The sequence below is a fragment of the Adiantum capillus-veneris genome, chromosome 25 (assembly GCF_014529385.1).
Source record: "Adiantum capillus-veneris isolate H3 chromosome 25, ASM1452938v2, whole genome shotgun sequence".
NCBI lineage: Eukaryota > Viridiplantae > Streptophyta > Polypodiopsida > Polypodiales > Pteridaceae > Adiantum > Adiantum capillus-veneris.
The window spans coordinates 100,430,986-100,575,164 of record NC_140955.1 but is presented as its reverse complement, the minus strand read 5'-3'; the positions used below and the strand labels follow the sequence as shown (position 1 = coordinate 100,575,164).

Sequence of the window (144,179 nt, the reverse complement as noted above, 5' to 3'; positions counted from 1 at the left end):
AATCTCTGATCTCGTTTTCTTTTTCTTCTTTTAATCATGTTTTCCTTTCTTGGGGTGCCACCAAAACTGCTCTAAGAAGCAAACTAATTAGCACAAGCGTGCACCAATTCATGAGAAAAAATTTGGAGTTTATAACCGTTGGTGTCTCTAGTTCATCAAGGTGAGCCTTCACCTTCTTCCTGCATTGTAGAAGCTTGAGCTGCTTGTAAAAACATAATAGTCTTTTCCTCATCGTTCATTACCGGATGCTCAGAAGTCATTGGCCGACAGCAACTAGTTGATGAGCAATTGCAGACGGGGATCGGAGAAGATGCGCATGAGCAATCAAAGGAAGAGTACGGCCCACCTCGGCCTACTCAGTTCGAGATTGAAGAGATGGAACGTCGACAATTGGTTGACGAGGCAACAAAGCAGATGATTAAAATTGTGAAGGATACAAAATTTGCAAAATTTTGACTCAGCAATCCCTCGCCGAAGTACACACCCAGTTTTGCAGAAGGCCACAGAACCACCCATCAAGAAACCTCCTTCTCCTAGGATGTTTACAGAGCAAGAATTACAAGAGGTGGTTCAGACACAGATCACCCGTCTTTTTTGGACGCAAACAATAAATCCAAAAAGCATGAGAAAAAGCATAAGAAAGGAACTGACTTCCCGGGTTATTTGGGTCTTCAATCTTCCTTTGCATCGGCGAGAAAGCAGAAGAAGCGTGTATGATTTGAAGGATTTCCCAGTTCTTCTTCTTCTTTTGACAGTTCTTCTAGCTCCTCTGACTCGAGCGAAGAAGGCAGAAAAGGCAAAACCAGAAGCAAAAAGCAAAGCTTCAAAAAGGGCAAGAAAAAAGGCAAAGAAGCCTAAATTTCTCTCAGTTTCTGACAGTTCTACGGAGGACTCATCCTTAGACAGTTCAGACTCCGACGATCACATGCTTTATGCAAAGAAGAAGCATTTTTATAAAGCCAACCAATGTGACTTCCTCGAAGATAAAAGCAAGAAAGTAAGAGAATTCAAAGAAGGTAGGTTTTTCCGGATTTCGAGATGCTTTGAGGGCTTTGGCCTTTATACAGCAGTTTGACATAGCTTTCTCTAGAGGGCAACACTCAGAGAACTCCAAGATTCGGAAGGCTACATCTTTTTCCAAGGGAAATGCTCGAACATGGTGGTCCATCCTTCTATCGAGAAAGGAAGCTCCAGTTAAATGATTGAAGTTTAAGAGGCTTTTTATTTCTTCTTGGCTGACTCGAGAGTATGAACGAGATATATGGACTGCTTGGAATCATCTTTGGATGACCAAGGGAGATTCTCTAGATGCTTATTGCAAGAGATTTTAGAGCTCTTTTCTGCCAGCCTCTTCATTTAAGAAGGTCTCGTTTAAAGAACAGATTGAGCGGTTTTGCTGCGGACTTCCTATAGAATCCGAGACTACTGCTTAGAACAAAAATCAAATTCTACTCAAGAATTGATGGGTCATGCGAAACGGGGTTTTGCCATACATACGGGCAATCTGACTTACCTCACTGATGAGATCTTGACTCAGAGAATCCAACAGACTTCTAATAATGAAAGTAGAAAGAGAAAGAGTTCCCAAGAAAAGAAAGACAAGGATTCACGACCCGGCTCACTCTTCGAGAGAGGGCCAACTACATCAAAGAGGGGAAGTGTTTTGAATGCGGGGAACATGGGCACGTCTCCGGGAAGTGCCCTAAAAAGGCACAGCAAGAACAGAATGAAGACATGCTAGAGAGTTCGAGAGCAGCTTAGGAACGTGGCAGAAAAGGTAAGATGAAAGTAGGACTCGTTCTAGATTGCTTGGGTACTGACCCAAGCACGATTGATAAAAGTACAGAACTTTGTCGAGCGTGGGGCAAAGTGAAAGATGAAAGAAGCCCTGATTTTCTTTGATGGAGGAGCCAAGGCCAACTTCATTTCACCTGAATTGGCGGTTCGGCTCGAGATTACACCCGATCGGATGGGACCACAAGCAGAGGCAGTTCTAGTGGCACCCGAACGGGACGTAGCCATTACACCTGTCATTGGCAAACTTCAGCTTTATTATCAGGGTATTTGGGGCACGAGGACTTCTACATAATTCCCTTGGAAGGTTGTGATGTCCTCCTTGGAGTCCCTTGGTACCATAAGAACAACGCCGTGGTCGATTATCGGGCAAAGAAAGCGACATTGACAAATGAGAAGGGCAGAAAAATTGTACTTGATGTGAAATTGAAGGGCGAGTCTGTCCCTATTGTATCGGCTTCGGCCATTTCGAAATTAATGAAATCCAGTCTGTTTGTTTACTTGATCTTTTTGAAAGAGTTAAATGATGAACACAGGACAAATATGTCTGAACTTGATAAAGAACGCCAAGATTTTCTCCACACTCATGCCGATTGCTTTTCTGAGGGCCTGCCAGGCGAGTTGCCATCATCTCGTCCTGAGGATCATACTATTGATCTGATACCTGGAAGCACACCACCGAACCGGCTACCTTACCGTGTGAGCCGAGCACAGAATAAGAGATTATGAACCAAGTGAAAGACCTCTTGGAAAAGGGTCTTATCCGGCCGAGTACTTCTGTCACAAGACGGGCAACACGTGCCAATAGAAAAGAACAGACTTGAACAGACTTTTAGCACTTCAATAACAACTGAACTGAGAGAGAGAGACGACATGCGACATGGAGTGGCGGAATTCCACCCCAGAGAGTATTGGCCCCAAACCTTGGCGCCCCTTTCGGTATTTCTTTATATTGCACCAACATAGTACAAGCAGGTACTCCAGACTCTGCACCTTCTCCAAGAAGCATGCCAAAGAATGAGTCCTAACCTCATATTTAAAGGCCCTAGGCCCCATATGCAATTTACAGTAAAAAGCCTTCAAACTCAAAAGCTTCTGGTCCAAAAGCAAAGCCAAAAAGCTGCCAGCATAATTTATGGAAATCCGTACAGCCTACCACGTCATCATGCCAGTGTAATTTTCAAAAATCTGCCACGTTATCAGTTTTTGCGTGTGTGTGTGGGTCTTGCTTTATTTTAATCCTTTATGTCACTTGGGGCCCCATCGAACGGGGTCCCCATAAGTTGGTAGGACTTTTTCTTCTGTTACTTATTCTTCTTAGGGTTTAGGCCCCTCGGCCAACATCTGCAAGTTACCCCCCCCCCCCCCCCCCCCTTCTTCAGGGCTTTGACACGTCAGCAGTTTGTTACAACTTCACCCTTCTGCTCTCCGGTGTTGTTGGTTTTAAAGAACGACGGATCTTGGAGAATGTGCATTGATTATAGAGCTCTCAATAAAATCACCATCAAGAACAGATTTTCGATTCCGAGGATCGATGATATTCTTGACAGACTACAAGGATCCTCTTGTTTCAGCAGGATCGATTTGAAAAGTGGATATCATCAGATCCGAATCGCGCCGGGGGATGTCTTCAAGACAGCTTTTCGGACGAGCTTCCGTTTATATGAATTTTTGGTGATGCCTTTTGGCCTTACCAATGCTCCAACGACTTTTAACCAATTAATGGACAGGATTTTCAGAGAGTACAGATCTTTTGTTGGCACTTTCTCTGATGACATTATAGTCTTCTCCAAGGATGAGACAGAACATAGACAACTTCTGCTCTACAGGTCTTTCAAGCATTGCTAGATCACAAGTTGGTGATCAATGCCAAGAAGAGTGAATTTTTCTTACCGGAGATACACTTTTTGGGACATATCGTCTCAACAGCAGGAGTACTGATGGACCCGGCCAAGATTGAGACTATACGTGATTGGCCCGAGTTGGCCCGAGTTGAAGAATGTCCATGAAGTTAGAAGCTTCTTGGGCTTATGTTCTTACTACCGGCGGTTCATTTGAAAGTTTGCGGACGTTGCTTTCCCTTTGCGTATCTTGACACAGAAAGAAGTCCCTTTCTCGTGGGGATCCACAGAGGTGTCTGCCTTTAAGACTTTGAAAGAGAAATTGACTACACAACCAGTTTCGACTTTGCCGGATTTGCTAAGTCATTCGAAGTATATCGTGATGCTTGTGGTCATAGTCTGGGTGCGGTCGTAATGCAAGAAGGCCATGTCATTGCCTATGAGAACCGATTGTTTTCAAGGCCGGAATTGACAGCACAGATTTATGAGAAAGAGCTTTTGGCGGTTATTCATGCTGTTACTCCAGTGGCGACATTACCTACTCGGAGTCGATTTTACGATGTTCACTGATCATTAGAGTTTATGCTACTTCTTGTCACAGAAGCAACTTCCGAAAAAGCAGATGCAGAGGGCTAACATCTTGTCACAGTTTCACTTCCAGATTGTCCATGTGCAAGGACAGAAGAACTTGGTGGCAGATGCTTTGTCCCAGAAGCCATTAGTCTTGGCTATTTCCGCGATTCATCATAGAAGCTTCGAGGACATGGTCGATCAGTACACCACAAATCCAGATTTTCAGATGTATTCGGTCGAATACAGAATGGGGAGGTAGTAGCGGGATACTCTATTCGGGATAGCTACTTGATGAAGAAAACGATGTTGTGCATTACACGCCGTTGAGGGAAAAGATTCTAACCGAATGCCACTATCCACCATTTACGGGTCACCGCGGCATGGATACCACCTTGAAAGATGTGGAACATTATTTCTGTTGGCCGAGACTCAAGAAGGAAGTTGACGATTTTGTATGCAGTTGCTTGGTATGCCAGAAAGTCAAGTTTGAGAGGCATAAAGCACAGGGATTGTTACAGCCTTTGCCCATTCCCACCCGACCTTGGGAAAGTATTGCTATGGACTCATTTTTTATCTCCCGAAGACACAGAGTGGACACGATAGTATTTGGACTGTTATTGACAGATTTAGCAAGCAGGCTCATTTCATTCAGTGAAGAAGATAGTCAAGCCGGATCATTTAGCGAGACTATTCATTGCCCAAATATTTAGATTAGATGGCATGCCCGAGACGATAGTCTTTGACAGAGATCCCCGATTCACGAGTTTGTTTTGGAAGGCTATTTGGGAGAACATTGACACACGGTTGCAATTCTCATCATCTTTCCACCCGCAGACAGATGGGCAATCTAAGATTGCAAATTCAATCGTATTGGATTTATTGAAGCCTTACATTTCTGATCAGAAGACTCAATGGGAAAAGTTTTGGCCCTTGGTGGAATTTGCCTATAATAACACGATCCACTCTTCGATGGGGAAGGCACCATTGAGATTATTGAAGGTGCGACGAAGGTTCCACCCTTCCTAAGCACGAAAGATAAGATTTTTGAATCCGAACAGTACACGAGGGACTTGGACACTGCTTTGCCAAGGTCCGGGAGGCTTTAGCAAAATCTCAGGAAAGACACAAGAAGGCAGCAGATCGACACCGTCGCGATTTGAAATTAAAGGAAGACGATTGGGTGCTTTTAAGATTTGAGAAGGCACGCCTGAGAAAGAAAAAGGAAAAGGAGTGGCTTTTTCCAAAGCTTAGCATGAGATACTATGGACCTTTCAAGATCAAAGAAAAGATAAATAATGTCTCCTTTAGATTAAAGCTGCCCCTTGGAGAATTCACAATGCTTTTCATGCGAGTCTCTTAAAGCCTTTTAAAGGCGATGTGCTCGATGATGGGGAGCCAGATGAGCAGCCCGAAGTGGAGAAAAGCGAGGAGATACTCGTTCCAAAACAGATACTGGCACATAAAGATAGAAAGATTAAAGGTAAAGTGATTAGGCGGTTCTTGGTTAAATTCAAGAACTATCCTGCATTGGATGTGAAGTGGATGGAGGAGGAGTACCTAGCAGATACTCCTCAGATTGTGGAACTTTACCTTGAAGCATTCGGTTTAGCATAGTCTACTCCGATAGAACCCCGATTTCAGCATGGGTGAATCTAGTGCAGCAGGCATGCACAAGAGGGGAGTCACTCCGCTCCTGTGTCATCAGATTATCCCGATTTTTGATACGGTCACTAATGGCCCTTTGGGTTTCAGGGATACTGCTGTGTTGACAGTATTCTCTTGTATGACTTTATGAACCGGAATTCTTGAAAATGATTATGATATTGATTGATTTGTACTTGACTTGTTTGAGTGCAGGAACTGATAGACGAAATGACTGTAGCATTTCGGTCTCATAAATCTCTATAGACATGATTGCAATATGGATTAGTTAATCGGGCATCTGTGAGGTCCCGACTGGATCTAGATGCGATTGCTAAATACGTTGCCAATTAATCATGGTCTGAGATTTGGAACGATTTTGAATGTGATTTGTCATGTGATGTCAAGTGATGTGACTGTCGATTGGTACATACGCTAGATGTGTTGTGCCTAGTGTGTCCGTACTAACAGTCAGCGTCTGCTCAGACAATTTATGGCCTATGTCTGTTTTGCAGGCGTAATCGAGGGCGATTACAATGCTTTCAAGAGGGGTGTATGTCACAAACTGATGATGTGGCTTGCCACTGACACGTGGCCGAACCTCTGGAGATTGCGTTGATTGTTTGATACGTGGTAACACGGAAAGAGCGGCGCAGAAAACGCTGACATGCTAATGTGGCAGCGCACGGATTTTTCCTGAATTTACACTGGCTGATTATAGCAGCTTTTGGGCCTATTGCTTTTAAGATTCAAAACTTTTGAGTTTAATTTCTTTTGGGGCTCTGCTTTTGGACATCCCTTGTATCTTTAAATAAGTGGGCAAGGCTTCACTTCTCAGAGCATTTGGACATAGAGTCTGAGAGTGAGCACCCACCCTCTCTCTTGTACTTCGCAGATTAATACAAAAAGAAATACTGAAAGGGGCGCCAGTCTTTGGGGCCAATACCTCTTGGCATGGAACTCCGCCCGGGCCGTGTCAACCTAATGGTGAATTGTGAATTGTTTTGAAGTTAATCTTTGCTGTGTCGCGGTAGAATCTTGACTTGGGGTGTCCAAGTTTGTTACATGGTTCTCTGTATTTGTCTCTAGCTTGGAGAAGCGTCGAGACTGATGGTCTTTGGAAAGAATCAACACAGGCATAATTTTTTTTTTTCGCCTACAGATATTGAAGGCGAGGAATTTGGGTTTTTTTTTCAAGAAAAAGATTCTTCCATTAGTTACTGAAACTGCCCATAGGGCTACAACCACCTCTACTAGAGAGGGCTACATCAAAGACAAGGGGAGACTCTCTTAGTGAGAAAACAAAATATGTACAATGGAGCCTAAATGATGGGAGGAGGGAAGAGCCACGTAGGTGGATGGTAGTGCCATTTGGGTGCACACCCTGGACCCTGGTGAAGAAGGGCCTGGGCGCTAGAGTCGTAGGAAAGCCTCTTTGCGCTCCTGAATACGGTCGGAGCTGCCCTGAAATCTCTCGAACTGAGCCTTGAGAGTATGGATCAACTCCAGCCAAAAGTCACGAACAGTCTCCGCCGGTGGGACAGGCGAGCCTCGAAGATGGGAAGCAACGGGCCCGCCAAATGAACCAGAGTGTCAGGCCACAGACGAGCTCCCAACACACCTCTCTCTCACTGCACCACTCTTGGGGGGTAACATAGTTACCCGGAATGGGAACGGGAGGGTGCGGAACGAGAGGGAGGAGGGGGGATTGGAACGGTAGACCAACGAAACTATATGTATTATAGGCTCATAAGCTAAGGTTTTGAATTCAACCTTGAGAGAGAGAGAGAGGGGGGGGGAGGGGGGATGGAGCTTGAGAAAGAGAGGTAGAAGCCACATTTGTTATTTGAGGGTGTTGTGCTTTCCGCCAAAATAGAACAGGGAGAAGCTAGAGCTCCATGTTCAAGCTTAAAGCTTTAGCAAGGAGAGTAGCTCAGTAGAGATGTTGAGAGCTTGAGGAGGAGGTGAGATGAGCCTCCAAACAGCCCCAAATCAGCCCTCCAAATAGCCCCGAACCTGTCCCCAAATAGCCCCAAATCTACCCCCAAATAGCGCCAAACATACCCCCAAATGGCTGGTTGAAAAAAACATGGACTTTTTTCGTTGACCGTTCCAGATTCGGTTCCGGGTGCCGTTCTGTCCGTCCCCCCCTCCCCCCCGTTTTGGGTCAGCGTTCCGGTTACACCCCGTTCCAGAATGGCATTTCGTTCCCGACTACATTTCGGAAGCCGGACCCGTCCGGAACGCCGTTTTGGAACGTTTAGGTGCGTTCCACCCGTTCCCTGTTACTATGGGGGGTAAGCTCTGTAGCAGGCTGAAGTGTAGGTCGACCCCCCTGGATCACTATCATCTTGTTGGTGGATGATAGCTCAAACTGTAGTGCCGGGCCCGTGAGGGTGGACTAGGCAGCAACACCCGAAGTGTATTGTCGCGTTGTGGAAAGAGCTGGCATCAGCCAAAGAACCCGAAGCCAAACCTGCTGTGCCATGGGGCAGTCCCACGAACAGTGACACTGACTCTCCGAAGGATGGTCGCAAGCTGCACAGGCTGCCGAGAGGCCACTATGTACCAGCTAGCTCCCCACTGATGTAGCTCTGTGTGCAACTAGCCATTGGAACAAAGTGACTCGCCTCGACTGTCTAGAAGTCCCACAACTTGCTCCCAAAAGATTGACCAGAACTCGGTTGTGAGACCCTCCTCTTGCCAATGAAGTGCTGCAGTAGGACGAGCCTCTCTATGTGCTGCCAGTATGTGACGCCCCAGTCGAACAGTGTACTGAAAGAAAGGGATTCCAGGGTGGTCAGCTGAAGAGAAGGGGTCTCTCCAAAACCCCTCCCCAGGGTCCCACTACACTCGTGACAGAGGGCAGCTCTCCCAAGCCCAAAGCCTCTAGTGGCCTGCCTTAAGGACTGTTGGGTCAGGATTTGTGACACAGGTCCTCCCACAGATGCCCACTACTCGTATCCTCTGAAAGTGGCACTCTGCAACCTGTGGAGCCTCTATTGAGACTCTATTCGTCGAGCCTCTCCCTGGATCTCGAAGAACATGGGGGGTACGAACTCCAAGCAAGAACAAACTGCGATGAGGACCTCTAGTCGCATGAAGGTCCCCATCCATGTGGGAACTTCTGTCTCTAGTGGGGTGAGCCACTCAGCTGGTAGAGCCTCTGTAATGTCTTGGCACATGCTCTACACCTCTCTCGTACCCCATAGCTGGGTGCTCTGTACCTCCTCTGGCAAACCTGAAAACTGAAGCCAGTCGCCTAGAGTGCGGGCTGGGCCCTCTGCCATGGGACCCCAAGAAACATGAGGCCTACTACTAACCAAGTGGCCTCTTTGAGTACTAACCAGGGGGTTCCAAACAAGGGGCTATCTCAAGCGCTCCTCCGTGCAAGTGGGCTGGTTCTGCTCCAGGCCACTCCGTAGCTGCTTCCAAGAGCAAAGCAAGCTCGCAGCAAATCGATCCTCTAGCCTCTTGCTCAGACCAACTCTGCGCATCTCTGTAAAAATCCACATGATGGAAGTGAGGTACTCTGAGCTCTAAGCCGCCAAAGTAGCAACTCCTTTCAAGGCTCCTCCCCTGAAAGCAATCAACTAACAACAAACTTCCAAGAAGGGCTCTGCTCTGCTGTGCTGGGTCTATGATCCCCAGCTCCCCCTGAGAACATGGTAGAGGGATGACATGCTAGGCTACTTTGCCCCGAGCTAACTGCTACTTTGCCCCGAGCTAACTGAGTGTCTCACCCTAACCAAAGAAAGTTCCTGATCATCCTCTCTAACTGGGTAATACAGGAGCTCGAGAAGATCCAACGAGATGTGATGTACCACATAGTAGCCAACAGTACCTGGTTGGCCACTACAACTCTGCCTGCCAAGGAGAGCCGTGCCGAACTCTAATGTAGCAGCTTCCTCTTGATGGACAGGAGGAGGGGAGCAGTTTGCTGCTCAAGGGACAAGTGCAGGCCAACCTGACAACCCAAGTAGCAAACAACAGTCACTGGGGGAATCCATTTGAAACCCTCGCCTGGAGACCAATCAAGTGTAGGAGCACTTCTGTCTCACGGGGACGTGGCAGCTCTTAACTATGTCAGGAGGACGTGGCAACTACTAACTTTAATTGTTGGTTTCTTTTCAATGATTTTTGTTTTATTTTTGAGACTCTCTTTTTGAAGTTGCAAATGGTCGGACATTGTATGGCCAATGTGAACGGTAGTTACACCCGCAGACAGGAAGTTGGTGGGCACTGGAATTCGTATAGTAAGAGGATGTCTAGGCTCAGTGCAAGATCATGTAGGTCCCCCGTTGCACTTAGCAAGTTGTGGATACTAGGAAGTGAACTCAATAAAGGCATAAAGTCAAGGTGGGATCACCAACAGAAAGTATCCGACAGTTGGGCCACATTGCACTTTTGGATGCGGTCCCAATGAGGATAGATGGTCAGATGACCAGTGGGAGCCCAACGGAAGCATCTCCTAAAAATTAGGGAATTGCTATTTTGGGCCATGAAATGTGTTCGTTTATTAATGACCTTCGGTATGACTATGGGAACACTTTACAACTCTGCCACGAAGTCAACTGGGCAACCAGTCGGGAGATTTTTAGGCGGCAACCGGAAACGGGCAAATGCTTGTAAATGTGCCAAGTGCCACTTTCCGGTGTACTTGCCTCATTTAGAAAAATGGGCGCTAAATTTTAAGCTGGGAGAGGCCTCATTTTGCAATTGTCATAGGTTAAGAGCTATAGAGTGCTTTCTTTCCACTCTATGTACAATGTGGTGCTGGGAGTGATGCCCTACACACTACATTGCTCTCTCTCTCCCCTACGTGCAGTTATGTGATGCCCCACAAGAGGACTCTTCATTTGACTGATGTACTGCTGTGTGGTTTCATGCTTTTTTTCTGAGGCAAGAGCCTCCTTGAGCAGGAACAGGGGTAGCTAACTGCTACTCCAAAGCAGGCACCAGTGAGGGTTTATAACCTCACCGTATAGGTGCGTTTTCAACGTTGTGTATGTGCTGTAAATTGACTGTTTTTCAGCGATACGGACGCCAGAACCATTGGGAATAGTGCCCCATTGGCAGAGGACAGTTAGGGGACTGTTTGGGGTTGAAAACAGGGCAAAAACCAGTATACAATGTGCTAAATTTATTGTTTTTGGGTAGGAATCATAGGGTTTATGCCAATGGAAGTGAGTTCTAGCAAGGGAATTAGTTTCGTGCAAGTTTTGGGGCTATTATGTTGCCGAAATTTGGCCATAACAGGTGGTATCTAGCTCGATACAGATAAAGGATTCCCAGGACTCTTCTTTGTAATTTTCCCTCCTAAAGAAAAAAGAAATACCGAAAGGGGCGCCAATTTTGGGGCCTACAGGTTATCGGCGTCTGCTCGGAGCATTCTAGCTTCCGAGCCGTGTGTGTGCTTAAGTGTTAATTCCCGTCACAGGTTTATTGTTTTTGGGTAGGAATCATAGGGTTTATGCCAATGGAAGTGAGTTCTAGCAGGGGAATTAGTTTCGTGCATGTTTTGGGGCTATTATGTTGCCGAAATTTGGCCATAACAGGTGGTATCTAGCTCGATACAGATAAAGGATTCCCAGGACTCTTCTTTGTAATTTACCCTCCTAAAGAAAAAAGAAATACTGAAAGGGGCGCCAATTTTGGGGCCTACAGGTTATCGGCGTCTGCTCGGAGCATTCTAGCTTCCGAGCCGTGTGTGTGCTTAAGTGTTAATTCCCGTCACAGGGTTCCTTTGCACGTTCTCTTTGTGTGTGTCTAAAGTAAAAAATTTCGGGTGAAAGCCAAAGCCTACCATCCCACGGGCCGGTTTCTCAAAGAGTGAGCCTCGGTTGTTTTGGGTCAAGACACTGAGTACAAGAACGTGGGATTACACTATGCCCGACAGAGGGAAGGGCATTATGGAAGAGGGTTCCTCTTCGAAGGACAGACAAGAAACTGCTATGGTGTTCGAGATTGACGAGAGCTCACGGCCACGTCAGTCTGTACCTCCTGTTGATGTGAATGTCCCTCCAGTAGTACAGGGCTTTATGACTGGGAAACTTGAGGATGATGCGTTCATGACTGAGTTAGTTCCCGCGGTGAATGTCTTTTCGTAACTGGTGCAGAACCCAAGGTTTATGGAGTTCTTGCAAGCGCCACCAGTCCAACAACAAAATAGGCAGAGCTTGTTGAGGCTCAAGCCCAAGTACTTCATGCGACTCAGCAGGATAGGGAACACTCGCATGCGTGTACAGAGCTTGTTGAGGCTCAAGCCCAAGTACTTCATGCGACTCAGCAAGATAGGGAACACTCGCATGTTGCGAGTCAAGGGCTCCAAAACAGGTTCCTCCCGTGCTTGAACAGGTGGCTAGAACGCCTATTCCACAGGTTATACCAGTTCAGCCCGCCACCTTTCAGAGCCCGTAGGCTGTCTTGAATGGACAGGGAACTAGTTACCATGCAATGCACCCAGTTTTTCCACCACCACAGAACGCCTATTCCACAGGTTATGCCAGTTCAGCCCGCCACCTTTCAGAGCCCGTAGGCTGTCTTGAATGGACAGGGAACTAGTTACTATGCAATGCACCCAGTTTTTCCACCACCCACGATACATCCTGGGTATTTCGGGATATGCGCCTGGAAGTCGGCCGTACAGCCAGGAACAAGTGTTTGGGGGTATGCAAGGCATGATGTCAAACCGCATGTATGGTAGCATCGGCATACAATAGGGTTTTTAGTGCAACCAGGGGGTGCCACAGGGTCTTTTTTTTTTGGCATGGCTCGTTTTTCTGGACATCAGCCAGATATCGCACCTCTGACGCAAAATGTTAATGGCCAAGATGTGCCGATCATGCCTACTACAGTGCCCATGTTGCAGACTACTCCTGATGACAATTTGGGGCAACTGGAGAAGCCGAAAGCTTACAAAGAAGGTGGTACAGCTGTGAAGTTCAGCACCTTTAGTGGCTTCGAGGACAAAGCAAAGGCTCTCACTTTCCTCCAGCAGTTTGATATAGCTTATGCAGGAGGAAATTTTACAGAGGCCTCTAAGGTCAGGAAAGCTGCCACTTTCTTAAAGGACAATGCACTTACATGGTGGACGACATTGTTAATGCAAGGACAGGCACCTGCCACTTGGGTTTACTTCAAGCAAATGTTTGCATTTGCTTGGCTGTCAAATGAATTTGAAGCCGATGTCATGATAGATTGGCACAAGCTTACTTCGGCTACATGCAAGAGCTTGCTTGAGTACAATCGCAGGTTTTGTAAAGCGTTACTCTCAGTGATCTCCTACAGATTTGTGCCATTGACAGAGCAGATAGAGAAGTATTGTTGTGGGCTTCCTAAAGGGCTTCGCAATTATTGTACCAAGAACAAAGTGGCTACCCTCACTCAACTTACGGAAGTTGCTAACATTGGTCTTGCTTTGCTGAAAGGAGAGGATAGTGGATTTTCGAGCAGCAAAAAAGGAGGGCAGTAGAAGAAAAATTCAGCGAAGAAGCCCTTTGTAAAAACGGCTCCTAAAGCGTCACAGGGGTTAGAAAAGGCCACCAAAGACAAGGATTCAGCCGGGACTTCTGGAGCGCATGCAAAGAAACAAAAAAGGAAGCCTTTTGTGCGCAAGTCGGTCGAGGAAAAGAAGGTCCTAATGGCTAAAAACAAATGCTTCATATGCGAGCAGCCTGGTCACTTTGCTACCAATTGTCCACAAAGGGAAAGACCAGTTGACTCAGATGATAAAGAGGACCAGAAAGGCAAGAAGCCTAAACCCACGGTAGGTTTAGTGCCAGATATGGTGGGTGATAGGCCCAGTACAGATGCCAGTGAGTTATGCAGGGCATGGGGTAAAGTTAGGGCCAGGTGAAGAGATGGGATACACAACAGAGGCAGGGTTGGCATGTCCTGGCTACTCAGAGTGTGTTACTCCCATTATTGGAAAGCTGCGTCTGCATATTCAATCGTATGTGGACACAGAAGAGTTCTATATCATGCGATTGGAAGGGTGCGATGCGCTACTCGGAATTCTCTGGATGTTCAGAGTGCATGGCGTGCTGGATGCCTTGGCAAGACAATCACCCTTCAGCATAGGGGCAAAACTCATGTTTTGGATGTAAAGCTCAAAGGGGCGTCTGTCCCTACTGCTTCTGCTATCACTTCTGTAATAAAGAATCATCTTTCTGTGTACTTGATTTTTGCACTGATGTCTCAGATGACATGGTACAAGAAGTTTGACCGCTTCATACTCAAACATGGTTACAAAAGAAGCCATGCAGACCATTGCTTGTATATCAAACGTGTGGCAGCCCTATCATTCTTGTGCTCTATGTGGATGATATGTTAATAGTTGCAAAGAAAAGAAGCATTGTTGATGCTCTTAAAGAGGAGCTGAAATCTGCATTTTCAATGAAAGACCTTGGGGCAGCTGAACATATACTTGGAGTGAGGGTTAGAAGGCAAAGGGACCAACGCATATTGTATTTGTCGCAAGAAAAGTACATTGAAAAGGTGGTGGACAGATTTAACATGGCTGAAGCAAAGCCTCTTGGCGTGCCATTACAGCCATATGTCAAAATCTCCAAGGATGATTGCCTCAAGTCAAAGGAAGAAGCCAACGACATGCAAAGTGCCTTATGCTTCAGCTTGTGGTTCACTTATGTATGCTATGGTTGCTACTAGGCCTGAAATAGCCCATGCAGTGGGAGTTGTGAGCCGGTTTATGGCTAATCCAGGCAGGTTGCATTGGGATGCAGTGAAGTCCATTATGAGGTACATGAAAGGGATAAAAAACAAATGCCTCTGCTATGGTAAAGGACCATTGGAGTTGAAGGGATTTTGTGACTCTGACATGGCTGGTGATGTGGATACACGGAAATCCACAAGTGGTTATGTGTTTACTCTTGCAGGAGGTGCTGTTTCATGGTGTTCTAGATTGCAAAAGATCGTTGCATTGTCTACTACAGAGGCTGAATATATTTCAGCCACTGAGGCTTCCAAAGAAGCCATTTGGTTAGCACGTCTATGCAGTGATTTTGGTTTGCCTGACAAGGCACCTATGCTTGGTTGTGATAGCCAGAATGCCATATGTCTAGCAAAGAATGCCATGTTTCATGCACGCACAAAGCATATTGATGTGCGGTATCACTTCATTCGAGAAGTGCTTGAGGATGGCCTTATTACATTGGTTAAGGTCCATACATCACAAAATCCAGCAGATGCTCTCACTAATTGCTTACTCAAAGCACAACATCAGCTATGCATACACAGATGGTGGGAGTCACGTAGCTTAAAGGCGCCATTTATGCCTTTAAGTGGGAGGTTGTTGGGTTAAAGGCCCAAATGACCCCTTATGTATATTTTTAAAGGTTACTAACCTTTGGCCAAGTTCACATTGAACTTGGCCACTAACTTAAAATTGGTTCTATACTTTAATAAAGGGAATGAGAGCCCAATCTGCTCTCAACAATTTTCCCTCACAAAATCGTGCCCTCTCTCTCTCTCTCCCCTTCTTCGATTCCTAGCGCCCCACCTCTGCAGAACATCGCCTCCTCTCCAAGCTTCAAGCCTTGCACATCTTCTCGTGCTCTATCACTTGCACACACTGTTGTGCACTCATCAAAGAACGTGGATGAAATGTATAGGAAAATTAAAGTTGCCTTAGAGAAGACTCAGGCAAAGAAGAAAAAGGCTACTGATCGTCACCGTCGTGAATTGCTATTATCACCTGGTGATTGGGTTCTGTCAAGGTTCGAAAAGGCCAGGTTAAAGAAGATGAAGGGCAAGGAACGGCTGTTTCTTAAGCTCAATATACGTTACTATGGACCTTTTCAAGTGCTTGACAAGATCAACATTGTGGCTTACAAGCTGAAATTGCCTGATGCGTGGAAGATTCATAATGCGTTTCACGTGAGTCTTTTAAGACCCTTCGTGGGTGATGTGCCAGAAGATATGCCAGATAAGGATCAGCCAGAAGTTGAGGAACTTGATGAGATCCGGGTACCCGAGGAAGTTTTGGCACATAAGGACAAAAAAGTTAAAGGACAAGTTGCAAGACGCTACTTGGTGAAGTTCAAGAACTATCCGCCTATGGTAGCAAAGTGGATGGAAGAGCATGAACTGTTAGAATCACCAAATGTATGTAGCTTTACCTTGAAGCCTTTGGGTTACAACCTACTTATGTCCCAACCCAACATGTGCAAAGGAGGGGTAATGATAGGGCCAGCACATCAAATGTACATATGAATTCAGTGTAATAGATGGAAATGACAGAAGTATAAAGGTCTCATTAAGTCATTTGTATCTATGTGTTACGACCTTTCTTGCGGATACATGCGATGATAAAAGATTGCTAACAACACAAGATCATCAGTGGCGTGTATTTATGGTATGCGATCGAGGACGTTTGCGACTTCAAGAGGGGGGCATGTCACGAGGACGTGGCAGCTCTTAACTATGTCAGGACGACGTGGCAATTGCTAACTTTAGTTGTTGGTTTCTTTCTAATGATTTTTGTTTTATTTTTGAGACCCTCTTTTTGAAGTTGCAAATGGTCAGACATTGTTTGGCCAATGTGAACGGTAGTTTCACCCATAGACGGGAAGTTGGTCGGCACTGGAATTCGCATAGTAAGAGAATGTCTAGGCTCAGTGCAAGATCATGTAGGTCCCCCCGTTGCACTTAGCAAGTTGGTGGATACTAGGAAGTGAACTCAATAAAGGCATAAAGTCAAGGTGGGATCACCAACAGAAAGTATCTGACAGTTAGGCCACATTGCACTTTTGGATGCGGTCCCAATGAGGATAGATGGTCAGATGACCAGTGGGAGCCCAACGGAAGCATCTCCTAAAAATTAGGAAACTGCTATTTTGGGCCGTGAAATGTGTTCGTGTCATTAATGACCTTCGGTATGACTACGGGAACACTTTACAACTCTGTCGCGAAGTCAACTGGGCAACCAGTCGGGAGATTTTTAGGCGGCAACCCCGAAACGGGCAAATGCTTGTAAATGTGCAGTGTGTACTTGCCTCATTCAGAAAAATGGGCGCTGAATTTTAAGCTGGGAGAGGCCTCATTTAAAATTGTCACAGGTTAAGAGCTATAGAGTGCTTTCTTTCCACTCTATCTACAATGTGGTGCTAGGAGTGATGCCCTGCACACTACACACTGCTCTCTCTCTCTCCCCTACGTGCAGTTATGTGATGCCCCACAAGAGGGCTTTTCATTTGACTGATGTACAGCTGTGTGGTTTCATGCTTTTGTGCTGAGGCAAGAGCCTCCTTGAGCAGGAACAGGGGTAGCTAACTGCTACTCCAAAGCAGGCACCGGTGAGGGTCATAACCTCACCGTACAAGTGCGTTTTCAACGCTGCGTATGCATTGTAAATTGACTGTTTTTCAGCCATACGGACGCTAGAACCATTGGGAATAATGCCCCACTGGCAGAGGACAATTAGGGGACTGTTTGGGGCTGAAAACAGGGCAAAAACCAGTAAATACAACGTGCTGAATTTACTGTTTTTGGGCAAGAATCAGAGGGTTTCGCGCAAGTTTTGGGGCTGTTATGATGCCGAAATTTGGCCAAAACAGGTGGTATCTAGTCTCATCAAGTCCCAAGTTGAGCTATTATTGGTGCCTATCAATTTGGTTCTATTCATCTGCTCGTGTTCCATAACAAAACCCGAGGCGACAACAATCACAATGAACTAACCAAGTAACCACCTGTGCTTCAAAATCTATCAGATTATGTACGGCAAAGGCCCACCAACCAAGACTAGGTATAACGACTATAGTCTGACTTTAGGATCACGAAGGACGACGAAGCGTGATGTAGCTAGTCAGTTAGAATTTGAGTGGACCACTAGTGTCCACTTGAAAGCTCGTTGTGCTAGCCAAGCTGAATTTGCTCCAGGAATCAAATCGCCCTAGAGGAGGTACCCTCGAAGCCTTACGTTGCTCCACAGAGAGAGAGAGAGAAATGAAATGAAATAAAATGTTATATCAACGTCTTCAAAAGCCCAAAGTGACCTATGAGACCAGAAAGTTACAATGTGGTGGATCTGATACAAAGTCAAAGTAACAAAATAAGAAAACAAAAATACTATGGGATCCTAAGCTGGTCAATGTGAACTAAGAAAAATGAGCAGCTGGCTGGGATAGCTAAATCACAGGAGATCCAACATCGGTCGTTGGCAGATCTCATCAATCTCCTCCATGGTTAGTAGTCTGACTGGGCGTCGTGCATGCCTGGCCAAAGTGCTTTGAATCTTTTGATGTAGCCTTCGTCGATGCTGTGTAGTCCTCCACGGTCGTGGGCGCCTGGATTTTCCCAGCTCAATTGCTCGGTCGATCGGTGTGCCTCTGGTGTGAGACGAATGTGAGCTCTGTTGTGGAAGTAGCTCCTGCGGCTGTCCAATGTTTGCTCTATAGAAATCTGTGATCCGTCTCTGAGACTGGCTAGCCTCTCCACTCATCAGGCTATCTCTGTGTCTGCGCAGATCGAGCAAGAACAAACCCAGGCATCTCTGATCCTTGTATCCCATGACTCTGGAGAGTGGTCCAAAACCCTCTCTGAACAAGCAATGGAAGCGGCCTCGTATCTCGTAGTAGACGGGGCAGCGGCATGTGTAGTGCAACTCTGTCTCAAGCTCCATGTCACACAAGGGGCATGTCCTGGCCTCTACTGGTACTCTGGTGTATCTCCCAGTCTCAATCCGTAGTTGGTGAGAAGATGTGCGTAACTGGCCAATAGCACATCGTATCCCATGAGACAAGTGGGTGTCCATGTATCTGGGTCTCGTCACAAAACCATCCTCCGTAAGCTGGAGAAGATGCTCTCTGTAGAAAGCCATCTTTGTGCCCAACTCCTATGCTGGTTGTATCCATATCCTCCTGGTGTCTAGCTGAGTCAGGTCTTGACGGATGAGCCTGGTGATCTCGGACTGTGTAAGAGTGAGAGATAGTGCATCCAATGAGTACTAGAAGGGTGGCAACCTGTCTATGCTGAACCCATGCGCCTGAAACCATGATGTCATCTCCCCATACCAGCATGCTGTTATCTCCCTGCATGGCTAACTGTTGAGAGGACTCAAGTGCAAGGCGGGCATATCAGTCTCTAGGAAGTTCCCACATGCGATGTATGAAGGAGAATGATTTGGTGAGCGCCTCAACCACTAGTGGGGGGGCCGCTAGCTCTGCTCGGATAATGGCACGTGGTACTGCGGCCTTGGCTCTAATGAGCCGCGAGATCATAGAGACAAGAGGTTTCTCCATACTCCCTCATCCTGCGACCCGACCTCCCGTGATGATCCAATGAAGGTCCCCATATCTCAGCTCCATAGAGCAATGTAGAAGCCAGCAAGTGTCAAAGAGCCAGAGCTTCGTCCGAGGCTCCTGAAACTGAATCTGCGAACACATCCTCTCCAATCTACCCAATGCTGCATGGGCTCTAGTCAATCTGGTCTCTGCTGCTCTCCTTAGTAAGAATGCAGGTCCGCTAAAAACCACTCCAAGGTAAGTGTAAGCATCTGTATACTCCACAGTCTCCTGGCCGTATGTGAATGTAGGTGCTGACCTCCTGATCCACTGTGGGGTGGTATTAAACACCATAACCTTGGTTTTACCAAGGTTGTCAGACAAACCACTTTCGTGGGCAAACCTATGCAAAGCATCCAAACGTTGCATCCCCTCCGGAGATTCGGAGATCAACACAATATCATCAGCATATAACAAAAGTGGAATCCATGTCCCTGCCAGCTGTGCACCTCTATTACCATCGCTCTCAATGTAGTTGGAAACCTTATCCATATACATACAGAATAGAGTAGGAGAGAGCGGGCAGCCCTGCTTCACCCCAATAGTGGAGTGAACCGGTGTAGATAGTCCCTCAGAGATGCGTACATGCCCTACTACTGATCTGTACAATGCCATGATCCCCCAAATGAGCTCTGTTGGTACTTCCATCTCCTGTAATCTGCGCATCAATCTAGCTTTGGGTACTGTGTCAAAGGCTTTGCGGAAGTCCAGAAAGCTACAATAGATCCGTCTCCCATGAGATCTGCCCTCCTCAATGATGGCCCTGAGTGTCAAGATATGGTTAAGAGTAGAAAAGCCTCTCCTAAACCCTGCCTGCCTAGCTGCACGCATTCCTTCCCTATTTGCCCATCTACTCAACAACTGCTCAAGAATGGATGCGTACAACCGTGCCAGTGTGTGTCCAATCATGATAGTGCGATAATTCCCAGGCTCCATAGGGTCTCCTGACTTGAAGATAGGTACAATCGTAGATAGGCTCCAAGTATCAGGCAAGCCCTCACACATGGCATGGTTAAACATAACTGCTAAAGTTATTAGAATCAAATTCCGTTCTTGTCAATGCATAGGGCTCATAGACAGGATCAACTTTGACTTTTGTTGCATATCCAAATTATCAACCTTTGAAGAGAATTTTAGAGGCCTTTGCAACACTGAAAAACATCAAGAGACAAAGCATTTTAGGGCAAAAACGAACTTATGTTTTTTCTTCTCCTCCTCTTGTTGTTTCTTCTTCATCCAACTGCATAGCTTCTATCTGTAGGTTGCTATAGAACCGGTTTCTCTCCTGAAGAAGAAAAAAAAAATGTAGAGTCTCTATGTTCTCCGTCCATGTTGTTAGGATCATGCTTTGATTTGCAAAGGGCAAGAAAGCAAGTTGAGCTCTGATACTATTGTAATCACTTATGGCGAGTGATCGGATGGAAACACAACTGCAAAACTTAATCACTTCAAAACAACTTGAATAACTGAGAGAGAGAGAGAGAGAGAGAGAGAGAGAGAGAGAGAGAGAGAGAGAGAGAGACGGCACTTGCCCCAAAGACTGGCGCCCCTTTCGTTATTTGTTTATTATTGATTCGCAATGTTACAAAGCTCTGGGCTCTCATATGCTTCTCCACACGGTAGAATTCCAGAGAGAGACTCCTACTTCCATATTTAAAGGCCCTTAGCCAAAATCAAAAGCTGTACATAAAAAGCACTGAAGTCTAAAAGCATCAGCTTTATTTATGGTTTAGGTGCCTGGGCAAAGGTTCTGTAAGTTGGTTGGGGGTTAGGATTATTAATCCTAACCACTCGGCAAGACTTCATAAGTTGGGAATTCTTGTGTTTCTTCTTCTTCTTTGTCTTGGCTTTAGGCCCTCGGCGGGGTTCCACGCCACTGACTTGTCTCAACTACGCCACTTAAGGTTTACAGAGCTCTACTTGGCTGCCTTCACTAGATAGCTTCCGCCTTGGTTGAAAACCTTTACCCCGCAACGCATGTTCTTGTTTGCTGCCAAACATGAGCATTAGGTTGCGTCCTCGGCCTCCCCCCTCCTCTCTGGTCCTGCTTTAGCCAAGCTTGAAGCGAACTCTACAAGCACAGGGCCCTACATTGAGTTGCAGTGGTTGGTATCCGTGGAGGAGTGGAAGTTTCTTGCCATATGGTAAAAGCTGCTAGGCTTGTCTGCTTTCTTTGTGTAATAGACTTGGACACTCCAAGTCAAGAATCTACCACGAGAGCACCAATAACCACTTCAAAACGGTTCACAGTTCACAATTGATTTGACACTGGCCCGGCAGAGTTCCGTGCCTAGAGATATTGGCCCCAAAGACTGGCGCCCCTTTCGGTATTTCTTTTTGTATTAATCTGTGTTCAAAGTACGAGAGTGCGGGCAGGCGCTCACACTCAGACTCTGCTTCCAGATGCTCTGAGTGATGAGAGACCTGCTCACATATTTAAAGGTACAAGGGTTGCTAAAAGAAGTGCCCCAAAAGCTGAAATCAAAAGCTTCAAGTAAAAGCTTTGAAAATAAAGCAAAAGTTCTTCCTCTCTCTTTCTTTTAATAAATAAAGCAGAGAGTCTCTCTCTCTCTCTCTCTCTCTCTCTCTCTCTCTCTCTCTCTCTCTCTCTCTCTCTCTCTCTCTCTCTCTCTCGCGCTAAAATAAAGCAAAGAGGGTTCTCTCTATCTCTTTCTCAGCAATTTGCGTAGAAAAAGCAACGCCAAAAAGCTGCCCAGCTTTCCGTAAATCACATTGATGTCCGTACAGCAAGCCACATGTTAGCTCGCCACGTCAGCAAATCATGGTTAGGGTTAGGGTTAGGATTAGGGTTTCTGATTTTAGGGCTAGGGTTTCAAGCAAAATTAGGCTTTCTGATTTTAGGGTTAGGTTTTGCAGAATTAGGGTTTCTGATTTTAGGGTTAGGGTTTCAAGCAAAATTAGGGTTTTCGGTTTTAGGGTTAGGGTTTCAGCAGAATTAGGGTTTTTGGAAGCCACGTCATCACTTTGTGACATACCCCCCTCTTGAAAGCATTGTAATTGCCCTCGATTATGCCTGCAAAACAGACAGAAGCCATAAACCGTCTTAGCAGACACTGACTGTTAGTACCTACGTACTGGGAACGCACGCGGCACATCTAGCACATGTACCAATCGAGTCACATCACACGACATCACTAGACATCACAGGAGATCACATGACATTTAACATTCATTCGGATCTTAGACCATGATTTCTCGGCAATGCAGTTAGCAATCGCATCTAGATCCCACTCAGGACCTCATAGATGTCCGATTGACTAACCCCTATTGCAACCATGATCATTTAGAACAAAATACTGCAGTCATTTCGTCTATCAGTTCCTGCACTTAAACAAGTCAAGGACAAGTCAGTTTCATATTTTTCCGGAATTCCATTTCATAAAGTCATCCAGCAGAATATTGTCAGTGATCAGTATCCCTGAAGCTCAAAGAGACATCAGTGACTCTAGTATTCAAAAATTCGAGGCATCTGTTGACAAAGGAGCGGAGTAACTCCCCTCTTGTGCAAACCCATTGCACCAGATCTCTGGCGAAGCTGAATTCTGGGTTTCATTTAGAGTAGACTATGCTAAACCAAAAGTTTCAAGGTAAAGATTCACATTCCGAGGAATATCTGCTAGGTCTTGCTCCTCCATTCGCTTCGCGTCCATGTCTTGAATTTAACCAAGAACTGTTAATTCGCTTTACTTTCTTTCTTTCTTTCCGTGCCAATTTCTGTTCTGGAACGAGTATCTGCTTGCTTTTCGTCCAATTCGGGTTGTTCATCAACAGGCACATCGCCTTCAAAAGGCTTTAAGAGACTCACATTAAAAAAAAACATTGTGAATCCTCCAAGTATTCTGGCAGCTTCAGTCCAAAGGAGATATCATTTATCTTTTCGGAAAACCTGGAAAGGTTCACACTATGTCATGCTAAGATTACAAAGAAGCCGCTCCTTTCCCGTTTGTTTTCTTTCTCGGTCGTGCCTTCCCATAATGTAAGAACACCCAATCCTTCTCCTTCAATTTCAAATCTCGACAATGGCGATCTGCTGCCTTTTTCTGTCTTTCCTAAAATTTCTGCAGAGCCTTCCGGACCAAGTCTCTCGTGAACTGGTCGGCTTCAAAGAAAAATCTTATCTTTCGCGCTAAGGAAGGGTAGAACCTTCGTAGCAAATTCAAAAATCTCAAATGGCATCTTCCCATCAAAGAGTCAAACGTGTTTCTGTAGGCATATTCCACCAAAGGTAAAACCTTTCCCAAGTAGTCTTCTTTTGATCCAACCAAGAAGACTTCAACAAATCCAGTACCACTGAATTAGCAATCTCTGATTGCCCGTCAGTTTGCGGATGGAACGAGAACTGCAATCGCGTGCCTATGTTCTCCCAAATAGCCGTCCAAAACAAACTCGTGAACCTGGGCCCTGTTGGAGAAAATTGTCTCAGGCATGCCATGTAATCTGAAGACATGGGCAATAAACAATCGTGCCCACGCTGTGTTCTCGGGAGATGAAATCCATTGCAATACTTTCCTGGGGCGGGTGGGTATGGGTAAAAAGGCTGTAACAATCCCTGTGCTTTATGCCTGTCAAACTTGACCTTCTTGCATACCAAGCAACTGCTCACAAACTCGTCCACATCCTTCTTGAGTCTCGGCCAAAAGACGTATTTCTCTACCCCTTTCAAGGTGGTAGTAATGCCGCAATGACCCGTGAAAGGCGGACAATGACATTCGATTAGAACCTTTTCCCTCAACGGCTGTGTAACGCACAACATGGTTTTCTTCATCAAGTAGCCATCCCAAATGGAATAATCCGCTACTATTTCCCCTTGCTGTATTCAATTGAATACATCTGCAAAATCTGTTATGTGTCTACTGACCGACCATATCCTCGAAGTTTCTATGATGTATCAGGGAAATAGCCAAAACCAATGGCTTTCGGAACAAATTATTTCTTCTGTCCCTGCACATGGACAATCCGGAAGTAAACCGTGACAAGAAGTTTTGCACACCGCATCTACTTTTTCCAATAGCTGCTTCCGTGACAAGAAGTAGCGTAAACTCCCATCATCTGTGCAAACCGTAAAATAGGCTATGAGTAGGTAATGTCGCCACTAAATAAGAGCATGGATAGCCGCCAAAAGCTCTTTCTCACAAATCTGTGCTGTCAATGGTGGCCTTGAGAACAATCGGCTCTCATAGGCAATGACATTGGTCTCTTGCATTAAGACCGCATCCAGACTACGACCACAAGTATCACAATATACTTCAAACAAGTCCGGCAAAGTCAAAACTAGTCCCGTAGTCAATTTCTCTTTCAAAGTCTGAAAGGCAGTCACCTTTGTGGATACCCACGAGAAAGGGACTCCTTTCTGTGTCAAGATATGCAAAGGGGAAGCAACCGCTGTAAACTTTTAAATGAACCGCCTATAGTACAAACACAATCCCAAGAAGCTTCTAACTTCATGGACATTCTTCAAATCGGACAAATCATGGATAGTCTCTATCTTGGCCGGATCCATTTGTACTCCTGCTGTGCTGACACAATGTGTCGCAAAAAGCGTATCTTTGGTAAGAAAAATTCACTTTTCTTCGCATTAATCACTAACTTGTGATCTCGTAATGCTTGAAAGACTTGAAGCAGATGATCTCTATGTTCTGCCTCATTCTTGGAGAAAACAATGATATTGTCAAGGAAAGTGCCAACAAATTGCCTGTACTCTCGAAAAATCGTGTCCATCATCCGGTTAAATGTCGCAGGAGCATTGGTTAAGCCAAAAGGCATCACCAAAAACTCAAATAACCCAAAAGTCGTCCGAAAGGCTGTCTTGTAGACGTCTCCTGGCGCGATTCGGATCTGATGATATCCACTCTTCAAATCAATCCTGCTAAAGCACGAGGATCCCTGTAATCTGTCGAGTATATCATCGATCCTAGGAATCGGAAATCTGTTCTTGATGGTGATTTTGTTGAGAGCTTTATAATCGATGCACATTCTCCAAGATCCGTCTTTCTTCAAAACCAACAACACTGGAGGGCAATACGGTGAAGTACTAGGCTGGACAAGACCCTTTTCCAAGAGGTCTTTCACTTGGTTCATAATCTCTTCGTTCTGCGCTCGGCTCACACGGTAAGGTGGCCGGTTCGGTGGTGTGCTTCCAAGTATCAGATCAATAGTAGGACGAGCGGATGGTAACTCGCCTGGCAGGCCCTCTTCATCCATCGTTCAGTTCTCTTCCAAAAAGAAAATGAGTAAAGAAACTGAAGTTCATCAAGTACAATCTCTGAGCCCTTCATTTGTTAAAGTAGCTTTCTCGGCCCGGTAGTCAAGCACGGCGTTGTTGTTGTGGTACCAAGGGATTTTGAGTAGAACGTCACAACCTTCCAAGGCAAATACGTAAAACTCCTGGTGCCCTAAACACCCCTGTCATTGCAAACGAAGTTTTCCAATGCTCGGTGTAATGGCAACATCCCGTCCGGGTGCCACTCGAACTACCTCCGCCTGTGGCCTCAGCCTATCGAACGTAATTCCAAATCGAGCCGCTAATTTCAAGTGAAAAGAAGTTGGCATTGGCTCCTTCAAAAGAGCTTCCTAATCTTTCATTTTGCCCCAAAAGCGACAAAGTTTGTACTTTCATTCATTTGATTCGGTTCAGGCCCCACGCAATGTGGTACCAGTTCTGCTTTTTATCTGCCTTTTCTACCACGTCTCTCAGCTGCTTTAGAACTTTCTAGCCTTTCTTCATCCTGTTCATTCGGTGCCTTGCTATGGCACTTCGCGGAGATATGCCCAGTTTCCCCGCATTCAAAGCACTTCCCCTCCTTTATGTAGAGAGCCCTCTCTTGAGGAGTAAGCTTGGGTCGTGCATCCTTATCTTTCTATTTTGGGTTGCTATTTCTCTTTCTACTTTCATTTTTCGAAGTCTGTTCGACTCTTTGTGTCATGATCTCATCTGTGGGGTAGGTCAGATTGCCAGAGTGAATGGGAAAACCCCGTTTCGCATGACTCATCAACTCATGAATGGAAGCTGACTTTTGTTCTAAGCAGTGATCTCGGATCTCTGTAGGTAGACCCAAGGTAAACCGCTCAATCTGCTTCTTGAACGAGATCTTCTTAAATGAAGAGGCGGGTAGAAAAGAGCTCGAGAATCTCTCGCAATAAGCGTCCATTGTATCCTTCTTGGTCATCCAAAGATGGTTCCAAGCAGTTCGTATATCGCATTCATACTCTGGAGTTAACCAAGAAGAAATAAAAAGCCTCTTGAATTTCAGCCATTTAACTGGCGCAGCCTTGTTTAATAGAAGCGTGGACCACCAAGTTCGAGCATTCCCGAGTAAGAGGCAGCTCTCCGAATCTTAGAGTGCTCTGAGTAACGTCCTCCCGCGAAAGCGATGTCAAACTACTGTACCAAAGACAAAGCCTTCGAAGCATCTCTATATCCCGAAAACGTGTCAAATTTAATTGACTGTCCACCTTCTTTAAACTCTCGGACTTTCTTGCTTTTGTCTTCGAGAAAGTCATATCGGTTGGCTTTGTAAAAAATTCTTCTTCTTTGCATAATAGTTGCTCTCATCAGAGTCTGAACTGTCTGTAGACGAGTCCTCTGTAGAATTGTCACTCATGGGGCAAGATTTAGACTTCTTTGTCTTTTTCTTGCCCTTTCCGAAGCGTTGCTTCATGCTTCGCATTTTGCCTTTTCGGTCTTCTTCGCTCGAGTCAAATGAGCTAGAAGAACTATCAGAAGAAGAAGAAGAAGAAGAAGAAGAACTAGGAACCTATTCAAATCGAATGCACTTCTTCTGTTTCTTTGCTTTTTCAAAAGTCGTCTGACGACCCAAATAGCCCGGGAAGTCAATGCCTTTCTTCTGCTTTTTGCCGTGCTTTTTAGCTTTGTTCTGCACGTCAAAAAAGCTGAGCAATTCGTGCATCAACCACCTCTTCTAATTCCTTCTCTGTATATTTCTTGTGAGCAAAAGGTTTCTTGAGAGCGGGTTTTGGGGGTTGTGTTGTGGTTTTCTGCCACTGCGCATACACTTCCTGGAAAGAAGTCTTGCTCATATATTTTGCAAAGTTTGGGTCCTTCGCAAAATTGAGCATCATCTTTGTTGCATCGCCAATCAATTGACGACGCTCCATCTCTCGACTCTCCGCTTGAGTAGGCCGAGGCGGGCCGTACTCCTCGCTTGAATCTTCGTTGTGATCCCTTCCCGCTCCGGATGCAAAGGAAGTCGACTGATCTTTGCCTGAAGCCATAGGTGCTGCGGGAAAAAAAATTAGGGATCCGATTTCTCGTAGAAGAGAAATCGGCCGTGCTCTGATACCACTGTAATAGACTTGGACACTCCAAGTCAAGAATCTACCACGACAGCACCAATAACCACTTCAAAACAGTTCGCAGTTCACAATTGATTCGACATTGGCCCGACAGAGTTCCGTGCCTAGGCGCCAAAGACTGGTGCCCCTTTTGGTATTTCTTTTTGTATTAATCTGTGTTCAAAGTACAAGAGTGCGGGCAGACGCTCACACTCAGACTCTGCGTCCAGATGCTCTGAGTTATAAGAGACTTGCTGACATATTTAAAGGTACAAGAGTTGCTAAAAGCAGAGCCCCAAAAGTTGAAATCAAAAGCTTCAAGTAAAAGCTTTGAAAAAAAAGCAAAAGTTCTTCCTCTCTCTTTCTTTTAATAAAGAAAGCAGAGAGTCTCTCTCTCTCTCTCTCTCTCTCTCTCTCTCTCTCTCTCTCTCTCTCTCTCTCTCTCTCTCTCTCTCTCTCTCTCTCGCTCTACGAGGTTTCTACATCAGCTAACCTGTTGTCCTTGAGCCTCCTTCAGTCTTCCCTGAGCCCTTTAGCTCTTGCTTTCAGGAGCCACCATCAACAAGTGGGCTGGTTTCTACCTTGGCTGATAGCTCTTTGTTAGCTCGAGTGCAGAGCTTTGTTACGCATTTTGTGGCATCCTCTTGCATTTTCTTGGTGATGTCGGTTATCTCTTCTCTCATCTTCATGACCTACAACTCTCTTGCCATTGCAGATGTTCCTTGTCCTGTTCACTACTGCTCCCTTTTGATGGTTCCGGTTTTTGATTTGCATTGGAGGAGTTTGCTCTTGGTGGAAGTGCCTATCTTTCAGAGGTTGCTGTCATCCTCACTCCACTTAGCTTGCAAGGGCACTTTTTACTCTCTTTAGGAGAGGTTTTTCCCTTGGTTTTCGGTTTTTACAGTTGCCATGTGTCTAGTTATTTCCAGTCTTTACAATTTCTAGATTATTGCCTATGGGCCTGCTTTGTAATCAATGTACTTGCCCTTGGAATTGGCACCATTTGGAGAGAGAGAGAGAGAGAGAGAGAGAGAGAGAGAGAGAGAGAGGAGCTTAGAAAATCTAGTATGTATATCTTTATATTGTTTTGGGTCATGAATGTGCATTTTTTATTTCTTGCAGCCAATGGAGAGTGTAACGCCCAATGAGATTGCAGGCTTTTGTGTGGGTGCTTTCATTGTGCTTGCAGCGGCTGCTGCTCCACAGGTGGACCTATATATTGCTCAAAGTCAACGGACGTAAGTTTCGGCCTCCCCTCCAAGCTCCCCCCTTTCTCTTTATTTTTTGACATTTCAAAACACAACACGTTGATATGCTTGCGTGCTCGTACGACGTACACACACACACACACACACACACACACACACACACACACACACAGAGAGAGAGAGAGAGAGAGAGAGAGAGAGAGAGAGAGAGAGAGAGAGAGAGAGAGAGAGAGAGAGAGAGAGAGAGAGAGAGAGAAATGAAATGAAATGTTATATTAACGTCTTCAAAAGACCAAAGTGACCTATGAGACCAGAAAGTTACAATGTGGTGGATCTGATACAAAGTCAGAGTAACAAGATGACAAAATGACAAAATAAAATACTATGGAATCCTAAACTACTAGGTGTGGACTAAGCAGCTAAACAGCTAGCTGGGATAGCTAGATCACAGGGGATCCTGCATCGGTCGCTGGCGGATCTCATCAATCTCCTCCATGATCAGTAGTCTGATCGGGCTTCGTGCATGTCTAGCCAAAGTGACCCGAATCCTCTGATGCAGCCTCCGTCGATGCTGTGTAGTCCTCCGCAATCGTGGGCGTTTGGATCTCCCTAGCTCAGTCGCTCGGTCGATCAGTATGCCTCTGGTGTAAAGCGACGGGCTCTACTATGGTAGTAACTTCTCCGGGTGTCCAGTGGCAGCTCTAAAGAAGTCTGTGATCTGTCTCTGAGACTGACTAGCCTCTCCTCTCATCAGGCTCTCTCTGTGTCTGCGTAGCTCGAGCAAAAACAAACCCAGGCATCTCTGATCCTCGTACCGCATGACTCTAGAGAATGGTCCAAAGCCCTCTCTGAACAAGCAGTGGAAGCGGCCTCGTATCTCGTAGTAGACGAGGCAGTGGCATGTGTAGTGCAACTCTGTCTCAGGCTCGATGTCACACAGGGGGCATGTCCTAACCTCTGCTGGTACTCCGTTGTATCTCCCAGTCTCGATCCGCGGTTGGTGTGAAGATGTGCGTATCTGGCCAGTAGCACATCGTATCCCATGAGACAAGTGGGTGTCCATGTATCTGGGCCTCGTCACAAAACCATCCTTCGTAAGCTGGAGGAGATGCTCTCTGTAGAAAGCCATCTTCGTGCCTAGCTCCTGTGCTGGCTGTATCCATGTCCTCTTGGTGTCTAGCTGAGTCAAGTCCTGGCGAATGAGACTGGTGATCTCGGACTGTGTAAGAGTCAGAGGGCGCATCCAATGAGTACTGGAAGGGGGGCAATCTGTCTATGCTGAACCCATGCGCCTAAAACCATGATGTCATCTCCCGTACCAGCATGTTGTATCTCCTTGCATGGCTAACTGTCGAGAGGACTCAAGTGCAAGGCGTGCATATCTGTCTCTAGGAAGTTCCCACATGCGGGGTATGAAGGAGACAGATATGGTGAGCACCTCAACCACCAGTGGGGGGGCAGCTAGCTCTGCTCGTACAATAGCACATGGTACTGAAGCCTTGGCTCTAATGAGCCACGAGATCATAGAGACCAGAGGCTTCTCCATGCCCCCCCATTCATCACGGTGGCTTGTCCTCCCATGATGATCCAGTGAAGGTCCCCAAATCTCAGCTCCATAAAGCAATGCAGAAGCCACCAAGTGTCAAAGAGCCAGAGCTTCGTCCGAGGCTCTTGAAACTGAACCTGTGAACACATTCTTTCCAATCTACCCAACGCTGCATGGGCTCTCGTCAATCTAGTCTCTGCTGCCCTCCTGAATGAAAATGCTGGCCCACTAAAAACCACTCCAAGGTAAGTGTAAACATCTGTATACTCCACCTTCTCCTGAAGGCGGGTGTTGACCTCCTAATCCACTATGGGGTGGTATTAAATACCATGACCTTGGTTTTACCAAGGTTGACGGACAAACCACTTTCCTGGGCAAACCTATGCAAAGAATCCAAGTGACGTTGCATCCCCTTCCGGAGAGTCGGAGATCAACACAATATCATCAGCATATAACAATAGTGGAATCCATGTCCCTGCCAGCTGTGCACCTCTATCACCATATCTCTCAATGCAGTCAGAAACCTCATCTACATACATACCAAATAGAGTAGGAGAGAGCGGGCAGCCCTGCTTCACCCCAATAGTGGAGTAAACCGGTGTGGAGTAAACCGGAGGTCAGTAGTGTGTATAATGCCATGACCCCCCAAATGAGCTCTTTGGGTACTCCCATCTGCTGTAATCTGCGCATCAATCTAGCTCTGGGCAATCTGCCCTCCTCAATGATGGCTCTGAGTGTCAAGATATGGTCAAGAGTAGAAAAACCCCTCTTGAAACCTGCCTGCCCGGCTGCGCATATCCCCTCTCTCTCTGCCCGTCTACTCAGCCGCTGCTCAAGAATAGATGCGTACAACCGTGCCAATGTGTGTCCAATCATGATAGTGCAATAGTTCCCAGGCTCCATAGGGTCTCCGGACTTGAAGATAGGTACAATAGTAGATAGGCTCCAAGTATCAGGCAAGCCCTCACACATGGCACAGTTAAACATAACTGCTAGAAGCTCTGCTAGTAAATCTCTGGCATGCGTGAAATGCTTAGCCGCTAAGCCATCATGATCATATGCTCTCCCAGTCCTCATCCTGTCAATGGCCTTCCTCACCATCTCAACGGTGAAAAAGCACATGTGTGTGGGCATGGATCGGGGGGGTCGGGAAGGGGGGGCTGCTCAAGAACTGTGTACAAAGATGATGCATACTGGCCCCAAGCCTCTGTAGAAGTGATGGCCGGGGGGGGTGCTCATGAAAGAGCCTCCATGCCTCACGTGAGTCCTGACTCGAGAATAGCTGGTATAGATCCTGCTCTAGGTGAGCCAAAAATGCCCTCTTCTTCCGCCGCACTAGGCGTCGGAAGTCCATCTGTGACTGCCTGTGAGTGATGTCCCCCAAAAGCACCTCCCTCTGAAGTCTAGCTCTAGTGTCCTAGCATTCCTCATCATACCAGTTGCTCTAGGGCATGCTCCCCGAACGGAATCTTTCCTCAGGCTGGGTATGTGGGTATGCCTCTACTGCTGCATCATGTAGTGTCTGTGTCAGTATAGTAGTAAGCTCCTCCAGAGGTCGCCCTGGCTCCTTTGTGCACAGGCGTTTGTAGATCCCATCTATGTATACAGAGTCCGTCTCCCGCGTAAAGGTGTAGCGAGTAAGGGCTGTTGTCCATAGCCTGTGTGCTACAATAAACTGAAAAGAAATGGTCAGCGACACAAGAGCATGATCCACTGCCACACCAACAGGTTTGGGTCCAACCGTGAGGTCCTGGATACTAGAGATGCGGCTCAGCTGAGCCATGACATAATCCACTGTGCTGGCTCCATGTCTGTGTGGAAAGCATGGAAAACCCTCGGCAGCGGGAAATCTCTGTAGGCCATTCAAGATGGCCAATCCATGTGCAGTCCCCATGTCTATCAAGTATCGTCCATACTCGGTGTGTTCTCCATCCCGTGATAGTCCAGATAGGCCTGTCTCTGCAACATCCAACTCTCTCAGCATCTCCTTTGAAGTATCATAAAATATTGTCTGCTGATGGACAGTCCTAGCATTGAAATCCTCTAGAATGATGATGTCACCATCTCTAGAGAACTCCCATATGTCATCATCCAGAATAGAGAAGGGGGACTATCCTGTAGGTGGTGCATAAACTGACGTACTCGAGGGAAAGTAGCAAATAGCAATGTAAAGATATCTGCCTGTCTCTTCTCTCAATCTCACCCACATGTACCTAGCTTGCTCATCCCTGCGGGCTATATGTATCAATGGCTGCAACTCCTCCCTGAATAACACTGCCACTCCTCCTGAGCCTCGCCCTCTGTGCTCTGATCGTGTCTCCTGTCTACAGGCTGTCTCCCATCTATATCCACTAATGTGAGGCATAGATTGCCCCGGGGCCTGATGTGTTTGAGAGTAGAAGACGATGTCTCTTCCCGTAAAACTATCCTCGAAAGCATCCACATCAAGGCGCATAGATCCATTACAATTCCAGGTGGCAACTTTGAGTGTGGTCCCATAGGTCTTGCACCGTCATGTGGAGCGCCGCTCTACAATCACCACCCGGCCATCTCTGTAGAAGGCCGTCTTTCCCTTCTCCCTTGCCGCTTGAATCTCTGGCATTACCTCTCTCATATGCGTAAGCTGTGTGAGAGTGAGGTCATCTCCAAGAAATATGCCCGTTTTCTTAGTGTAGGGCGCTTCTTCAAGAAGTCCTTCTTTGCCTCCATGGATGGATGATTAAAGCTCTCCCTTTTGAAGTCTCCCCATTGCCTTGTGTCTTCTTCCCTACCCTCCATGCCTTTGTATGAGTAGCCTCACTACACATCATGCGGAGAAGTTCTTCAACTTCCCCTTCCACATCATCTCGGTCTTTTAGACCGGTTACTCTTATATGCAAGGCTCTAGTTTTCCTTCACTGCTCTTCTTCTAAAGTCATGTTGATGATTGTAGGAGTGGGGACGGATGTGGTTTCTTTCCCTTTCCCTTTCCCTTTCTTAGCGACTCCTATCCATTTCTCGGCCTCATCCACCTTCTTCTGCGTCTTCGTGATCACATCCATCCACGAAGACTTTGTTGGGAAACAAGCAAACCAAAACACCTCTATAGCGATGTCACCCAAGAGCGTTGAAAGAGCACCACAAGAACACCAAAAGCTTTGGAAAATCCCTTTGAAACACCACAAGTCCAACAAGAGTAGTCCCCTTGGGAATTTACTGGCCGTCGCCCACCCAAGAGACTATGTCACACAGAAGCAAAACCCTGCCAAAGCATGGATTTACAGCACACGCCGACCAATGCATATGAAGACAAGGGCCTCCCCTTTCACATTGAACATCACAAACCCAAACTTCAACATCAATCCCACAATTCATAGATACATGCCCTCCCAATCTGCCTGCATACAATTTGCCACTAGTCTGCCATAGCCATAACCCTGCAGTGAATTAGTCATAACCTGAAGAGCACAACTCCAATCGGGACACTTTAAAGCTTTAGAGAAATCTTGAAAAATGATTGGCTAGAAAGCTGAAGATAACCAAATTTGAATCTACACGCCGCTACATGCAAAATTGATGCGAACAGGGAGCTGTCTCTACACGACTACACATAGAGTAAGCAAGGCATGAGCGAAAACTGCAACAGAAACCATCAAGGAGACACAACGAGCTCAAACCTGCAAAATTCTGGAGTTTGGCTGAACTTTTTTAAGTTTGTACATGAGTTTAAGTTATATACAAGTCTCACTTCAAAAAACTCACTCACAGGCAGTTACAGTAGCCCGACAGCTGTCACTAGACTAGCGACTTGCAGTGCATGTACATGTGCTTGCTAAAGCAAGCTAAAAACCCCACAAAAAGAAAGCCCACACACCCTTTTGACATCGGGTGTCACGTCCGTATGTACAAATTTACAAAAAAACGGGGTGTCAGAAATGCGCCCAACATAGTTTGCCAACCCCCCAGTCTGCTAGAGCATTCATGCTTAGCAGTAGCATAACAATCTTGCCCACCTGGAGCAAAAGGCCATACAACATAAGCACAAACTGCATGAAGAAATACTAACCATAACAATTCTCTCACTCCCAATATCAAAGCATAAACCATATGTAGAATCCATATCTTGTTTAGGCATAAAGGACTCTCAACAAATCAACAGAGAAAGACCCTTTCATCATTTTAGCATGCAAGGAAGCCATTAACATCTCATCCAAAAAGTCTTCAACTTCTACCTCAGCCATTTTTATATCCTCATGCATATCCATTTCATTCTCCCCACTCTTTATTAAGCCTCTATCCAATTCAACCATATCATGCTTGATAGGTAAGCCATCTTCCATATATACCTTAGGCTCCTTAACAAGAGGATCAAACAAGGTAGCATCAACCATATTCACATGAGGCATAACAAGAGAATCTCCATCATTTTCCATATCTTCTAAAACCTCAATATTCTCTTCATCAATTAAGGCAGGATCACCCACACCATCATGCACGCCATGAAGCTTCTCATTGATAGGGTCCTCATCAACAACACAAGTAGTATACCTAATTGCTTCATCACCCTTTTGCATACAATCAACCAAAGCATATACTCGAGAGCCCTCATCATACACATCACCCTCTTTGTCATTTTTATCTTCATTGACCTCCATCCTGTGATCCTTGACTACCTCATCTACAAGGGAAGAACTCACAGCAATAACATTCGTATCAGAAGCATACTCATCCTCATTGTAACATATATGAGAAGCATTAGCCATGTGACTTGGATATTCAAAATGATCATCTCTTTGCATTTGAGACTCGTTCATGACCATGGTAGCCTTCTTGCCTACATCCACCTTACTAGCATCATCATCTTTGACATGAAGGTTGACATCAAATCGCTTAAACAACAAAGATGGCATACATTGAGCATTCTTCTTTATCTCATTGTGCATATGGAATTCTTCTTTCACATGCTCAAGAGAATAAGAAACATGGAAGTTTGCATTGCATATGTTGTCCATATTTATGTCTAAAACATAAGATACATTTGGCTTCACATCTTCTTGCAATCCAAGCTGCTTTACTCTCTCTAGCTTCCATTCCTTATGCTTTGCAACCTTTACTACATCCTCAAATGTAAGTGGCCTTTTAAGCTCAACCTTTAACTTTAAATCAGCCCTCAAACTTTGCATAAACATACACTTCTTAAGCATAAGAGGAGGAACATCACTGCCCAAAGCAACACAGCATCTCTTCCATAAATCATTAAATTGCTTCACAAACGCATCTACACTTTGACCATCACATTGCACAAGTCCTTCAATGGAGTGCCATACATCCGTTGGGCCCTCTACCTTACTAAACCTCTCAAGGAAGACCTCCTTGACCTCATGATAAGTCATCACTTGTGAAGGTTGAGATGATTTTCACCAAAACTCATACTCATCATACCATGTTCTTGCATCGTCTTTCAAGCAAAAGAACAAAAACTTGAGCATAATCATTGGATCTTTCTTATTTGCAATCAAACTAGCAAACTCCATCTTCTCGATGAATGCATCAGCATCCTCACCAACATGGCCATAGAACCTTGGAAACTCTATCATCATAGCCATCAAAGTTGTCAATTGAAGGTTACTTGAAGAAGTTCCTCAATGGGGGCACCAAAACACTGTTGGGAAGCAAGCAAACCAAAACACCTCTATAGCGATGTCACCCAAGAGCGTTGAAAGAGCACTACAAGAACACCAAAAGCTTTGGAAAATCCCTTTGAAACACCACAAGTCCAACAAGAGTAGTCCCCTTGGGAATTTACTGGCCGTCGCCCACCCAAGAGACTATGTCACATTGGAGCAAAACCCTGCCAAAGCATGGATTTACAGCACACGCCGACCAATGCATATGAAGACAAGGGCCTCCCCTTTCACATTGAACATCACAAACTCACAACTTCAACATCAATTCCACAATTCATAGATACATACCCTCCCAACCTGCCTGCATACAATTTGCCACTAGCCTGCCATAGCCATAACCCTACAGAGAACTAATCATAACTTGAAGAGCACAACTCCAATTGGGGCACTTTAAAGCTTGAGAGAAAGCTGAAGATGACCAAATTTGAATCTACACACGGCTACATGCAAAATTGATGCGAACAGGGAGCTGTCTCGACACGACTACACGTAGAGTAGGCAAGGCGTGGGCAAAAACTGCAACAGAAACCATCAAGGAGACACAACGAGCTCAAACCTGCAAAATTCTGGAAGTTTAGCTTAACTCTTTTAAGTTTGTACATGAGATTAAGTTATATACAAGTCTCGCTTCAAAAACTCACTCACGGGCAGTTATAGTAGCCCGACAGCTATCACTAGACTAGCGACTTGCAGTGCATGTACATGTGCTTGCTAAAGCAAGCTAAAAACCCCACAAAAAGAAAGCCCACACACCCTTTTGACATCGGGCGTCACGTCCATATGTACAAATTTACAAAAAAACGGGGTGTCAGAAATACGCCCAACAACGTCTTTACCACCTTCTGTTTCTCCTCCTCTGTGATCATCCGTACCTACTCCTTGATGACCTTGATCTCGTCTATTACCGAGGGCTGAAATTCCCCTTCTTCCAGTCCATTGCTTACTCTATCCGCAAGCTCTCGCTTGAGGGTTGTGACCTCTTCTCCAAGTGCTTGTGAATCCGCCTTAAATGCTTGCAGCTCTGCGTGCAAGTCCTCTTTCTTCTTCTTCCATTGCGCGCCTTCATTGAGAAACATTTGAAGAAGGTTGGCCTTCTCTTTCCACCATCCCTCGGTCTCTGCTTTTCATTCTTTCATCTCCCTTTCCATTTGTGTTATCCGCTTGTTTGTAAGCGCAAAAGTTTCCTTCGTATGGGACTTACATACTGGCGAAATGATCATGGCCTCCACCGGCGAAGTGCTCATGGCCTCCATTGGCGATGCAGGTATAGCTCAATGCTCTGGCTCGCCTGAGTCCATGCGGACAAGGCACACTAGAAACCAATCCAAAAACAAGGATAGGCGAGCGAGGGTATATCCTCTTCAGCTCGGCGAGCCCACCACGGCTTACAATACAAAATGGTGAGGGATCGGAGCACGCTGGCTCACCCAACTACTGGCATACAAAGATGTGGGTTCGAGCATAACCTCCAAAACAGCTCAACGCTTTGGCTCGGCAGAGTCCAAACGGAGAAGACAAAATACCACAAACCCGATGCAGGTGTATACATCAACTCTGCCCACTGCGGACGTTAGCAACCGAGGCAGCTCAAATGAAGGCCTTGCGCCTACTGTCTTGTGATGAATCCGTGTTACCTTCCAAACATAAAAACATAAACCTGCGCAATGGCAGAGAAATGCGCCCCCCCCCCCCCCCCCCCAGCAAGGTCAGCTCACGGCTCAGACAAGCCCCTGTTGGCTCAATCTACGCGCAGCCCCCTCTGTGGAAGAAGCTCGCACCCTGCAAGAGAGAGAGACACCTCATTAGCTGAGCCCGAAGATAAGGAATCGCACTCTTCAGCCCTGCGCGCTGAGTCTGCTGCTGCAGCCTCTGCGTGTCCTGCACCTGCATCCCCTTCAGCCCTGCGCGTTGAATCTGCTGCAGCCTCTGCGCGCCTTGCACCTGCTGCGTCATCTGCGTCACCTGCAGAGAGAGCGAGAGCACCTGCGTCACCTGCAGAGAGAGAGAAACTCCCTGCGTGCTGCCTCCTGCTGCCCAAAACCCTAACACACATGCAGAATTGACCTGCGTGCTACCTCTTGCTGCCCGAAACCCTAACACACAGGCAGGATTGCCCAGCGCGCTGCCTCTTGCTGCCGGAAACTCTAACACACAGGCAGGATCGCCCTGCGTGCTGCCTCCTGCTGCCCGGATCCCTAACACACAGGAAGGATCGCCCTACGTGCTGCCTCTTGCTGCGCGAAACCTACAGAGGGAGCACCACCGTCACCTGCACACGCGCGCGCACACACACACACACACACACACACACACACACACACACAGAGAGAGAGAGAGAGAGAGAGAGAGAGAGAGAGAAATGAAATGAAATGTTATATTAGCGTCTTCAAAAAGCCAAAATGACCTATGAGACCAAATTGTTACAAAATTGTGAATCTGGTACCATGTCTGGGTACAAAAAGACTAGAACAAAAATACCACTACTACTAGAATCCATCCTCATCTGCACTCTGTATGTCGAGAGAGTATGGCTCGAACCCTTTGCTGTAGTCTCCGTCGATGCTGTGTAGCCCCTCTCCTCAATCGCGGCCGTCTAGATCTTTGTAGCTCCGGTGCTCGGTCGATGAGAGTGCCGGTAGTGGTTGAATGAGTGTGGGCCGAGCTCTATAATGATGGCTGCTCCTCTGGCTGTCCCATATCTAGTGAAAGTGCAATTTGTCTCTGGGACTGTCTCTCTCTAGCTCTCCCCAGTAAAGTGTCTGTATATTTGTGTAACTCAAGTAGATATAGCCCAAGACATCTCTGATCCTCATAACTCATGACCCTAGAGAAAGGACCAAAACCCTCTCTGAATAAGTAGCGGAAACGGCCCCGAATCTCATAGTACACTATGCAATGACATATGTAATGTAGCTGTGTCTCTGGCTCTAGATGGCATAAGCGGCATATCCTGTTGTCTGTTGGTATCCCTCTAAATCTACCGGTCTCAATCTCCAGCTAATGTGAGGATGTGCGTATCTGACCAATGGCACACCGCAAACCATGAGACATATGTGTATGCATGTAGCTTGGTCGAATCACAAACCCATCTCCTGTGAGGTGGAGAAGATGATCTCTATAGAAAGCCATCTTCATGCCCAACTCCTGTGGCGGCTCTATCCATGTTCTCTTGGTATCCAACTAGATCAGGTCCTGACAAATGAGTCTAGTAATCTCCACCCGTGTAAGAGAAGAACCGCCATGCCTCTCCTGAGTCTCTACTCAAGAACAACGGATACAAGTCTCGCTCCATGTGGGCAAGTAAGCTCGTTTCTTCCGTCGCACAAGGCACCAGGAAGCAATTTGAGACTGTTTGTAAGTGATGACCCCTAAAAGAAGATCTCTCTGGAGCTGAGCTCTCATCTCTTTGCACTCCTCATCATACCAACTATTCTGGGGCATGCTCCCTGAATGTCGTCTCCGACCCTGCTGAGTGTGGGTATGCCTCTGATGCTGCACCATGTAGTGTCTCAGTCAGTAGAGTGGTGCACTCCTCCACTGAGAGACCAGGACTAGCTGTGCTTTGGGTTTACATTCCAATTTTGGGTATGCCATGGAAGGCATAAAAACAAGGGAGGAAAAAACGTACAATTAGCTTCTCACAACTCTTATGACTTATAAGAGGAATGTAGTTACAACAAAATGGCTATATCTTTGAGAGAGAGAGAGAGTCACAAGTTGGTGACGTGGCATGCTCGACTAGAAGGACCTGATTGAGAGGACAAGAACTCCTCAACCTAGGTGTGGCCAAGGGGCCCACATAGAGGGGTTAGGGTCAAAAAAAAAAAAAAACTAACCCAATCTTCTGGCCAAGGGGCTTAAAACCTTGTATACACACAAAAGCATGAGGGCTGATTGCTATTTCAGATTTCTGTAGTTTGCATTGATGTGCTGATGTGGCATGTTCTACGGGTTTTCGCATTTTACATTTGGTTGATTGTTGCCAGCTCTAGTGCATGCTTTATGAAGCAGATGCTTTTGGAAGAGAGCTTTTAGGGCTCTACTTTTGGGCATCCCTTGTAATGCTTATAAGTGCTTGCCCAGAGGGCAAACATGATCCTTAGATGACCTACTATTTTGACGTTGTGATCTCTAGCGCTTCTAGTATTTTTGCTCTAGCTTGACAAATGCCAGCTTTTATCATGGCTGAGTATGTCTATCACCTCCGGAGGGTAAACTCAGCTCGTTGGTTTTATAGAGTACGTTCAAAGCATGAATGACCTCTATACAAACGTGTACCTACTCTTCGGCACTGACGACGAGAGTAGAGATGTCATAGTTGTTGTCCAAGCTATGCATGATAAAGGTAATATTCTCATTCTTCCTATTTGGACAAGCAGCGAAGTTGAGGTCACATATTGTCAAGTTTGGATCTTTGTTCTTCTCTGGTTATTTTCAACCTCTTCGTCGTAGTTTTGTAGTAGTTTACTTTTCAAGTATTTAGCTTACATTAGGACTTGAGAATTTGTTCCTTTAGAAGTTGTTGTGTGGAGTCTGATTTCTAGGAATAAGTCTTTGAGATGTTTTATCCTTTTTAGTTTAAAGTTGAATACTTGTTTCAAGTTTTAGCCAAGTAAGTTGCTTCAATTTATTTTGCATATGCCTTTTCTAAAAACATTTTTAAGTTAATAATATTTTGTTTTATCTAGTTTTGTTTAGTAGCAAATAAAGTGATTTAGTTTTTTTTAGTAGCAAATAAAGTGATTTAGTTTTTTTTTTGTTTTTGGTTTTCTTGTGTCCCTTGCTTTTGTAGTTTTATGCGTGTTTTATCCCCTCTTATAATTTGTGAGTTCATACTATTTTGAACTTATGAACGTACATATATTATAAGTTCAATTATTTGTTTGTGTGTTGCTATTGATTTTTTGGTTGGAGTGGCCAAGCCTATAACAGTGGTATCAGAGCTAAGACGAATCTTCTTTCATGGAGGATCCAATCCTTTCTGCAGCACACATGGGTTCTCGCAAAGAATCCAACAGAGACGACACCCCTTGGATTGTTGGTCTGCGGGGAGATGAAGAAAAGAAAAATCCCAGTAGGGGAACAGAGGAAACCAACATAGATTTTCGCAAATTTTTTGAGTAGTCGGTAGAGTTTGATAAATTTCCGACGGGGAATCTTGACAGAGCGGAGTACATGTCAAGTGTAGGTTGACACTTGCATGAAAAGATTGATCAAGTACTCCATGGACCGAGAATATGTAAATCCACCTCAAGAATTACCAGCTTGACGAGATTCCCTTTGGATGGCGAGAGGTCACCGATTCTCCTCAAGTTGGTAATGAAACAGAAAGAAAAATCTGAATGCAGAAAAGCAAAAACTGTACTCGCAAAAAGAGTTTGACAAAGCTCTTGAAAAGAAGACAAACCAATTGATGAAAAGCTTAAACCACTCTCCAAAGAGGAGAAAATCAGCTGATTTCCTGGTTATTTGGGCCGGAAATCGACTTTTGAGGTGGTTAGCAGATCCAAGAAGCGTATTTGTTTTGAGGATTACCTAAATTTTTCTGTCTTTAGAGAGTTTCGACAATTCGTCGTCCTCTAGCTCTAGTGAGGATGAGAAAAAGTGAAAGCGGATAAAAAGCAAGAAAAGCAGATTCTTGAAAAAGTCTAGGAATCACAAGAAGCAGTATAGCAATTCAGAGGAGGAGATCTCGTCCTCTTCTCACATTTCAGATAGTGAGAAATAGAGAAAGAAGGCTAAGGAGTTCAAGGATGGGGGTCAAGTAGTCAAGTTTGACACGTTTTCAAGCTATAAAGACACCCATCAAGCCCTTGAATTCATACAACAGTTTGACATCTCCTTCTCGGGAGGTTGTTTCTCGGAACGCTCCAAGGTACAGAGGGCAGCGTCTTACTTGAAAGGAAACGCACAAACATGGTGGTCTACTCTGTTGGTGCACAGAGAAGCACCTAAGAAGTGGGTAAAATTCAAGAGAGTTTTCACTTCTGCTTGGATAACGGAAGATTATCAAGATGTCATCACGGCTTGGCATCATCTGAGAATGAAGAAGGAAGACACTTTGGATGATTGTTGCGAGAGGTTTTGGGATACCTTTTTTCCAATGTCTTCGTTTTGAAGGACCAGATTGAGTGTTTTTACAATGGTTTGCCAAAAGAGATTCGACGGTATTGTCTGCAGAAAAAGTCTTGATTCCATTCAGAGGGCTGCAAAGTTACTCCTCTGGCAGTTTTACTCTGTGATTATCAATACAATAAGAAGTACTGAAGGGGGCGCCAGACTTTGGGGCTAGTCCATTTGGACGCAGAACTCTGCGGCTTTATGTCATCTTCTCTCATCTTTTTTAGTTCACGTGGTAAAGTTGTTTCAGTTTTGTTCACCCGTTGTTGAAGATTTCTGACTTGGGTGTCCTAGCTGGTTACAGTGAGAGGATCCAGTCTTTCTGTTGATAGATCTTGGCTACGGATGGTGCACTTTGGCCTTGTTGACAAATACTATACATGCTTTTGAGCCACACCCTTACAAGATCGTTTTCACTGTTGCAATCACTTTGTAGATGATTTGGGCCTGATGCCTCAGTTGGATCCTTCTGGCAGTGGAGCATTGTCATGCTTTCTTCAGTGGCACACACTTCTACGTTCCTTACAATACCACAGGGCAGGATTACCTGGCACTATTCGCCACCACCCTGATTCAATTCGTATGGCTCCTATAGGCCACCATGATCTAGTAGTAATTGTACATTTGTGATGAGTTGTACGCTACTTGAGGACAGGCTGGCCTGAGTATCCTGAATTACCTACAGCTCTCAATAATAAAGCCCTGACTTTTCCCAAAGAGAAAAATAAAGAAATTCTATTAAGATCCTTTGGAGGTGACCTATAGGACCAATGAGATGCATCCCAGATTCACATTCCACTTCGGGTATCATTTGAAAATCAAATGACAAAAACTAAAAAAAGGAAACTTCAAAAGCTTTTATGACTCGTAAGAGATCATTTTTATTGGTAATCCATAGGACTTAAAAGAGAAGAGGTAGGTTTAAGATATCCCCTTTGGGCATGGGGTTCTTGAACTCTCGGATGATCGCCTTTCCTTCTCTGCACACTGTCCACTTTCTTTCTTTTTTTCCTTGCTTCTCCAGAGAGAGAGAGAGAGAGAGAGAGAGAGAAACAAAACAAAACAAAATGTTATATTAAACGTCTTTAAAAGGCCAAAATGACCTATAGTCTATGAGACCAAACTGATACAACCTATGAGAGAGAGAGAGAGAGAGAGAGAGAGAGAGAGAGAGAGAGAGAGTGAAAAGAAATGAAATGTTTATTAACGTCTACAAAAGGCCTAAAAGACCTATGAGACCAATACAACACATCCTCATCAAGTGTGTCCAAGTGTCTAATACAAAAATAAAGTCCTTTTGGGCCTGGTTCTGTCCTCTGTCATCCGATGACCTCTCTCATGGGTCTCTCCGGCATGATATCAATCTCCTGCTCTTTGAAGAACCTTGTAGGCGTCGCTCTGTATCTCTCAATGATAGCCCGAATACGTTGGTGGTATATGGAGCGGCGGCATGACCTACGGGGAAGTTGTGGGCGTCCAGATCTGTTGATCTCTGTGGCTCTCTCAAGCAGAATCCCACGTGGTGTGGGTCGGGCTGTCGTGTAGTCTGCTGCTTGGGGGCGGCCGCTCGGGAAGTAGTCTGTAACTGGCCTCTGGATGGGCCCCCGCCTAGAACACCTCACCCTCTGTAATAGGTCCTCTCTGTGTCACCGTAGTTCGAGCAGGAAGAGCCCAAGGCACCTCTGATCAATGTAATCCATCACCCTAGACAAAGGCCCGAAGCCATCTCTGAAAAGACAGTGGAAGCGTCCCTTGATCTCATAATACACCGGACACCGGCAGATATAGTGCTCCTTTGTCTCTGGCGCTATGTCACATAGCTCACAAATCCACTCCTCTGCAGGAGTCGAAGTATATCGCCCCGTCTCTATATGTAGCTGATGGGAGGAGGTGCGGAGCTAACCTATCACTGAGCGGAGTTCATGTGAGAGGTGTGAATCCATGTATCACGGCCGCAAGACATATCCATCCTCGGATGTGTGAAGAAAATGCTCTCTATAAAAAGCCATCTTCTTTCCCAGTTCTTGAAGGGGGCTCAACCATGTCCTCTGTGTGTCCAGTTGTGTGAGATCCTGTCTGACTATCCTGCTGATCTCCGGGTGAGTCAATACGAGCGATGGTGCATCCAGGGAGTATTGAAAAGGTGGCAGCCTGTCCATCGTGAAACCATGTAGCTGAAACCATGCTGACATCTGTGCATACCAGCATTTGGAGTCACCTCCCAAAGCTAGTTGGCGGAATGATTCAAGGGCCAATCTAGCATATCAGTGAGATGGCAGATCCCACAATCCATGTACACACATAACTGACCTAGTAAGTGCCTCAACCACCATCGGAGTAGCTGCCAGTTCTGCCCTAACAATCTCATGGGGCACTGCTGCCTTGCATCGAATCAGCTTGGAGATCATAGTGACAAGAGGTTTCTCCATCCCTCTCCACCCGTCAGAGGTTTGTCCAGACCGCTTGCGGTGGTCAAGACTCGGTCCCCAAATCTGAACTCCATACAATAGGGTGGATGTCACCAGCGTATCAAACAACCACAGCTTAGTACGGGGCTCTTGGAATTGTACTAGTGAACCCATCTAAAGCTGCATATCCTCGTGTAAGTCTAGAGTTTGCTGCCTCTCTCATGGAGGAGGGTCCAGTGAAAACAACCCCCAAGTAAGTGTAATTCTCAGCCAGCTGCACCTCTTCCTCGCCGAAGAGAAACGTTGGTGTTGATGCCCTCACCCATTGTGCCGTGGTATTAAAAATCATCACCTTGGTCTTGCTGAGGTTCACAAACAAGTCTCTATCATGTGCATATCTCTCCAATGTATCCAGCTGGCTCTGTAATCCTTCTGCTGATTCGGAAATGAGCACGAGATCATCTGCATACAACAACAAGGGTATCCAAGTCCCTGATAACAATGCACCTCTATCTCCATCTCTGTCAATATAATCTGAAACCTCGTCAATATACATGCCAAAAAGAGTGGGAGAAAGTGGACAGCCCTGTTTCACTCCAATGTTAGATTCAATAATCTTTGATAGCCCCTCGGGTGTGGGCACTCTACCTGTCACAGTCTCATATAGTGCAAGGATAGCCCATGTGATCTCACCTTGGACCCCGAGATCATACAATCTACGCATCAATCTTGCTCTAGGAACTGTGTCAAAAGCTTTCCGGAAGTCAACAAAGCAACAAAAGATGTGCTGTCCGTGTGTTCGGCCCTCCTCGATGATGGCTCAAAGAGTAAATATGTGATCAAGGGTAGCAAAGCCTCTTCTGAAACCAGCCTGCCCACGTGCTCTTACACCCTCTTTTTCTGCCCAACTACCGAGCTCGTGTTCAAGCACCGAAGCATAAAGCTTAGCCAACGTATGGCATATCATGATTGTGCGATAGTTACTAGGTAGAGTAGAGTCACCTGACTTGAATATATATATATATATATATATATATATATATATATATAGAGAGAGAGAGAGAGAGAGAGAGAGAGAGCCCTAGCTGTGGCTGAATCTGCTCGGCAGGCTCACCCCTCGCATAGGCTGCTCCGTCGTGACCTTGCGGCCATCTACCCCTGCACCTCCATGCGCTCTTTTCCTATTGCAGCTTGCTCCCATGCGGCCCGGTCCCCTCTCCTCTTCTGCGACCTGGCTCCCCTCTACTCCCCTGCAGGCAGGTTCCCCTTCCCTCTGCCACGGCAACTCTCCATCGCAGATCCGGGCTTCGCGAGCTCTTCAACCGGCAGTGCTGCCCCTACCGTGCCGCCGTTGGCCTCTGCATTGATTCACTTCGTGGCCTCTTCCTCAGCTTCTCCGTCTTCCTGTCCGATTTCCAAGCCACCACCTCACGTTCCTCAACACGAAGCCTGTCATGAAAAATGTCTCTGCCTGGAGAAGGTTACCTCCGCGGCTTTGCTCCCCCACCAGCTTCCTCACCTAGTGCTGCAGACTCCCTGGCACTTGTTCGGGCATTTCTCCCTATGTTGATCTTGCTGGTTTATTGGTGCTCTCAGGTTCGGGTTTGGTCTTTCCTCTTTGGTTCTTGTTTTGTTTTTGCTTTTGTGGTTGTTTTTGCTTTTTGCTGTTGGTCAATGTGTCCCTCTCTTGGCTTGCTTCTGGGTGTGCGTGGGTTTGAGTGCATGTGGGTGTGTGCGTGGAAGCTTGCACTTAGTCTTTGTGTATGTGTGTTGCTTGTTGGCCTCTCAAGGATTGCTTTTGTGTGTGCGTGAATGCATGTCCTTCTAGTTTATTTTGTCTGCTTTTTTGTTGTTTTTTTTGTCTTGTTTTCCTTCCTCTTATTTTGGTGGGCTTGCTTGGGTTGTTGTTTTTGGGGTTTGGTTTTTGTTGTTGCTTGTTGGTTATTGGTTTGTTTAGGGCTGGCTAGCTGCTCTCTCCACCAAGCTTCTTCGGCATTATTTTTCCTGGATGTGTCAAAGCCTCCTACACTTGTCTCCTGGAAGTTCCATCTCCAGCTATGGTCTTGGGATCTTCTGGAAGAAAGCTCCTTGTCAACTCCGGTGTAGTGGTTTGTTACCCACCTTGTGACAACCTCCTAAAGTATATTGGTTATGTCAGTTGCCTCTTCACCTTTGTCTTCATCACCAACTGCTCTTTCCCTTTTGTTCCTCCGTTACGTCTTGTCGTCAGATTCTACCAGTTGGCGGACATCGGTCCAACACTCAGCTTCTCGTAGCTACTCACTATCATCTTCACCGATTGTGGCTTTTGGTGGCTCCGGTCCTCGATTTACAGATGCTTAATGGGCTTTTGGTCGAAGTGCATATCTTTCAGAGGCTACTGACATCCCCTCTCCACTTAGCTTGCCAAGGCACTTTTACTCTCTTTAGGAGAGATTTTTTACCGTGGCCTTCAGACTTATCCGTTGGGCCATGTGCCTAGTTGTATCTCGTTTTACAGTTTTCCATTTGATGCCTACGGGACTGCTACAAGGTGATGTACTTGCTCTCAGAATAGGCACCATTTGGGCGTTCTGGGAGATTTTCAAGTAATAGAGTCAGCCTCATTGCCGTGCGCGCACGCGCACACACACACACACACACACACACAGAGAGAGAGAGAGAGAGAGAGAGAGAGAGAGAGAGAGAGAGAGAGAGAGAGAGAGAGAGTTCTTGTCAATAAGACTTTAATTTGTTTTCTATTTGCATGCAGAAGCCTCAAACTGTGCCTGGTGTGTGGTGGTTTGAGGAGGGTGCACTGTGTCAAATGCAAAGGCCGGGGGCGAGAGCTACCAGATTGGACCTCTAGTCTAATAGCAGCGTGGAATAGAAAAACAATTGCAGAGTCACCATCCTCCCCTTGCATCTTTTGTCAAGGCAAAGGGCACTTTCCTTGCTCCTCATGCTCATAACACAGAAGTCCCAGCAAGATCCGAAGGTCATCTTGATAAATTTTACACATTGTAGTGTAAAAAACAGATGGTCTGGTAAGGTCAAGGGAGAACAAATCCTACGGTGATCGGTCGGAGTTTTGATCGAGTAAATTTCATTTGCTAGCAGACACAATTCCGTTGCTGATAGCTGATTGGTTTGATTGTTGGTCAGGATTTGCAAGACGTCATGTATAAGATATGAAGCCCATCAAGCTATCCATGTTCATTGTTAAAACTATGTATAAACAGATTCAACGATGGTCAAACAATGTATTCAAATAGACTGAACAACCTTTGCCAATGGATTAAAGTGTGAAGGATATGTGGCTTGCATGAGAGTGCGCAAGTGGACGATGTCCTCTTCCACTCTACCAGTATATGGAAGTAGACTAGTGTCATAGCAATGCATGGAATTGACTGGGTTCTCGCTGATGTGACAAATTAGGTATTGTCGGACTCTTTTCTAGGCCATGGTTTCAAAGGAAAAGATGTTATCTGGGGGGTTAAAAAATAATCACATGGCTCACACAAATTGATAATTTTCAACCACTCTCTCCTCCTCAAGCCTTGATCTCTTCACTTTATATGTCATAAACACTTCACATGAAGGATGCACACCTTAGAAGAATCTTGTTTACTTGAAATCTGCCTGTGGAAAAGTTTGATTTTTAGCTAAATAGAATCAATGGAGAGTCCCATATCCTACATATTCAAGGATTGCCCAAGCTCCTACTTACACATGCATCAAATTGGAGCCTTTAGTACATAAATAAAAAGGGTACTATATCATGATAGAATTATAACATAAGCATGACAATTAATTACAAGGACCCATGAATATCCAAGCATTGGCATCCATTGATAGGTTTACAATATTTGGGTGTGCAAAAGTGAATATTGTGTACTCAAAAAAAAATTCATAAATTAATTGGTTGCTTGGTTTCTTATGTAATCTGAAATTCAAAAAAAATCACAACTATACATGGCTTTAGTTTAAATGAGATGAACAAGCACAATCTTAACAAACACTTTGCAATAGAAATTATTTTTTATACCTTTCTTCCACTTGTTTCATTGCATCAAAGCTACACGTTGATTGATGGCCTAATTTGCAACCACACACAATAATTTAAGACTGGACAATGTCCATGTGGTGACATATGAAAAATATAGTACTAGCAAATTGCAAAAATATATATCTCACTAAAGTGCACGGTATCCAAAATGACTACATGGACAATGTTGAAAAATAGCAAATATTCAAAATTGTGTTACTTCCATTCATATAGCATCTTTCACCTTAGATGGTTGACCCAACAAAATGCTAAGGTCTGAGGATGTTAGTGTCGATTGATGTATGACCATGTGTTTCTTGAGATGAAGGCCAAGAATATGCATGTACATGTAAAACATGTGTTTGCATGCAACAAATGTTTTTTGAGTGGTTTCTCTATTTTGAAAATCAAGACGTGCATATAAGCTCTTCGTTGATGTGAACATCATAAGGGTTCTCCGTGAGTAGTCAAAACACAATACATAGCCTTTGTGTTATTGTAACCTCCTCCACGAAGGTCAAAATCATGTTGCTAGCTTCCTCCAATCCTTTTTGTGCTTCTTTTGAAATCCCATGCATCCACTTTCACCTTCTACTACTAGATCCTTCCTCTCCAAATGCATGAGGGTTCATGTTTGCGACTAGTACAGGAGTGGCCAAATGTGCAATCTAGAATCTAGCCTCTTTTAGCATGGAAAACTCTTCCATCAAGATGTTAGTTCCCTTGGCTACGGGCCACAATTCTAGTACAACAAGCATTCTCTGAAACACAAAGGGTTGGTCTTTATATAGCAAGGATGGTGTGCCATGTTGAGAGGTTGCTTGATTGATTTTTGCATATTTTTCTACAGCTTACTTGTGGATACATTAGGTTAAATTCCACTGGGTAAGCTATATTTATTTTTGTATGATTATAGGTTGACCTAAATGTTCCCTATTTGAATGAAATGTACGCTTCAAAGGGCTAATAGTCCCCAAGTGGAACATGCTCTCTACAAGTCTCGTCATTGGTTTCATGAATTTAGCATACAAATTCTTGGCACACTAGGGGCTTTTGGTCACTATGTGCTTGGCCGAGTACATAAGGGAGTTCATCATGGATGCAGTCAAAGTGGGCTATTGTTTTGTGATACCAAGGCATATCAAATTTCCGTGACTAGAGAGGTGGCTTGTCAACCAAGCAAATCTTTCATTTGTGTTAATGTTTTTTGCCTTGATCATTGTGGATAAGTACATTTCTTTGCGAACATAATCGTAGGTGCTCAACCTCACTATTTGCCTATGGCATCATGGTGGCCATGATGTACCCCACCTACAATAGGGAGGTTGGGGAGGCTAATGAGCCAGCTCACATTCCATCCTATTGCAACTACGTACTTGTTGATAGCTCAATTTGTCTGATGAATGTTGATGGTGCTCGTGTCATAGGTGGTGTAGAGAGGTCACATGTATTCTTCAAGTGAGTTACTTCTTATTTATTTTAATGACAATGTTTGATGGTTGATGGTATCAAAAAGCAACGATACATTTTTGGTGGTTTTCTTTGTGTTATGGTTAGGTGGTCATTAGCCACATTTATGGACCATATTGAATATGTTTTGGATGTGTTTGTGGGGTGTGGTGACTTGGGACAAGTTTGTGTTGGGAGACATTGCATGTGTCTAGAGATGGATGATGTGCTCCATGGAGGGTGTTTGTTCAATATTGTGTGTCTACTTGTGTTGTGTAGAGAGAGAGCCTACATATCAAGGAGACTAATTTAACATATGATTATAGATCTACTCTTATGTTTGAATCTACAGTTTGGCATGGAGCTTGGTGCTTACGATTGTCACTCTGGCATGTGGATTTTCCTTTCTCCTGGAGTTTTTCACTATTATTTTGTTGTTTCTACCTGCTTAATACTGGTATTGTGTGGTCGTAGCTTTCTTTGGTGGACAATGGTCTAATTTCTATACATGGTGGATTTTTGTATATCAAGTTGTGAAAGGTGTACTTTTGGGCATTATTCTCTATGTCAATGACATGTTGCTCACAAGAATAAATAATAAAAATATTCCTAATTCAAAGATCAATTTGACTATCTCTTTTGAAATGTTAGATGCGGGATTGTGTGCTATGCTATATGAGTAGCCATCCCCCAAATTTATCCAACAATGAGCAAGTCTTTAGGCTTAACACTTGCAACCATCTTGATTATCTAGGGTTTCACCTATGCCATGCACATGCACCTAAGGCCTACTAGAGATTAAAATTGATTGTATTTGCTAGCAAGAGATTCAGTAGCATTTACCACTTTGGAATCTTAGTGATAAGGTGAATAAGTGCACCGCTCTTTCTAGCCTTTTTCTAGTTCTCCTAGACTTTTTTCTAGCTTCAAGGTAGTTCCCTTAGCTAAGACTTTGAATGTAAAGTCCTCTTTTTCTCTCTCTACCTTTTAGTTTGAAGGTGGGTAGAGCATACCTATCCATTTGCCACAAGCTAAAACGTGGGTGTTGGGGCTCAGAAAATCACTTTTTTGAAACACCCACGTTTTTGCCTCATTGCTCTCTTTTAAAAAACATCCACTATGGATTTGCTCCCCAAAAATATGGGTGAAAGGTGGCCAAAAATAATTATTTTTTGAAATTTAAATAAAGTATTCTCTATCCCGCTCAAAAGTGCTCCCAATATATATCTACTTTAAACAATCAATTTTTCTTCTCTATTTTTCAATTCTTGAACTTATTATTTGTTTTTCTTGAAAGAACTTCATCTCTCTCCAAATCTCCTTTTCATCACGAATCAACCACCCTAATTGTGCTATGCTTCGGCCCAAGTTGAAGAATGAAACCACTAAAATATATCACCAATCTCCCAACCTCATCATGTTCCTTCACAAACCGTTGGCATGCACTTTTGTTTGCTGAAGGAGTATGCACAAAACCACAAAATGGTCAAGGGAAAATCATTTCAGCAAGAGATCATTGAGATGGAGAACAGACCAATGTGAATCTATGGGTGAAAGGTGCTTTGTATCCTAACAATCTTGTTGTTAGCATGCATCTGCCATTTACAAATCTTCCAACATTTTTCCAATATGTTGTAAAGATAGATCATGCATCTGCCATTTACAAATCTTCCAACAGCAAGATTGTATCCTAACAATCTTGTTGTTAGCATGCATCTGCCATTAACAAATCTTCCAACGTTTCTCCAATATGTTGTAAAGATAGATCATGTGCTTCTTGGCTATTGTAAAATGATATCAATGCATGAGATAAGCAAGATAAAAAATTTCATGTGCCATTTTTGAGCAATAAATAGTAGTTTATAGGAGCTCCGTCAAAGTCTCTCACACTCTAAGAGCGACCTTCATCAAGTGACGGCAACGGCTGAAGAGAAAGATGCGGCAATAACAAAGTTACAAGAAGAAATTTCCATATGTTTCTTTGTTGGTTCCATGTGAGGAGCGCATGGGTAGAGAACCTCTTGCCATAGATTTGTGATCCGTCATGGCTGGTCAATATATTCTCTTTTTTGGCATGTCTTCCAAATACAAGCGAACATTTACATTGGTGTCAACTTGTCTGTGTAGGCCCCTAAAGACAAGCAGGATAATTGCTTGTAAAACTGTGAGACCGAGGGAAGGTAGACATGCTCATAACCACCCAACCTGCCTATATATAGGCCCTTGACCCTCTGGCTCTTAGCTACATATAGCCCCTGTACCGCATGTGTATCCGGAGTTGACCCTTATGGCCTTGGCCCATCCTACCTTAGGCCTAACATTACTCCCCCTTTGGAGAAGCGTTTTCGTCCTCGAAAACAAAACTGGTGATACACTAATGATTTCCACAGTGGCATCCTTCATGGATCCAGCTGGTTTCTTGACCGGAACACGGTTCAGTAGGAGGTTCAATGAAACCAAAAGTAAAATCTCGATTTTCCACATTGTTGTCCATTTGCAACTATCTTGTGTTACTGGATCCTATCCAACATAGTGTGTAGACTCCATTTAGAACGCACATGAGCATGCTAAACGAGTTATCACAACAAAGATGTACCCGAAAGAGTGCCTCTTTTCACTTGCCATGAAAGTAACAGACTGACGTAACTTATCAGCAAAATATAAGTCCTTGACTTGTTCTCAATTTTCATTAGTAAACAACCCCACCATAACTAGTGTTGAAGGTTAAGAACATGAATTATACATGAAGAGACTAAACCTAGTCACAAACATGCTTTAACTTATGGTAAGAAAACTCCAACAAGAGTAATAAATGCTTGCTAATTGGATTGCTTGGTGCTAACGTACACACATTGTATATCCTTTAGCACAAGATTACACTTTGTAATCTGCCTATCCCCTTGGATAACGGACAATACTGAGTTGTTTTTTCCCACGGTTTACAGACAGTCTTCGCAAATGACTAGTAAAAGGGGATCACAATGTTGTAAAATATTGCTGAGGAATCAAAATGACATTCATAACCATCTTGGTTAACTAGAAAGATCCACAAGCACCCAAACCGAGCCATGACCTCTATTGGTGATTGGTAGATCCAAACATAACCTCAAAGAGATATTGCACATAGAGTGCAAAATGCTTCATAGCACTGATGTGATGAATATGCATGCCACTCCAAATCAGCCTTTGCTAAACACTAGGGCCCATAACACCTAGTGTGCATGCATTTAGCAAAAAATAGATCCAAACCTGTATATCCATGATCATACTTGCCAATATTGATGGTCAATGTGATGCTCCTAGCACACATTAAAGGGGAATGTGAATAGTTCTGAGAAGAAACTAAATACTTTCTGTTGCAATCATTTGCAAGCCTTGCTAAAACGTTTGAACCATAATAGAAGGTGAAACATTAATCACTTCTAGGGACAAACAACAAAACGTTTTCATTAAAAACTCATAGCTTTGCTATATGCATAAACAACCAACCATTAATGTTGTTTAGTTGTACTTGTAACCTTAGCAAGTTGTTCTGCGTATCCGATAATTTTTTGCCACTGAAATTTTTCTTGAAACGACGTGCTAAAAATGGTCTAGAAAACGGATTCGATTAGCACCTAGGGATATCGTCGTGACACATAATTGAAGTAGCTGTGCCAGTGTCAGTCCCAGAGACTCATACTCTCCACATGTGGAATATCTCTCAGTTAAGGATGTCTGAAAAAAGAACATCCTTCAAGTACAAAAGGTACTTGGGTGTTATTGACGGTCCAACCTTTCAACAACGCTTCCACAAAGATTCCATGAAGATTCCTCAAAGATTCTCTAAAGATTCCATATGAAGATACTGATGAAGTGATGAAGATGTAGATGGATGCTGTAATGTGAAGATACAAGCTCATGGACATCATTGAATATCCTGTTATTATCATTTTGAGCCATTACGGCCACTTTTGTAATGTTTACAGGAACCTCATATTTAAAGTTGAAAATTGTATTTTGGTCGCAGATGCTTGTTGGATGAGCAAAGCCAGCTCACGGTGTTGTAATTAAGCTCTATAGAATCCTAGGGACAAATCAAGTCATTTTGGTCGGACATTAGGTTTTCTAAGGTTTAGTATATAAACCAAAACCTAAAGCTTTGTAAGGAGATTTCTAATAATCTTATCTTCTGTGTCGATTGGGAGACTGCGAGAGAGTGAGAGTGTGTGTGTGTGTGTGTGTGTGTGTGTGTGTGTGTGCGCTACAAGAGCTACGGTGGTCGGAATTGCAAACGGAGAGCAGCAGTGTGTTGCCCATGAGGAGAGCTACGCGTTGATGCTTACATCACGCGCGTTCGTCTGTGTTTTGGCAGATTCACCCGCGAGCTACTTTTGGAGTTTCGGTGAGTAAACATTGTCTGTTTTTGCATTTCAGCATGTCCACACGATCAGAGCCAGCAGAGCTACGCATTAGGCATGTTAGATTTTAAAAACAGTGATCTGTAAAATCCGACCAGACATCCTACGCGTTTTCTGCACGGAGGGTATTGGGTTAGGATTTGTGGTCAGAGACCTTAGGGAGAGTGGCCTATTGGTGCTGATAGGATATCCCTCAAGTTTCGTGAAGTTTCGAGATCGTCTAATGGGCTTTTGGCTTGCGGTAGCATCATAGGAGACTCACATTCACAGAACCGATGGCATGTAGATTTGATATCTCTGTAGGACGTAGTCATTATTCGGTCGAGTAGAGGTTGACACCCTTTGCTTGCTTCCACGCGCCTGCGAGTCGAGCTTCGTCCTCAGTTGACATTCTATGTTAGGTGAGTTCTCGCTATGCTGACGTCCGTCGCGGTGTATCCGCCAACATTGGCGCCGCTGCCGGGGACGAGGGCCCTAAGTAGGTGACCAAGACTAGTCCTTGAGGATAGAGTACTATTTTACATTTAGATAGGATCATATGGTGGTGGACTCTCTAGGTCTTAGGAGGAGTCTAGGGAGCGTGTGTCTAGCCTGGATCTTCCGTCTTAGGTAGTATTAGGTAGTAGTAGGTTGTGGTGTAGAGAGTAGGAGTAAAAGTGGTAGATGTGGTGGTAGATTGACTTGAGAGTCCCTGTGAGGCCAGGAAGCAATCAAAGCAGCAAAATCACCATCTCACATGATGAGTAGGAGTAGGGTAAGTAGGATATCTTGATTGCTGATCTAGAGTACTTTATGCATGTCTTATTTGCTGTTAGGCTCATCAGAGAAGTGGAAAACGCTAAGTAAGAAAGACGATAAATTGTGTTTGGAAGTTGATGTGAAGTCCAAAAGTTTCTGTGATTATTGCTGAGAGCTCTACAGAGCATAGGGAGTACTACTGCCAGAAAAAATTTGCATTTTAAGACAATAGACATCCTATGTGTAGGATGTCTCCAGGGCACTTTTGGCAAGGAATTTGGGGAAACTGAGGTTACCAATGTGTTCAGAGGGTAGGTTTTACCCTAGTAACATATTGACTTGAGTGTTTTTCCCTATTTCTATTGACCAAAAGCCAAAAGGCGGAGTCAAAAAACGTAAAATTTTAGAAAAGACTTAAATTGAGTGATTTTTGCATGTTTTTGCAAGTGTGAAGCATACTTGCACTTGTTGAGAGCATAAGGAAGCATTAGGGACACTTTAGTTTGAAAAAATAAGCAGTAGACATCCTACACGTAGGATGTCTACAGGGTGATCTTGGCATTTTTTTGAAAATCTGAGGTTACCAGTGTGTTTAGAAGGTAGGTTCTACCATATTTTCACCTGGAAAGTAGAAATTTGACCAAATTTTGACAAATTAAAGCCAAAAGACCAGAATTGCCAGACATCCTACCCAAATTGTGTCCAAGGCCTAAATTTTGTGACCAAACCATAGGATGACTCCATAGGCATGTTCTAAATGTTGTATTGAGTGCATGTGATACATTTCATCTCATTTGGGTCAGTGAAAGTGAAGATTGAACAGACTTTAGCGTTTTTGGACGGACAAAAGGTAAGAATAGCTAGTTTTGGGGTCTTTTGACATCCAAACTCAAATCTAAGCATACCAGTGGCTTGCTGAAGACTAGGGGAATCTTTGGTCCAAGTTTGTGTTCATTCTGAGCAAAAAGACATCCTACGCGTAGGATGTCTACTGCATGATTCTGAGACCAAAATTCTATTGTGACCATACCATGCTGTCATATAGCCTTAGATAAGCCTCCTAGGCAAATTTGGTCCAATTTGGAGTTGATTTGACTTGGGAATTCATCAGAACAGACATCAGTCTTCTAGAACAGATTCTTGATCATTTGACCAGCCTACAAGTGTCAGAATCAAAAAGTAAAAATAGATGTGAGTTTAGCACATCAAGGGGAAGCTACAGTGCTAGTTTGAGCTGAAACAGAGCAAAAAGACATCCTACGTGTAGGATGTCTCCAGCTTGATTTAGGACTCCAAACCAACATGTGAGCACACCACTGTGATCAGCACAACAAGGAGAAGCTGGGGTGAAAATTTCAAGTCATTCTGAGCAAAAAGACATCCTACCCGTAGGATGTCCCAAGGTCATTTTTAGGTTCAATTGAAATTTTGAGCATACCATTGTGTTGTTAGACTCCAGGGGAACCTGTGGTTCAAAATTTTGGCCAAATCTAAGCAAAAAGACATCCTACCCGTAGGATGTCTCCAGGTGCTAAATGAACTTCTGGGGAGATTTTGACCTCATACAATTGTTTATCATGTCCTATTAAGCTTAGCCATCAAGTTTCAAGTCATTTGGACATCATTTGCTCCTGAAAAAAAGACATCCTACCCTCTGAGTGCACAGAAGCTTATGTAGCCCAAATCTTGACCTTTTGGCATCCAAATTCAAATCTGAGCATAGCATTGGGTTGCTTGACTCAAGGGGAATCTAGGGTTCAAATTTTATTCAATTCTGAGCAAAAAGACATCCTACCCGTAGGATGTCTCCTGCATGATTTTGGACCCTAGACCAACATTTGACAATACCAAAGTGTTTCATAGCATCTTATAAGCTTGCCAGTCAATTTTGGTCCACTTTGGAGCTCATTTGACTTGAAAAATCAGCTGATAGAGTATCCAGCTTCTGAAACAGATTCTTGAAGCATTTGACCAGCCTAAAGGTGTCAGAAACAAAAAGTGAGGATACCTAGGGGTTCAACACACCAAGGGGAGTCTCTAGACCAAATTTTATTTAATTCTGAGCAAAAAGACATCCTACCCGTAGGATGTCTAGGAGCTTATTTTGAAATTTTGACCATACCACTGTGTTGCTAGACCCAAGGGGAACCTTTGAATCAAATCTTGCTTCATTCTGAGCAAAAAAAAAAAATTGGGTGTAGGATGTCTCCAGGCCATGTTTAGGGTCCAGCTGTAATTTTGACCATACAGGGGTGTTCACAGTGTCACAGAGATCCCAAATCTTCTTTTAAAATTGAATTTGGACTCATTTTGACCATTCTAAACTGCATTTCACTATTTTGGCCATAACTTTCACAAACGGTCTTGGATTGGAAAAGTTTTTATATCAAAACGTAGCCGGAGAGCGACACTATAGATCTTAGAGCAAAACTTGAACTAAATGTATGACTTTGGCAGCCATTTAGGTCAACTTTGAAAAAAAAACGTCGTTTAAGGCCTCAAAATGCATCCGGAAGTCAAGTGTGTCTAAAACCGACAGTTCGAAAGAATTGTGAGAAAACAGTCACTGTTTTGAACATAGTTTTGACTTTTCACTAGGAGAGGGGCTAGTGAGCCATAAGCGAGGTCATCGGCTAGAGTCAACCCAGGCTCTAAAACAGACCGCTCAATTCGACCTATAGCGGACACGATTGCATGTGAGATTTTCATCATCGGGAAGCTGAAATTTGAAACCAGATTTGGTCTCTAGGCCTTCTAATTGACCATTAAAGACTGCTAAGTTAGCAGATTGAAATTATCTTTTGGGAAAACCATTGGTCACCCGCCGCTAGAAGGTGTAAAAGTAAACCGCTGCCTAGTCTAAAATTGAGAGTCACCTCCAAGCTTAAGGAACAAGTGTGGCCGTCAAAGGCACATCAAGAATTTTTGCATTCATTGTGAAAAAGTTTGCCAACTAAATAGAATTTTGCAGATTGTGTGCTAAAGTGAACACAGGTTAGCTCGACTCAAGAATCGCTACGAAGGGAGCAGTCGTTGCAGTATAGTGGTAAGTTGCATAACTTATCACAGTGCTTCCAATAGATCGAGCCCTGCTAAAAAGCTCTAGGCAAAGCAAGCAGCCAGACAAGTCAGTATCAGCCTTGGCAAGCAAGGGACTAAGAAGTTCAAGCATTGCAAGCAAAACCCAGTTCAGAAAACTCAGAGATTAAGGCATCCACAAAAGCTGAAGGACCTCAAGCGAAAAAGACCGACACAAGGGTGCTAATAATTTTTATTAGCATTGAGGCAAGCAATTAGAGCTATCACTAAATAGGTACAACAAGGGAGTCAAGACGAAAGCAATGGCGTCTCAAAGGAATCAGACTGGCCGAGACGAATCTTCAAGTACATCCGCAGAAATTACAAGAGAGCAAATTTGGATTTATCTGATTGTCCACTACAAAGGACTGCCATGCTATGAGGATGTCAATCGGAATTTGTACATCAAGACAAAGAAAGAAACAAAGGAAACTCGGACATCTCAATATGTGGAAGTTGAAACAGCGAAGAATGTACTACACCCACATCGAGATTTCATGGAAGACTGTTTGGGATCAATTTACATGAGGCACGGAAAATACATCGACAACGAGATAGAAATGTTGTACAAAGATCAACTTACAGATATCTACACATATCCTCCAAATAGTTTTTTGTACAAAGCACAAGATGGAAAACGGAAAATTGGTACCCTCTATGGAGACAAAGACAGTCGATACTACAGGGCTGTCACAAGTCATGAAGTTCCTATAGAAAACAATCATTATTTTGCAGCAGAAGCGTTTGGCTCAAGAGGAGAAGACTACATCTCTAAAGGTGGTAATGTATACCATCTCGTCATGGGTTTAACTCTAACTACGCACCTGGAAGAATTGACACCTACAGCTGTGACTACACAAATGAGTGACACACCACATGACACACAACAAGGCACAACATGGAAAGACACGGCACAAGTCTCGTGCACCACACTAGCACCAGACAAAGCACAAACACACCAAATTGCACAAACAAGGAATACGCCGGAAGTACCAGCTATGAAGATAGCACAACTTCAAAAAGAACTCGGTCTCAAGAGCTACTTAACAGAGCACAACAAGTCATATCATCAAGCAATAACCAAAGGCCAGTATCAGATATGGAACCCTCTCGGATGGGGGGAGTTCAAACACAACAAAGAGACCCTATCTCTTCAAGAGTGGGATTAAGAAGTCCAGTTTTACAAGAAGCAGTGTCCTTTTCAGGAGCCCAAGTGGAATTTCAAGAAGCATTGGAAGATGCCGAGCTGGAGGAGAGACCACCGGAAATTCACAATGCCAAATGTAGAAGGTCAGGTCAAGATGTCATTGTGGTCGACAAATACGGTAGGCACTATGAAATAGCCGATGTAAAAGATATGGATGAGGTTAGCATTTGTGGGCAACCTGTAAGTCACATACTTGGACCCCGTCCAAAAGCACCATCCAGGGAAACGGAAAACAAAGATTCGGTTCGATCTTCACCCTCGGTGCAAACCTTGCCAAAATCAACTCGAAAACATAGCCTTTAAGCTATGCAGAAGCCCCACGTCAAACACCATATGTTGATGGAAGAATTAGCATTACGACTACTAGAAATCATGGATAGTGATTTGATTTTGTATGCAAGCAATAATGGAAGCTATTTTCAGCTTCTCAAGGAGAAGACGATGGAGGATAAAGAGACGAAGCCATTGGATACACCTAAGTCAGTCGTAATCTACAGGTTCATGCATGCAAAGAAAAGGTCATATCTGTATCTAGATACCACAGGAAACCATTATCAGCATTATTATGGAGAGCTGCCTTGTCCAAAGAATGCAAATGCTGAGATAGAGGCATATTGCAACCAGTGTGCCATCAGTCATTTAATCAAGGACTGCCCAACAAAGCTCTACCTGGAAAAGAAGAAGCAACAAGCCAAAAGCAAAGTTCAGACAGTGACAACAAGGGAACGGAAGCAAGAATCCCCAACGAGATCTCCAGAAAAGAAGCAGATCTTGTCGCAGAGCACAAAAGATAGGCTCAAGACACAGTTGCTTGAAGTCAAGGGTGTCAACGACATTATCATAGAGAATCAGACTTTCAAAAAAGATCAATTAAATCAGCTGATTAAAGATCTCTTAAAGAACCTCAGTAAGGACAAGTCAAAGCATCCACAAGGTGATGAAGATGAAGCTCGCAGTTCAAGGTTCGAGAGCAAAAGAAGCCAAGATTCTGAAGATGGTAAGCAAACCCAAGAAGAGGTGGCAGAGGTAACAACAAAACTTAGTGTCACCTCACGAGACAAAGACATGCAAGTTGAATCAATGGATGAAGCTGAAATTCTACAAGAGAATTCCTTTACTGTAGACTCTACAAGGATGATTGAAGAAATCAAAGAGCAAAAGAAGCTAAAAGAAGATGTGGATGAAGTTTTAGAACCCACAGAAGAAAGGGAAATGACCGACTCCAAAATTGACTACCAAGGACAAGCAATGCAGGATATGAATGAATATTTTTGAGAAGAGACTCTACCAAAACCCATGGAACAATGGGAACCAAAGGCCACGGCGACCATTGCATCAGAAGAAGAGAGTCAACCTCAACATCCTGCTACACAAGCTTCAAAAGATTTCCAATAAGAAAAGTCACCATTGAATGACCTTCAAGTGCTAAGAAGTAAATAGTGACAGAGAACTTCTAAAATCTTCAATGATGGTCATCACGACTAGCTCTCAAGAAAGCCAGCCTACTACCGCTCCAAGATCATCGGCTGCCGACAAAGGCAAAGCCAAAATGAGCCCAGAAATGTCCTACCAACAAAAGCAGCCCCTTAAATCAGAGTCTTCAATCCAACCCAGAAAAGTTCAAGACAGAGCTTCTACATCAAATGACCACATGCTTCCACATGAAAGGCAGACTCCAAAGAAAATCTTTCAACCGAAATACCCTACACTGCGAGATCACCGCTGCCAAAGGTTTTCAAAGATCTACATTAAAGCTGAAGAAATAAAGGTCAAGGACCCAATATGGGTAAATGATCCTAGCCAATTGACAAAAGGTAAACACATGGGATGGATAGCCTCCCACTACAGCTTAGCAGAGCAAGGCTATTATGAGGGTCAAAAGAAACTTTGGTTACCAAAACCACAGACCTCGGCTTATGCGATGGATAAAGGTTTCAAAAAGCGTCCCCAAAAGCAACAAAGCTCATATTTATATCACCAAAGGAGACCAACCAACAAGGCTCGCCAAAGGTACGCAGGAAATTTCAAATCCAGCTGGCCTTCATACCAACATAGGACTTCATCGGTAAATAATCCCAAAAATGGCACTCTTGTAAATCTCAATACGACATCAAAAACATCATGGGAAGTGCCATCTACAATTCTTCAAGCACAAGGTTACTATCAAGGAAATCGGAGAATCTGGCTACCAAAGATGCCAGGTAAACATTCAATCAGACGACTTCAGCTTGAAAATAATCGCAATTTCACGGAAGGCAAAATCAAGGACAATGTCATAGTCAAGGGAAAGGATATCAGCAAAGACACACTAATCACACGATGCAAATACAAATGGGTGCCAAAATAACAACACATATCGAAGAAGATTGAAGTCATCTCTAGCTCTCAAGAAATGTCAAGACATGATAGACAAAGTGTTACGGAGAATGGAGCGAGCCAATCTTCTCAACCAAGGGACCAACAACAACAAAAAGAAATTTTGACAACCAAGGTCACCCAGGTATGGCAAAAGAAACCAATATTGCCAGTATGGTCCTTTACAAATCCTCTCTTTGAGGATGGGAGTTTTGAATTTCAAAACCTATTCTTGGTTGAAAGCTCCCGAGAGTAAGTCAAGTCGCCATAAAGATCATGGCATAAGAGTCAAGAGTCGGGCAGCTGAGCCACTAAATGAGCAAGCGTCAGACCCAAACTTCATGTCTTAATATTTTTTGTGGTCTATGAGTTTAGATATTTAGATTATAGCTCAAGCTGGAAGAGTTGAGCATATTGTAAAATTGAGTCGCTCATGCTAGATAGGTGAGCAGAAGAGTCAAAGTCTAACAATTTTATTTGGTGGAGAGGCGGAGTAATCCACAAAACACTCACGCACATGTACACAATGAGGAGAGTGAAAAAACCTCGAGCATCAACAGCCCTTCTTGTGAGTAATGGCAGCTCTTGAAGTCAAATATAGTTTTGCTTCTATAGCTACATTCACTCCTGGAAGCACCCATTCAAACTCTTCTCGCACAACATATTGTTTCCCATGCATCTATCTGTGCAAGCATATATAATGTCCCATCATTGGGCATTTGCATTTGACACGATTTGTGTTCCACCCATGCACTTACACAACAAAATGACGGTGACGAAGCGGTTACAGGTTTCATAAGCATTTGCTCAACAACAACGACTCTGACTTCAAGCTACTAACACTTATCCAATGTATATCCAGTCAATAATAGTAGCCATATGGCTATAAGTACTTTAACTCAACAAAACTCAGTTACATCAAAACATAAGTACATATAGCCTCACATTTAATTGTGACTAAAGGCATTTTTTCCCACTCGGTTTTTCCCTTTAGTCCTATCCAAGTATCCAAGACCTTCATTTTGTAATATACGTCACATTTTATTTTTTATATAAAAACAGAAAAGCAGACCAACGGCATCCCCAAACAACTACATGATCATCAACTAGAAAATCAAGGGGGAGCGGCCCAGAAAAAATTTAAAAAGGCTTCAAGTTTACAGGTACACGTGCAGGATGACACCCAAAGAACAAACAATACAGAGCTGCCAAGATAAAGACTTGCTGCAACAATAAACCTCACTCGACTTATTCACGATACAACAACCAATCGGAGGGGGAGAGCTATGGCTTCAACTACACTACGTGTACAAGAAAAAGGTAACTCTACAACATACAAAGCATCTAGTAGAAGCAACTACAACAACAAAAGATTCAACCAACACAAAAACATGAAGCACTCATCAAGGCCACTGCAAACACAGGGTCTTGTCGGGGACGACAAGAATTCGGAGGGGGAGAGTGTTGACAGGCCAACCTTTCAACAACGCTTCCACAAAGATTCCATGAAGATTCCTCAAAGATTCTCTAAAGATTCCATATGAAGATACTGATGAAGTGATGAAGATGAAGATGGATGTTGTAATGTGAAGATACAAGCTCATGGACATCATCGAATATCCTGTTATTATGATTTTGAGCCATTATGGCCACTTTTGTCATGTTTACAGGAACCTCATATTTAAAGTCGGCAATTGTATTTTGGTCGCAGATGCTTGTTGGATGAGCAAAGCCAGCTCACGGTGTTGTAATTAAGCTCTATAGAAGCATAGGGACAAATCAAGTCATTTTGGCCGGACATTAGGTTTTCTAAGGTTTAGTATATAAACCAAAACCTAAAGCTTTGTAAGGATATTTCTAATAATCTTATCTTCTATGTCAATTGGGAGACTGCGAGAGAGTGAGAGAGAGTGTGTGTGTGTGTGCTACAAGAGCTACGGTGGTCGGAATCGCAAACGGAGAGCAGCAGTGTGTTGCCCACGAGGAGAGCTACGCGTTGATGCTTACATTACGTGCGTTCGTCTGTGTTTTGGCAGATTCACCCGCGAGCTACTTTTGGATTTTCGGTGAGTAAACGTTGTCCGTTTTTGCATTTCAGCATATCCACATGATCAGAGTGAGTAGAGCTACGCATTAGGCATGTTAGATTTTAGAAACAATGACCTGTAAAATCCGACCAGACATCCTACACGTTTTCTGCACGGAGGGTATTGGGTTAGGATTTGTGGTCAGAGACGTTAGGGAGAGTGGCCTATTGGTGTTGATAGGATATCCCTCAAGTTTCGTGAAGTTTTGAGATCGTCTAATGGGATTTTGGCTTGCTGTAGCATCATAGGAGACTCTCACATTCACAGAACCGATGGCATGTAGATTTGATATCTCTGTAGGAAGTAGTCATTAGTCAATCGAGTAGAGGTTGACACCCTTTGCTTGCTTCCACGTGCCTGCGGGTTGAGCTTCGTCCTCAGTTGACATTCTATGTTAGGTGAGTTCTCGCTATGCTGACATCCGTCGCGGCGTATCCGCCAACATGTGTGGAGGTAACTGTAAACACGCATGCGACGTGCGTGACAGAGACCCATGCTCCACACTGGCTAAATTGAACTCCTTGAGTTCCTAGACCATGTTGTATCCCATGTGATAACATGTGCCAAGTCAAACCCTACAAGTGGGTCCATAATTGCATAATGCAGAAACTTATGTTGGATACTACAGCCCAAACCGTTAGGAAATATGACGTAGCTAAATAGATATTTGAGTAGATTACTTAATGGAGAGAGATAGATTTCACACACAAGAGATTATAGAGTAGAGAGAGAGAAAGAGTACACATGATATACGTGGTTCACCCAATGTGGACTATGTCCACGGGAAAGCAACCACTCAATGGGTTTAGTACTTCAAAATAAGAAGTAGTTTACAAAGGGATTTTACTCTTAATAGAGCTCCCGCCTTGCTTCACTCTCACCACCTCACACCCACCTTGTTGCATCAACTTCACACTATGAAATGTGTGTAGAAATGGCCTCCTTTTATAGGCCAAAAGGGTTGCCCTCTCTCATGAGAGGCAACCATGTGTAGCCGCCCTTGTGTAGATATGTCCAAATCGGACCCTCCAATCCGCCTGTGTGTGGCGGCCCTTGAGAAGACAAGTCCGCTTTTGAATTTGGCCACCGGGCACCGGCCATTGACTTTCGACCACCGGCCAACCGGCCAATCGACCGGTCGTTTTTTGACCACTTTCCGACCGTCGTCCGGCCATAATATTCCGACAAAAAGGAATATTCTGGCCCTTGAATTTTGGCCGCCGTGAAAATTTTGGTTTCCGCCGAGTGATTTTCCTTCACGCACGATGGCTTCTCCTCATAATGGGGGCCTTACAAATGTGCATTTTTACCACAGAAAATTACAAGGGGTAAATCAGGCTCCATACTTAACACAAACTGCTTGGCTCTTAAATGACCGTGTCATTTCTCTTAAGAGCAAAAATGGATGAAAACATAGTTTATGCATCATGTGTGGAAAAGAAAACAAAAAGAAACAAAACCAAATTAGATGCGTACTTGGAGGTTGAACATAGTTCACTTATACGTAGCGAAAGGCACCTGCCCAAATTTCTCATCTGCAAAGGCCTAGGAGTGCTAGCTGAAAATTAGTGAGGTGCAAGTAGTATTGCACATGTAACCTTGGGTGTTGCCTTTGCAATCCAAACCCCTCAGTTAAAATCCACATTGTCAAACCGCGTGGTTAGACCTTTGTAGAGAAACTGCTCAACTAGAAGCCAACAATATCTGAATTCAACTTTGAAAGTTGAAATTATCCACATTGTCAAACCGTGTGGTTAGACCTTTGTAGGGAAACTGCTCAACTAGTAGCCAACAGTATTTGAATTCAACTTTGAAAGTTGAAATTATCCACTACCCTTTGGAAGCTTATGGACTTCTTTTCTTGAAAGTGCAAGTGTGATGGGTCCAAGAATTGTCCATCAACACTTTAATAAGTGATTGAATAATCACAAGCTGGGTCTTACCCCAAAACTATACTTGTATAGACACTCTTAGTGCTATAGATAAAATAGAAGATAGACTCAAGTTTGAATCGTATTCACCACTAGATCTGCTCTAGACCCAAAAATCCATAATCTTGGGTTTTTGTGAACAGTCATGCCGTCTGAAATGCTTGCTCCATCTATACACCTTGGTAGAGAGAAGCCTTTACGAGTTTAAGTCTTACTAAAACTCAACTTGATCTTCACACTTAAGGTAGAGAGTGAGAAAATAATACCCAAAAATCAGTAATGGCAAGACTCTTGCTTGTCCATTAAAATTGATGGGTATTTTAACTGAATCGAATTGTTCGATCGAAAGCAATCACTGATGGATTACAAAAAGATGGCTCTTAGCCATTCCAAAATAGGTGGCAATAGATGGCTCGTAGCCCTTCCCATTGTATTTTAGCCCTTCCTGTTACCGTATTGACATAGAAAGATGTCAATAAAATCACATCTTACACTCTTCACTAACAATGTTCAAGAGGGGAGGATTGTTGATTGCACGTACATCCAACTTGAGATGGTGGAGAGAACCTTCACAATTTGTTTGGCGGATGTTTCAACACTTGAAATGGTCCTTACATTACAAAACACTTGGTTTTGTGTACGTGAATTGCTTACAATGTTTTTCTCTCTTGGAATCAATGGGATTTTTTGGTGTGCTTATTGTCTAGAAGCTTTGCTGGGTGGTTGAATGTTTAAGGCAACACATGCAACTAAGCAGATTCCTTGAATTATATGCATCAAAGGACTTGTGATAGGTAGAGGGAATCATGAGGCAATGTATTGGTATCAATAATTATCTAGACATGAGCCTTATGCGGACATGAATGCGCATACTCCATTGTTTTGGTTGTATATATTTGAGGGCATAGCATAAGCACTTTGTGCATATGGAAAATAACTTGTAGTGCTTGTAGCTTCTCCACCTGTTATATTGTATAGCAAGGATGCCTGCACGAGAGCTCTTTGGCAATGCTTTCTTCTAGAATCTTGGCACTAGCTCAACTTTTCTACATGGCAATCATCTTTCCTTGTTTGTATTTGGGTTCTTAAGTGCACCATAATTGTGATTGAATTGTTTTTGGTTGTGTTATGTTGGTGCATTGGATTTGGCATGGTCCTAGTAATGCTTCCCCATGGTGAACTGGCATGAGTTTCATTTTTTTTCATGGAATTATTTTTCACTTGTGTGTATTTGGGTTCTCAAACATCAGAAGTGCACCATAATTGTCACTTAGATAGTTTCGGGTTGTGTTATGTTGGTGCATTGGATTTTGTCATACCTATGCTAGCATTATGTGCATCTTGATATCACCTACTCTATTTTCCATTTATGGTAGGTTTTAGGGTCTCCCTTGCTGTCTACTTGAAGCTATCCAAAGCCCCTCACAAAGGATTGAAAGTGGTGGCAATTGCAAATCTAGACAACTAGCATATGGCAACATTATGGGAGCCTTCCACACATGAAAGTAAACAAGATGAGCCTTGCCTTTTGCTGGTGCTAGTCTTATGGGGGAGATGGAGGGAGGGTGGGGTAGGAGCCAAGTCTTGATTCATCTCAAAGGTGTCCTTTACCTTAATGTGCCTTTTGCTGGTGCTGGCATTATGGTGAATTTTTTCCCAATGGTGAGCTAGCTCGGGGTGCAATCCCTCGGATTCTAGTTAACATTGACGTGCAATCTTGAGTGTCTAAACATGCATCATGATGGTGAGATGCAAGCATGCAAAATAATGTAGGGACAACCTAAGGTGAGCACGTAAAGCCCTATGTGCATGTGACCTTGGTAGCTATGTGTAAACACTAACAAAGTACATGGCAAACATCGTTATGAAAGGAATACGTATATTACCATGCACAAAATTTAAAAAAATGATAATGTAATGAGAAATTTTTTGTGGTGGAGACAACCCTTGTGATGTATACCGACAAGGTACATAAAGGCACAAATGCAATCTGACCTACTGACCTTGGTAGCTTCATGTAAACATGCCAACAAACAGACACATTGGTGAGTCTTGCATTCACACTATGTACTTGCAACCCCTACTTGAAACCCCCACTTGTTGTGACCTTAACACGCACTTTTCATAGACGATGAAAGCAATGACTTAATGATAAACAATAGAAGATTTAGACATATAGTGAGAATCAAATTTCAGTGGACAAGGATAAAGATTCCAAACTATAAGCTCTAGCTCAAGTTTCCCATAAGTATATTATAAGTACATCAATATGAGAAGGACAATTACAAATAAAACTTAAATCTGAGAACTCTCAAGTATTTTATTATAATTTGGAAAATACAATGAGGGCATGCTACTTGTTGCCACCCCCCTTCTTCATCTTAAATCCAATGTGGACCACCTTGAGAATTGCTTTCAGCTCTTGTTGATTCTTGTCAATGACAACAGCAGTAGGCTGAACTGCACCTAACCTCACAAACGCCATCTTGAAGGTCAACTCAAAAGCCCATTTTTCTTGGCTAGTGCCCACATCACTTGAGCACGACATCAGCCATATTGGGATCCCCACACCGTTTTGCTTGGGCAATACAGCGACATAGAGAGGCAGCCCAAAGATATTTGTCATGAATGTGCTGTCTACAACCCATGCATTATGTCGTGAGAAGCGAAGATCCATTTCCAACATGCACTCGTCTTGAATGATGAGGATGAAGGGTCATCTACTTTCATTATATGCTTGTGGGTTATATGACCACAAAAAAATGACCTCATACAAGGCACTATGGCATGAGCAAGACAAATTGAAAATGAAGCAAGAAGATGAGCATCCAACCAATGCTGCCTTCTTCACCTCTTGCAAGTGAACAGCTTCTGCAAGCATTGCAGCCCAACCATAGTCTACTAAACCTCCTGAAATTATACCAAATTATAGCTTAGCTAGTGATCATCCTTAACCAAAGCCCATACAAATTGAACACACAATATCCATGAAACATTTTGAGTCACAAGTCAATGGCCATTGATGTAGCTTTTACATGAATTTTATGTAGCAACATCTACACCTCTTTTAGAATCATAAAAAATCAGTAGATTGTGTGACCTAGCTGAGATGCATTCTCTATGTGAAAAGTCTCCTTTGACTGCGAGAGTTTTGTGACATGTTGGCATGTTCCAATGTCAAACAAGTCATGCAACAGCACGTGAACCAGGTTGGTGCCCCTTATGAGTACCATGGACCATGATAATCACCTTGTCTTGATCGCAAAAGTGTTGCACAACCACCTTAAATGGACAACCACATCTCTTAAACTTTTTTGGTCGCCTTTTGTATTCAAGGCTTTTCCTCCTTGGATTCCCACCTCAGTGACACATATATTTCTAAAGCTACTTGCTCGCTTTGTGAGTCTTTGTTAATTGACAACCTTGTTTGATACTTGATCATGATGGTCGTAAGCTCTTGCTCTACTCAAGACAAGCATGTCTCAATCAAAATTCTTGAAAAGGACTTGAAGTTTCTTCTCTAGGGCCGAGAAGACACATCATGGTGAATAGCCTTCCCTTTGAGCATGCAACCAGAAGCAACAATTGAGTCCCTTATATACTCAACAGAGATGTCATGCTTTCTTTGTTCTATGCACTATTGTACCTAGATTGCACTAATGGTGGTAGACTTTCCCAAGTGTTTTCCATCCCTTGAAGTTCAATGGGTTGCATGCATTATATACTCCTAGCCTTCAATGTAGGGTATCCTCAAGCCTAATGATTTCAGGCACATGTGGTGTTGTTGGGAGCCTCCTTCTATGGTTTAGCCTAAAGTCTTCTCTAACCCTATTCCGTTTCTTTAGGTCCATCAATCGTTGTGCATCATATGACTTAAGCACATCGAGTGACACCCTAATTGTGCCCCCCAACTCTGCCAACATCAATGGGTTGGGTACAATTTCTTATCGAATGAAAATAAGGTCTTTGATATGTAGGAAAACTTCTCATTCTCATGCATCATATGACTTAAGCACACTGAGTGTGACACCCTAATTGTGCCCGCCCAAATGTGTCATCATCAACGAGTACAACTTCTCATTGGATGAAAAGGTCTTTGAAATGAATCCAAACTGGTTCAAGATCTGCCCTAGGTAATTGGGATCTTTGGAAGGGCTGGGATATTCATTAACCTCAGCAATTTCAACCTCAGAGAGTTCGTACATCTCAAGATAATCACTTGGTTCACCCTCGATAGATGTCCCACAAGCAATATCTTCATGAAAGGATCAAAGAACCAACATAATTCCAATCACACACACACACACACACACACACACACACACACACACACACACACACACAAGTACTTAATTCTCTATATATTACCTAAACAACTATGTTCTAAATCACACCCTAGGTTTTTCTCACATATTGCCTTCCTATAAAAAACACCCCCATACTACTTTGATTTTTTAAATAAATTTCCACTTATGCTATAACTAAACAGATATCGTTATAAAAATAGTGCCTATTTTATGGGCTACACTGGAATAATACCCACCGTGGGATGGTACCCCTAAGGAGTTATAATAGTAAACCAAAAACATGGGCAGTTAATTTGGTAGCAATTACTGAGGCTTGCCTCACACTCTACAGCTACGCCACACACTCTCTCTCTTCCCTGCCATGCTAATGGGGCGTAGGTAACTCTGTTCTCCAGAACCGAGCCTCATCAGAGGTAGCTGCTTTTGTTTCCCTAGTAAAAATGGCACCTTGCCTACTCAAAGCTTGGAATGATGGGGGATAATGCTCGCTACACGCCATGATTACTCGTGATCAACCTTCTTCTATTTAAAGAGGTGAGGGTGCATTCCGCCTCTCACTTAGCCTTGTGTGTGTTTGATTTGCATAAATTGAAAGAGAGGATCGTGTGTTTCATTAGTTATGGAGCTTGCAACGCAACCCACATAGGTCGGTTACGGAATATTGCTCTTGGTATTATGGTTATCTCTCCTTTGTAAGTGTAGGTCTAAAGGTGATGTGAGCACCTTTGCTTATAGGTATGCAAACTTTTTTGGTCTAGCTTGGTAAGGCCCAATGTGTGAGTGGCTAAGTCTGATAAGCGAATAGCATAAAAAGGTTGACTAGTAAACATTTGGTATGGTTGATTATGTCTAATTTATCAAAAGTATTAGCTAATTCCTAGCAGTAAAATGCGTTGAGATGGGGAAGCAACTTGGTAGGGTGTTCTGACAATTTGGTTGGGTTCATTACTTGCGTCTATAATAATCTACCTATACTTGAGTATGATACTCTTCATTTTGTTTGGACCCTGACAATCTTGAACATTGCCTTAATACCGAGTATTTAGTAAGACCTCCTATAAAACTAATGGTTTTTCTCAAACTCTGTATCTAAAAAATTACTGCGTGGTATAAAGGTTTGTGACCACTTTGGCAATAATGTATTTGTCGAGAAACTTGTTTTTTGTCTCATGTAGCAAAAACTGCTGGAAGATTCACAAAAATTATTGGGTTAAATTTTTAGATAAGCTTTTGGTTTTTTTTTGTTTTCTAAAAAAACTCTCGTACATTTTTAACTTTGAAAGAGATGATATTGAGCTAGGGTTTTCTTTGAAAGAGTTTGGTACCTCGATCAAAAGGATGGTACAATACACTTAAAGAAAGGATTGGGATAAGTTTTTGACATATTAAAACAAAAAAATGATTCAAGTTGGCCCAAGAGAACTTATATTTTTGAGGTAGATAAACATGGATGAGGTGGCTAAAACTTTTCTGCCAACTAGATGTTTGGATTGATAAGAGACAACTAAAAGATTTTTTACTTTAAAAATATGTTATTGCCTAACTAATGTGGCAAAATTCATTTTGTTAGAGTAAATAAAAGTTGATAATTGCCTGGTTATAGTTTTTGTTTAAAAGATCAACTAAACAAATAGGAATCAAGCTTAAAAAAACTTTCTTACAAACTAATTTGGAACAACCAGAAAAACTTTGGACATTGGTTTTAAGTTAAAAAGTTGTAAGTTGGACATGGATAACAACTGATATAGTCCATTGATACCTGTTAGCACATCCAAGGCTAACATATATATTGTCTTGTTTGGATGGATGCAGGTGAGGACTCTATCTTTTCTTGGAATTTTTTGGCTTAAAGCAAATGTCTGTACATGATTACACTTACTCCTACTGCTGGGGAAGTACTTCTGATATCAGTTTATACTGGAATGAGATTTCATTCTCATAAGCTTTGTACAAAGATAATTCTAAGACTGAGTTGTTTTTGTACTTATCATTGCTTTTTCTCTAAAGTCAGCTGTCTTTTGAATGTTAAAGTTCAATTATGTTAGCTACACACACGTCCTATACATAAGGTTTTTCCATTCTCTTTGGATAAACCAAGACACTAGCTTTAGAAACTAGTTTTGAATCATAGTTCTAAGTTGGACCCACAGTCTATAATCCCTTGATTGGTTGGTTGGTGTTAGGAGGTCCCTCATAGACTAATTTTCTGGTCACCTGCTCACGGCTATTATAGTCTCTGACTTTGTTGGTTTAAGGATTGCAGGCCCAATCCACAAGACTAATTTTCTTTATGTTTATATATTTCCTTTCAGGATCACAAACACTTTAAAATGACACCTCGCATGAGAGTAAACTACGACCCAGAGAAACATACAAGGATTTTAGAGCAGATTAAGTTTTACCTAAAAGACCATACTCCAAAAAATGCCTTAGCAGTTAGAACTCGACCTTTTTTGGCTAAAAAGGCCAAATGTTGTGTTACATACTACCATAAGTAATCAAAGCCTTACTAACAATTTTGTATATTGCAGACCCTTGCTCTTTCACAAGGCTTGGAACTATCTTCTGAACCCCTCTCTGTGGCAACATCTCTTGTCCTCAGATGTATTGGTAGCCTGGATGCTTCTCAACTAATATATGATTTGGCTCTTACCACAGACAAAAAGCTGTTTATCTTGCACATGTTATCTTTTAATGATTGGGTCAAGATTCTAGCTACCTTGGACAAGGACTCCAAAGATGGTGTTAATATGATCTCCCAGTACATACAGTACATAGCCCAGCTACCTATACTCTCTGTACAATATCAGCAAGAGCTTGCCCTTTTTTCCTCTTCTAGGACTAAATTATCTAACTTTTTGAAAAAATTATGTGGCCTCAATCCTTCTTTTATTAGTACCCCGACTGCTCCAACTATCCCTCAGACTGGTGGTATCTTTTGTAGAGATAGTGCGGCTCTTGAAGCCGTCAAGGAATTTCAGGGTAATCTTTGCTCCCTTAGTGACTCTAAACTTTTAGAAACGGTACCAAAAATATCCAAGGTTTTCCCTTTCCTACCTGTTAGACAAATTGAAATTGAATCTTTGGGGTGGACCATCAGCTCTGTGTCCTACCTAACAAAGCTTTTCTAGCACCAATTCTTAGTGAAACCTGGGTGTACCTGGCTAATCTTCCTACCTCTATGATTGAGGATTGTAAACTCAAAATTTTGAAAGGAGGACAGTTCTTAAACAAAGGAGAACTCATCAAATCTCCCTTCAACCTCAACCTTATCAACCATTCCAAATGCCCTTCCAATATAGGCCTCTACATTTATACAAAGGGGAGCATGGAGTTTGCCAAAAGTAATCCAAATTTCTATACAAAATCCATTTAGAATGTTTTTCGAGATGAGGAAAACCCATAGAAAACTTTACATGCAGTAAATTAACAAAAGTCAAAGTAGAGCTCATACTGAAGGGAGGAGAGCTCATCCAAGTCATGGGCAAATTTAAGAGACGTTTTGAAGGAGCATACATAATCCACCTAAACCTACTAAAACATGATAAAAACACATACTCTTAAAAATGTCCAAGGAACCCAAAATCTAACCCAATCAAAAAAGTATGCATATGACTGAAGTAGCGGCAGGAGCTGTTGGGAGGCGTTGTAGCACGACCTAATTGCAACCCACACAAAATTATCAAATCCGTGGATCGGCAACCCGGCTAGGGTGTGGAAGCACGAGCATCGGATGAATAGAAATAGAGAATTCAAGAGATCACCTCTCCAATGCAAGTAGAGATTAGCCATGGCAAGACTAACTCTAAACCTACTCTTATCACTAATCAATCAACTCCTACACACATCAAGTCCACCGAAGTCCGAATTACCATAGACTAGAAACCCCAAGCACACTAATGATAAGCACGCACTAATTACATTGGTGTTGGCCTCTCCAATCACCACAAGTCAATCACGGCACTTTATCAATAGCTACACACACGAGGTGAATGGTGCTAGAGTTTCATTAAACCTATCTACACACAAGCAAACAATAGGGCACACACACTAATTGCAAGATTAAGACCCAACTTAATCAACCTAATTAGTGATGCTAAATATCACAAATCAAATGCTTGTAGAAGAATAGGAGTGGTTAAAAGAAAGAAGTACATACCTCTCTGAAATCTAGAATAATGAGAGTGTAATACTACTCCATGACAGAATGAAATGTAGAGAAGAAGTAGACTAATGAGAAAATAGGAATTAGATTAATCAAGAAGAGCTTACTCTAATTACAAATGGATTAGCACTAGCCTCTTAAGCATGGGCATTAAGCTCAAGGCTAGGCCATAGAGTGAACACTCAAGAGAGAAGGAGCTCTCAAAATTGGATCCTCAAGAGTGGATACTCAAGAATGAAGCCTCCTTGCATAAGGTCTTCCTTTTAAGGGCTTTCACCACAATCCCTTCTACTATGGGTTTAAGCTTGAGCCCTCTAACTAGCACATACAACTTTGGAACTCCAAGTGAGCCCAAGACTTATACAAAGTGAGTGGGAAGTATTGAGTCACATCCATAGCATATCTCCCGCTTGATGCATATTCTGTGTAGCCTGTGTTAACCGCTGCTAACATTCCCCCCTTCCTAATTTGGCGCACGTCCTCGTGTGCCGGTGAAGCAAGACACAGTGACATGGTAGAAAGCAAGTCCATGGAAGAAATGTTGAGCTGCAAAACATAAGAACAAGTAATGAGCATCAAAGGCCAACAAGGATAAAAACATGAAGCACAATGAACAATCATGCAGTGATTTTTTGCTTCTAAAAGATGGGTGAATCATAGTAAAAAACTAAACAACAAAAAGCAAAAAAGACACCTAAACTATCATGAAGATCAAACCACTTGAAATTTCAGTTTTATTCATGAAACACAAGCAATCAATTATGACCCTAAGCTAATGCAAGTTCATAAACCTACTAACCTAAAAACTATGTGACCAATGTTAATAAATCATTCAAGTCTATCATGTCTACGGGCTATAAAAAATCTCATAATCTATTAGTACATTGTCACAGCTTTTTGAAGCTCATGGGAGTTTTGTATTTGTCATTCATTGAAAAAAGTAAAGCACAATACAAGGCTACCACCGCAAGGCAAGTCTAGGTGCGACTGTCGGCTTCTTGAACCCTCAAGAAGGTGTTCCAAAAGCCTACTAGCCTACCAAGTCGACGGCTAACCCCTATCAGCCCAGGGCATCGGTTTAGGGCCTTGATCAAGCGAGCCAAAGTGATTCCCCTTGCATGCCAAGTACTAATAAGGTGCTAGGCCTCACAAAGACACAACATAACATAGAAATTTTCTTTCATGTGCCTAGTAGCATTTTTGCTACTTTTTCTTGACACTTTTTTGCTTCATTGGTTCATTTTTTAGCATTTTTTTGTTTCTTCCAATATGAGATGCTAATGGCAATTTGGACTAAAGGACTAAAGCCTAATTAGAGCCCTAGGTCATGTTAAAAATGAATGCAGTATTAAGACTATCACTTGTTGGAATTAGGGTTGCAGAGAAAACATACACAGCTTGGAGAAGACGAAGGAAGCTCAAGGCACACAATAGAGAGTGTGTTACTTAGTGTGCAATCGAAAGATAGATAGCCCTAGAGTGATGGGCGTATATACAATGCACGGGGGAAAAAACCTCCTAAAGAGGGAAAAAATGCCCTAGCGGTCCTAGTGTGTTCACACACATCACTACCACATGTATATGGTAACAAATCCCCCATGGAGTGATGCGGTGAACGAGAGCTGGCACATCAATAAAGGGAAGTGCCATGCCCTGAGGACACGATCAGTCCACAAAGGGGAGTAAGCCCAAAGCTTTGCGGAAAGCTTCAAGCTTCTCACGAGACAATGCCTTTGTGAAAAGATCTGCAAGGTTGTCCTGTGTTGGCACATAAGCCAAGTTGATCTCTCCTGTTGAGAGCCTCTCTCTGACATAGTGGTAATGCACCTCAATGTGCTTTGTGCGAGCATGAAAAACTGGGTTCCTCGCAACTGCCAATGCGCTCTGACTGTCAGTGTAGATAGTGTTGGCAATGTCCTCTCCAACACCCAATCAGCCATAAGGCGTCTAAGCCATACACACTCAACCATAGCTGTGAAGACTGCCCTGTACTCAGCCTCACAACTCGAAGTGGCCACAGTAGGTTGCTTCTTGCTCAACCATGATATACATGAACTGCCAAGCATGAAACAAAAACCACCTTGTGGACACTCGCGTGTCAAAACAACCAGCCCAATCTGAGTCCGAAAAAGCATGTAAGTCTGGCGGCAATGATCCCCCCTTGGGATAAAACAAGCCAAGATGTAAAGTGCCACTAAGGTAGCGGAAAATCCTCTTGACAGCCTGCCAATGCTTAGACCCTGGGCTATGCATAAATCTGCCGACCTGTGAGACTGCAAACTGAATATCCGGCCTCGTGTTGGATACATAAATGAGGCAGCCAACAACAGTTTGGTAAAGAGTGACATTTGCAGGATCGCCAACATCATGTAGACTTAACTTCAAACTTGTTTCTATGGGAGTGGCAATAGGTTTGCAATCCTCAAGTCCAAACTTACATAGCAATGTCTCTATGTAACTTTTTTGACACAAGGCAATACCACCATCACACTGCTTAAAGTGTATACCCAAGTAATGATGCAACAGCCCCAAATCTTTCATCTTGAAAGTAGCATTCAAATCAGTCTTAAATTCAGCAATATGTCTCTCATTTGGTCCAGTGATCAGCGAATCATCAACATAAAGAACCACAATGAGAAGTACATCACCCTCACGCTTTACATACAATGTGCTTTCTGTTGGACTGTTACGAAAGCCTTGTTTGACCAAATGAGTGTCAGCTTTCTCATACCAAGCACGAGGAGATTGCTTCAACCCATACAAAGCCTTCTTACATCTGCACACTTTGTCCTCTTGTCCTTTTATGACAAAACCGCGAGGCTGCGTTACATAAACTTCCTCAAATATGTCACCATTCAAGAAAGCAGTAACAATGTCTGATTCATGTACATCCCAACCAAAATGATCTGCCAATGCACATAGAAAATGCACAGTAGTCATACGACAAGTGGCAGCAAAAGTCTCTTTTTAATCTATGCCTTTTTGCTTTGCATAACCCTTTGCAACAAGTCGAGCCTTATGGCGATCGATCTCACCATCCGACTTGCGTTTCCACTTGTAAACCCACTTCGTACCAATGGTCTTTTTGCCAGGAGGCAAATCACATAAAGTCCATGTGTCATTTTCTATAAGTGCATCATATTCTGAGTGCATGGTAGCCATCCAATTTTCTGAATTCTGTGCTTCATAAAAAGACAGAGGCTCCTCAACATCATGTAAACTAGACACAGCCAAAGCATAACAATCTGATGCATAAGATGCATGGCGAGAGCCTGAACGAGTACGACTAGAGAAAGGTGCATCCAATTTACTGTCACGCAAAGTGTGCACCAGCCATTTTGGCATACCTCTAGCCTGCTCATTTTCAGCCCTTTCTTCATCAAGTACATCATGTACATCTGCATCAGTAATAGGGTGATCTAAAACATTTTCAGAAACCCCCATAGGCTGTACATTTGCCTCATTGGAACTTACATTAGTATTTCTACCACTGAAAAGAGGCAACAAAGTGTCATAAATGTCCTGTGAGCTTACATTACTGTCTCTAGTACATGACAGCAAGGGCTGAACAGAATCTTCCACAAACACTACATCCCGAGAAACCAGAATACGTTTTATTTGCGGATGGTACAACCTGTAACCTTTGCTTTCAGCACTATAACCAACAAAAATACATTTGACAGCCTTATCATCCAATTTTCTGCGCTGCACTTGTGGCACCAAAGCATATGCCAAACAGCCAAAAACACGCATGTGCTCAATAGAAGGTTTTCTACCATGCCATGCTTCATATGGAGTAATAGACTGCAAAGCTTTCGTAGGACACCTGTTAAGTACATAAGTGGCACACATAATGGCCTCAAGCCAAAAAGAATGCGGCAAAGCTTGACTTTTGACCATACATCGTGCCATTTCCGTCAGTGACCTGTTTTTCCTCTCAGCAACACCATTTTGCTGAGGTGTATAAGGCACTGTATATTGGTGTTTTATCCCACGACTAGCCAGAAATGCATTAAATTCATGAGACATATACTCCCCCCCTCGATCGGAACGGAGGGTGCCCATAGTACATTTCGAGACATTTTCAGCCATAGCCAGAAATTGTTTGAAGCACATAAAAACTTCGGACTTCGCTTTAAGCGGAAATACCCATGCATGCCTGGAGTAATCATCAATGAAAGTCACGAAGTACAGGTAATTGCCCAAGGACGGAGTTTGCATGGGTCCACAAACATCACTATGCACAAGCTGCAACCTGCATGTGGCCCAAACTGAACCATCCTTTGGAAATTTAGAACGCTGCATCTTACCCAAAATACAGCCTTCACAAACATGTTTGACAGGTGCTTCAAGAGGCGGCAAAGAAGCAACCATATCAGATTTCTACAAACGCAGCAAACTGGCAAAATTTAGATGACCAAAACGTGCATGCCAAAGTTTTGCATCTGAAATAGCCCTTGGATCTGCAACAGCATTTGCAAAATTTTGTCCACACTTTTCATACAAAGTGAGCTTATACAGCCCACGGCACAAAAGGCCAGATGCAACAATTTCATCACCAAAACTGAGATCATGAACTATACATCTGTCATCCACAAATTTGACTACAAGTGTAAGTCTAGCAAGTGCGGATACAGACAAGAGATTCTTCTTGATCCCATGTACATAAAGTGCATCAACAAGTGTGAAGGAACTGCCATTAGCAGCAGTGAGCACAATCTTTCCAACTCCCTGAACTGGATAAGAGGCGTTGTTGGCACAAGTGATTGAATTCCCATGAGGGACAGACTCAAGAGAGGTAAACAATTCACGATGTGAGGTAATGTGCTTTGTAGCACCACTGTCGAAATACCACACATGTGAATCTGCAGCAACTGACAAGCATGCATCATGGACAGCAGGATTGTAAGTGCACTCTGCGCTAAAAGCCCATTCTGCATCAACATCAGCAACCAATCTCCTTTGACAGAAGACTCAACAATGGCTGCATTTGTAGTGGAACCAGCATTTGCAGTGGAACCACCCTCTTTCTTCTTAGCCTCTTTGGCCTTCAACTTAGGACACGACTTGATCAAGTGATCATTGGCTTTACAATAATGGCAACGCATCTTCTTTTTGCCCTTATCACCAGAATTTCCAGACGAAGTGCTGCCAGTTGAAGCATTAGGAATAGAATTTTTGCCACTCGCAGCAGAACCATAAGAAGTGGCTGCATTACTGTTACCACCCTTTCTTTGAGAAGTAATAAAAGCCTGTTCAACTGCACGCTGCCTAGTCCTGTTTTTTCTAGAAAGTGGCTCTTGCAACAGCAATGTGCATAATGCATCAAACTTGACAACTTCAGGATTTCCTTGGGTCATCAGTCTCCAAGTACTAGCAAAAGTCTAGTAGGAATCTGGTAAGGCATCAAGAACAGTCTGCACAAGGGAACTGTCTGAAATGACTTCACCTGTAGAAATAAGCTGCTCATTGATATCCTTGACACTAGCAAGGAAAGTGTCCATGTCATCTTTCTCATGCATAATCTTTGATTCCAGCTCTTTACGCAGCAAAGCAATTTTAGCCTCATTGCGGCTTGCATAAAGAGCTGCTAGAATATCCCAAGCCTGTTTTGCAGATTTTGTTGAACGGATGTGAGGAAGAATGGTGCGCTTCACAGACAATGCAATCAATGCATGAGCATGCGCATCCTTAACATCCCAACGAGCTTGTTCTGGCGTAGGCAAAACAACTCTAACAGCTGCAATCCTTGCAGCAAGACCTGCAACATCCTCAACATCGCCTACATCCTCAGAACCAGGACGTACATCAATGCCCTACACAATGTTCCAGACACCCTTTGACACAAGAACATGTTGCATCATATAAGCCCACATAGGGTAGTTGTCCCCATCCAACCTGTCCTCAGCAACAAACATCTTGAACACATCTGTGTTGTTGTTGTCAGCCATGGTAAATGTTGCACCTGATGTGAAAACTGCCCGAAAATGGGAGAAACGGAGCGAAAACAACCTGTGCTATATAGCACAAACCGTAGAAGACTATAAGGCACCTGTTATGCAGAAAACGGCACTGACAGAAATTTTGCACAAAATGACGAAATAGCCTGTGCAATACTGCCTGTAGTGGAAACGGAGGCCGAAATGAGCCCAAATCGAAAATATGAGCTGACCAAGCTCTTCGAGGTTACCCAAAATTTTTGTCGACCTGCGAACGCTCGCCAAAGCTCACTGAAATCGGAGCAAGTGAGCAGGCGTGTACTGGAGCAGCTGGCGACTAGGCCCGGGAGGACGTGACCTGCTCTGATACCAATTGTTGGAATTAGGGTTGCAGAGAAAACACACACAGCTTGGAGAAGACGAAGGAAGCTCAAGGCACACAATAGAGAGTGTGTTACTTAGTGTGCAATGGAAAGATAGATAGCCCTAGAGTGATGGGCGTATATACAATGCACGGGGAAAAAAACCTCCTAAAGAGGGAAAAAATGCCCCGGCAGTCCTAGTGTGTTCACACACATCACTACCACATGTATATGTAACATCACTAAGAGTCTAGGGCTAATGAGAAATAAACCTACATTAACCTAAGGTCAAGGCCAATTACCTATGATTAGCACACATAAAACCTAATTTTTTGATGAGTTAATTTTCACAAAGCAAAGTGTTGAAACTTTATTATGCTTAGCTTTTGAACATTAAAGAACCATAGCTTAGAAGCAAAAATTACTTAAGCCAAGCATAGAGAATGGAGAGATGAACAAAAGAGAAAAATCATGGAAGCATTACACCTATTCATGCTCTTTGTGCATCCTTGAGCAAGCATCCCATTTGTGTAGAGAAGTCTCTTGATCCTTTTTATTTTGCAAAAGAAGCTTTTTGAAGCTAAGTGTAAACACAAGCTCCAAAGGTCTTCTATTGAAATCCAAAAGCAGGCACAAAAAAACATTAATGAAAACCTAAAGATAGGGTCTTGCATACCTGAATTTGCTAAAGGGAAAAAAATACCTTTGGTTAAGCACATGATGCTCTTTGTAGCAAATTTATACATACACATCAACAATGAGAGAGATAAAATGCTTTTACATAAGCACATTTTGCAATTTTTTACAATCTCTCATGCATGATTCAAAGTAGATTAGTTTCTAGCTCAATGAAATATGAAATTAAAAACAAGCCAAGAGCTGAAAATAATGCAACTTTTGAATGAAATGAAGTGGCTCTCGATAGCAATTTAAAGCTTTTTTAAAAGTTGGCTAACAACTAGCTCACGTGAAGTTTTACAATTTTAGAGCAATCTATGAGCTAGAGATGACCGCAACTTGATGACATCAAAATGAATGGCTCTTAATAGCCAAATTTTGTACTTGAAAGCTCTTAAAAAAGTTGGGCAAACACTAGCTCAAAATGAAAACATTTTCACTTTTGACCAAGCTATGAGCTAGCATGTATACAACTTTTGATTCAAAGAAATGGAATGGCTCTATCTAGCCACATTTTGCAATATATTGCAATGATGACCCCTTCTTGGATCAATGAGAGTTCTTGTTGCCCACAACCCTTCAAAATAAAGCTCAATTATTAGTGCATGAAAGCATTTGTCATTCAAAGTAAGCACTAAAAAATGCACAATCTATCACAACCCCAAAATTTGTAATGCTATCTTAATGGCTATCAAATAAGCTTGGTGTTAGTGCTTTGCAATGATTTTACATTAATATCAAGAACAAAAATGCAACAAGCAATACCAAACCCAAAGTTTAATGCACCCTTTCCATCAAGCATGATTGCATCATTAATGTGGCTCTCATAAGTGAATCCTCATGCATTTATAAAAGAGCTTGGCATTTAGTGCAATGAGAAAAAAGCACTAAAATAATGCTCAATTGAAAATCTCAATGCAAAATTCTCAATGTTGCAATATAGGCACACACAATCAATGCCCGCATGCTCTTATGTAGCAAGTTTTTTCCCATAAAAAGCAAACAAAAAATGTTCGAATCATCTCGAGGAATTGCACAAAATGCTCATGTCCCTCATGCTCTTGTATAGCAAGTTTTTCATGCAAAACAAAATTTTAAAATTTTCTCTTGTTCTGGCGATTGTCTACAATGAATTAAGGGAGAGAGGGCAAGAAAGACACAGCTTGTGAGTGGGTGTGTGATGGTGTGATGGCCATTTATTATTCGGTAACACTCAAATGTGAGTGAAGGTCGAGACGAAATGGGTCAAAATGAGCCACCGCCCATGGGCTCCAAAAATGAAAGTTTTAGGTTTTTGAAGAGTCGCCTATGGGAGACTACCCTTACGAGGATTAATCTGACTCAAGATTTTTGAACTTGATTGAATTTAATGGATGCGATCTCTGGGTAATTGCAAGGTGAAGCACGAGCACCTTGTGGGTTCGTCAGCTCTCCACAAGGGGCCAGGACCGAGGAGCAGCAGGTCGTATTTTGCCAGGCGACAAAGTATTCAAGGGCACCTCTTCCAGCTTTGGTGGGGCATGGGGTGAGAGCATAAAGAGTACGTGTCTAGTATGGCGAGCAGAGGCGGCAATGCGGTATACCTTGCGAGAGTTGGGGTGATCAGTGGGGTCTCTTTAATGGTGAGCCGATATGGTACGTGATTCCAGCAGCATAGATCCTACAGAGACATTAAAGGAGAAGTGTGTGTGTGTGTGTGTTTGAAGGCGTGTTGAAATCCAGCATGAAAAGAGCAAAAGAGTTTGCAACTTTGTGTGTGTGTGTGTGTGTGTGTTGTGGTGTGTTTTGCAGGTCCGAGCGTGGGTGCGTGGGGTCTAAGCCATTGGGTGGGGTGGGGTCCAGGTCAGCATGTATGTGGGTGTGTGTTGAGGTGTAGCGAGCATCGAGCCAGGCAAGTGGAGTGTGAGTCATGTGCCATATTCGGTGGGTTGTGGACTGTAGCGAGCCACAAAGGCCAAATTACAAGCTTTTTTTTTTTCAAAAAAATCCCTTAAGAGAGGGTTCTCGCGGCTTCAATCGAGAAGAGAGAATGGACACTACATGGAAGTCACAAGAGATAGAGGTAAAGGGATAGTGTGAGTTTTTTTTTTCACTACCAATTAAGTGTGCATGTATGTGAGTTCAAGAACAAATCATCAAAAAGAATGATACGCAAAAATTGACCTAATCAAATTTATATATACTTGACCTTCCACGTTTCCAATCAATTCCAATTGTACACGCACTTTATTCCCTTGGTAATTGATCCTCTCTTGACTTTATTGAGTGACCATTGTCCATGTCCAATCAATTTGGTATTGCAAAACGCATTTTATGTAAAAAATGGTCAAAATTCTCATCAAATTGTACACACTATCAATCTACTCTCGCCCATTTTTCCATTTATGCTCAAAATTGATTCTCAATACATCAATTCATACACAATATGAGTAATCAAATCTTCTTTGCTCATTCAAATCCAATTTTTTCTTTTACTCGTGCAAAAGTAATTGCTCATATTCAAAAGCCCTAATCATTCAAATCAAATCGGCTTGTCATTTTGGTTTTTATGGCCCTACATATTCGATTACATCAATAAAAGTCTAATCAATTCGGCTTCAATGCAGCGGTAGTGCATTAAATCATTCTCAATTGTGTGCAATTAAGTCATCTCAATTCAATAGATCATACATGTATCGAACTTTAGGTCTTAATCATCACAATTGGCAACAAAGACCAACTATTCATCCCCAATTTGGATATCAATTGCTATTGAGTAGGCACACACATTAGTGCATTTTTGCCATATCCGGTCATACATCATGATGGTAATACATAAAATCATTTTTAATCATGTACCAATTAAATCATCCCAAGTTAATGATACACACATGCACACCATCCATTTTAGGTCTTGCAATCATCATAATTGGTCTCCCAATCAAATGCCATTGAGTAGGCATACACACCCAAATTTAGACCAAATTTATATACATAATTTACATCAATTCCTCATTGCACTATACAAATTACAAACTCAATCAAGCATAAGTGAATGCATACATGCTTAATTTCTAAAAAATTAACACTATTTTGACCCAATCAACCAATGGACACACTCAAAAATTAAGCACAAAAGATCAAATTTGGCTCAATTGGCAATGCATTAAGGCTTACACATAATGATTTCACACACTTTTTATGAATATCTCACAATCAAAAATTATTTAGGTGCCCTAATTGACCATCAATCATAGAAAATCAAGTGGTCTTGGATAGGCACACACACTCAATCTTTGTCCAATTTTTTGGCAATTAAGCTTATCCAATGATTGAATTAGCCTAACATACACATCATTTACATGATTGCATACTCATATACCATCAATTCCATCACTTTATATGCATGCACACACTCAAGATTAGTGCGCACACACTTGATTTTTTTGACAGTTTTTTCCCTCTTTGGTGCATTACACACACAATGATTTTTATTCACACACATGAATTCTTGATGAGAATTCAACATTATTTTGATACACACAAGGTTTATTAGTCACAATTTGACCATCAATTTCATTCCAAGTGTATCAAATTAGGTGCAAAGTGTAGGTCAATTGAGTTACACACCTAATTTTAGCAAAAAATTAGAAACATTGAACCACATTAATCAATCAAAAATTGACATAAGAAAGTGAGTGCACTTACATCATAATTACACTCCAAGCTATTCCTTTGCTCCCCGCGAAGACGCATCATTGCACACACAAGTGTGTGCACCATCAAATTGGCTCCAAAATTTGACCATTGTAGGCCAAAAATCAAACACTCAAATCATCAAATTAAGCATAAATTGGTATAATTAACTTGATTAGAGTGATGATTCCACCTCTTAAAAGGGAATTAATCATACATTACACTTCAAATGTTAGCGGTTAGGTTAGCAAATTTAGTCAAAATTAGTGAAAATTAGCAGGGAAATGAAGCGAAATTAGCAAGGGTTAGTATGAAATTAGTGAAATTGGGGGTTTGGGGTATTCATAACTCAACATTAGCATCAATTTCATGCACAAAATCATCAAATCAAACCAAAATTGAGTTACACACACTTAAAAACTGAGCAATTAGTAGTGAAAATACTCTATTTTACACATCCTAAACTCACTAGCTTAGGTTATCGATCCTCGGCAACGCGCCAAATGTTGGGAGGTGTTGTAGCAATGACCTAATCGCAACCCACACAAAATTATCAAATATGTGGATCGGAAACCCGGCTAGGGCATGGAAGCACGAGCATCGGATGAATAGAAATAGAGGATTCAAGAGATCACCTCTCCAATGCAAGTAGAGATTAGCCATGGCAAGATTAACTCTAAACCTACTCTTATCACTAATCAATCAACTCCTACACACATCAAGTCCACCGAAGTCCGACTTACCATAGACTAGAAACCCCAAGCACACTAATGATAAACACGCACTAATTACATTGGTGTTGGCCTCTCCAATCACCACAAGTCAATCACGGCACTTTATCAATAGCTACACACACGAGGTGAATGGTGCTAGAGTTTCATAAAACCTATCTACACACAAGCAAAAAATAGGGCACACACACTAATTGCTAGATTAAGACCCAACTTAATCAACCTAATTAGTGATGCTAAATATCACAAATCAAATGCTTGTAGAAGAATAGGAGTGGTTAAAAGCAAGAAGTACATACCTCTCTGAAATCTAGAATAATGAGAGTGTAATACTACTCCATGACAGAATGAAATATAGAGAAGAAGTAGACTAATGAGAAAATAGGAATTAGATTAATCAAGAAGAGCTTACTCTAATTACAAATGGATTAGCACTAGCCTCTTAAGCATGGACATTAAGCTCAAGGTTAGGCCATAGAGTGAACACTCATGAGAGAGGGAGCTCTCAAAAGTGGATCTTCAAGAGTGAATACTCAAGAATGAAGCCTCCTTGCATAAAGGCTTCCTTTTAAGGGCTTTCACCACAATCCCTTCTACTATGGGTTTAAGCTTGAGCCCTCTAACTAGCACATATAACTTTGGAACTCCAAGTGAGCCCAAGACTTATACAAAGTGAGTGGGAAGTATTGAGTCACATACATAGCATATCTCCCGCTTGATGCGTATTCGGTGTAGCCTGTGTTAGCCGCTGTTAATAGGAGCTCTCCAAAAAGCCAGAAATATCAACCAAAAGGTATCCCAGGGAAACGAGTGCACAGACGTGTACATATGTAATCCACAAACCATTGCGAATGAAAACAAAACCATAATAAATGTGGAATATTCTCACTATTGGCACCACAATGAACACATTGTGAGGAAGCCAGTATTTTGGAGCAAAGAAAATTACTAGTCGGGAGAACCCCAATGATACATCTCCACATAAACAATCGCTCTTTTAAACAAAGATTAGCATGCCACACTTTCATGACTTTGTGGCGCTACCATGCAATACCTTTATTCATATTCCATACCCTATTATAGTGTCCCTGTTTCCAAGAAGATGACTGTAAATGGCAATATGCTTTTTTTGTGAATATAGAGAGGATCAAACATAATGCCAATCTCACAGACACACACGCACACACGCACACACACAAGCTTTGTGCACTTCTAGTCCCCCAAATTGTGTGCATTAACCCCCAAACGACAAGATCCTCAATTCGTTTTGCATCACGTGTAGACACGCGAGTATAGCTTGAGTTTCTCAAGCAGCAGAGTCCTCCTTTAGTGAAATCTAGCCCTCCAGGACATGTTGGCTTTGAGGATATGGTGGATTCACCTTTAAAGGGAAGTGAAAGGTGTGGACCGATGGCTGTCATCCACAAGCTAATATAACCATCAACTCCATCGTGCATAGCATGGACTAAATACTATGACATCTCCACTAAAGTCGTCTTGGCCCAATAGTAAAAACGCACATTGCTCCCTTCATGCATTTGGCATACAAACACAAAAAGAAATAGCAAAGAGAGCATAGAATGTACCATGTTCCCTCACTCATTGATGGAATCTTTACACAATTGACTTTGTTGCCCCTAGCTCGGGAAGCCTTGCAACCTTGCACACTTACTCCATGGACATCTTGTGTTGCCCCTAGTTTCCCAACATCCCCACTCACTCGCCCTTCCTCTTGATTCACCAAGGTAGGTCTACCCCCACCCCCTTTCCATTACCCACCAATTCAAATTTCACCCTTGAGTCACCCAAAGGGGGATGCAAAATTCCTTGCCACTCAAGCTCCACCTCAACACCTTTTTGCCAGTGTGGCCCAACTCCCAGGCCTGAAAGCCCTATGTAAGCACCCAGTCCGTGTTTACTTTTTAAGTCCTTGTTTACTTTTTTTGGTTATGTTGACGATCAAGAGCCACTTCACATGGCTTGAGGGTTGCGAACTTGTTGGCAATCGGCAACCCAAAACCATGCAATTCACATGGAAACCTCTAAATTTGGAAGCTAGAATAAATAAATCCTTTTTTCTCAGTGTTTCAAGCATCCTTTTAAAGCTACAAATCTTGTTTTTTGAATGGGACAACTAAAACCTGTGTGTTGAGCTACATATACCTCCTCCTTGAGACGTTCATTTAAAAAACTTGATTTCACATCCATTTGATAAAATAAGCCAAGTCTTAAATTAAAAGCAAAAAATATAAGTACTTTGCAAATAATGGTCATGCAAGTTATTGGGACAAGGGTTCCACTAACATCAAAACCTTCAACTTGTGAAAAATATGTTAGAGGCTAATCCTAATAGAAGTCTCCGTAAGCTAAAGATCACATAAAAAGCATGGTTTCGAATCAAGAGTCAAATATGGGTAACATTGGTGGATAACTACGTATAGCTCTTAAGATGAATCTAATGCAAGAGGATAGGCCTTACCACCAAACTTTGGGTTTGGGGTAGTGTTGAAATCCACTACAATACATCCTCATAGTAGACAATGTTGACGTCTCCTTCTTCTTCTTATTCTTCTACAACATGTACATTGCCATTGGAATCTTTAGAATTATTTTGGCTAGGTGTCTGTCCCTTCTTGTTGCAATGAGGGCACACCTTAATACGGAAGCATTTTATGAATGTTAAACACCTTGATAGGCATTGCATGCATAGCATTTCAAAACGGTTGAGCATATATTGTGTTCATGAGCCTAAGATCGTACCATATTTAAATGTGACAATGTCTAGTTCTTTGTGCAACATAAGTGAAATAACATCTCCATAATGGAGAACATACATTGCAAGAGGAGATACAAGGCTTATAAGGCTCATTGGGCTTTTAGGGTCTTTTTATTATGCTTGAGTTCTTGAAGTGCCTCGGATGTGTAGTGTGATGGAGACAAGGTTTCGTGCTGAGTAAGCCAATAACCCATGGAAAGAGGTTCTTGATTGAGGCTAAATAGGTGTGAGGCTTGAGTGGTGTGGGAATGAACCTTGGATAAGGATGGGGAACCAAAGTCATTTTAAAAGGACCTTGGTGCCATGGGAACAATGCCTTTGGAGTAAATTGAATCAAGCCAATAACCTCAGGGGATTCACCATGGAAAACATATCGCACCACGTAAGTGCAAGGGAGGGGGGTTTTTTTACAAGTTACATAAGCGTATAAGTTAGAGGTAGACCCCCAATAATTTATGTCATAAGCTTAAAAATAAGGGAGGGGGTATCATATTTTATTGGGGGGGGGGGGGGGGGGGGGGGGGGGGGGAGAGAAAAGGAAAAAATGAGAGGAAGTTTTTGTGTTTCGAAATCATTGCTTCCCAAAAGAGTCTACCCTTGAACTTTTGAGTCAATAGCTACAAAGATCCATGCAAGAACCAACACTGCTTTGTATCGATTGCTTCTTTTGTGATTATAATTCATTTGTTGAGGGATGAAAGATATAAAGAGTTTGTATAAATGCAAATTTACACGAATAACCTAGCACAACTATATGACCATGTTTTTTGAGTAATTTAGATGGGGTAGAATTGGATGAGTGGCTAGAGTGCAAGCTGAACGGGTACATAGTTTGAAAGTCAAACTAAGACACATTGAGAGTACATCTAGTTATCAACATAAGTGGTTCCTTAGTACGTTGTCAGTCACTATGCTACACGCTCTTTGGCTAGTTCTACTCAGCTAGATTATGTGAGACCTAAATTTTATATGTAAGATAGGGGTATGATAATTTTTTGCATTGATTGTCGTATAAGCGTAGAAAGGGGGGTCATATTCCCTAATATGAGTCGTATATAGGGGTTTTATCAAAGTTGTCCGCTCGCACGTGGCGTTCCATTTTATATATAGAGTGAATCCCCCGGGCCAATAACAAAAAGTCAAAAGATTTGCATTAAAAAAGTCTCTTCCTAAAAGTTGTTCCCAACACCCAAAGGGCTCGGTGTTCTCAGAATTTCATTCTGAGGTCATCTCGGCCACCGTTCGGCTTCGACAAAGTTCTGTGTAGGCCATTTTCGACTACGTGGTCTCGGCGGGTGCAAATTCGATTCAGCAAATTTGGGGTTTCGGCCTACCACTGCAGGTGCTAAGGATATCGGCACTCCCAGAGTGTTGATTTGTGGTTGTCTACACATCGAAGGACGGCTCACAGTTCTTAGAGGCGTGTCACATACGACACGGACGCATCTACACACAGACTGTAGGGGACATCCACTAGTTCATCAGGTAGCTTGTGTTTGCTGCTTGATATTCCAGATTTCATCCTGACATTGCAGGTACTTCCACATGGGATGTATTGTCAGAGATGATGTATGTCTGTTGAGGGTTTGCTGGCTGTGAGTCACGCAGCAAACAACCACCGCAGCGGTTACAGCATATAGTGGGAAATTTGTGGATGTATGACTTTGTGGGAAGTCTATGTATTGTCAGATTTACTGCAGCCTTTGTTGAGGGTCGAGTGAGTTTTTATTGAGCTGGGGGATTCTCGAATGTTGAGATCCTTTCGGTGATACAGGTCTTGGAGCGATCCCTCGAGCACCCTTAGATAGGCAACTAGGATGTATTGACTGTGACTTAGACAGTTGGGATTGCATCTTTGCTTTACTGCCGTTGAGGCATTGTCGCAGTCTATGCTTACAGGACAGTGAGACAGGACAGTGAGAGACAGGACAGGTGCAGGACAGGTTTACCCGCAGCTTACAGTATTAGAGAGACAGTGTTTTTGAGCTGTTTTTTGGTCTGTTTTTGAGTACACCAGAGCCATCTTACAAAGGAGACTCTGCCGAAATTTCTGCAGAATCTGAAGCTTTCTTGGTTCATTTGACAGGTTGATATTGGTTCAGAGGTCAGTTTACAGGGGAAACTCTGCAGAATTTTTTCCAGGAAAGTAAACTACTGTGAAGCGTGGCTATGGCTGGATCACAGGACACTGCTCTTTACAATATCAAGAAGCTGGATGGAACCAATTTCCCATTGTGGAAGAAGCAGATTTGGCACATGTTGGTACAGAAGAAGCAGAGAAAACCTATAAAGCTCAAGGGGATAAAACCACAAGATATGGACGAAGATGAATGGAGCAAAATGGATGAATTGGCACTTTCTACCATTATGCTGACTTTGGCAGAAAGCGTTTACTTCAATGTAGCAGACGAGATGTCGGCTTATGAAGCATGGACAAAGCTGAGTGATCTTTATGAGAAGCAGAGTGCAGCTTCACAGGTATACTGGCTTAAGAAGCTTGTTGACTTGAAGATGAAAGAAGGGACACCTATGTCCAATCATCTGAATGAATTCAACACCATCTACAGTCAGTTGTCAGCTCAAGGTGTCAAGTTTGATGAACCTGTTAGAGCTATGTTCCTGTTGATCACATTTCCGGAAAGTTGGGACACTTTTTGCACAGCTTTGAGTAATTCTGCACCTCCAGATGGTTTGAACATAGCAGGTGTAGAAGGAAGTCTGCTTACTGAAGAAACCAATAGAAAGACAATGGACAAAGGCAAAGGAACAGCCTTAGTTGTTAGGGGAAGGACCAAAGAAAAGTACAAAGGTGGAAAGAGGAATCAATCTCGTAGCAAGTCCCGCAGTGCTAAAGGCAAGAGTGACATAGAATGCTACCATTGTGGCAAGAAGGGTCACATGAAAAGAGACTGCAGAGAATGGAAAGCAGAAAAAGGCAAAGAGAAAGCTGAAGACCATGGTGAGAAGAACAAGTCCTCAGTGAAGATTCAAGAAATAAATGTGACAAACACTGTTGCAGAGGATGACAGTCTAGTGTCAGGAGACATCTACTTCTTGAAGAATACAATGGAGTGAGCTCTTCTTACAGCATCTAATGGAAATGCACTGAGTGACTGGATTATAGACTCAAGGGCATCACTTCATGTGTCTCCAAACAAGGAGTGGTTTACCTCTTATGTGACCACTAAAGATCATGTTCGGCTAGGCAATGGGCAGACATGTGAGATCTTAGGTGTTGGAGATGTTCAATTGAAGTTTCAGAATGGCTCTTCTTTCACGCTGAGGAATGTGAGACATGTTCCCGCAATTACAAAGAGCTTGATCAGCACAGGTTTACTTGATGATGCTGGCTACGTCACCACTTTTGGACAAAACATGTGGAAGATATCCAAGGGTTTGATGACAGTAGCACATGGAGTAAAGTCTGGAGGACTTTACATGATTTATGTATCAAATGTCTCTAAAAATGTAATCAATGTAACCGAGTAGCCGAACGTTTCTTTGTGGCATAGCCGGTTAGGACATATGTCCAAGAAGGGAATGGAAATCTTGTCTCATTCTGGTTATTTGCCTGGCTTTTCATTTAATGATTTTGAATTCTGTGAACATTGTCTGTATGGTAAGCAAACACAACAGCCACATAAGCATAGAAGCAGTAGAAGCGATACACAGTTGGCACTTGTTCATAGTGATTTGTGTGGACCTATGCCTAACCTATCTCTAGGGGGAGCTTCTTACTTTATGAAATTTATAGATGATTACTCGAGGAAAGTATGGGTTTACTTTCTCAAGCACAAGGATGAAGCGTTTAGTGTTTTCAAAACGTTTGTGACACTTGTGGAGAATAAGAGTGGCAAGAAGCTTAAATGCTTACGCACTGACAATGGTGGAGAGTATGTTTCAAAGGCCTTTCAGGACTTTTGTGAGTCAAAAGGTATAAAACGTGAACTTACTGCTCCTTACAATCCTCCTCAAAATGGTGTTGCTGAGAGGATGAATAGGACCATACAAGAGAAGGTCAAAAGTGTGTTGTCTAATGCACAACTGCCAAATGGGTTTTGGGTTGAAGCTGTATCAACAGCTGTTCATCTTATAAATAGATCTCCTAGCAAGGTTTTGCAGAAGTACTCAGTGCCAGAGATGGTATGGTCAGGCAAAATTCCCTCATCAAGCATCTCAGAGTCTTTGGCTGTGAGGCATATACTCACGTTCCAAAGGAATTTAGGAACAAACTTGAGCCAAAGAGTAGAAAGTGCATCTTTCTAGGCTATGGTAATTCTGGTGAGATGGGGTACAGACTTTGGGATCCCGAATCCAGAAAGGTTATCCGCAGCAATGATGTTCACTTTAATGAATCCAAATATCATTCTAAACCAGAGAGGGTTGAGGAGATTAGAAGAGTTGTCTTCCAAGAAGATGGACCTGCACGTGCAAGACAAAATGTCAGGGCTCAAGAGGAGCAAGGACAGGATAGATTGGAACCACAGGTTGTGGCTGAGCTTGAGCCACCTATTTTGCGTAGATCTGGACGTATCACGCGACCTCCTGATCGGTTTGTTCCATCTATGAACTATGTCATGCTGACTGATTGCAATGAGCCTTCATGTTACAAGGAAGCAGTGCAAATGAAGGACTCCGGGAATTGGCAATTGGCCATGCAGTCAGAGATGACAGCTCTGCATAAAAACCAGACATGGAAGCTAGTTAAATTACCACATGGCAAAAAGGCTCTACCTTGTAAATGGGTTTACAGGTATAAGATCACCACTCATGATAGTCAGCCAAAGTACAAAGCAAGGCTTGTTGCCAAGGGCTTTACGCAAGAACAAGGCAGTGACTTTGATGAAGTCTTCTCGCCGGTGGTCAAGATGACTACATTGAGATGCTCTCTTGCATTGGTTGCCATATTAGATTTGGTGTTGCACCAAATGGATGTCAAGACAACGTTTTTGCATGGTGATCTAGATGTGGAAATTTACATGAAGTAGCCAGAAGGGTTTGTTGAGAAAGGCAAGGAAGATTTGGTATGCCAGTTGTTAAAGAGTCTTTATGGCTTAAAACAATCCCCAAGGGCATGGTACCATAAGTTCCACAAGTTTATGCTTTCTCAAGGCTACAAACGTAGTGAGTTCGATCACTATCTATATACAAAGAAGGCTAAGGATGGCAGTTGGCTGATCCTTATTTTGTATGTGGATGACATGTTGATTGTTGGCAAGCACTTGGAAGAAATTTCAGCTTTGAAGTCAAAGATGGCAAAATCGTTTGACATGAAAGACATGGGTGAGGCAAGTCATATACTTGGTATGCGCATTGAGAGAGACAAATCAAAGAAGTTGATTTGGTTATCTCAAACAGAGTATATTGACAAGGTTTTGCAACGTTTCAATATGGAGAAGGGAAAGGCATTGAGTGTTCCATTGCCACCATATGTGAAACTTAGCAAACAAGATTGTCCTGTGTCTGAGGAAGAACAGGTTGAAATGGATAAGATTCCATATGCGTCTGCAGTGGGTAGTTTGATGTATGCAATGATTGCTACTCGCCCAGACATTGCATTTGCAGTGGGAGTAGTAAGTCGATACATGTCAAACCCAGGCAAGAAACATTGGGAGGCAGTGAAAGGAATATTGAGATACCTGAAAGCTACAAAGAGTATGCGTATATGCTATGGGAATCAGGAGCTAAGTGTAAAGGGTTTTACAGACTCAGATTATGCAGGTGACTTAGACAACCGAAGGTCTACGTCAGGGTATGTCTTTACATTGGCTGGTGGAGCAGTATCATGGCGTTCTAGATTACAAGATTGTGTTACTCAGTCTACTACAGAGGCTGAATATGTTGCAGCATCAGAGGCATGCAAAGAATCAATTTGGCTTAATCGACTAGTAACAGATTTGGGAATCAAAGAAGAGATGCCTATGTTATATTGTGATAGTCAAAGTGCTATACAATTGGCTCGCAATCCAGTTTATCACTCAAAGACAAAGCATGTGGATGTGAAGTATCATTTCATCAGGGAAATGCTTGAGGATACGCAACTTCATCTTGTCAAAGTTCACACCACAGAAAATCCTGCTTATCTACTTACAAAAGGACTTACCTCAGAGAGCTTTGCGCATTTTCGCAAGCAGTTAGGTGTAGGGTAGTACATCACTTCTCTACATCTCTTGTATATTAGCTTGTATAGTAGCTTCTCTCACACTTAAAGTACCACATTGGACTTTAAGTGGGAGGTTGTTGGGGTATAAATCCCAATGTGGTCGCCCAGGTAAGTGGGCGGGCCGCCAGGTATGTACACACATTCTTTTGTAAAAACCTAATAAGAACTCACAATGCTCTACACATTACAGTAGAACGAGTTCACCATATCGTTGTGCTCTTCTTCTCGCACTCTCTCTCGCGTCGCACTTCCACTCGTACTCCTTCACAATTTTGTTGTGAAATATAATTATATGAAAACTACCTCATTTCATGCTTTTTTAGAAAATTGTTGAACTCATTTGAGAATTATTGTTTCCTATTCTATTTTTCAACCATAGAGCCTTGAATTTCTAAAAGTGCATAAATAATTCACTTTTTTGCTTCATAAAATAGACCCATATCTACCTTGTATGGTCATCAATGAAGTGCACATCATACCTACATCCACCCATAGACGGAGTCTTCGCTAGACCTTTTATCGCACATATACTTATTCTAGAGTACTAAATAGTATCTACAAACATTGTAGCCAGAATGGAGCTTTCTGTACCACCCAACCTTAGTGAACTCCTCAAAAGAAAGGGGGACCCAAAGGTATGTTATTATAGCATGCCATTAGGTCTCCCCAATCTTGAAAAAATGAAAAACCTTTTAAAACATCTTAAGTGCATAAGTGAAGGGTGAGATTAGGAAATGAAACTAGTGTGCCTTTTTGGTTTGAGTGTTAATGGTATGAATCAATGTAGTAGTTTTGAAATGAAGAAAACAAAACTAGAAGCTTGAGTATTAATGTACCTGATTTAATCTGTCAATGGAGCTTGATCCAAAGGCACCCCTTCTCAAAGTTTCTCCCAAGCCTCCACAACCTCACCACGTCATTGAAATTGACAGTTAGGTGATGTATCAAGCAAAATTGTTTCAAGATTAGCACTTTCTACTATGCAAAGAGATGCAATATGTGCACGGGATGCTGTGCCCGCAAAGAAATGAAAAAACCATACGTAATGTATGGCCGGGAGGTGGCACCATCCTCACCCACATTTTATAAACCATAGAGAATGTGCCTTTCTCCAATCACATGTTTTCACCTCCAGTGTTGGAGGGATGCCAATGCTTCTCCTCCAGTGTTAGAGGGACGACATTCTTTTTGAAAAGTACACTTATACAAGAAGAAGATCTTACCTTTAAATTTAGAAAGATGGAAGGACGTTGATTTTGTGCTATAACCTCCATCCAATAAAGAGAGAACCAACTGGGTCAACTCCAGCTATTACATCTAATTCCTCACTTCTTCTTCTTTCCACTCTTAGCAGGCTTCTTAGCGTTGCCCTTAGCACCCTTGACGTTGAATTTCATTTCTTCTTTTTGATGGTAGGTGGCCTTGTTGATACATCGCCTACATGGAATGGCATTCCTAACAATGTCAACATCTTTTGACCTTCCTTATCCGTCTTTACTGAGGTAATGATGGCAATGTCCATCCCTCTAGGCTTTTTTATGTTGTCAAATTTAATTTTTGGAAACACGCCCTGCTCTCTCAGACCAAGATTGTAGTTCCCCTTCTCATCAAAGCTATAAGGATTGACACCCAGGAAGTCTTGTGTATGAGGAAGCACCAGGTGTTCAGCAGTCGATCCAAGATAATACATAAGCTCTCCTCTCAAGGTGACAACTATACCGATGGGTACACCCTGACGAATCTTGAAACCAGCTATGGCTTTCTTTGCACGAGTGATGTTAGCCCTTTGCCCTATAACAATGGCCATGCCTTTTATGGTATCTTCCAAGACCTTGGCATTCTAAGAGCCTTCTCCAATGCCACCGTTGACAACAACCTTTTCTACTCTGGGAATCTGCAAAGTATTGGCGTATTGGAACTCCTTGAGAACGGGCATGACCTTGTTGATGTAAATAGAGTTAAGACGGGGCACCTTGATAGTGGAGTAGGAGCTTCAGTTATAGCAGCTGAGGAGGATCGCATGCAAAGGGAATCCCTAGAGACTCTGACAAGCCTGAGAGAGGACAAAGAGGCTGTCATGGAGTCCCGACAGCCGTATGAAGATGATGGAACCAGCGAAGACGAAGCTACAGATTCCATCCCTAATTTGCTTGCTACCACCACCATAGCCTCCTCCTCCTCCTTCTTCTTCTTCTTCTTCCTCTCTCTCTCTCTCTCTCTCTCTCTCTCTCTCTCTCTCTCTCTCTCTCTCTCTCTCTCTCTCTCTCTCTCTCTCTCTCTCTTTGGGAGAATAACGTGACTGATGCGTGATGTTCATCTCCAACCCCCACTTGCCAATCCTCACACCTGTTTAACACCTGCCACTTGGTAGATCCTCACATCCGAACCATCAATAGCAAGATAATTCCCCGGCTGAAGTCGCACTCCACTGCATTGGTTGGTGTTGCAGTATCATAAGGGAAAAGGAGCGGTAATATTTCAACTTTCTCAAATCCGACAGCTTTACACCATACTAAGCAGTAGTAGCGAGAAAATAACCATTGTTCAAGAAAGATATATCGGTCATTGGTCCACTATGCTCTTCAAATTGAGCAACATCGGCTTCACGTCTAAAATTTGCATTAGAGATTTTGCTGCTTCCATCATTAAAATAAGCCCATCAGGGTGAAATGAAGCAGATGTATAGGCTTCCTACACGGACATCTCATTTATCGAAACCAAGCAGTCACCATAGTAAGATGGTAGAAACACTAGATTTTGTTAGAAGATGCAGACACAAAATAGTTGTTGGTTGCATGCACCGTCACAACACGAACCTCTCCATTGTGATCCCGACCAGTGTGCTTGCATTCATAAACGCCATCCTCATTTGCTTGCCAGATTTTGACTGCCTTATTGGAAGAGCCAGTCTCTTTTTTGAATCTTGCAATTACCCTACAAGCAACATCATGTTGGTACAAAGCATGGCTAAGCTCTTGATGAGCATTGTGAAGCTACTGCTCAACAGCATAATTTTACAGTACCACTGCATCCCATTCATTCTAGAAGAGACTAAGCATCCCAGGGATACTGGCAGCTTGCAATGGCCTTGGCTTTACAACCTTGTTGACCTTAATAGGGATAAGATCTTCATTTGAGAGGCTTTCCTTTGTTACTGGGAAAGTGCCATAGTTCTCAATGTGCTTCTTGATGAGTCTTCCCTCAAAAAGCAAGCCTGAGGGTCTGCTTATGGCTGGTTCTTCGGGTGTAGTGCCCGAAATTGCGCAGAACATGTCTAGCTCCGCCTTCCTTCCTCTCTCTCTGATGCCAAAGAGACTATGAGCAGATTTTAAGTGGTGAAAATTTCTCAAAGATACACTTTAATTGTCATGTTAAATAATTGCACAACAAATTAGATGCTTCAAGCACAAATTGATCGTTACTTACAAACGTGACTAATTATTACAATTGGCTCAAGCTGCACTAGGCTTTGGTTGCGATAGCGGCTGCAGTTCTTTTGGGGGATTCGAGATAACAACATCAATCAAGCCATACTCTTTGGTCCCGTTAGCACTCATAAAAAAATCTCTATCTGTATCTTGTACAATCTTCTCTAAAGGTTGCCCAGTGCGGTAAGGAAGATGACCATTTAGATTTGCCTTGTGATGTAGAATCTCATCGGCCTGAATCTCAATATCAGTCTGCTGGCCTTGTGCACCACCAAGAGGCTGATAAATCATGATTCGTGAATTAGGTAAGCTGTACCTTTTGCCCTTGCTTCCACTGCTCAACAAGAAGGTGCCCAAACTCGCTGCTAATCCGACACACACAGTGCTAACATCAACTCTAATGTGCCGCATCATGTCAAAATTTGCCATCCCTACTGTGTAACAGAGCCACCAGGATCGAAGAATTGCCATCCCTATTGTAATAGAGCCACCAGGATCAAAGAATTGACATACATTACAATATCCCAACTTGGATCTACAACATCCAAGTAAAGAAGCTGGGCCACAATCAGATTAGCCATATCATCTTCAACGACTCCACCACAACGGATTATTCTATGCTAAAAAAGCTGTCTTATGACACTTTGAAAACGTTCCTGCAACATGGGAGGTGAGCCCTGCCCTCCTTGTGCATAAGGACCCGAGTACAAGGTTTCGGGGACCTCCAAATCATTCCCGATTGACCATATTCCACCTGCAATGTTTGAAGTTGGGCTCCAAAAGCCCTCTGATTGTACAGAAGCACGTGGTATCAATCCTACACTAGTGGCTAGCTTCATTCCGGAATAAGAGGCAGGAGGGCCAGCTGAAAGTTGATGGTGGAGGGTGCGTTTTTAGCGAGTTGTTGAACCCACCTTGGTTGTGCGCTTCCACTGCTCGCCAATTGTCCTACGGACGCCCCACCCGCACAACTACCTACCGGGACCACCCCCCAATATCAAAGATATCCAATTAGCCCTTGAAGCACCGCCTCTTCCACCAGCCCCATGTTGTACCATCCTGCGCACTCTTGCAGGCTCTGTGTTACTGTCGATGTTGGCTGTGTACACACCACGCCCACTTGCAGGCTGCTCCTACCCCTACAATTCCGCCTCCACACCACTTCCTTCAAGGCCGGCCCACCTGCTGCAATATTTCAGCTCCATGAATGTTGAACCTTCATCTCGGCTGGCTACTCTTCATGAGATGGCATGCTGCCCACCATGACCCTTGTCAACACTTGCACCTGTCACCACCTGGACATACCCGCTCTATTGTCCTTAACCCCCCTTGGTCTGACCTGCGCCAATTGTCTCCCATCTCCTTCGAGATGCCTTAACTGTCATGAGGCTGGCCTCGAACCCATAATCTGTCTGGATTTTTGCTTGCTCTCAACCTGCCACCCTCATGAAGATCTTAATCACATCACATTTGCCACCCCCCTTGGTCTGACCTGCGCCAATTGTCTCCCATCTCCTTCGAGATGCCTTAACCGTCATGAGGCTCGCCTCGAACCCATAATCTGTCTGGATTTTTGCTCGCTCTCAACCTGCCACCCTCATGAAGATCTTAAGCACATCACATTTTCTCTCTCTCTCTCTCTCACACACACACATACACACACACACACATACACACACACACACACACACACACACACACAGAGTGTGAAAAGCAAGTAGTTTGCTCTCTCCCGTCTCAAATCAACAGTTTGAGCTCCCTCTCTTTCTCTCTCTTTCTGTCTGACACATAGAAGAAACACACTGCATTGCTGCAGAGAAATAGAGATCGCTGCTCTTTTTAGTTGGGCTGCCCTCTATTTTTCAAGGTGAGCTTTTTACCCAATACAACTCACCAAACGGATTTCTTTGGCCGGGCTGCCCTCTATTTTTCAAGGTGAGCTTTTTACCCAATTACAACTCGCCAAGTGGACACATTCTCCTTGCAATATTCGTTGTAAGCATCTTACACTGAAAAGGGTAAAGACCCATGAAAGTGGAAAGTCAAAAGACTTTTTGTGTTCATATAAGAGAGATGGTGTAGTGCACAATGATACATTTGTGTTTTTCTTTTGCTAATTTTTCCCTTTAGGGTTTTTTTTAGTGTCCTTGCACTACATAAGTAGTGAGAGTATGTTTTTTTTAAAAAGCCATTAAGAATACTAATTTCTAATATAAGCCACTTCAACCTAAGGGGTTATTAATATGCAAGATTGATAGAATTACATTTACAAAAGAGGGTTAATTTTATTTTGGGAAAAAAATTATAAGTTTCTTAAGAAGGGTTGTTTTATTACTTTAGAGTATGTAAGTATGGGGTTTTTTTAATACCCTATGTACGCATCCGATATAGTGATATGCACTTGTCGCGGTTCATCGTGGAGTAGAGATCAAACTGATTACCAAACCAGTTGTAGCTTTTTATTTGGAAACTGCTCACGGAAATTAAAAATATTTACAACCAGTTAGCAAATGAAGTTGAGACTCTCTCCTCAGCACTATATGACGCGAGTCATAGATGCAAGTGTACCATGGAATCTCGCGAAGAGGACTTCCTTGACATCGGGCAAAAGTGGACCGTCAAGTTGTTGCCGGCGTTCTCCTCTGCAGCTTGTGGAGCTTTCATGGTTTTCTTCTGCCATCTTTGATACACGCCCGAAACACCTGCTCATCACTAGACGAAAACTCTGAAGCCTCCTGCTTCGCTAAGGAGCTCCTCTCATCCTCCCAGCAGGAGGACACTGTTGCCTGGCTCAAATCTGTCAGAAGAAAACTTCATCAAATCCCTGAGACTTGCTATGAAGAGTTTGAGACCAGTCAGCTCATTCGCGATGAATTGCAGAAGTTGGGAGTCCCTTACAAATGGCCCTTCGCCACCACGGGTGTTGTCACCACTATCGGCTCCGGCAAAGCCCCTGTTGTTGCCCTTCGTGCTGAGATGGACGGTCTGCCTTTGGATGTGAGCATGGCAATACCTTTTCTTCTATGTCCAATTTGGAGCAAAGTTTATTGAAGTCTGATGTCTAGCTGTGCATGTGCGTGTGTGTGTGTGTGTGTGTGTGTGAGAGAGAGAGAGAGAGAGAGAGAGAGAGAGAGAGAGAGAGAGAGAGAGAGAGAGATTGATTTGGCTATAATTATTACTGTCAATTGTTGTTAGGAGCTTGTCGATTCAGACTTTAAAAGCATGCACCCAGGAAGAATGCATGCATGTGGGCATGATATGCATGTCACAATGCTTTTAGGAGCCGCAAAAGTACTCAAAGAACGGGAAGAAAAGCTACAGGTAAGCTTTTGCGATTCAAACTCAAATGGTTGTAAAGAAGATGTTGCATGTTGAATTTTGTACCAGAAAACATTGAAGTTTGGAACACCCATCATTGTTGAGGCCATAGTAACAAGGAACGGGAAATGGGAGTGGGAATGGGGGGTGGCATGAATTGCCTTTCCCTGTGACTATATAGTCACTTAGAATGAGGACCGGAATGGAAAAGGGGACAGGGAATGGGTATTGCAGACTGAAAAATGGTCATTTCCTGTTACTTTAATGGAGCTAAAGGCAAGCATGCAAGGGTCGAGTATGCTAGATCAAGGGAATAAAGAAAAGTTGTCAAGCACAGGAGAGTCCTTAAAGTCACGACTGTGTGTATTTAAGAACGAGCTTTGTGGCTATGGAGGACACATAGCATTTAAGACCTAGGAGACTGAGATGTCAGATCCACCACCCTACGTCTCTATATAGGCCGGCTCCTAGTCCTAGCCATAGTTCGAACTTCGGATCCCCTGTCCACACTGGTCTAGTCCGAGCCCCTGGCTCAGGTCCCCGACCCCCTAGGTCGAGCCTTGCTCCTTAGGATCCTTGTCTTGACATTACCCTTGGAGAAGTGTTTTTATCCTTGAAAACAAGAGTGGTGATAATGTGTTTCACACAATGGCATCCATATACAACATAGGGTGGAGACTCCATTTAGAACTCACTTGAGTATGCTAAACGAGTTATTACGACAAAGATGTTTTGAAAAGAGTACCTCTTTTCACTTTTCATGAAAGAAAGATATTGACGTAACTCGTCAGCTAAGTTTAAGTCCTTGACTTGTATTTTCTCGTATCAGAAACAACTCCACCATAACTAGTGTTCAAGGTTGAGAACTTGAATTATACATGAAGAGACTAAACCTAATCGCAAACATGCTTTAACTTATGGTAAGCAAACTCTAACTAGAGCAATACATGATTTCTAATTGAATTGCTTGGTGCTAATGTACGCACTTCACATATCCTTTAGCACAAGATTACACTTTGTAATCTGGCTATCCTCTTTGGATAACTGACAATACCGAGGTGGGTTTTCCTATGGTTCACAGACAGTCTTTCCAAATGACTGGTAAACGGGGATCACAATATCATACAACATTGCTGAGAAATCAACAATGTCCAGAATAACCATCTTGGTTAACTTGAAAGATCAACAAGCACCAAAACTGAGCCATGATCTCTATTTGTGATTGATAGATTCAAAACTAATCTGATTCAGATATTGCACATAGAGTACAAAATGCTTCATAAGCAACTGATATCGACGATGCGGAAGCGTAGAGACCAAGGGAGTGAGAGCACGAGAAAGAGAGAGAGAGAGAGAGAGAGAGAGAGAGAGAGAGAGAGAGAGAGAGAGAGAGTCTCCTGAACCATTTAACCTTGGCAATGAGTAACTGAATGTGTATACAATGGAGGCAATGGATTCCTTATATAGCAATCCCAGTAAATTGCCCTACCCAAGACTTTGACAAATAAGTAAAATAAATACCGAAAAGCCAAACTAAATTATGGGATCACATTGGGCAGCTCACTTGAGATGCCTAAACTTTAACACCCTCTTTGCAGCTCATAGTGGACATCAATAGTGAGACCAAGTCAATGAAGAAGCTACCTTGGACACCTCAGCACCGGCTGGGATACTGGATACACCTCGGTGTTGCTCTCCTCAACTTTGTACCTGAAAGTAAGCCATCTTGAGCATTGGTTGCCATTGTAGAAACTTTCAACTGTAGACCAAACTACATCCAATAATCCTTATTCGTGAACTATGAACACATCACGTCCAAAATATAAAACTCCAAAATAATGAACTGTTGGAACACATCTTGTCCATAATTTGACCAACAACAATGGATTGGTGCACTCATCCATGGTGTTTTAGACGTCTGATCGGTTCCCTGCCAGATGCATGTGCATTGAACTCCGACCTACGGGTCCAAACACCAATAACTTGAACTCCAACACAAGGGTCGAAATGAATTATAGGGAGCAGTGCTTGCCCCTCTCTGCCACTCACAAGTCTCTCTCTGGCTGAAGCTAGTGGTGACACTTGTCATTTATTTGACTAGAAATCTGACGTCGAGACCACTGTGGCCACCGCCACGTGTGCCATGTCGATCTCCTTTGCCAAATCTTTATTACCGTAATCTCTGTCCAGCTTGCCTTTATCCTTGTCTTCCTGTGAGTTTATGCTTTTGCCTTTGGCTTCAAACTCTCGAGCCAAACAAAGTGTCGTGTCACAAAGTGATGACGTGGCGGACAGCAAAAACCCTAATTTCTGCCAGAAACCCTAAAATTCCTGCAAACCCTAATTTTTGCCAAAAACCCTAAATTCCGGAAATCGCGGAGGCGGATTATTAATTTTTTTTTTAAAAAAAAAACTTTTTTTTTTTTGGAAAATGATGAGCGACGCGAATTTTGCTTTTGCTTTTTTTTATTAAAAAAAAAAAGAGAAAAGACTCTCTAAGAGAGAGAGAGAACTGATGCTTTTGATTTTAAAAGCTTTTGGGGCTCTGCTTTTGGGCATCCCTTGTAACCTTTAAATTAGTGGTGAGGGCCTCACTTCTCAGAGCATCTGGACGCAGAGTCTGAGAGTGAAACCCTAACTGCTCTCTTGTACTTTGATGATTGATTAATACAAAAAGAAATACCGAAAGGGGCGCCAGTCTTTGGGGCCAATATCTCTAGGCACGGAACTCCGCCGGGCCAGTGCAAATCTATTGTGATCTGTGAATTGTTTTTGAAGTGGTTATTTGGTGCTGTCGCGGTTGATTCTTGACTTGGAGTGTCCAAGTTTGTTACAGTGGTATCAGAGCACGGCCGATTTCTCTTCTACGGGAAATCCGATCCCCGAATTTTTTTTCCACGGCACCTATGGCTTCATGCAAGGATCAGTCGACTCCCTCTGCATCTGGAGATGCGGGCTGGGATCACAACGAAGATTCAGACAGAGAGTATGGCCCGCCTCGGCCTACTCAGGCGGAGCAAAGAGAGATGGAGCGTCGTCAATTGATTGGCGATGCAACAAAGATGATGCTCAATTTTGCCAAGGACCCGAAGATGGCAAAATATATGAACCAAACCTCTTTGAAAGAGGTACAGATGGAGTTGCAGAGAACCACAACACCACTCCCGAAACCCGCTCTCAAGAAACCTTTTGCCTCCAAGAAATATACGGAGAAGGAACTGGAGAACGTGGTTGATACACGGATTGCTAAGCTTTTTGACACGCAAAAGAAAGCCAAAAAGCACGGCAAAAAGCAGAAGAAAGGCACTGACTTCCCGGGATATTTAGGTCGTTGGTCGACATTTGACAAGGCAAAGAAATTGAAGAAGCGCGTCAAGTTTGAAGACCTACCCAGTTCTTCTTCTTCTTCTTCTGACAGTTCTTCTAGCTCCTCGGATTAGAGCGAAGAAGACAGAAAAAAGCAAAAAGTGAAGCAAGACACAAAGCTTCGGAAAGAGCAAGAAAAAGGCAAAGAAGGCTACATCTCACCCAGAGATTGACAGTTCTACTGAGGACTCGTCTACTTACAGCTCAGACTCCGATGACGGAAAGTTTTATGCGAACAAGAAGAATTTTTTTTTACAAAGCCAACCAGTATGACTTTCTCGAAGATAAAAGCAAGAAAGTCCGAGAGTTTAAGGAAGGTGGCCACTCGATCAAGTTTGATACTTTTGAGGATACTCAGATGCTTCGAAGGCTTTGTCTTTTATACAGCAGTTTGACATCGCTTTCGCGGGAGGACGCTATTCAGAGCACTCCAAGATTCGGAGAGCTGCCTCTTACTTTAAGGGGAATGCTCGTACTTGGTGGTCCACGCTTCTATTAAGCAAGACTGTGCCAGTTACATGGCTGAAATTCAAGAGGCTTTTTATTTCTTCTTGGTTGACTCAAGAGTTTGAGCGAGATATACGAGCTGCTTGGAACCATCTCCGGATAACCAAGAGCGATACAGTGAATTCTTATTGTGAAAGATTCTGGAGCTCTTTTCTACCTGCCTCTTCATTCAAGAAGATCTCGTTCAGAGAACAGATTGAGCGGTTTACCTTGGGTTTACCTACAGAGATCCGAGACCACTGCTTGGAACAGAAGTCAGCTTCTATTCAGGAGTTGATGAGTCATGCGAAGCGGGGCTTTGCAATTCACTCTGGCAGTCTGACCTACCCCACAGATGAGGCCATGACACAACGAGCCGAACAGACTTCTGGGAATGAAAGTAGAATGAAAAAGAGCAACCCAGAGAAAAAAAAAAGGATGCACGACCCAAGCTTACTCCTGAGGAGAGAGCTCGCTTCATCAGAGAGGGGAAGTGCTTTGGATGCGGGGAACAGGGACATATTTCCGCGAAGTGCCCTGATACGGCACAGAAAGAACAGCATGATAAAAACGACGACAGGTCTGAGAGTTCGAGAGCAGCTGAGGAATGTGGCAGAAAAGGCAGATAGAAAAGCAGAACTGGTACCACATGGCGTGGGACCTGCACCGAATCTAATGAATGAAAGTACAACTTTGCCGCTTTCGGGGCAAAGTGAAGGATCAGGAAGCTCTTTTGAAGGAGCCAAGGCCAACTTCTTTTCACTTGGAATTGGCGGCTCGATTTGGAACTGCGCCCGACAGACTGACGCCACAGGGGGAGGTAGTTCGACTGGCACCCGGATGGGATGTTGCCATTACACCGAGCATTGGCAAACTTCGTTTGCAATGACAGGGGTGTTCAGGGCACGTGAGTGACGTTCTACTCGGGATCCCTGGGTACCACAAGAACTACGCCGTGGTTGACTACCGGGCCGAGAAAGCGACTTTGATAAATGAAGGGCTTAGAGATTGTACTTGATGAACTTCAGTTTTCTTACTCATTCTTTTGGGAGAACTGAACGATGGATAAAGGTTGAATATGTTTTGACCTGAAGAAAAGAACGCCAAGATTTTTTTCTCCACGCTCATGCCGATTGCTTTTGAGAGGGCCTGAAGATCATACCATTGATCTGATATCTGGAAGCACGCCACCGAATCGGCCACCTTATCGTGTGAGCCGAGTACAGAATGAAAAGATTATGAACTCAGTGAAAGACCTCTTGGAAAAGGGTCTTGTCCAGCTTAGTACTTCACCGTATTGCTCTCCAGTGTTGTTGGTTTTGAAGAAAGACAGATCTTGGAGAATGTGCATCGATTATAGCACTCTCAACGAAATCACCATCAAGAATAGATTTCCGATTCCTAGGATCGATGATATACTCAACAGGTTACAGGGATCCTCGTGCTTTAGCAGGATTGACTTGAAGAGTGGATATCATCAGATCAGGATAGCGCCAGGAGATGTCTACAAGACAGCTTTTCGGACGACTTTTGGGTTATTTGAGTTTTTGGTGATGCCTTTTGGCTTAACCAATGCTCCTGCGACATTTAACCGGATGATGGACAGGATTTTTCGAGAGTACAGGCTATTTGTTGGCACTTTCTTTGACGACATCATTGTTTTCTCCAAGAATGAGGCAGAACACAGAAATCATCTGCTTCAAGACTTTCAGGCATTACGAGATCACACGTTAGTGATTAATGCAAAGAAAAGTGAATTTTTTCCTACCAGAGATACACTTTTTGGGACACATTGTGTTAGCAGCAGGAGTGCAAATGGACCCGGCCAAGATAGAGACTATCCGTGATTGGCCCGATTTGAGGAATGTCCATAAAGTTGGAAGCTTCTTGGGACTGTGTTCGTACTACAGGCGGTTCATACGAAAGTTTGCAGAGGTTGCTTCCCCTTTGCATATCTTGACACAGAAAGGAGTACCTTTTTTGTGGGGACCCACAGAGGTGACTGCCTTTCACACATTGAAAGAGAAATTGACTACGGGACCTATTTTGACTTTGCCGGACTTGCAGAAGTCATTCGAAGTATATTGTGATGCTTGTGGTCGTAGTCTGGGTGCGGTCTTGATGCAAGAAGGCCATGTCATAGCTTACGAGAGCCGTTTGTTCTCTAGGCCGGAGATGACAGCACAGATCTATGAGAAAGAGCTTTTGGCGGTTATCCATGCTCTTACTCAGTGGCGGCATTACCTACTCGGAGCGGATTTTACTGTCTTTACAGACCATCAGAGTTTGCGCTACTTCTTGTCACAGAAGCAGCTTTCGGAAAAACAGATGCGGTGGGCGAACATCTTGTCACAGTTCCACTTCCAGATTGTCCATGTGCAGGGACAGAAGAATGTGGTGGCAGATGCTTTGTCTCGGAAATCGTTGGTTCTGGCTATTTCCGCGATACATCATAGGAGCTTCGAGGATATGGTCGATCAGTATGCCACAGATACAGATTTTGCAGATATTTTCACACGGATACGGGAGGGGGAGATAGTAGCTGGATACTCCCTTCGGGAAGGCTACTTGATGAAAAAGACTATGTTGTGCGTTACACAGCCGTTGAGGGAAAAGGTTATGACTGAATGCCATTGTCCACCTTTTACGGGTCACCGCGGCATTGCTACCACCATGAAAGGGGTAGAGAGATATTTCTTTTGGCCGAGACTCAAGAAAGATGTGGAAGAGTTTGTGCGCAGTTGCTTGGTATGCCAGAAGGTCAAGTTTGACAGGCATAAAGCACAGGGATTGTTACAGCCTTTACCCATACCCACCCGCCCCTGGGAAAGTATAGCGATGGATTTCATTTTTGATCTCCCGAGAACACAGAGTGGTCACGATTGTATCTGGACTGTTATTGACAGATTTAGCAAACAGGCTCATTTCATTCCAGTGAAGAAAACAGTCAAGCCGGATCACTTAGCGAGACTGTTTGTGGCCCAGATTTTCAGATTACATGGCATGCCTGAGACAATTGTCTCCGACAGAGACCCCATATTTACGAGTTTGTTTTGGAAGGCAATTTGGGAGAACATTGGCACGCGGTTGCAGTTCTCGTTCCACCCGCAGACTGATGGGCAATCCGAGATTGCCAATTCAGTGGTTCTAGATTTATTGAAGTCTTATATCTCAGATCAGAAGACTCAATGGGAAAGATATTTACCTCTGGTGGAATTTGCCTACAATAACACGATACACTCGTCGACGGGTAAGGCGCCATTTGAGATTGTTGAAGGTGCTGCGAAGGTTCCACCCTTCCTGAGCACGAAAGATAAGATCTTTGAAGCGGATAAATATACGCGAGATCTGGATACGGCTTTTGCCAAGGTTCGCGAGACTTTGGAGAAGTCTCAAGAACGACAGAAAAAGGCAGCGGATCGCCGTCGTCGCGACATGAAATTGAAGGAGGATGATTGGGTGCTCTTACGTTTTGAGAAGGCACGCCTACGAAAGAACAAGGGAAAGGAGAGGCTTTTTCCAAAGCTTAGTATGCGATACTACGGCCCTTTCCAGATTACTGAAAAGATAAATGAAGTCTCCTTCCGATTGAAACTGCCAGATATTTGGAGGATTCACAATGCATTTCATGTGAATCTCTTGAAACCTTTTAAAGGTGATGTGCCTGATGATGGGGAGCCTGATGAGCAACCCGAAGTGGAAGAAAACGAGGAGATCCTTGTTCCTGAACAGATTTTGGCACATAAGGATACGAAGAATAAGGGTAAAGTTCGAAAGCGGTTCTTGGTTAAGTTCAAGAATTATCCTGCACTTGATGCGAAGTGGATGGAGGAGGAGGACCTAGCAGATACTCCTCAGATTGTGAAACTTTACCTCGATGCTTTTGGTTTAGCATAGTCTACTCCAAATGGAACCCAGAATTCAGCTTGGCCGAAGATCTGGTGCAGTGGGATGCACAAGAGGGGAGTTACTCCACTCCTTTGTCAACAGATGCCTCGATTTTGATACTAAAGTCACTGATGTCTCTTTGAGCTTCAGGGATACTGAGAGCTGACAGTATTCTGCTGGATGACTTTATGAAATGGAATTCCTGATTATGATACTGATTTGTTCTTGACTTCTTGTGAGTACAGGAACGATAGACGAAATGATTGCAGCATTTTGGTCTGATTGATCTCGAATAGACATGGTTGCAATAGGGGTTAGTCAATCGGACATCGATGAGGTCCCGATTGGACCTAGATGTGATTGCTAGCTACATTGCCGATAAATCATGGTCTAAGATCCGAATGAATGTTGAATGTCATGTGATGTCCTGTGATGTCTGGTGATGTCCTGTGATGTCATGTGATGTGACTGTCGATTTTGTACATGTGCTAGATGTGTGTTCCTAGTACGTAGGTACTAACAGTCAGTGTCTGCTAAGACGGTTTATGGCTTTTGTCGGTTTTGCAGGCGTAATCGCGGTCGATTACAATGCTTTCAAGAGGGGGGTATGTCACAAAGTGATGACGTGGCGGACAGCAAAAACCCTAATTTCTGCCAGAAACCCTAAAATTCCTGCAAACCCTAATTTTTGCCAAAAACCCTAAATTCCGGAAATCGCGGAGGCGGATTATTAATTTTTTTTATAAACTTTTTTTTTTTTGGAAAATGATGAGCGACGCGAATTTTGCTTTTGCTTTTTTTTATTAAAAAAAAAAAGAGAAAAGACTCTCTAAGAGAGAGAGAGAACTGATGCTTTTGATTTTAAAAGCTTTTGGGGCTCTGCTTTTGGGCATCCCTTGTAACCTTTAAATTAGTGGTGAGGGCCTCACTTCTCAGAGCATCTGGACGCAGAGTCTGAGAGTGAAACCCTAACTGCTCTCTTGTACTTTGATGATTGATTAATACAAAAAGAAATACCGAAAGGGGCGCCAGTCTTTGGGGCCAATATCTCTAGGCACGGAACTCCGCCGGGCCAGTGCAAATCTATTGTGATGTGTGAATTGTTTTTGAAGTGGTTATTTGGTGCTGTCGCGGTTGATTCTTGACTTGGAGTGTCCAAGTTTGTTACATGTCGAATCACAATCATGAAAACTGTGATCGTACCTCGTGGGTACTAAGGCAGCTAACTGAGTACTGGTACTGCCATCCTTGTCCAACTGACCTTTGCCGCTGTCCTCTAGCGAACTCCTCCATTTGCTTTTGACTTCACGAACTGGAGCCAAACAATTCGTCGCCTCCTCCGAAGGCCCCACTCTCTATGGCGAGAGCATGATTGCACAAATCTCTACAATGCTTGGACTTGCCGATGATGTCGACGACGATGAGGACGACGACGAGACGGGCTGAAATCTGAAAACGCTAAGGGCTGAAATCTGCAAATCTTTATTTGCTGAATTTTGACTCTTATGTTGATGACGATGTCGATGGCGACGACGACGCGTTGAAAACGTAGATGCTGAAATCTGCGTTTTCTGGGATGAAACTGTAAACCTTGCGGAAACTGACCGTGCGGCGAGGAACTGCTGCGCGAAGGTGAGATTTGCGAGGTTCGGGGGTTCTTCTGCAATGTCTAAAGGTTGAAAACTGAAAACGCTGTTATTCCTTGATGTTCCATCGCGGTAAAGCTGCAAAACACCGGGACTGATCTGCAAACCAAAAACGCTAGGGCTGAAATTCTGTTGCTGTCGCCGGTTGCTCTGCAATATGCAAAACGCTAAGCTGATCTGAGGTTCTGCTGTCGCCGGAATTTGCAAAAGCAAATCGCTGGCTCATCTGGTGATGAAAACGCTAGGTATTGGCTCTGCTCCAAAAACTCTAGGTCTCTTGGGGGGGTTCTGCTGAGAAGTTACTTGTTGAGCGTATGCTCCTGCTGCGTCTTTTGCCATTTAGTGCTAGTCTAGGTTTGCTTATATACAAACTTACTCAATTTGCCCTACCTACTTTCCAACAAAAGTCACTTCAAAATAATAAGTGAAAAATGTCAAAAATAGGTAAAATAGGCTAAATGCACTGGAAAATTCCCCTGATGAAATCTGATGGATTCTGGTGGGAATATTGATGATCATGCTGTGTGCAACCAGAGGATATGCATCTATACTAAGTGATTGGGCATGCACGGTCTACGAATAGACTCACAAAAGTGCCAGATCACTTCTAATTTAGATTGACTGGACTGACTGAACCCTAATCATGCTGTAGCTTGTCCACGGACACATAGGGTTGGATGTGTCACGTCACATCCCCTCCTTTTCAAAATGAGGTACTGGTACCGAATTGTATGGCGTCGAGGGAGATCGCCAATAGCATCCGGAATCTTGGAAGGGACTCTTCGCCGGCCCACTTTGATGTGTGGGTCGTGCGGTACTTGAACTTCATAAAGGTCTGCACTGCTTGCTTCTTTGGGCTGTGCTGAAAGAGACAAAATCTCCTGTGGCTCCTTCAATGCTTCAACTTCGTCGAGAGTCATGCTTCTTTCTTCTTCAAGAATCTCCATGGCTGAAAATTCCTGAAACCATTTCCAACACAAAACCATGAACATACCCATTTCGTGTAAAGTGAGTGGAAAAAATCTTGTCTTCTCTAAAGACTGTGTATGCATGTAGATGAACATAGAGATGGAGTGACAAACTGTTCATCAAACACATGCAACCAATGAGATCGAATCTCTCTCTTTTGACCTTGAGCAATCAACTGTGGCAATTCACTATGGAAATGCCCATGCTTGGTGCTCATACTTTCATGTGCTCGTTCTACGAATGTGTCATGCCAAGGAAGAGACATGGAATGTGGCTTCCTTGAATGAATACTTTTCAGCTTTTCATGAAAAATCCGCATACATTCGTGCTCATTCATGAGTGAAACGTGCTCAACGTACAATATGTCATGCCTAGGAAAAGGGATCACATAAAGATGTTGACTAAAATACAGGAAACGATCACGAATGAAACACTCGAACAATACGTGCGTATCAATCATGCGAACATATAATACTTCCTGTAAGGGCTCTTTGGACCTAGGTTCGAGAGCCAAGATCGGTTCTTCCTGAATGATTGAATCGTCCTGTGGGGGTTCTTTGGACCTCGACTCAAAAGCCAAGATCGGTTCTTCGTGATTGATCGAATCTACAACGAGGTTAGCTTTGCTAGAGAAAGCATCCACTAACACATCATCCTTGTGAACAATCACATCATCTTCATGCAACTCATCATGCTTGTGAGAAATCACATCTTGATCATGCAAATCATCATGCTTATCTTTATCATCCAAATGATCATGCTTATCATTGTCAATCAAATCATCATGCTGCTCACAATCATGCAAATCCTGTATGTCATGCTTTGGAGAAAAAGAGACTGAGAGAGTCTCCTCCTGAATCCTTTCAATCTTGTCCTGCATATTAGCAATGAGAGATGGAGAATGAACTATGTCCTCTCCATGAATGACAATGGGAGAATCACTTTTGGCATTGAGAGTGAAAGTATTAGCCTCCCAATCAATGAGAGGGTTAGTATCACGAAATCATCGAATGCCCAAAATCATATCACATCCTGAGAGAGGAGAAACAACTCCAACTCTTTACGCAGCAAAGCAATTTTAGCCTCATTGCGACTTGCATAAAGACCAACCAAAATATCCCAAGCCTTCTCTTCACCTGAGATTTGCTCTTTTCCGCGGGCGCACCCCTTGGCGGCCTTGCGCTCACACCAAGGTTGCTTTTTCCCACCTCACGTCTATTGGCCGGTCGCTAAGTGCACGGTCCTCTCTCAATGAGTGAAAAGAGGCACAAGGGGAGGCTGGATAAGCCCTTCTTTCTTGGGTTTCTTGTCACTCTTCAAAACACGATTAGGAATCGACATGCCTAAGTGAACTTGGGTTCGTGCGACCTCAATAAGCAAAAAAAACTCTGTGGTTCTTTCCTAGAGTGATACAGAACACTGCCAAAGCTCTGATACCAATGTAAGGTGCAACGGAAGTGAATGTTGAACTTTGCTCAAGATGAGTGCTCCGAACTGTGCTCAAGGGTTCCTTTCACTTACGGAAGGGAGAGCCTTCCGTTCCTTTAGTGAGAGAGTGCAATGGACACAAACAAAGTGAGTGCATGAGACTGAGAGATAGAGAGAGAAGAGAATACGTCATGTGACACATCCAACCCCATGTGTCTGTGGGCAAGCTACATCACGACAAGGGTTCAATCAGTCCAGTCAGTCTAGATTTAGAAGTGATCTGGCACTTTTGTGAGTCTGTTCGCAGACTGTGCATGCCCAGTCACTTAGTGTAGATGCATATCCTCTGGTTGCACACAGCATGATCATAAGCATTCCCTTCAGAATCCATCAGAATCCTTCAAGGGAATTTTCCAATGCATTTAGCCTATTTTACCTATTTTTGACATTTTTCACTTGTTAATTTAAGTGAGGGCAATTTGGGTAAGAAAATATATAAGCAAACTAGAGCTAGCACTATTTGGCAGAAGAGGCAACATGAGCCAAGCTCAACAGGCAACTTCTCAACAGGACCTTGGCGGTTTCCCCCACCAAGCAAGAAGACTTTAGCCCCTAGCGTTTTCCATCAACAAGCATTCCCAGCGTTTTTGGAAAGCATCACAGCCTAGCGTTTTGCATTAGTTTGTCATCGCCAGAAGACCACAGGAGCTAGCGTTTTTGAGGAACCCCAGCCTAGTGTTTTTGAAGAACCTCAGCCTAGCGTTTTGACAGAAGCTTTCCCTAGCGTTTTTGGATCCCAGCACATGCAGCAATGCAGCATTTTTCATCAGTGAAGTACCTGCAAGATCAGCCCTAAAAGGGAGCAGATTCAGCCCGGTAAGAACCTCAGTTTTCAGCCTTAAGAAGTCTCTGTTTTTCAGCCCTAAACCTGCAGAATTTCAGCGACAAAGAACCACAGAAACAGCCCCAAAAATCAGCGTTTTTGGACCCGCAGCAGATTTCAGCCCATAGCGTTTTTGGACAGCAGTAGAAAGATTGCAGATTTCAGCCCTTAGATCGACTACATCAACACCGTCGTCATCGCCGACATAGCCTAGACTTGCATCAGTCTCATGCATTCCGTTTGTACCAGATTGTGCAATCATAAGTAGACCACTCTCGCCGACGAGAGTGGGGCCTTCGGAGGAGGGTTTTACGTCGTCTCTGGTGTCATATCTCTCTTCTCTCTCTATCTCTCAATCTCATACACTTGCACGCACAGTGTCCATTCACTTTGCTTGTGATCATAGCATTCTCTCATTAAGAACGGAAGGCTCTCCCTTCCATAAGAACAAAAGGAACCTTGAGCACTGTTCGGAGCACTCATCTTGAGCAAAGCGCAAACATTCATTCCGTTGCACCTAACAATACGACACCAGAGATGTTGTCAAAGCCTCCTCCGAAGGCCCCACTCTCCATGGCGAGAGCGGTCTACTTATGATTGCACAAATCTCTACAATGCTTTGGACTTGCCGACGATGTCGACGACGACGAGAGGGGCTGAAAACTAAAAACGCTAAGGGCTGAAATCTGCAAATCTTTATCTGCTGAATTCTGACTCTATGTCGATGACAATGTCGATGACGACGATACCGACGACGACGCGCTGAAAACGCAGATACTGAAATCTGCATTTTCCGAATCTTAGTATCCTTCTCTTCCACATGTAGCTTAAGAGTTTCCACTTCCTCCTCTGCATGAAAGATCCTTTTGCGCAATCCACTAGTGGTATGGGAAAGAAGTTGACAGTGATGCAAAGATCATTGTGCACTATTAGCTCCAATTGTCGACAATTACTTGCAGTAGGCTGAATCTGCAAACTTCGATGGATCTTACCGTGCGGCGAGGATCTGCTGCGGAAAGGTGAGATCTACGAAATTCGGGGGTTCTATTGCGGAGTCTGATTGCTGAAAACTGAAAACGTTGGTGCTACTGTTGCTTCTGTCGCGAAGATTTGCAAAAACGCTAGGTCTCTGGCTGATCCAAAAACGCTAGGCTGATTTGGGGTTCTGCAGTGGAAAACTGTAACAAACTTGGACACTCCAAGTCAAGAATCAACCGCGACAGCACCAAATAACCACTTCAAAACAATTCACAGATCACAATAGATTTGCACTGGCCCGGCGGAGTTCCGTGCCTAGAGATATTGGCCCCAAAGATTGGCGCTCCTTTCGGTATTTCTTTTTATATTAATCAATCATCAAAGTACAAGAGAGTGGTTAGGGTTTCACTCTCAGACTCTGCGTCCAGATGCTCTGAGAAGTGAGGCCCTCACCACTAATTTAAAGGTTACAAGGGATGCCCAAAAGCAGAGCCCCAAAAGCTTTTAAAATCAAAAGCATCAGTTCTCTCTCTCTCTTAGAGAGTCTTTTCTCTTTTTTTTATAAAAAAAAGCAAAAGCAAAATTCGCGTCGCTCATCATTTTCCAAAATTTTTTTTTTTTAATAATCCGCCTCCGCGATTTCCGGAATTTAGGGTTTTTGGCAAAAATTAGGGTTTGCAGGAATTTTAGGGTTTCTGGCAGAAATTAGGGTTTCTGTTGTCCGCCATGTCATCACTTTGTGACATACCCCCCTCTTGAAAGCATTGTAATCGACCGCGATTACGCCTGCAAAACCGACAAAAGCCATAAACCGTCTTAGCAGACACTGACTGTTAGTACCTACGTACTAGGAACACACATCTAGCACATGTACAAAATCGACAGTCACATCACACGACATCACAGGATATCACCAGACATCACAGGACATCACATGACATTCAACATTCATTCGGATCTTAGACCATGATTTATCGGCAATGTAGCTAGCAATCACATCTAGGTCCAATCGGGACCTCATCGATGTCCGATTGACTAACCCCTATTGCAACCATGTCTATTCGAGATCAAGTATACCAAAATGCTGCAGTCATTTTGTCTACCAGTTCCTGCACTCACAAGAAGTCAAGAACAAATCAGTATCATAATCAGGAATTCCATTTCATAAAGTCATCCAGCAAAATACTGTCAGCTCTCAGTATCCCTGAAGCTCAAAGAGACATCAGTGACTTTAGTATCAAAATCGAGGCATCTGTTGACAAAGGAGTGGAGTGACTCCCCTCTTGTGCATCCCACTGCACCAGATCTCCGGCCAAGCTGAATTCTGGGTTCTGTTTGGAGTAGACTATGCTAAACCAAAACATGGAGGTAAAGTTTCACAATCCGAGGAGTATCTGCTAGGTCCTCCTCCTCCATCCACTTCGCATCAAATGCAGGAAAGTTCTTGAACTTAACCAAGAACCGCCTTCAGACTTTACCTTTCTTCGTATCATTATGTGCCAAAATCTGTTCAGGAACAAGGATCTCCTCGTTTTCTTCCACTTTGGGTTGCTCATCAGGCTCCCCATCATCAGGCACATCACCCTTAACAGGGTTCAAGAGACTCACATGCAATGCATTGTGAATCCTCCAAGTATCTGGCAGTTTCAATCGGAAGGAGACATCATTTATCTTGTCAGTAATCTGGAAAGGTCCGTAGTATCACATACTAAGCTTTGGAAAAAGCCTCTCCTTTCCCTGTTTCTTTCTTAGGCGTGCCTTCTCAAAAGTAAGAGCACCCAATCATCCTCCTTCAGTTTCCAGTCGCGACGATGGCGATCCGCTGCCTTTTTCTGTCGTTCTTGAGACTCCTGCAAAGTCTCGCGAACCTTGGCAAAAGTCGTATCCAAATCTCGCGAATATACATCCGCTTCAAATTTCTAATCTTTCGTGCTCAGGAAGGATGGAACCTTCGCAGCAGTTTCAACAATCTCACATGGCATCTTCCCCGTCGAAGAGTGTATCGTGTTATTGTAGGCAAATTCCACCAAAGGTAAGTTCTTTTCCCATTGAGTCTTCTGATGCGAGATACAAGACTTCAATAAATCTAAAATCACTGAATTGGCAATCTCAGATTGCCCGTCAGTCTGCAAGTGGAACGATGACGAGAACTGCAACCGCGTGCCAATGTTCTCCCAAATTGCCTTCCAAAACAAACTCATAAATCTGGGGTCTCTGTCGGAGACAATCGTCTCAGGCGTGCCATGTAATCGGAAAATCATCGTGATCATTCTGTATTCTCGGGAGATAAAAAAAAATGAAATCCATTTCAATATTTTCCCAGGGGCGGGTGGGTATGGGTAAAGGCTGTAACAATCCCTGTGCCTTATGCCTGTCAAACTTGACCTTCTGGCATACCAAGCAACTGCGCACAAACTCTTCCACATCCTTCTTCAGTCTCCGCGAAAAGAAATCTCTCTCTACCCCTTTCATGGTGGTAGCAATGCCGCGGTGACCCGTAAAAGGTGGACAGTGGCAATCAATCATAACCTTTTCCCTCAACCGCTGTGTAACGCACAACATAGTCTTTTTCATCAAGTAGCCTTCCCGAAGGGAGTATCCAGCTACTGTCTCCCCATCCCGTATCCGTGTGAAAATATCTGCAAAATTTGTATCTGTGGCACACTGATCGACCATATCCTCGAAGCTCCTATGATGTATCGCGGAAATAGCCTGAACCAACGGTTTCCGAGACAAAGCATCTGCCACCACATTCTTCTGTCCCTGCACATGGACAATCTGGAAGTGGAACTGTGACAAGATGTTCACCCACCGCATCTGCTTTTCCGAAAGCTGCTTCTGTGACAAGAAGTAGCGCAAACTCTGATGGTCTGTAAAGACAGTAAAATCCGCTCCGAGTAGGTAATGCCACCACTGAGTAAGAGCATGGATAACCGCCAAAAGCTCTTTCCCATAGATCTGTGCTGTCATCTGCGGCCTAGAGAACAAACGGCTCTCGTAAGCTATGACACGGCCTTCTTGCATCAAGACCGCACCCAGACTATGACCACAAGCATCACAATATACTTCAAATGACTTCTGCAAGTCCGGCAAAGTCAAAATAGGTCCCGTAGTCAATTTCTCTTTCAACGTCTGAAAGGCAGTCACCTCTGGGGGTCCCCACGGAAAAGGTACTCCTTTTTGTGTCAAGATATGCAAAGGGGAAGCAACCTCTGCAAACTTTCGTATGAACCGCCTGTAGTACGAACACAGTCCCAAGAAGCTTCTAACTTCATGGACATTCCTCAAATCGGGCCAATCATGGACCCTGTACTCTCGAAAAATCCTGTCCATCATCCGGTTAAATGTCGCAGGAGCATTGGTTAAGCCAAAAGGCATCACCAAAAACTCAAATAACCCAAAAGTCGTCCGAAAAGCTGTCTTGTAGACATCTCCTGGTGCTATCTTGATCTGATGATATCCACTCTTCAAGTCAATCCTGCTAAAGCACGAGGATCCCTGTAACCTGTCGAGTATATCATCGATCCTAGGAATTAGAAATCTGTTCTTGATGGTGATTTCGTTGAGAGCGCTATAATCGATGCACATTCTCCAAGATCCGTCTTTCTTCAAAACCAACAACATTGGAGAGCAATACGGTGAAGTACTAGGCTGGACAAGACCCTTTTCCAAGAGGTCTTTCACTGAGTTCATAATCTTTTCATTCTGTACTCGGCTCACACGATAAGGTGGCCGATTCGGTGGCGTGCTTCCAGATATCAGATCAATGGTATGATCGTCCGGCCCTCTCAAAAGCAATCGGCATGAACGTGGAGAAAAAAAAATCTTGGCGTTCTTTTCTTCAGGTCAAAACATATTCAACCTTTATCCATCGTTCAGTTCTCCCAAAAGAATGAGTAAGAAAACTGAAGTTCATCAAGTACAATCTCTAAGCCCTTCATTTATCAAAGTCGCTTTCTCGGCCCGGTAGTCAACCACGGCGTAGTTCTTGTGGTACCAAGGGATCCCGAGTAGAACGTCACTCACGTGCCGTGAACACCCCTGTCATTGCAAACGAAGTTTGCCAATGCTCGGTGTAATGGCAACATCCCATCCGGGTACAAGTCGAACTACCTCCGCCTGTGGCATCAGTCTGTCGGGCGTTGTTCCAAATCGAGCCGCCAATTCCAAGTGGAAAGAAGTTGGCCTTGGCTCCTTCAAAAGAGCTTCCTGATCCTTCACTTTGCCCCAAAAAAAGCGGCAAAGTTTGTACTTTCATTCATTTGATTCGGTGCAAGTCCCACGCCATGTGGTACCAGTTCTACTTTTCTATCTGCCTTTTCTGCCACATTCCTCAGCTGCTCTCGAACTCTCAAACCTGTCGTCGTCTTTATCATTCTGTTCTTTCTGTGCCTTATCAGGGCACTTCGCGGAAATATGTCCATGTTCCCCGCAGCCAAAGCACTTCCCCTCTCTGATGAAGCGAGCTCTCTCCTCAGGAGTAAGCTTGGGTCGTGCATCCTTTTTTTTTTCTCTGGGTTGCTCTTTTTTATTCTACTTTCATTCCCAGAAGTCTGTTCGGCTCATTGTGTCATGGCCTTATCTGTGGGGTAGGTCAAACTGCCAGAGTGAATGGCAAAGCCCCGCTTCGCATGACTCATCAACTCCTGAATAGAAGCTGACTTCTGTTCGAAGCAGTGATCTCGGATCTCTGTAGGTAGACCCAAGGTAAACCGCTCAATCTGTTCTCTGAACGAGATCTTCTTGAATGAAGAGGCAGGTAGAAAAGAGCTCCAGAATCTTTCACAATAAGCATTGATTGTATCTTTCTTGGTCATCCGGAGATGGTTCCAAGCAGCTCGTATATCTCGCTCAAACTCTTGAGTCAACCAAGAAGAAATAAAAAGCCTCTTGAATTTCAGCCACGTAACTGGCACAGTCTTGCTTAGTAGAAGCGTGGACCACCAAGTACGAGCATTCCCCTCAAAGTAAGAGGCAGCTCTCCGAATCTTGGAGTGCTCTGAATAGCGTCATCCAGCGAAAGCGATGTCAAACTGCTGTATAAAAGACAGCCTTCGAAGCATCTGAGTATCCTGAAAAGTATCAAACTTGATCGAGTGGCCACCTTCCTTAAACTCTCGGACTTTCTTGCTTTTATCTTCGAGAAAGTCATACTGGTTGGCTTTGTAAAAATTCTTCTTGTTCGCATAAAACTTTCCGTCTTCGGAATCTAAGCTGTCTGTAGACGAGTCCTCAGTAGAACTGTCAGTCTCTGGGCGAGATGTAGCCTTCTTTGCCTTTTTCTTGCCCGTTCCGAAGCTTTGTGTCTTGCTTCTCTTTTTGCTTTTTTCTGTCTTCTTCGCTCTAATCCGAGGAGCTAGAAGAACTGTCAGAAGAAGAAGAAGAAGAACTGGGTACTCCTTCAAATCGAACACGCTTCTTCCGTTTCTTTGCTTTGTCGAATGTCGACTGACGACCCAAATATCCCGGGAAGTCAGTACCTTTGTTCTGCTTTTTGCCGTGCTTTTTGCCTTTCTTTTGCATGTCGAAAAGCTGAGCAATCCGTGCATCAACCACGTTCTCCAGTTCCTTCTCCGTATATTTCTTGGAGGCAGAAGGTTTCTTGATCGGGAGTGGTGTTGTGGTTCTCTGCCACTCCATCTGTACCTCTTTCAAAGAGGTCCGGTTCATATATTTTGCCATCTTCGGGTCCTTGGCAAAATTGAGCATAATCTTTGTTGCATCACCAATCAATTGACGACGCTCCATCTCTCTTTGCTCCGCCTGAGTAGGCCGAGGTGGGCCATACTCTCTGTCTGAATCTTCGTTGTGATCCCAGCCCGCATCTCCAGATGTAGAGGGAGTCGACTGGTCATTGCCTGAAGCCATAGGTGCCGCGGAAAAAAAATCGGGGATCGGATTTTCCGTAGAAGAGAAATCGGCCGTGCTCTGATACCACTGTAACAAACTTGGACACTCCAAGTCAAGAATCAACCGCGACAGCACCAAATAACCACTTCAAAACAATTCACAGATCACAATAGATTTGCACTGGCCCGGCGGAGTTCCGTGCCTAGAGATATTGGCCCCAAAGACTGGCGCCCCTTTCGGTATTTCTTTTTATATTAATCAATCATCAAAGTACAAGAGAGTGGTTAGGGTTTCACTCTCAGACTCTGCGTCCAGATGCTCTGAGAAGTGAGGCCCTCACCACTAATTTAAAGGTTACAAGGGATGCCCAAAAGCAGAGCCCCAAAATCTTTTAAAATCAAAAGCATCAGTTCTCTCTCTCTCTTAGAGAGTCTTTTCTCTTTTTTTTTAAAAAAAAAGCAAAAGCAAAATTCGCGTCGCTCATCATTTTCCATTTTTTTAAAAAAAATAATAATCCGCCTCCGCGATTTCCGGAATTTAGGGTTTTTGGCAAAAATTAGGGTTTGCAGGAATTTTAGGGTTTCTGGCAGAAATTAGGGTTTCTGTTGTCCGCCATGTCATCACTTTGTGACAAAAACTGCTAACGCTAGGGCTGATCTGCTGTGGTGGGGGAATCTGCTAACGCTAGGGCTGATTTGCTGTCTATTGTCACTGTGAATCTGCAAGTGCAAAAAGGCTGGCTGATCTGATGCGAAAACGCTAGGCCTTCTGCAATGCTGAAAACGCTAGAGTTGTCACGGGGGTCGGTCTTGCTGAGAAGTTGCCTGTTGAGCAAGGTGCTCATGCTGCCTCTCTTGCCAGAAAGTGCTAGCGCTAGGTTTCTAAATATACAAACTTAGTAAATTTGCCCTACCTAGTTTCCAACAAAAGTCACTTAAAAATAATAAGTGAAAAATGTCAAAAATAGGGAAATTAGGTCTATGCACTGCAAAAATGCTCCTGATGGGTTCTGATGGAAATCTAATGATCATGCTGTGTGCAACCAGAGGATATGCATCTAATCTGAGTGTTTGGACATGCACGGTCTGCGAACACACTCACAAAAGTGTCAGATCACTTCCTATTCTAGACTGACTGGACTGGATGTTCTTGTCATGAAGTAGCTTGTCCACGGACACATAGGGTTGGATGTGTCACGCGACATGAAAATGGTCTAGAAAACGGTTTGCCATGCCATGTGGGGTAGACGGCTCTCTGGCATCATCTTAACTTTCATGAGGTATCTGTGTACTCTCTGTAAGGCTTGCATTTCCAAAGGTCTCTTGCCTATCTCCAAAAGCATCACTGAGTATGGGGTGGTAGTTTTGATCCCCAAGTGTCTACATAGGAATTTCTTCTGTATCTTTCAATGTCCTTCCAAGTGCTAGCAGGGATACTCTCCCCCCATACCTCTACACCGTAAAGTATTGTTTGGACCACACATGCATCAAATGCCATAGACTTAATTTCCCATCGCTTTGTGACACTCTGCTTGCACATGTTCTCAAATTCATAGTATTTTGCATGTCCTGCATCAATTCTGTTTTGCACGCAACTCCCCCATGCATGGTTTGAGGGAACATAGATGCCCAAGTACTTGAAACTCTCAACCGCTTGGAGTGTTTGCCCGTCATACGTGATGATGGGCTGATTCTGATTTCTACATGTGTGGACTGACATAATCTTTGTTTTGGCTACATTGACTGACAGGCCCGTTACATAGCAAAATGCATGTATTGCATCCAGAAGTTTCTGTAGAATGAGGGCATTGTAGGCAAGGACAACTACATCATCGGCATATATGAGGAGAAGAAGCGTGAAAGTGCCAATACTAGGGTGATCTCCCCCCTCTCTCATAGCCTCGATGAAATCATCAAGCTCGTCTATGCATAGTCCGAAAAGCGAAGGTGACAAGGGGAATCCTTGTTTAACTCCCATGGTGCTCCTGAATTCTTGTGAGAAACTTGTTTTTGTCTTGAGTTTGCATCTGACCTCTTGGTATAGGCGCCCTACGGCTGCCCTGATATGCATAGGAACTCCTAGAGTTTCCATACGTGACCATAGACCTTGACGGGGTACTGTGTCAAACGCTTTCTTGAAGTCCACAAAACAGCAATACAGAGTTTTGCCTTTTAGCCTGGCTTCTTCCATCAAGACCCGGAGTGTCATCAGGTGGTCTACCGTGCTATGACGGGCTCTAAATCCTGCTTGTCCAATGGCGCGTTTCCCGTTCTTTTCAGCCCATGTGCTAAGATCTTTCTCGATAATGCTTCCAAAAAGTTTTGCCATACATGACCTCACCATGATGGTGCGATAATTAGTAAGCAAATTGCGGTCACCTCCTTTAAAGAGCGCTTTCACCCAGTTCTCTTGCCAGTCTTGAGGTAGGTATTGGCTGATTGCTTGATTCATCATATGGTGTATCCATTTCTTAGCCTCACTACCTGACCATTTCAGCATTTCAGAGTTAAGATGTAATGTGCCAGCTGCTTTCCCATTCGCCAGGCTTTTGAGGCCTTTAATGACTGCCTGGAAGGTGATGGGCTTTGGATATTCAGCCTGAGTGTTGCTAAATTGGCTTTATGTAACAGAAAAATAATTCTAAATGAATTATTGGATTTATAAGTGAGAGGGTTTTTCTCACTGGAGACATCCGAGTACAGAGTATTCCTAGTGCGTCATTCAATGTAATGACAGGAGCACTGAAAACGGGAATATCTGTACAGTGTAAGGCCACCAGAAACGAGTACTTCTGATGCGTCACATCGGATGGGTGACAGGGAGCATCGGAAAGAAGTATCTGATCATCCGGGAACGGACATCTCTGATGCGTCATAGGATGGGTGACATAGAGCATCGTGAAGGAGATTGTACCGTAAGTTCGGTAGGAAAGGACTAGGTGATGGGTATTCCTGATGCGTCACAAGGTGGGTGACGGGTGCATCGGAAAGGGGATATCCATAGTCGAGAGAAAATCCGAACTGGAAAGAGGAATACGCGTAAAGACGCAAGCACAAGAATAAAGATGGGTTCTGACTCCCGAGAAGCTTTTCTTAAAAAGCGGAAAATTTGAACGAGTTTTCCGGGAAGAGTAAACGCTTTCCCGCGAGGAATCTATGTTTGCATTGCATTCATGCATGTGGTTGCATCTAGGGACGCCTGGGAAGTGTTGTGAAAGGCATTGTTTTTAACTTCTCTCTTGGCTTGTCATGGCTTCTTCCCGTGTCTTCCCAGAGTTGTCCTCTTTTACAGAGAAAGAGAGGAGACCATACTCTGATACCACTGTCACAAACGGGAGCGCATAACAATATAAAATATACTCGGATAAATAGAATTTATCACTTAATACTGAAGCCAAAGGATATATATATATATATATATATATATATATATATATAGAGAGAGAGAGAGAGAGAGAGAGAGAGAGAGAGAGAGAGAGAGAGAGAGTGTGAGTGAGAAGATCGACACAGTACTGGGGGCCAGAAGATGGGCTGGTCCCCCTCCTTAAAGAAAATCCTTTATTGGGGAGAATCTTTTTACAAGCACAAGAACCGGAGAAAACCCCTCCGTTCTAAATCTTTGACTCGATGGTCGTTCCTTCCTGTAAGGGAAATCCGAGAGACGAGCTCTCAATCCTTTTTCCGTATGTACTCGGAATTTGGACTCCTCAAACAATTTCCGAATTCCGTTTCCGGAATTCCCAAGCGTAGCCGAAACCTTCTCGCTTCTTCTTCGCGATGAAGTACCTGCAAAACACACACGCAAACACGCGACAACAATTCGTATGGCGAATCCACAATAGATACCTGTCGCTCTTTCGCGGGAAAAGCGACTTCCGTGCTTCGTAGTCTCGCGATCTCTTGCGTTATCTGGCGGCAAAGTCTTCTCTTGCTGGCGTTGGTAACTTCCTTTTCAGTGAGGGCATGTGGTGCTTTTATAGCTCCTTCACCACGGCACGAATAGCTGCTCGCGTAGAGATCGCGGCCATTTTTTTTTTTTCACCAGTTCCATTATGGGAAGGAACGACCATCGAGTCAAAGATTTAGAACGGAGGGGTTTTCTCCGGTTCTCGTGCTTGTAAAAAGATTCTCCCCAATAAAGGATTTTCTATAAGGGGGGGGACCAGCCCATCTTCTGGTCCCCAGTACTGTGTCGATCTTCTCACTCTCTCTCTCTCTCTCTCTCTCTCTATCTATTTCTCTCTATATCCTTTGGCTTCAGTATTAAGTGATAAATTCTATTTATTCGAGTATATTTTATATTGTTATGCGCTCCCGTTTGTGACAGTGGTATCAGAGCATGGTCTCCTCTCTTTCTCTGTAAAGGAGGACGACTCTGGGAAGACACGGGAAGAAGCCATGACAAGCCAAGAGAGAAGTATGCAGGCGGAAACCTAAGTCCTGTAGGAAAAAGCTCGTAGAGTTGAAATTTTTTTTCTCTCTGCAAGAAGTCGACTCAAGACTTGGGATTCTCTGAGAAGGCGACAAGAGCATGATGCTCAAAAACCTAGAGAATCCAAGGAGCGGAATGCTCGAGACCCTTCAGAATCCAGAAAATATTCATGAACATCAATCCATAACCATAGCCAAGAAATCCCGTCATTCCGGGAAGGATATGAAGAAGGTCTTTAGACCTCAGAACACTCCGGTCAAGTTTGATACTTTTGACGGATGGGAAGATGTCCCAAAAGCTAACGCTTTCATTTGACAGTTTGAAGTTGCCTTTGCAAGCGGCAATTTCCGAAAAGCGTCGAAGGTGAGGCATGTGACCAAACACCTCAAGGGGGATTGCAAGTACCTGGTGGTATACCAAAGCTTTGCAAGGAACTTAGAACAAGACTTGGATTCAATTCAAGGTTGAATTTTCGGACAATTTTTTTTTCCCTCTACGCTTTGAGGAAGGCATTCAAGAAGATTGGGACTGGTTTGCCCAATAGGGACACGAGCAAGTCAAAGCAAGTAGTGGTTCACTCTTGCCAAGGTAGCTCCATTCTTGATCCTCTCTGAGGAAGGAAAGATGAACAAATTTAACGAAGGACTTTTGCCCGAATTTTGTAAACCCATCTACAAGATACTTTGCAGCAGATGGTGGAGTCAACAATAAAAGTTGAAAGTGTACACCTTGATGTACATAGAATTTGAGTTTCTCTACGGAGAGAGGTTTTTTGATGGTCGTTGATCATTGAGTACGCTATGTGCTTTTACCATTAGAGTAACAACTTTTGGTTGCGGTATATGTTTCTCCATGAGCAGGTCAAGTAGCATTTACACGCTGCTGGAATACATTCGAACTAGTATGTTTGTAAGAATATAGTTCGCCAATCGTTTCAAAATAGTAAGAATTCAATATGGGAGAACATCCCTGAGAATCAAAGAGGGTTCGCTCTGTTGTGAACCGGGTTTGAACGTATGTTCAGAAAATGCTATGGCTAGAATCTTATCTGCCTGAGATTTTGCAAGGCGTCATTGATGCTCGCAAGGTGAATCATTTTTGATGATTCCGAAAGGAACAGACTCTAATGGGTGTCGAGAAAACACTGCCGGTGGTAATAACTCGCAGGAGGAAAAGATTGGAAGGAAGTGCCGCCGTGCACAAGGAATCTTCGGATTGGAACCGTCCGTCTACGTTGAGCGACGGCCCGAAACAAGAACCTTCTTTAAGGTGATCCCAAACTTTGTTTGTGAAGGAAGACATCGAGATTAATACTCTATGATTTGGGCATTCCCTATGTGGGAGGACACAAGAGGTTTAATATCCTCAGGACTAACAGCGCAGCATTATGCGCAAGGACAGATACCTAGATTGATTTCTAGAAGGATTATTTTTCTCGAATTGAGTTAACAGATTCTCGGATGAGGAAACTTCCAATCTGTTGGAAAGACGTGAATGACGAGAACTTTAATGATTGGTGAAGGATATCCTCGAGGTACTAGAGGAAGGACATGAACCGGTAAGGTAAGTATTGAATTATTGAATTTTGGTTTAATTTAATTTCTAAGTTCTCTTTTGAGAAAGGACTACCTCAACTCACCATTGAGCAAGATTTGAAATTTTTCCGGTTTCTCTCCGAGCAGTTCAGTTGGACCTCTACAGTTGAGGACAACTGTTTATAAGGGAGAGGGATGTTGCTAAATTGGCTTTATCTGACAGAAAAATAATTCTAAATGAATTATTGGATTTATAAGTGAGAGGGTTTTTCTCACTGGAGATATCCAGGTACAGAGTATTCCTAGTGCGTCATTCAAAGTAATGATGGGAGCACTGAGAACGGGAATATCTGTAAGGCCACCAGGAACGGGTACTTCTGATGCGTCACATCGGATGGGTGACAGGGAGCATCGGAAAGAAGTATCCGACCATGCGGGAACGGACGTCTCTGATGCGTCATAGGATGGGTGACATAGAGCATCGTGAAGGAGATTGTATCGTAAGTTCGGTAGGAAAGGACTAGGTGATGGGTATTCCTGATGCGTCACAAGGTGGGTGACGGGTGCATCGGAAAGGGGATATCCATAGTCGAGAGAAAATCCGAACTGGAAAGAGGAATACGCGTAAAGACGCAAGCACAAGAATAAAGATGGGTTCTGACTCCCGAGAAGCTTTTCTTAAAAAGCGGAAAATTTGAACGAGTTTTCCGGGAAGAGTAAACGCTTTCCCGCGAGGAATCTATGTTTGCATTGCATTCATGCATGTGGTTGCATCTAGGGACGCCTGGGAAGTGTTGTGAAAGGCATCGTTTTTAACTTATAAGGTTTTATTGAGTTTTTGGGCAGGTTCGGACCAATTTTAAAATATGCCGGCCGTCCACTTAATAAGTGGGCATCCACTTGAAAATAAAGCAACAAAACCAGCCAGCAAATTCTCTCTCTCTATCTATTTCTCTCTATATCCTTTGGCCTCAATATTAAGAGATAAATTCTATTTATCTGAGTATATTTTATATTGTTATGCGCTCCCGTTGAGGCCTTGTGTATATCACCTCTTGAGCCCCTGGCGGGGCATACAGAGTTTGTACATAAGCATACATTTCGTGTGAGCTGAAATCTCCCATCACGTCCCCTTTCTTCCCCTTCATGTTACGCCAAGCTTTCTTTGGCTCTTTCTTGAACCTGCTCAAGTCTAGTTGTTCTTTTGAGAGTTCATACATGCGTCTCTTTTTCCTCGTGAGTGTATTGTATTCTCTAGCAGCACATTCCCATTCATTTGAGTGTTGTGATAGGCCTCTGATCTTACGTTTGGCCTCCTTGCATTCTGCATCAAACCAAGGATTATGAGGTAAACCCTTCCTAATCTGTTTGCCATTTTGATATTTGTCCATCATGGTTCTTGCCGCTTCCTCCATTGCATGTCGGAAGATCTTCCACGTCTCTTCAATGTCACAAGGCATGTTCCGGTCAAACAGTAAGCTATCTAAGAGACTAGCATAGTCCTCTTTTTTTGTGAGTTGCATCTTGTATGACCGGTTCGGTGTATTCATTATGTTGACAATAGGCATACTTGGCATGTGTAGGCATATATGGATTGGTGTATGGTATGAGGTCGGTAACCTACTACCCACTTCAAAACGGTGGACCAAGTCCAATGCATCGTATCTCACCAAGGCATAATCATTTGTACTCCTCTCATGACTTGCCGTGTAACAAGTGTATGATCCAGAGTGTATGAACTTATCCGCACCATTCATGGCTACAAGTTGCATTGAGTTCATTATACTTATCATAGCTGACCCCTATACATTCATGATGTTATCACTTGAACATCTGTCCCACGTAGGACCAAGCATAAGTTCTCCATTCTTATCCGCAGGGTGTAGTGAATGGTCCGTCAATTGTACCTGTGTGTTTGCAATCCGGGCATTCAGATCCCCAAGAATGACAACTGCTCCCTCACGTGCATACATTGCAATGTCTGTACATAGGTCAGCAAAGGGATCCTTTTTAGGTAGCTGGTTTGTGTCATGAAAAGGTGACTCTTGATGCGGGATATAGCATCCTGTGATAAAGATCAATCCTTTTGATGAGCAAACTTAACCCATATATAGCGTTTGTGCTCGTCAACCTTGCATACATCAACCATCTTTTGAAGCTCTTCCTTATATATTACAGCTACACCTCCTTGTCCTCGCATTTTGGTGTCAGTCCACCATACTGAGTGCTTGATGTACCCACTAATGTCCGGCAGCCTGCATGTGTTTTGTTCCCATGTTTCCAATAAAAGAGTATGTCAGCTTGTGGTAGAATATCTACCAGCCCTCTCCCTTATGCCATGGGAAACCTCTACAATTCCAACTCGTAACCTGTATGGTCGTGATCCCATGGGTCGCGTGCCCCTATGCATCCTTAGATGGTGATGTCGGTTTTTTCTCCTTGAGGCGTTCCTCATATGCTTTCCTTCTTGTTGCCTGTTGTGCCGGTGTTCTATCTTCACTTACATAGTACTGAGTGCCTTTCAAGTAGAAGCGTGCAGTTTCCAAAATTATGTTCCTTTTACGAGCATCCAACATTGTGCATACAATTGCCCGATGAGCATCAGTCTTCTTCTGGCCCACTCTATGTGCCCCATATACTCCTGCATCTTGCATGTCAAGCTTTTCTGCTAGCAAGGTGGTAACATCTACGTTCAATGACATGACCGTTTCCCCCTCAGGTTCTGGCATGCCTCGTATCACAATGTTTCGGGATCTTTTATCCCGTTCCTTGTACTCAGTAGGATCCTCATGCGTATACATTTCTCCTTTCATGTGCCCCATAGTCTTCTCTTGTTTTACTATTTGTGCCCAAGATGGAGGAGACCCCTCGGGTGCATCGATTACATTATTGGTGACCTGTGTTATGTGATTTCCTTGTTCCAACACTTGGGATTGCAGCGTTTTCATGGTGTCTTCTTGTTGCTGAAGCTTTAGAGCTTGTAATTTAATGGTATGATCCAGCTCTTGGTTGTGCAGTGTCAAGGCTTTGATGTCGTCATTTTGACGTGAAATCACCTCATTCTGTTGTCGTACCTGTTCCTGGATAGACAGTAGCAGTCCCCATATGTCCTAGGTAGTGTTGTATGCCCCTTGCATATGCTCCAGTGTAGACTATGTCTGTGTCATAGCTTATAAGCGTACAACAATGTGCTTATATAACGCTCTCGTAGAGAGAGGTACCATAATTCACATGTGGTCATGATTGTACTAGAGTGACTTAAGTATGGCACTTAGCCTGTGAATAAACATAAATAAAAATTGTTTTAAGATGTCAATAACTTACCACGTCCTTGACAGAGTAGCTAGCGTGATAGTGGAGCGTATATAATGATGGGGTGGCATATGTCCATCGTACTAGTACGCCATGCATACATATCAAAAAATAGAATAATAAGCCCTTGGCTTCAATGACAGTCTCAACCATGTGAGCCCTTGGTATACGTGCTTTGCACGATCACACTAGCATGGATACATCACAGTGCGTCGTCAGGTAAACTGTGACCTTATATCCACGTGGTGCCAAAGATGTGTGCATTATTGTTGATCTGAAGTCAATCGATAGTACCTTTGTACATAAGAGAAGCCTTGCTTCGCATGAATCTGGCACTGTACAAAGCACTTTGCTTTGCTTTGTACAGCGGGTTCGTATGGAGTCTGCCCAAGCAATTTGCTTTGCAGAGCAGAGAGATCTTTTGCAAAGTGGAAAGTAAAAAATAGACAAAACAACGACCTTGTCCAATTGTACAATGTTTTGAAAAACAGAAAAATACTTGCAAGAGATGCACGTTGTATCTGATTGGCTTGATTATTGTTCTCTTGAGAATTTGTAGACGGAGCCTTACTCCCGTGATGTCTTAGAAAACTCGTCGGGTTACGCTTGCCGACAAAGGGTGATCCTCTAGTTGTCTGACTGCATTAATGACAGACAACTTGCCTAGGAGCCATGCCCTAGCAAACTGAAGCCTTGCTTCTTACTTCCCCCCTCCTCTTGATAGTAGGAAGAGGATAAATCAAAGAGATACCTGTTAATCAAACTCTATGACCAAGTAAGTGTATGGAGCCTTGCTCCTCTTGGGAACTTTGAATGAGAGAGAAAGAAGCCTTGCTTCATAGGACAATCCACATGCCATGCATGACGAAAGTCATGTCAATAATCAACAAAGAAGCAACGTGCGGTGCATCGACATTCGTTACCACTGCTACCTTGATTGGACAAGAGTAGTTCTTGAATCAAGAATCAACTTGTGCAAATCTCTTGGAGTGTAAAATTATACAGACAGCAAGAAAAACCCCAAAAACATGAAATTCGAAACCTGTTGAGCCGTCCTGGCCGTTGGTGTATGGTATTCTCGGTACGCCTTGCCCTTCGCTTGCTAAATCAATTCCAAATCGGTATGCGTTGAAACCCTTGTTGGGATAACTCTATTGGAGCCTTGCTCCTTAGTCCAAATCATGATAATGCCCAGCTGAATTTGCATGCCATAGCTCCAAGAAGAAGACCAAGCAATTCTGTTGCTCGCATGCCTTGCATGCAGGTGCCTGCGGCCTTGATTCTAGTCTCCTTCAATTGATTAGCCCCTCGGATGATGACAAGGTCTAATCAGAGAAGCCAAGAAAGCTTGCGTTCAAGCAACTTAGAGGGTGTGGCAACTTTGGCCATGCTGCACCGTGCACTCCTCTGCAGTACACCTTGCATCATAGTAACAGAGAATGGTCATTTTCAGGTCTCTGTTCCCCGTTCCCATTCCAACTTCCCGTTCCAAATCCCCGTTTTGTGTTTCAAGCATGAGTGTTCGTAACATGGAATGGTGTTTCATGCCTGTTGCCGTTCCTCGTTAATCCGTTCTGAAATCCCTTGCATAGGCATGCATGTGACCCGGGATGCCTCCCTTTGTTTCCACGGTCGATTCTGTGTGGGCGACCCCTTTTGCAGGCCGATTCTGTGGGAGCAGCCCCTTAGGGTGGCCTTAGGACACCCTTAGGGCGCCCGCTAAAACTAATATATGAAATAAAGAACCTGTTTGCATGGCGATGGTGGAGGCGACAAAGCGAGGCAGAGTTCCGCTCATACTGGGCGTTGCGGGCCTCGGTTGAGCTGCATTCAGAAACGCGATCTGTACATCAGCTCAAGGCAAACACGACAAGCTCATCTCGGCTCAGTTTCGTGCAGGTCGAAGCCACCCGTGTCCTTCATGCAAGCGGCCGCTCCCATAGGTCTTCTCAGCCATGACAAGCCCCGCCAATGCATGCAAGAGACTGCTCCCGCGTCCCTTGTTCTCTGCCCATCTCGCCACAAGACTCCTCATGAGAGAGAGAGAGAGAGAGAGAGAGAGAGAGAGAGAGAGAGAGAGAGAGAGAGAGAGATATGATATGATATGATATATTAACGTCTTCAAAAGGCCAAAATGACCTATGAGACCAGCTGATACAAAGTGGTGAAACTAGTACAATGTCTGAATACAAAAGTACAAAGGTACTGAATGCAAAATAAAAATAAAAATGAGAAGTGTGTAGTGACAGTGAAAATGAAGTGTAGAGTAAGTTCTCAATGACACTCCGGATGTCGTGCTAGGATGTCCCTGATCCTCTGCTGAAGTCTCCGTCGATGGAGTGTGCTCCTGTGTCTCGGTCGTGGTCGCCTCGATCTCCCAAGCTCAATCGCCCTGTCAATGAGGGTGCCTCTGGTATGCACGCGGGCACAACTCTGCGTTGGTGGCTGCTCTCCTGGCTTTCCTGATCCAAAGAAATCTGTGATCGGTCTCTGTGACTGTCGTGTCCCATGTTTCCTCAACAGACTATCCCTATGTCGCTGTAGCTCAAGTAGATATAAGCCAAGGCATCCCTGATCCTCATACTTCATGACTCTATCTAGGGGTCCAAAGCCCTCCCTGAATAAGCAATGGAAGCGCCCTCGTATCTCATAATACACAGTGCAGTGGCATATGTAATGTAATTCGGTCTCTGGCTCTGTACCGCATAATTTACATATCCTGCTCTCCGGTGGTATCCCTCTGAATCTGCCCGTCTCAATCTCCAAATGGTGCGAGGATGTGCGGATCTGACCTATAGCGCATTGCAAACTATGAGACAGATGAGTGTCCATGTAGCTCGGACGAATCACAAACCCATCTCCCGAGAGTTGGAGAAGATGCTCCTTGTAGAAAGCCATCTTCGTGCCCAACTCCTGCACTGGCTCTACCCATGTCCTCCTGGTGTCCAACTGTATAAGATCTTGACGAATAAGTCTAGTGATCTCCGTCCGTGTGACTGGTAGTGAAGGTGCATCCAGGGAATACTGAAACGGAGGCAGTCTATCTAGGCTGAAACCATGCCTCTGAAACCAAGAGATCATCTGCGCATACCAACATGATGTGTCTCCGTGCATCGCTAACTGTCTAGAAGACTCCAAAGCCAATCTAGCGTATCTGCCTCCACGTGTATCCCATAGGCTGTGCAAAAAGGACACTGATCTGGTAATGGCCTCAATCTCTATAGGAGGGGTTGCTAGCTCCGCTCGAATAATCGCATGTGGTACGGAGGACTTGGCTCTAATCATCCGAGAGATCATAGATACCAAGGGCCTCTCCATGGTCCTCCACCTGTCATGATCCACATATGGTCCCCACACCTGTACCCCATAAAGCATAGCTGAAGTAACCAAAGTATCAAAAAGCCATAGCTTTGTTCGTGGTTCCTGAAACTGAACCTGCGAACACATCCTCTCTAGCCCTCCCAATGCTGCATATGCTCTAGACAGTCTAGTCTCTGTTGCTCTCCTCAGAGCAAACCTCGGTCTCGAGAATACCACCCCAAGATATGTATATGCATCTGTGTATTCCACAGTGTTCTGACCATATACGAGTGTAGGTGCCGATCTCCTGACCCACTGTTGAGTAGTGTTAAACACCATAACCTTGGTTTTACCAAGGTTCACAGACAATCTACTATCCTCCGCAAAGCTGTGTAATGCATCCAATTGTCTCTGCATGCCCTCTGGTGACTCTGATATCAACACAATATCATCAGCATAGAGTAACAAAGGGATCCATGTCCCTGCTAGCTGAGCACCTCTGTCGCCTTCTCTATCAATGTAGTCAGAAACCTCATCTACATACATACCAAATAATGTAGGGGACAGAGGACACCCCTGCTTCACACTGATAGTGGAATGCACAATGTCAGAAATCCCCTCAGGAGTGCGTACGTGGCCAATCACTGAGCCGTATAAAGCCATGATCCCCCAAATGATCTCTGTGGGCACTCTCAACTCCTGTAACCTGCGCATCAATCTGGCTCTCGGTACTGTGTCGAATGCTTTGCGGAAATCCACAAAGCAACAATACATCCGTCTCCCATGTGCCCTACCCTCCTCAATAATGGCTCTGAGTGTAAGAATATGGTCCAAGGTGGAGAAACCCCTCCTGAATCCAGCCTGTCCTGCTGCTCGTATGCCCTCATTTTCTGCCCATTTACTCAGTTGCTGCTCCAGGATGGACGCATACAACCGTGCTAATGTGTGCCCTACCATAATAGTACGGTAATTCCCTGGTACCTTGGGATCCCCTGCTTTAAAGAGAGGTACAATAGTAGATAAACTCCAAGACCTGGGCAGTCCCTCACACATGACCCGGTTAAACAACCGCGCAAGAACCTCTGACAATAAATCTCTAGCATGTATCAAGTGCTCTGCCACCAAACCATCATGATCGTAAGCTCTCCTAGTCTTCATCCTGTCAATGGCCTTCTTCACCATCTCAGTGGTAAAGAAGGTACTGGTGTTTGGGCATGGCTCTGGGGGGTCTGGTAGAGGCGGTTGCCCCGGTATTGTATATAATGATACTGCATACTGACCCCAAATTTCGGGAGAAGTAATCACTGGAGGGGGGGGGGAGTGGTCATGGAAGAAACGCCAGGCCTCCCCTGAATCTCGACTCAAAAAGAGCTGATACAAATCACGTTCCAACTGGGCTAAAAAGGCCCGCTTCTTTCGTCGTACTAGACGCCGAAGAGCAATCCGAGACTGTTTATATGTGATCACCCCAAGTACAAGCTCGCGCTGAATCTGAGCTCTCATCTCTCTGCACTCATCATCATACCAACTATTTTGAGGTATGCTCCCAGAACGTCTTCTCTGATCTGGTCGAGTATGTGGGTATGCCTTTGTTGCTGCCCCATGTAAGATCTCGGTCAATAGAGTAGTAATCTCCTCCACAGTATAAACTGGCTCAGCTGCCCACATCCGTCTGTAAATCTCCTCTACATACACCGAGTCGGTCTCTGGTGTAAAAGCATATCGTGTGTGCAATCCTTTGTGGTGTGTGAGAAGCACTGTACTGGAAGGAGACTGAAAAGGTCAAAAGAGCATGGTCCACTGGTATTCCAACAGGTCTAGATCCCACACTAAGATCCTGAATACTAGAAATGAAGCTCGGTGAAGTCATGACATAATCCACTGTACTAGCCCCATGTCTGTGCGGAAAGCATGTAAATCCCCCAGAAGAAGGAAAAATCTCTATTCCATTAAGTATGGCCAAACCATGCATAGCCGTCATCTCCATGAGATATCTCCCATATTTTGTATGCTCCCTATCTGTTGAGTGTCTGTCAAGCCCCATCTCCGAAATATCCACTTCTCTGAGTATCTCCTCTGAGGTATCATAGAATACCGTTTGGGAGTTGGCCGTCCTGGCATTAAAGTCTCCCAAGAGAATGATATCTCCATCTCTAGAAAACTCCCATATGTCATCATCAAGTATAGAGAAAGGAGATTGTCCTCTGGGTGAGGCATAGACTGAAGTACTAGGGGGAAAGTAACATATAGCAATATATAAGAATCTGCTCGTCTCAGCTCTTAGTCTCACCCACATGTATCTCGCCTGGTCATCTCTCCGAACTATCTGTAATAGCGGCTGCAATTTCTCCTTGAATAAGACAGCTACACCTCCTGAACCCCGGCTCCCGTGCTGGGATCTAGCATCTGGTCTACAAGCTGTTTCCCATAAATAACCAGTCACACGCGGCATCAACTGTCCAGACATCAAATGCGTTTCTGAGTAAAAAACAATGTCTCTATCTTTGAAGCTATCCTCAAAAGCACTCACATCCAACCTATAAGATCCATTACAATTCCATGCCGCCATCCGGAGTGTGGTCCCATAGGTCTCGCACCGTCATGCTATGCGCTTTTCCAAAACCACTACTTTCCCTCCTCTATAAAATGCAATTTTTCCTTTCTCCCTTGCTGCCTTAATCTCGGGCATCAACTCTTGCATATGTGTTATTTGCGCCAAAGTAAGGTCATCCCCGCTGGTCTCTTCTTTAGGAATTCCTTCCTTGATTCCATATTTGGGAATCGTAAAATAAGTGCTCTCTCTTTGACATTTCCCTTTCCATCAATTCCCTTCTTTCCTACTCTCCAAGCACCTGTATGCGTAGGTTCCGGGATGCCCATGCGTTGCAAGAGTTCCTTCACTTCATCCTCTACATTTCCAGTGTCTTTGATACCTGTAATATGCACATGCAGGGCTCTATTCTTCCTCTTCTGTTCCTCTTCAATGGTCATATTGATGATGGTAGAAGTCTGTACGGCTTCTGGCATATGGGCCTTCCCTTTCTTTGCACCCGCAATCCATTTTTCTGCTTCGTCAACCTTCTCTTGTGTTTTAAAAAGGCGCTCCGCCCATGAAGAGGCCGCTTTCGAATTTTGCTCTTCCCCTTTGCGCAAAGTTTCCACTTGCTCCTTCATTTCCTCAAGCTCCTTCAACATCGAAGGCTGATTTTCCCTCTTCATTTTGGGCATAATCTTGCAAGCTGCAAGCTCCCCTTTAAGCTCTTCAATCACTGCATCCTTTTCCTTTATGCACTTTTCCACATTTGTTATCCAGGCATCAAAGCTTGCAATTGCCTCATCTAATCTTTTCTGCATAATACATTCCATAACATTCACTTCTGCCCGCACTAAATTCTGCATCTCCCCTTTCAAGGATGCGTACATCTCATCATGTTTACCAAGCATCACTTCATCCAATTCTTTCCTCATATCTGCATACATAGAATTCTTATAGTTATCCGCATTTGCATACATCTCTTTCCTAATATCATCTCTCATAAAGCTGATCTCTGATTTAATCATTACTTGAATTCTTTCCATTAATACATCATCCTTGACTCTGATGGTTTTCCCTGCCCGTTAAGAACCTGGCGAGAGTATACTTTCTCTGTTCCTCCGCTTGAAAGTCGCTTGCATTTTTTGTGGGGTGACGAAGCTACTTGTACCATCCAACTCATCTGGTTGGTCCATCCTCAGAGAGAAAACTCCCTTGCTGCGTATCTGCTGCTCAGCACGTGGTCGTCACTTGCTCTCTGCTCCTTGTGCGTGTTACTCAAGCCAACACACAGTCGACACTGCTCAATCCAGCATGCGGCCTGCTAAACCTCAAAGCTTGCACACGCTTTGCTTGCAGTAGACTGCACGCGACCTAAGGTACTGTGTGCACGCGCGTTATCTACTGTGTGCACGCGACCTCAGAGAGAGAGAGTTGCCATGTCATCAAAGGTTCTGATGTTCTTGTAATTAAACTGCTGACCCGCACGCTGTTTGCTGCTCGCTGATTATGGATCTGTCTAAGAACCCACGCTCTGCTGCCCTGCTGCCATGAGACCTGCGTGGGCTGCTGCTGTTGCGTGCTGGTGCTGAGGCTCAGGATTACGCGAGCAGGCCTACATGCTGTGTGCACGCGACCTACAAGAGAGAGAGAGAGAGAGAGAGAGAGAGAGAGAGAGAGAGAGATTGGACCTGATAGAGCATTCCCATAGAGGTCCAAAGAGAAAACTCCATGCACGACGTCTTCCACACCGCTTCCCTCCTCCGCCATGGCTCCTCCCTCCCTTGGGCTCTGAAGCCGGTATAAGACCTAGGAGAGTGAGATGCCGGATCCACCGCCCTACCTCCCTATATATAGTCCGGCTCCTAGCCCTAGCCATAGTTCGGATCCTCAGTCCGAGCCCCTAGCTCAGGTTCCTGACCCCCTAGGTTGAGCATTGCTCCTTAGGATCCTTGTCCTGACAGCATTTGTACATTGATTCGTCCCATAGGCCAACTTCATCTTTCATAAACGCTTTAGGCTAGTTAGTTTGCTTTTTGGCTACTAGAGCACGCATTACATTTTTGAATTGATTTGTCTTATGGATTCTTAAGATAGTTATAGATCAGCAGAGGAGTGCTTAGCAGGATGATAAGAAATTGACTCTGCGATCCCATAGCAGTGGGGCAATGCTGTTAGAGGTACACATGTCATGCGGTAGCATTCGGGATGGTGGTGTCGCTTTGGTGGGGTGAGCGACATTTGGGCACATCAGATTACATTTTCAACCGCATAAAATGTGTTGCTCAGATCCATGCTTTAGCACAAAAACACAGCCCTTAACTATATTTTGTGAAGTAGGGTCTGTTCCTCGGGGGTGCTAACAGTTGAGGGCCACCAACTCTCTTGTTAGGTACATCTTGATTCACATTCCCTTCACTCTCAGCTGTTTTGCTTGGTTTTTGTGTACATGATATGATGTTCACTTTTTGCAAGATTTTGGTAGCAAGAACTGGGTGTTCTCATCACTGTTTTGTAAGAAGGGGGGGGGGTGTGTGTGTGTGTGCGTGCTCAAGTGCAGCTGCGTGCTGGGCAAGTGCATGAGTGCGTGTGCACTTTTTTGACATTGCTTTCTGTCGCTCACTTTGCAGGGCACTGTCAAATTGTTATTTCAACCAGCAGAAGAAGGGGGTGGGGGTGCGCGACGTATGATTGAAGATGGAGCCCTTGAGAATGTGGAGGCTATTTTTGGAATGCACGTGATGCCATTGGGTCCAGTAGGGAGTATCGCCACGAAGTCTGGTGCATTTTGTGCTGCATCAGGGAGATTCAGGGCAGTGATTGAAGGTAAAGGAGGGCATGCAGCGGCCCCTCACCTCACGGTAGATCCAGTTGTGGCAACTTCCATGGTTGTTGTGGGCTTGCAGCAGCTCGTATCACGTGAAACGAACCCTCTTGAGAGCCAAGTTTGTGCCACTTTCTCTCTGCCTTTGAAACTGTGTTTAAGCTTAATCACTTCTAATATCACATGCTAGCAGGAATACATCTGCGGATGCTTCATGACCCCATAGATGTGTATATGCTGCAACTAAGATGTGAAAATCAATGCATGCATGATGTAGTAGGCTACTGCTTACACCAAGTTCGAGGTCTTTGTATAGACAAGGCATAGATTTTGTTTTTTCGGAAACATTATGGTGTTTTCTGATAATATCTCTATGTGAAATGTGAACAGGTGGTTTCTGTGACTTCGGTCCATGGCGGGAAGGCATTCAATATCATCCCTCAACATGTAACCATTCAGGGTACCTATCGCACGTTTGCACGGGATGGTGGAGAGAGACTCCGGCGCAGAATAACGGAGGTCATTATCTTGACCTTTGTTTCGCTTGTCTTCCGATATTTTTGAGTCACCACATGTATTCATGCTTACAAGAACATAAGTTTTTTAGCCTTGTTAGTCTGCATGGATAGTCTCTTCTTCTCTCTCTCTCTCTCTCTCTCTCTCTCTCTCTCTCTCTCTTTCTCTCTGTGCTTTTATGAGTAACTTTACATGGGAGCTGTTTGCAGGTAATCGAGAATCAAGCGGCAGTTCATGGTTGCAATGTGACTATGGAGTCTGTTAGTGTGCCATATCCAGCTTTGTTCAATGATGATAAGATGTACAAGCATGTAAAAGCCATGGCAAGGTTGATGCTGGGCCAAGAGCATGTATTGGACACTGACCCAAGCATGGCTGGAGAGGACTTTGCATTCTATGCGCAAAAGATACCTGGTGCAATGCTCTTTATTGGAGTGGGCCATGATGATGCTAGCAAGAACTTCATGCTGCATTCCCCCTATTTCAATCCGAATGAAGATGTTCTGCCGCTTGGCGCTGCTTTGCATGCGGCCATTGCAGAGGTGTACCTTCAATCAGCTTATATAGGGGTGTTAACAGAAGTTCTGAATGCGCAATAAGTCATGACTCATGTACATGCCAACAATTTCAGTTTCTTGCTATTAATACCAACCATTTGTGTAGATTCAAATTAAAACCGTGTGCGCACGCACACAATCCGATGTGACCATTAATCTTTGTGTACGATTGGCCGACACTTATCACAAAAGCAAATTACTTGTGTACAGCTCATCAATGTTCCAATGTACCCCAGCACTTTTCAACAATATGGACCGCCTTCATGCAAATGGATCTGTTTGTATAAAGGATTGCTATTGTTGTTGCATAGATTTATTAGCAAGCAAGAATAGCTCCTAGCAAGCAAGACTGGCTCATAAATGTGTAGGTATGCAACTTAATGTAATGAATGCTCTATCTGCCGATCCAATTTTTCTGTCCATGTTCTACTCTTTCGACACATTCATGGAACTATGGCTCTACATGTTGAAAAAAAACTATTTTCAATGTGAGCTGTGGCAAGGTAATGTTTATGTTTCCCATCGCTATGTGTATCAGACAATGATACACATGCTAACCTTAACAAAAGAAACCCAAGCACGCGTGCAAATTTTGTGATTTTGACTCAATTTTGGATGGCGCCGAGCACCCAGGTGCATTTTTTCCACGCATCACCTTATAAATGATGCTTGGAGGTTCTTGGCGTCAATCCAAGACGACATTGGATTGCAACCAAATTTTGCACCTGCACGGAAGAGGGCAACCCTCACTCGGGCGTAGGAAAATAGCACGGAGGTGCTCGGCGCCAATCCAAAATGATGTTGGATCATCACCAAATTCTGCACGCACAGGGGAGAGTGCACCTCTCACACGTGCAGATTGTTGTGACGATTCGACATCGTTTCAGATTGAGGCGTTGAACACTTCCATGCTATCACTTATAAGGTAGTGCGTGAAAAAAATGCGCTTGGGTAGTAGGTGTCAATCCAAGACGATCTCCGTTTGCTACCAAATTTGGAACACCCCCATATGTACAAGTTTTTGTGTAATGATCTGACATCATTTCGGGTTGGTGCGTGCTATTTTCTCACGCACCACTTATAAGGTGGTGCATGGGAAAAATGTGTCGGGGTGGTTGGCGCCAATTTGAAACGCCATCAAATTGGTACCAAAGTTTGCAGGCATACTACACATGCAAAATTTTGTGACTATCGGGCATCATTTCGGATTGGCATCGAGCACTTCCGCGCTATTTTTCCACGCACCATCTTATAAGGTGATGTAGGAAAAATGCGCTTGGGTGGTCAGCACCACTTTGAAACGCTCTCAAATTGCCACGAAAACGATGTAGGCCAAGGAGCAAGCTTTGACATGAGTTGCGATTTGCATGATCCGGTTCCCCCACCTTGTAGGGTATGCATTTGGTACTCATATTGTCGCCAACTGACAATTTGAGAATGATACCATCCTCTGGCAATTGTCAGGTTTTGTGCTTAGCTCACAACTTGGAGCACCACCCTTAGCACAACTTGACGAGATACATCATACTTGGACTAGAGTCAATTCCTGCACATTGGAAACATCATCAATGATGCTATCATGAGATAAGTGATCACCTCCTATGCCTATATAATTGTTACCATATACATGTGGTAGTGATGTGTGTGAACACACTAGGACCGTCGGGGCATTTTTTCCCTCTTTAGGAGGTTTTTTTCCCCATGCATTGTATATACGTCCATCACTCTAGGGCTATCTATCTTTCTATTGCACACTAAGTAACACACTCTCTATTGTGTGCCTTGAGCTTCCTTCGTCTTCTCCAAGCTGTGTGTGTTTCTCTGCAACCCTAATTCCAACAATTGGTATCAGAGCAGGTCACGTCCTCCCGGGCCTAATCGCCAGTTGCTCCAGTACACGCCTGCTCACTTGCTCCGATTTCAGTGAGCTTTGGCGAGCGTTCGCAGGTCGACAAAAATTTTGGGTAAGCTCGAAGAGCTTGGTCAGCTCATATTTTCGATTTGGGCTCATTTTGGCCTCCGTTTCCACTACAGGCAGTATTGCACAGGCTATTTCGTCATTTTGTGCAAAATTTCTGTCAGTGCCGTTTTCTGCATAACAGGTGCCTTATAGTCTTCTACGGTTTGTGCTATATAGCATAGGTTGTTCCGGCTCCGTTTCTCCCATTTTCGGGCAGTTTTCACATCAGGTGCAACATTTACCATGGCTGACAACAACAACACAGATGTGTTCAAGATGTTTGTTGCTGAGGACAGGTTGGATGGGGACAACTATCCTATGTGGGCTTATATGATGCAACATGTTCTTGTGTCAAAGGGTGTCTGGAACATTGTGCAGGGCATTGATGTACGTCTTGGTTCTGAGGATGTAGGCAATGTTGAGGATGTTGCAGGTCTTGCTGCAAGGATTGCAGCTGTTAGAGTTGTTTTGCCTACGGCAGAACAAGCTCGTTGGGATGTTAAGGATGCGCAGGCTCATGCATTGATTGCGTTGTCTATGAAGCGCATCATTGTTCCTCACATCCGTTCAACAAAATCTGCAAAACAGGCTTGGGATATTTTAGCAGGTCTTTATGCAAGCCGCAATGAGGCTAAAATTGCTTTGCTGCGTAAAGAGCTGGAGTCGAAGATTATGCATGAGGAAGATGATATGGACACTTTCCTTGCTAGTGTCAAGGATATTAATGAGCAGCTTATTTCTGCAGGTGAAGTCATTTCAGATAGTTTCCTTGTGCAGACTGTTCTTGATGCCTTACCAGATTCCTACCAGACTTTTGCCAGTACTTGGAGACTTATGACCCAAGGAAATCCTGAAGTTGTCAAGTTTGATGCATTATGCACATTGCTGTTGCAAGAGTCACTTTCCAAAAAAAACAGGACTAGGCAGCGTGCAGTTGAACAGGCTTTTATTGCTTCTCAAAGAAACGGTGGTAACAATAATGCAGCCACTTCTTATGGTTCTGCTGCGAGTGGCAAAAATTTTGTTCCTAATGCTTCTGCTGGCAGCACTTCGTCTGGCAATTCTGGTGATAAGGGCAAAAAGAAGATGCGTTGCCCTTATTGTAAAGCCAATGATCACTTGATCAAGTCGTGTCCAAAGTTGAAGGCCAAAGAGGCTAAGAAGAAAGAGGGTGGTTCCATTGCAAATGCTGGTTCCACTACAAATGCAGCCATTGTTGAGTCTTCTGTGAAAGGAGACTGTGTTGCTGATGTTGATGCAGAATGGGCATTTAGTGCAGAGTGCACTTACAATCCTGCTGTCCATGATGCATGCTTGTCAGTTGCTGCAGATTCACATGTGTGGTATTTCGACAGTGGTGCTACAAAGCACATTACTTCACATCGTGAATTGTTTACCTCTCTCGAGTCTGTCCCTCATGGGAATTCAGTCACTTGTGCCAACAATGCCTCTTATCCAGTTCAGGGAGTTGGAAAGATTGTGCTCACTGCTGCTATTGGCAAGTCCTTCACACTTGTTGATGCACTTTATGTACCTGGGATCAAGAAGAATCTCTTGTCTGTATCCGCACTTGCTAGACTTGGACTTGTAGTCAAATTTGTGGATGACAGATGTACAGTTCATGATCTCAGTTTTGGTGATGAAATTGTTGCATCTAGGCTTTTGTGCCGTGGGCTGTATAAGCTCACTTTGTATGACAAGTGTGTACAAAATTTTGCAAATGTTGATGCAGATTCAAGGGCTATTTCAGATGCAAAACTTTGGCATTCACGTTTTGGTCATTTGAATTTTGCCAGTTTGCTGCGTTTGCAAAAATTTGATATGGTTGCTTCTTTGCCGCCTCTTGAAGCACCTGTCAAACATGTTTGTGAAGGCTGTATTTTGGGTAAGATGCAGTGTTTCAAATTTCCAAAGGATGGTTCAGTTCGGGCCACATGCAGGTTGCAGCTTGTGCACAGTGATGTTTGTGGGCCCATGCAAACTCCTTCCTTGGGCAATTACCTGTACTTCATGACTTTCATTGATGATTACTCCAGGCATGCATGGGTATTTCCGCTTAAAGCGAAGTCCGAAGTTTTTATGTGCTTCAAACAATTTCTGGCTATGGCTGAAAATGTCTCGAAATGTACTATGGGCACCCTCCGTTCCGATCGAGGGGGGGAGTATATGTCTCATGAATTCAATGCATTTCTGGCTAGTCGTGGGATAAAACACCAATGTACAGTGCCTTATACGCCTCAGCAAAATGGTGTTGCTGAGAGGAAAAACAGGTCACTGACGGAAATGGCACGATGTATGGTCAAAAGTCAAGCTTTACCGCATTCTTTTTGGCTTGAGGCCATCATGTGTGCCACTTATGTACTTAACAGGTGTCCTACGAAAGCTTTGCAGTCTATTACTCCATATGAATCATGGCATGATAGAAAGCCTTCTATTGAGCACATGCGTGTTTTTGGCTGTTTGGCATATGCTTTGGTGCCACAAGTGCAGCG

General features: G+C 43.7%; 3 protein-coding genes and 2 pseudogenes across 5 annotated transcripts in view; 2 read left to right on the top strand and 3 right to left on the bottom strand.

The window, feature by feature from the left end:
* Nucleotides 1-47,703, top strand: part of LOC147425381 (uncharacterized) — a 48,299-nt gene extending 596 nt beyond the window's left edge. For all 3 annotated transcript variants that reach the window (XM_086499532.1, XM_086499531.1, XM_086499530.1), the window contains exons 2-3: nt 28,586-28,701; nt 47,164-47,703. In XM_086499532.1, coding sequence (XP_086355658.1) covers nt 28,589-28,701; nt 47,164-47,362 — 312 coding nt within the window. In that variant the 5' untranslated portion in view covers nt 28,586-28,588 and the 3' untranslated portion in view covers nt 47,363-47,703. The remainder of the gene's footprint in view (nt 1-28,585; nt 28,702-47,163) is intronic.
* Nucleotides 47,704-96,819: 49,116 nt separating this feature from the next.
* On the bottom strand, nt 96,820-97,751 carry LOC147425380 (pre-mRNA-processing factor 19-like; annotated as a pseudogene).
* Nucleotides 97,752-97,931: 180 nt separating this feature from the next.
* On the bottom strand, nt 97,932-98,965 carry LOC147425379 (ATP-dependent Clp protease proteolytic subunit 5, chloroplastic-like). The gene is made up of 2 exons (XM_086500341.1): nt 98,887-98,965; nt 97,932-98,380 (listed from the first exon to the last, which is right to left on the bottom strand). Exons 1-2 carry the CDS (start codon nt 98,963-98,965, stop codon nt 97,932-97,934), a joined length of 528 nt encoding a protein of 175 aa, XP_086356467.1.
* A 1,472-nt stretch (nt 98,966-100,437) lies between these two features.
* LOC147425377 (IAA-amino acid hydrolase ILR1-like 3) lies at nt 100,438-140,131 on the top strand. The gene is made up of 6 exons (XM_086499533.1): nt 100,438-100,572; nt 100,656-100,904; nt 101,103-101,228; nt 138,461-138,775; nt 139,045-139,173; nt 139,380-140,131. Exons 1-6 carry the CDS (start codon nt 100,477-100,479, stop codon nt 139,767-139,769), a joined length of 1,305 nt encoding a protein of 434 aa, XP_086355659.1. The 5' UTR covers nt 100,438-100,476; the 3' UTR covers nt 139,770-140,131.
* On the bottom strand, nt 129,088-135,278 carry LOC147425378 (uncharacterized; annotated as a pseudogene).
* Nucleotides 140,132-144,179: the final 4,048 nt, after the last annotated feature.

Bases quoted from the DNA above. Each gene is read 5' to 3' on its own strand.
- LOC147425379 (XM_086500341.1), bottom strand. From the start codon at position 98,965: ATGGTACAACATGGGGCTGGTGGAAGAGGCGGTGCTTCAAGGGCTAAT. The intron at 98,381-98,886 runs GTAGGTAGTTGT...CTATTACAATAG, and splicing joins GATATTGGGGGGTGGTCCCG to GGATGGCAATTCTTCGATCC.
- LOC147425377 (XM_086499533.1), top strand. From the start codon at position 100,477: ATGGAATCTCGCGAAGAGGACTTCCTTGACATCGGGCAAAAGTGGACC. The intron at 100,905-101,102 runs GTGAGCATGGCA...AATTGTTGTTAG, and splicing joins TGGACGGTCTGCCTTTGGAT to GAGCTTGTCGATTCAGACTT. The intron at 138,776-139,044 runs GTTTGTGCCACT...AAATGTGAACAG, and splicing joins CGAACCCTCTTGAGAGCCAA to GTGGTTTCTGTGACTTCGGT.